Raw genomic sequence first — 110,864 nt, forward strand, 5'->3', positions numbered from 1 at the left:
GTTTCAATTCATTTCAGATTAGGTTGTGCAGATATGCATGCATTATTTCAAGATCATCTGTATCAAGTGATGTGTACTGCATCCCATACATTGCAAAAATCCAGGTGCTAGGATTCCATGTTTTCTCCAAACTTTCTCAGGATGACAAGAAATGTACAAAATAGTCTTCAATGAAATGGTACATGTGCCTGGAATCTAGTGGAAGTAGTCAGATTGAAAAGAAAAAATTGAAATTAAATGGACTCTTTGAAATTGATTTTAGAATGGGACACTTACTCCCACCGAGCAACAAACCAGACCCTTGAAAAGAGTTTAAAATGATGTAATGAATATGTGCTTCCTGTACAATGAAATTTTGCCAACAATCACACCAGTTATGCAAAACTTAGCAGGAAATCTATGTCACAAAAATTGAATCACATAAATTTCACAAAGTGTCAAATTGAAATAAAAGCAGATTATTCCCCTGTGCACATGATTTTATTTTCATGATGTTGCTCATAGTCCAATGATAGCTGCTCACAGTACGGGTACTTCTGTGTAAGGGCATGTGTTCCATACCACAATAAACAACCAGGGACATACAAACATCCATTTTGAGTCTTTCAAAAACAAGGAACTTTGTTTTTACTATACAAAGAAGTCCAACAGTAGATATTGTGCAATTTTACTGATTCTGTAATATGCACAGCCTAGTCACAGTCAGGATTCAGGGGAGGTTTCTGGGCATTGGTTGTCAAACTGAAATCTTGTCCATTCAAATGATGCATTCATGTCGGATGCAACTGCTTGTAATAAATTTGTGATATCACACATCAAGTTGCATTGGTCTTAGTGTCTGAATTTGAACAGCTATGCATGTGCTCAGTGTACTAGAGGCACAGGAAGGTCATAGTTCTTCAGAGGCAGTTTGTAAATGGACCACTTTGAATAACAATTTTAGTGCAATGTGGTCCTATTCAGAAGAATGATACAGAAACTTGTCAGGAATCAAAGTTTAAAACTTATTTCCACAATTGCCCTTTAAAAAATAATTAAGAAAGGGAGAGAGTTACAAGATGTACACGTGCCAAAGAAAATTAGTTAAAAAAGAAAAATATTATCTGTTCCGTGAAACAAAAATGTGCTTTTAACCTCTTTTTAATAAGGGAGTCTGCAGTAGTGCTTATATAGAGATGCAGGTCAAAATGGTATAAAATCTAGACCCTGCTTGTATAGAAATGGAAATTTACAGGAATGCAATGTAGTATTGCAAACACTTCAAAATAGCTCAAGAGGATTCATGACTTGTTAATCTGACATTTGAAATTCATCGATCACTGTTTGGAAAGATTGAAAAATTTACCGGTGTACTTGACCAATTCACCATTTCTGCCCAGCATGTATCAGAAAGTGTACATGTCAAAATGATCTGATATATCTTCTGATAGGTGCCAGCAAGTACCATATAGGTACAAGTATTTTAGGCAAAACCATAGAAAGGAAACCAACCAACATGGTTATGCCCAAACTAACAAAAGTGTAAGTTTCACAATAGACCCTGATGGTGTAGATTTCAGCAACCAGTTTTGGGTTATGCAGGGCACCTGTAGGAGCGCCCTCAATAGACAAAATGTCATTTCACCTGTTTTTATGCATTCTATGCATATTTGTCCATTGACAGGTTAGTGCTCAGATTCAAATGAAGTCTTAATACAGTTTCCTAAAGTGATTTCAAGATATACATCGAAATCAGAATCTGGAATCACATTTTATTACAATGGTGTGTATATCTATAATTGCTGAGAAAAATATCCAAATGAATATGGAAATATAGCTCCCCTATTGCCTTCATCATAGGCCAATGAAAACTATAAAAGTGCCAAATTACACACAACAGAAAAGATGACACTGGTGAGATTGGGCATTAAAAAAAGGACTTTTATTTGTTATCTCTCTTGTTCATCATTTGAAACAAACTTTGTGTTCATTATCCCGTGGCATTTCAATGTCCGGGACCACCTGACAGAATGGGATGGACCTTTTTTGACCAAGCAAACCTCAAAGACTTCACATCCAACCATGTGATGAACAACACTGTGTCCATTACCATGTGTATCTCCTATGCTCTGAAATCATTACAGTGTTGCTAACAATTGTCTTTTAAGTTCAGCTGGATGCTGCAGTTTCAAGTTCATATCAACTTCTGGTTTGATCTCACATTGCATGAAAATTGCAGATGGCTATATCAGCTTTCATGCTTTTATTTGGAGTTGCTATAATGCAATGTATGGAAACTACAATGAAATTTGAACAATCTTGAGACACAGAGGGCTTGAAATGCAACTACAACTGAGTCATTCACAAGAAAAAATGAAGAGGCAGACAATATTTGTTGTTGGTAAATGACTTTAATGCATGGAATCCACTTTTTGAAGAAGGATAGTTGGAGAACGTGTTACACTTTAATAGAATTTACAACAATTTACCCTGGCAATGTAGACGGCATCGATGTGTCATCTTACAGAACAAAATGTGTACAGTTGAGTCATACTGGCAGCTTGAACCTGGTTAGTCACACAAAGTGAAAATGGCAGCTCCAAAATATGACAGTACTGCGTTTGTGAGACACTGAGGAAATTACAAACAGCATTTCAACATGCATTGTAACAAAATCTGACAAATACCGTATGAGTACATAGTGTGAGAGGAGTGCAAACAGACCACGAAATGAGGAAGTCACTTAAATATTTACAGGCACAGTAAAACAATGTATGATGTTAAACAATCTGTTATAATGTTGAATAATCAACATAATGTGAAATCTGTCAACTACTGTAAAGTTGGACATACTAAGAAGATGTTTGCTTCTGCTGTTAGTTGCCATGGAAAAGCTGACGATGGAAATATTGAATGATCCAAACCTACAAACACTGCAGGGGCATATAAAATTGAAATGAACCATTAATGCAAGCATTCCATGCTTGTAGACATATGGTTTAGGGGGGAAAAAGCTATGCAAGCTGCTGATGTAAAACCAACTCTATATGCATATATAATGACATATATCTCTGATAATGTAGATTGGTTCAATTAGTAAGCGTAGTATGTTAGCAGTAGATAGAATATCAGAATTAAAAAAATAGCGTCAATGACACTGTAGCTCCCATCCTGGACTATTTAGTGTTTGTTCTCTGGTCAGATATTTGAACATGTGTGAAAGGGATAAAGTGCATGAAGTGAAAATACTTAAATGAAATGTACTGGAGACAGTGAAATATGTTTAATGTAATTATTCAGAATATAAAATGGAAAAAATACAGAATTAGATATATTGAATACTGTGATACAACCATTAACTCAACAAGTCATTTACAATGACATAGTCCCCACTTGTAATAGGAGTATTAGTCTTGATGGGGCAGGAAAATGTGGTCATTAAGAAGTATCACTGGAGTGTATATGTTGAGATCTATGGGCACATAGGTCTATGTCGTTGTTCCCAATTTGAAACACATGAGGCATGTCTAAGTTATGGTTCTAAATCGGGAAAAAAGATCAGACCTCTAGCAGAATTAGATGTGTACATAATTAATGAGGTAAAGCATGTGTTGTCATACGGTCTCCCATCCTACTAAATACAAAGGACATAGCACTTGTGGTTACTTATTTATTGACATAAACATATATTTTAGGTAAAAGGTCATCGAGGTCACATGACATTTGGTCAAAAAATTTCTCTCGTATAGTTATCCCTATATACCAAAAATCAGACATCCAGCTCTATTGGCTCGCTCAGAATGAGATATGCGCATAATTATAGAGGTACAGTATGTGGCCTCATAAGGTGTCCAATCATACCAAACATGAAGGGTGTAGCACTTGTGGTTACCGAGTTATGGAAAAATATGTATATTTGAGGTCAAAGGTCACCGAGGTCACGTGACATTTTGTCAAAAAAATTGTTTTGCTAAGTTATCCCTATATATCAAAAATCAGACCTCTAGCTTGGCTCGCTCAAAATTAGATATGCGCATAATTAATGAGGTACAATATGTGGCATCATAAGGTGTCCCATCATACCATACATGAAGGCTGTAGCACTTGTGGTTACTGAGTTATGGACAAATATGTATATTTGAGGTCAAAGGTCACCGAGGTCACGTGACATTTTGTCAAAAAAATTGTTTTGCTAAGTTATCCCTATATACCAAAAATCAGACCTCTAGCTCTATTGGCTCGCTCAAAATTAGATATGTGCATAATTAATGAGGTACAATATGTGGCGTCATAAGCTGTCCCGTCATACCATATATGAAGGGTGGTAGCACTTGTGGTTACTGAGTTATGGACAAATATGTATATTTGAGATCAAAGGTCATCAAGGTCACATGACATTTTGTCAAAATATCCGAGATATATGCGTGAACGGATGGACTCACGGATGGACGAACAGACGGACATGACCCAATCTATAAGCTCACTGGACTTCATCCGTGGGGACTAAAAATTGTGTCACTGCATCCTTTTTGCAATATGAATACGATGAGAAACTAAATTTTTATTTTTCGTGGCCTTATACATGGGAGTCTATGGAGATCTGCCTTATACATGGGAGTCTATGGACGTGTAAACTAAAAATATGCAAATTTCATCACGATTTGCCCAAATTTGGGAAAGGTCACTCCTATGCACTTCCATACCAAGTTTCAAATCAATCGGACTTGTGGTTTCAGAGCAGGAGATTTTTTGACCAAAAATGGGAGAAAATTACAAAAAAATTCATGAAAAATAGCAAGTCCAAGATACTGACCCAAGATGTGCACAATCATTTCATGTCAGCCCAAAGTACTTACATGCTAATTTTTCATGTAATCTGCTCAGTGGTTATTGAGTTTTTTCAATTTTGACTGTTTTTACATTTTTTCACTTAATTTGCATATTTTTGGCAATGACAACTTCATTTGAACAAAATATCATCTACAGCCCATCATCCATGTACACACCAAATATCAAGATGAAATGTACAGCGGTTTTGGAGTTTTTGATGTTGACGGACAGATATACAGACATACAGACATACAGACATACAGACACACAGACATACAGACATACATACATACAGACATTTCCCTAGCCTATAAGAATAGCTTCCATTGCCATATATACATATGGCTATGGGAGCTAAAAATCAGTACAAACAGAAGAGCATTTGGGGAAGTGCGATCCAGAATGTAATTTGCTTCACAACTGGGTTTCAGAACCAGAAATGCATTGTAAACAGTCACTAGGGGAAGAACAAGCCAATGTTAACGGAATGAAATCAATTAAAGTCAGATACATTGACACTTTGATGACAGAAGTGGTGTTGAAAGGTCACAGGAATACATGAAGTATACTGAGGAAGATTATAAATCAAGTGGCCTTTGTCAAAGATACAATTACATCCGATTCCAATCATTGTACTTAGTTTGTCATTAGAGGAACTTAATAATCTATTGATTCACATCAAAACAACTTGTACGAAATAGAAAATGGCAATTGACTGCAATAATTGACTTTTTGTAAGTCCTCTCCTCCAATTGAATCAACAGCCAAACTGGAATGCAAAACTGACGGGTAACGTTAACTGTGTTCATATCGGCAAATTATAGAGTCTAAAGGCAAGGAAAAGAGAAACAAGCTGACAATGTAATAGAAGCTGTACATGAATGGTAAAGTTCTACCATGGCAATAGAAACATCTGCACAGATTTGATTCGGTGAATTGCCAAGAAATCAAATAGCTTTCACATTTGGGTCGTAAATGATCAATAATATCTTGAAAACACTATCTACATGTACCAATTATATATGTTAAGAATGTATACGTATGTACATGTACTTGGATTTTGGGTTTGTCATACAAAACCATGAAAGGTGGTAAAGCCAGTAGTCATGTAATCTTGACTTATTTGTGAGACTATCTGGCAGTGTTGAATATGGTCAGAGGAGGAAATTGCTGATCTTTTTCAGTGAATTAGATAACAGCATAGACATTCACCATTACATAAATACTTTCAATATGGCTCATTTAGTGCTGCATGAAAACAGGGTTATATGAAGTTATCCTAGTCAAGAGCAATGAATGAAATCTCACTGCAAGCTTCTATAGTAACAAACTATAGTAACGTTAGGCATGGTCATGTCAATTCTTGGACTGCAGCAGGCTCAAAAAACACTATGTGCTCTCTCAATTTCCCTCTACAGATGGTCTTTCTTTCCAATGGAAAACATTACACAATGCTAAGAAAAGATTTGGTCATTGAATATCTGATTCCAGTTTCCTCTCTCAGAGTTCATCAGAATCTGAGAGTGTGTACATACATACGTATATGAATAAGGGGTGTGTTTACAGAAATTGGAGAGCTTTGAAACTGAAATTCTATCAAATGACTTAGAACTGAAAGTGTTTACACAATGCTGTTTTTATTCACATGTTTGAAGAAAGTCTTTACAACAACATAAAATTATACATGTATACAGTTGACTGGTAATTACAGAGGATGAGAGAGTAGCCGTCCTTTTGAGTGTGATTATTGGTATTTGACACTGCTTGTTTCCGTTCATGACAAACAACACAACCACTGCAAGGTATGGTTGATATGCAATGGTGACATGTCTTGCAGTAGACCAACACAAACTTTTTAAAATTTTTTTACATTCTTTTCCGAACACATTAACAAAGTGGTTGCAAGATTATCGACAAACATTATCTCCATACAGTGGGTGACTGCGACAAAAAAGATGGACACTACGAAGTATATCTCAGATGATGCAGTAACATGGAAACAATAAATATCCCAGTCAAATATCCAAACTAAATAATCACCAGGTGTTTTACTACAGAGAATCAACTGTTAAAATGATAATGGTCCACATCAACCCAAGTTAAAGCATTAAACACCTGGGCATGCTACTAGGACCTAATGTATGATTTTCTCGAGAAATTTCCACCACCTTCAATCCTATAGAAGTTTCATTTGCAATTTTTTATTATTTTCTTTACATCTGTACTTCATTTCCTTTTAAATCAAAAATGCTTACATTCAATATGTACATGGCTTGTCTTACGTACAAAGACACAGGTATTTCTTTACATGTTGCAAATTGATGGACAGTCAAAGCATAATCAAAGGAATAATAGCCATGACTGTGGAAAATAATTTTTTTCGGTAATTCAATCGGGCAGAACAACCCAATACTGTACTAGTAACATACTAAAGCATGATAAATTTACTAAGAATCGAACAATGTCTTTGGCAACAGGGGTCAACAAACCCAGAGGTTTCAGGCCCAGGAATGCAGATTTTGAGCTCTGACCAGCGGATCTACAATACCAGTCAAGGTAAGGCACCACAAAGTGTTGATACAGCACTATGGTGCCTGATGACCACCACAGGGCGGAGGAGAAATATCGCTGGGTGAGGGGAGATACATGTGATTGTTCTTGTTTTGATTCTGCCATCATCCTTGTAAAACATGTGTTCACTACCCAGAAGTTGGTGACCAGATTACAACAATGGTGTGCACAGTGATCAAGGATAGCAAGAAGTGGAAGAGGACATTTTAACTGAGGCATCACAGAAACAAAATAAAGTATAATAGAGTCTGCCTACCTAGCTACATTTCTCCTGTCCCTTGTGGTGAACAGTATCATTGGCATTACCTTGATACTTAAAGGTGGGGGGCTACAGAACACTGTATAGATTTGCTACTCCCTGTGGCTGGTTGCTATGCAATTTGCATGGACATGCTGTCAAAGTGAATTTGGTGTGTTCACTTTCACTTTGTCACCAATAACAATGGACATGCTGAAGTTGCAACAGGCTGACCGCTGAGCAATTTAAATACCTATTTCAGACAGTTAAAAACAAAAGGCAGCATAATGAACGTACACAATTACACTGTCTGCAAAGTGTGAGACATATAGAGTTTAGCTACTGCATCTCTAAGATACAGATTACTTTGTTGCTACTAATTCTTCTCAGGATAATTGTACATTAAAAAAAACAAAACGGTACCTTGGCTCTGTAAATGACCTTACCAAATTTCATACTTTCCAAAACCCGGTGACTTATGGTGATGTTTCAGCATTCCCTGTTGATGAGTGGACTATCTAAAGACCCTTTGTCAGCTGGATGGCACCTTTATTTTTGGATCCCCTGTATACGAGGTTATCGAAGCTATTTTTAAGGAGAAACTATCATAAAACTAAACCAATTAAATGACACATGACACAATGCCAAGCCATTGTCACAATTATTTCAAAAAATTATGTTTCACGATCACAGTACGCCTTGTTCTGTACCTATGACAGGTTTACGCACAATACTACACCAGCTGTTCATTCTCTGTGAGTGGTTACTTGGAGACAAGCTTATGCAAGTTTTTTGAGGAAGATATAATGTGTGTTTTCAAATTCAGCGCACATGCATAGTTTATGGCAATACTATTGGCCAATGTAATTTTGCACACAAGGTAATTCACTGTAGCACCAAACTGAAGTTTAAATCCGAAATGTTAGACATATGCCATCGAGTCTTGATGACTTGTCAATAATGGAAGGGAACTTGTGACACAGGATGTGGGATACTGAAAATTTCACCAATGGTTAACAGGGTGGCTGCTTCATGTCACACTTTTTTCCTTTTCTTTACATTTTTTATAACTTAGAAAGCTCACTGCCTCACATGGATGGATATCACAACAACTGACAGCCTCAAGATTTGATGTCAAAGCTGCGTCTGCGACGTGACTTAAGGCAATAATTGAGATAAATTAGAATTTAGACACAGACGTTCTGCACAAAGAGGCTGCTTCCCATTTTAAATTCACACATTTTGATCTAAGCTCTCTCCTGTGATGTGCAAGCATTATTTAGAAACCATCTTCCAGTTTCTGCACACCCTGTCATCTCCGTTTGCCTGTATATGGATCTGACCTCCCGACTGAAAGCAATGGGAATACACCATGGTTTGGTGGTGAAAGGGTTTGATTTGACATCAGACATGTCAGACTTTAGAATATAGTCTTACTTATGTTTAGGAGAAACTAGATTAGCAGTACAAGTTGATTTTTCATTCAAATTTATGACGATAGATTCACACTTTCTGTACACACACAGGATGTGAAGTGTATAAATTTTTCTGTACATTGAAAGCAAGATACATTATGCACTGTAAAACATATGGCAGTATTCATCTATTGTGTCTTCTCTACTCATACATAGAGAGAATGATAAAATGACCAATAGATTATGTTGTTGCTCTCGTGTGGGTCAACCAGACGACCTCAGTGCTCAACCATCATCTAACTGCGGTATAACAAATGCTGTTGTCAAACCCTGTCAACTCCATCATACAGAGTGACTGTAGTTTCATCATGTACTTGTGAAAAGCAACAAAAAAAACAACTATTCACTTGCATTTCACACGCATCAATTTGTCAATGGGAAATTACAGTACGGATACATTGCGCAAAAAAAAGTATTATGGGATAATGTTAGCAGTAGTAGTTAAGTTTTTGTTGAATAAATAAAAGAGGACTTAGAGTTGTACATGGTACAGTATCTTGGAAGTTCAAATGTGGCTGAATAAATAAAAAGTCGTCCAGTCACATATTTTTTGACTCGTTATTTAGTACAGGAATTAAAGAAGGGAAGTATATGATATTTTTTTTTTCAGAGATTTTGTAAAGACTATGAGTATCCTGCCAGGATAAAGAAACCCCTCTCTCTGTTCAAAGGAATATGTGAATGTTTAAAAACCCTGTTACTTGATCGAGTAGACGACTACAGTATAGTAATGGTACTTTGCAGAACACTGCCCAGCCTTCAAATTGCAAAATATCACGTTCAGTTTCTCTCAAAATATTATACATTTTGGTTACACCATTGCACTGAGTATATTGCAACCCAATACTTCTCCTGTTCTCGGCATTATACGGAACACCTAGGCAACAATGCCAACTTTGTACATTTACACACCTTTTTTTCAACTTTGTGTCCCCTCCCTGCATAGTGGATCAGCCTATTTTGGAGAAGTTCATAACACGGGCTGATCTAAAATCCAGGGAAATGCGGGGTGGTACCAGAGAGACACTGAGAGGAAACATCATGACTGACAGACTGACCGACTAACTACAACATCCCCAATTGCTGTCCACCCTTTTTGAATCTAATGAAATTTTCGGTGACTCGTCCCCTGTTTCCAGAGCATTCCCGCCTCCATGCCTCTTCTTGAGCTCCCTGGCCATTTTAAGAAATGCTTCGTCGACATTACTGGCATCCTTTGCTGATGTTTCAAAGCAATCAAGCATGGCGTGATGTGTTGCTAGGGCCTTGGCGTCAGAAAAATGCACTTCTCTGAGTTCTGTTAGATCACATTTATTACCTGAAAATGCAACACACAAATAGTAAACAGTTAATAATAATAATAGTAATAATAATAATAATTTATTTATAAAAGGTCTATATCCTCTATAATAAACAGTGATAACAGACGCTCCATAAAAATTACACTGCTACTAAAAAATGCAAAAGATGTATTAAAGTAAAATGAGAAATGTCCAGAGCTAAAAGAAAAATATGAAAGTGTAAAAATGTAAAAATCAACAAAACAACTCTTTGCACATCAACTCATCTGGTTAACTCATATCACCCCTAAAAAGTTAATTGATTTAAAAGAATAGAGAGTAGGGGAGCGTCAGACCTTAAGTAGAAGATTGTTCCAAGGAAAGGGGGCTGCAACACTGAAAGCGCAATCCCAATATTCTCAGTATGTGACCTATTTTGGCAGAGTTTAAACTGCTGATCAGCAGATCTCAAATTACGATTTGGAACATATAAAGAAATTATGTCACATAGGTAGTTTGAAGCAATGGAATGGATGCATTTGTGATTGACAATTAAAATCTTTAAAATTATACGTTGAGAAATATTAGCCAGTGTAACTGATTGAGCACCTGGGTGATATGTGAAGTGGGTTTAGAATGAGTGACAATCCTGGAAGCAATATTCTCAATTCATTGAATATGACAATTGAGTATCTATGAAGTCCTAATGAGTTACATGAATCAATGCAAGATGTAATAAATCCGTGGATTAATTGCTCTGCGGCAGATTTAGGAAGATACTTACGAAAATAAGTGAAATGCAACGTAAATGGAAAATGACAGAACAGCAGACCTCACCAACATGAGGCTTCATTGTGAGGCTAGAGTCAAGAGTAACCCCCGAGGCTATTGGCCTGACAGTGCATCGGAATCAAAGTATAATATCCCTGATCCCCTTCTCAGATTAATTACCGGAAACTGCAGAAAAGGTAACAAATTTAGTTTCCTCATCACGTAAGCAGAGAAAATTTGCTGTCATACAGGACCTAGCTTCTGAGTTATAGCTCATCAGACAAACATACAAACAGGAATTTTCCACTGTACATTGTATAAAATCGAGCACATATTTCATCTGGTGCAGTCCTGTTTATACTGCAGGGAATTCAAATTGAAAATCAGCATGAAAATAAAGGTGTAAACCAGAGGATCAAAATGACACATACTATCAATGCACACTATCATCACTATCATGATCATCAGGTTAAGTCTGTATGTGTTTGTGTATTTCTTACCAAGAAGGGTCTGCCAAGATCATGTTTTGAATGCATATTAAGGTATCCTCAGATGGTTAATGTAGTTCATGTGGGACATGTTTTTCATTTAATAAGATTCACAAATTTGGGCCAGATGTGATGATGGCACAGAGAAGAGTGATGGTGAAACAAGGTAAACAAGTTCATTTGTGCTAGGTACACAGTATTCTGGGACCAATTAGTTTTCAACGTGACACTACAATGCATCATTCTTATGATGAATTTATAAGTTAAGTTATATCTTCCTGAAAGACAGTGTTCACTCTTATTCCAAATAAAGTTACGGTAGAATGCGCCTCAGGGACAGATATTCGGACTTTCAAATTTTACAATTCTTTTCTTATCTACTACTTTGGGGGGAAGGGGGCTCATTTTAAAGCTTTTTGAGAAAGAAAAATTTTCAGTCTTTTTCAAAAATCACAAATAGTATTTGTCACAATGGAGCTAACCAGGGATCATTGCCAATTTGAATTTCAAATATGAGGTATATGTTCAGAAATATGCTTCTCTAATTCCACACATTGGATAATGATCCCAGATTTTATATAGAGAAAAGTTTGAGCAAAGCTTTAAGTCTTTCACTTTCAAGGTACATGCTACCTTATTCTAAACCAGGTCTATGCATACACAGGCTTCACAGCTAAAACTGCCTCCCTGATGTGCATAGGGGTTTTCTCTCTGAAGAGCTGCCTGCTATGTTGAAATTTGTACCACCAAACCTTTTTATGATTTTGAATGTGACTCAAATACTAACCTTTCATGACAGTGTTTTGTGCAGAATATTCAGTTTAGTTTGTACACTCAGTGTGACAGTTTTCGGACAGGGTAGTGAATTTCGCCCAAAGTCGTTTCGTAAATGACCAGCAATACGAAATCTTATTACCATACCTTTCGAAACTTTATTGTGGTTATCCTCAAACTCAGTTGACACGACGGGAGTGGTATTTCGGGGTCAAAGTTGCAAAAGTTTTGACCCCATGTTGAAGGCGTAGTAATCGGACTGCAATCCCAGAAATCGAACGTTGTGTTTGGAATGTGATTAGGAGCTAAGTATTGATAATTTGAAACTTCAAACAACTGATTTTTAATTTCGATGTGTTTAGAAAACTGTATATAAGAATATTTCATGATAACTAGTTAGTTTAATCCATGGACGACTAAACTATATTTCGACGTGTATAGCGCTTAGATATCGGACACAGGCTGTCTCTGTGTGTGCATGTTGCTTTCGGCACCTTGTATCGTACGGTGTGGCTAACTTCGCTAAGTTTGTTCAGTGAGTATTACTTATAATTGTTTCCATTGCATATTTTGTTTGTATTAGAATCGCAATAGCGAGTATATTTCATTGTATGGAATTATTTACCTGTCAAGTTTTTATGCAGTAAGTCACTTACCACGTTTACACAATTATGCTAAATATTGTCTGTCCGAAAACTGACACTTCTTACGTTCATTAACCCTTTTCCTGCCAAGTCGGTGAAAATCCGCTTGAAATTCGGTGTAGCTAGAATCTGAGCAGCCATGGCCGTTATCCTGCCAAGGCGGTGGAAATCGGGCTACTTTTTGGTACCCCCTTTCCTGCCTAGTCGACGGAACTACGTGTAGCAAACCCTTGCTCGCGCTAGGGGTCGTTCGAGGACAGGTTTTGGGCGAGGAACAGCGTTTGCTCTCGAAATGGGTTCACAGAGAGTCCAACGACAGGGAAAGGTGCGGAAGCTACCCAGCCAGTCCCCCACCCCGGTGGGGGACTGGTTTTTTTGGGGGGGACGAGTAGCGTACTTGGCAGGTTAGCACGTTGACGTATTCTAGCGGAGTTTGGGGTAACTTGGCTCTGAGGCACTACATAGATTGCGGCCGAAATTGACCATCTCGGCAACGCTAATCTGTAAGGCAACCGCCTAAGACCGCCTCAGCTGGCGGTGCAATTTTTTGCCAATGGTGCGAGACGAAAATCATGGACTTGGTCCTGATCAGTCCGGGTCAGCTCCAAAATTGGAGACGCTATACCATAATATTTTCCCCCTCTCATTAGCCAATCAGCGGCCAGCGCGCCATCAGTAAAAATTGTATTTCCTGGCAACCTCCACATGCGTCCTTCGTTACGTACGCCATACTGTGTCGAACTCCCGCGCCGTATTCTGTCATAATGTCGAACAGTTGTGAGGCCACTCTGTCAAAACACAATTTCAAAATCGCGTACCAGTTTTATTCTGGCTAAGACAACCAAACCCCATATATCGCTGTGATTCCTAGACTCTGGCTTGAAGTCCTGCGAAATATAAATCGTGTACCTACACAGATCGTTCAGAATACATGTACCCCATTTGTATCGGAGATGGCAGCGATACAAATTCTACCGTATGGGGAACAGTTGTGTGGCCACTCTGTCAACACATTTTCAAAATCGCGTACCATTTTTAGTCTGCGTTTGACAACTACAAAACAGGTACCGTTTTAAAGCTCTGACATTGCTCTTCTTTCTTGCAAAATGTTATACGCGTACCTACACAAATAACCTTTATAACAGTATTTCTAATAGAGATGACGAACATCCACAAAATGATTCTCGGTACTTGAGCGAAATCGATAAACTGGGGGTAGAAATGAATCGTCAATATTTCGAATATTTGTTCACTAATCGGACTCCTTGTTGGACATGACCTTCTGCAGAACACGCGGATTATGTTGACTGTCGAAATTCGTCGAAATTCACAAGACAGGGGCTTAATAAGCGGCCCAAAACTGCCGATCACACTTGGTGGGTAATTTGTGACCCAGCGTGACCTGTACTTTATTAATGATGTAATCTGGTCGATGATTGGCTGAATGCCGGAATACATTATCATAATGAGTCTCCAATTTTGGAGCTGACCCGGACTGCTGATTGACGGAAGTGCGGATTGATTTGACAGACTCGGCTTTCTCTAAGGCAACCGCCTAAGACCGCCTCAGCTGGCGGTGCAATTTTTTGCCAATGGTGCGAGACGAAAATCACGGACTTGGTCCTGATTGACGGGAAGTGCGGACGGATTTGACGGACTCGGCTTGATTAGTCCCTGACATGGAACTGATCCGAACGGACTTGAGCGACATTTGTGAAGGGTAACCACCGCTTTTAACCGACTTGTTACCTTCTCGAAAAGACTACCCACTCAGATGTCGGACGTTGTCGGCTGCACTTGGCTCTAGACGTTCAAGCCGTGCAACGAAACACACCGCCTCAGCCTTGCCATTCAGGAACATGGCCTCAAAATTTGATACCATTGTTCACCGACTTGGCGGCTGCGGTTAGGTGCGTGAACCGTTGTTCACCGACTTGTTACGCCTATGTTGTCCCTGTGAAGTTCGGCTAACGGCCGAGTCTAACGGGAGTTGGCAGACCTGTGTTTGGTTTATACCGTAGTATGACCGACTCAGGTAGAGGTACCTGTCGGTATATTCCGAGTTTTACGCACTCGGGCGTCAATGACGGGTCGTCATCACCGCTGATGACGTAGACGTGCTGGCCACGTTATTTGAAGGAGCCATGTTTGCCCAACGGACGAGGCCGAGACAGCTGTTGACAATTTTGGCATCCTTCATCTTTGACCGCCTTAGTTGGGTAAGCCGCTCGGCAGGCGACGGTTATGACCTAAACAAGCCGCTGAAGCACTGTTCGTTGCCGTACAAGAACGAGACGGCCAGTCCATTACTGCTTAATGGGCGATCTGTCGGGTTGGCTTGTCACTGACTTGGATGGCAATACGCCCTGCGCAGGCATACTTAGAAGGGACATGAGGTTAAAGATACGGGTTTCCCACCCGTACTAAACATGGGCTTGGGCCAACGTCCTTGGGTGGCAGGTGCGCATGCCACGTACCCAGCTGGACGGAATGTCAAGTTGAGATGCTAATGACATTGACTATGTTATGCTAAGTACTCGAGGGATTTGCATCGCAAATGAGTATTATTAGCATATCAGATGGTGCGGACAGGCAATTTACATGACGGGTAGGAATGTCAGCGCCGGTTGGTGGACTGATTGCCGTAGGTCCATTATAATAACAGGTGGATGCATATATTAACACCCCTGCGTCCAATCATGTCCAGGGCTTTGTTTCCCTGTGGCTTTAAAAGGGAGGGACCTGCTAGTCTGTCGACACTGTTCCAGACATGAGCTTGACGGACCGCAAAAGTTTTCTGAAGGCGAGCAGACGACTGAAGCTCAAAGATGCAGAGTCTCCGGGCGGTAGTGGTAGCGATCGTTGTGATGTCCCTAGTAAACGTTCTAAGAAGTCGGGCAAGAAACGCTCCCGTAAGGCGAAGCCATCTCCGGCTGAAAAACCCAGTGGTAAGCGTAAACGTAAGAGCGATCGTTCTGCCGATGAGGATGATGACGGGTCACCGGTTGCCAGTGGTTCTCGCCCGGCTGCTCCGGGAGAGACTACTTCACCTGCAGAGACTACATCTGCTCTTGTGGGAGATACTTCACCTGCACAGACTACGTCTGCTGCTGCTAGTGAGACAGTGAGTAATGAGACGGCTGATGCCATTGGTTCTCCCCCGGCTGCTCCGGGAGAGACACCACCTGTTGCTACTATGAGCCCTCATCCTGCGTCAGGAGAGGTTCCTGTGCCCAGTGCGAAAGAGCTTGAGTCCTCGTCATCAGCAGAGGCTGCCGAGCCCGCTCCTGCCATAGTTTCGTGTGCTGCGATGTCCCCGCCGAAAAAGATAGTGCGGAGGGTTCGTTATCAGGATAGCCCACCTGATTTTGAGCCAGATATGATCCTTGATGCCGCTACGGGCGAGTTCAGGCCCAGACGCCCAGACGACGGTGATATCACCGCTGAGTCCGACTCGGAGGTTGACGAGGATGCGGCAGAGGACGATGACTTTTATGACAGGCAGTATGTAGGTGAGGCAAGCTCTGACGACGATGATGACGTTGCTGCTGTGTTGGCGGAGGACGACACCCCTCCTGTCTGGCGTATGTCGGAGACTACCGATGCTAATATATTTGAGGAGACCGATTTTGACCATGAGAGAGGACCGACTTTCACCTTGCCCAGCCACGCCCGTGAGCTCGATTACTTTTTTAAGTTTATTCCAGCTACACTGATCAGATTGGCCAAGGACGAGACTAATAAATACGCCAAATTCCACCAGCGACATATCGCTAGGAAAATAGATAAATACTGGCGTAACGCTGACTACCGAGAGGTGCAGGCGTTCATTGGCGTCTTAGTCTGTATGGGTATCGACCGTAAATCATCAGTGGAGGATTATTGGTCTAGCGATCCCTTTCTGAGAAACCAGGGTATTTCTACTGTGATTACCCGCAGTCGCTTTCAGCAGCTTATGCGATACTTTCATCTGGCAGACCCAGAGAACGATCCACGTCGTGATCCTGATGAGGCACGCCGCCGACGTCGGTGTCAGGAGGATCCCCTGTATAAAATCAATCCATGGATGGAGCCCATAGTTGACCGGTGCGTAAATAATTATAAGATGGGTAGAGAGATCTCCATCGACGAGGGCATGGTGCGATTTACATGTAAGGGCCGTTCTAAATTTAAGCAGAGATTACCGCATAAGCCTGATCGAGACAGTTTCAAGATATGGCAGCTGTGCGACTCCACCACTGCATACATAGCTAACTTTGCACCGTACCTAGGTGTGAAATATCGGGATCGGACTGATGGGAGACGGCAGGAGCGAGGTGTGGTGAAAAGAATTACGATGGAGCTGGTCCAGCCATTCTGTGGATATAATCACAGCCTATTCTGTGATAGCCTGTTTAGCACGGTCGTTACTGCTAGAGAGCTGATGGAGACCGGGATCTACATGGTCGGGAGTTTTAACCGCCGTAATCGTCGCACCATGCCCCCTCAATTAATTCCGCCGGGTAAGAGGAAGCGCCTTCCTCTGTCTGTTGGGGATATGAAAGCCACGACCAGAACGGACTCTCGTCTTAACATCACTGCTTATCAGGATAGTAACGCTCAGGTGCTGATCTTGAATACGGTCTATCCACCCTTGGAGTGCGTGCCAGTGGGGGAGGGAGACGAGCGGCGACAAGTGCCTCTGTCGCTGTATAATTATCGCCGGTACATGGGAGGCGTCGACCGAGCCAACCAGAAGCGCAAGTACTTTCACACTGGGCGCAAGAACCACAGATGGTGGACATATCTGGCATGTTACCTGATTGATGTTGCCCTGGTAAATGCATATATATGCTTCAAGCATGTACACCCTGATAGTAAGCTGACCCATAAGATGTTTCATCTGCGTGTCGGGAAACAACTCATTGGCGGTTATTGTGGGCGATCGCAGCCCAGTGTGAGAGAGGTCGAGGCCACTGTTTCTCTTGCCTCGTACATCAATCCACAAAATCAGCCGATGCACGTTGTCAGCCGTTTGGAGGGGCGGCAGAAATGCTGTAAAGTATGTAGCAGAGAGGGTAAGACCACTGCGAGCGGACGACTGTCTGAGACGTCCAAAGGATGTAGTCTGTGCGGGGTTCATCTTCACGAGGGCGAGTGTTTTGCGGCTTTTCATCATCGCATGATGCTACGAGGTAAGAGGAGCATTGGCGTGCAGACCTCTACTCACACAGCCCCGACGACACCACTCAGCAAGAGAACCCGACGTAAATAACGGACAGGGGACAGCTTCGCCTAACAGTGGCTTGACTGTATTCTTAACACGGACCATGATCACATTTTGAGCACGGTTGTGCCGTTTGTTTGTGCTTTACGATCCCGCTGATTGTAAATTGAAACACGGATTATTTTGTACAATCCCCCGATTGTAATCTTTGTAACACGGACCATGCACTCGGACGTCGAGACAGACTCTGAGATTTATTATTCGGCATAATGTAAATTATTCCCGAATAAAATACTATCTATGGATCGCATATTTTCGTTTGTTTTGTTTAGACGGATTATTTTGTACAATTCCCCATTATTTTTTGAAACACTTCCCCCGATTGTAATTTTTGAAACACGGATCTGCACCTCGATGTAATTTTTGAAACACGGACCATGCACTCGGACGTCGAGACAGACTCCGAGATTTATTGTTCGGCATAATGTAAATTATTCCGAATAAAATACTATCTATGATCGCATATTTTGTTTGTTTTGTTTTTACCCCCACTTTCGTTTTTGGCAGATCCGTAAGGACGCTATAGTAATGGATGAACGTGCGTTGTATCACGTGGGAGGGGCACAGCCCAACGGAGGCTGTGCTCGTGCGACGTAGACGTTGTACCAACCATCTGTCGTTGGGGTTAGTGCATAGAGCAGTTGCACTGTCCAGAGCTAAGGTGGTACAAAACTGCACCTTAGTAACAACTGCACAACTAACGTGTTAGGAAACGGTAACACTAACGAGCTAAGTGTTCACTGAACTGGCCAAACTACGTACACGCCTTCCTTCAATGGCGGAACTATGTCGTTGACACTACGTCAAAGCAGACTGCAATGTGCGACTCTTCCAAGTCGTTCAAAGTACGTGGCCAAGTGACACAACCCAGGGGAAACAGGACAGGTTTGAGGGTGCTGCCGCACCCATAGCACTAACCCCTGGGTCTTCTACTAACCCACGAGAGAGGTGACGTTTCCCCGGTGTGGCCGTGCGTGCCGGCGAACGAGCTTTACTTCCGCGAAAGTAAGCTAGAAAAGGGCATAAAAGTGCACGTCCCCTGGGGCAAACAACGCCCGTGACCTCGTCATTTTCTGGACACAACCTCATCAGCGGTTGCCCCTCTATACGGGCATGCAAAAATTTTTGAAGTCTAACACGTATATGGTCGGTAATCGTACCCCGAAAATGCGGTATTTTCCCGCCAAATGCCTGGCAGGAAAGCGTGCAGGAGAGCCTATCTTCTGTAGACACGGAAAAGGGGGCCGATTTTGACCGACTTGGCAGGATAACTGACAGGGGCGCTCGGCAGGAAAAGGGTTAAATGTACTTTTTTTTTCTCGAAACAACTGCGCAGTTGTCGTTAAAACTACATGCAATCGTAGCGAACAATGGAAAGAATATTTCCAAAATCATTATTCTCCCCCACATTCAAAATTCAATGCTAAATCAGGACTTTAGTCAAAATTTCAGTTACTTTGACCTGACGGCAGTATGTATACAGTATCACTGACGCGGTGTCAGACGACAATTTGTGACCGGCGCTCGTAGCGAACTCAATAGCTTCTGCCAAAAAAACTATCGGAAATGCAACAACAGTGTCACCTTACTTAATATGAGGTCACATGACCTGTAAAACGCTATCGATACGGAGCAAAGTGAGTGTAAATAACAGCATGTCACTAAATGTCCGAAAACTGAGGTCGTCCGAAAACTGTCACACTGAGTGTAGTGAACACAGTTTTTGCATGCTCTCACAAAGAGACAGGATGTAAAAACTTAGATACACTGAGACTTGGTTTTGTTAATCTACCTTCCTTTACATTATAGTCATTAAAATTTTACGGATATGACGTGAATTAGGATATAAACTGTACTATTCATAAATCAAAGTGGCACAATAGAAAGTAAGATGTCGGCCATTTTCATGACCCCTGCATGACCTTACATCCTGGCATTGTTATGGGTTACACTCCAAGAGGTTAAATTTTGAAAATAAAAGTACTTTTTACTATGTGAAATGAATTCCTGCTTCAGAGTGAGAAAAGTCAGGTTTTGAAAGATCACGCACTAACAAAAGTACCAGGATGTAAGTCACAAGGGGTCAATAAAAGGACAGCCATGACTACAGAATGAGATATAACCTCTGAAGGTACAGCATATAACCTTGGAAGGTACAGCACATTTCCATTATCAAATATAAACAAGGAAACATCAAGTACATGGTATTCATAAATCAATGTACACAGTGGGCCTTCACTTCTGCTTGAAGAACAATTTTGAAATTTTAATGTAGCAAACATCCTTTACGTGTTTCTCAAACTCAAACAAATCCTCTTTTCCTATTCCAATTTTCAAACAATATGACAGTCAGAATTCTGTATCAGTTACTGCTACACAAGAGACAACTCCTATGGCCTCCCAATAACAACTCATTACATATTACATTCATTAGCAGTACACTCTAAGTGAGTTGACATTAAGGTGACCTATGAGATTTGAAGGCTTGAAGATGGATATGAGCTGCAGTAATGTTTGATGTTTCCAATGATCCTTACAAGTTTATCACTTTCTGCCCATGAGCAGTATCAAATAAACAGTTCTTATGTTGTTAGAAGAAGTATTTTACATTTTCATATTTTTTGTAAATGTTGATTAATTAGCGAATAGGCAAAGTAGTAGCCTTGAAAAAAATGCAATTTTCTTCTACTTGACAATGAACTCTAAGTCAGGAGTGAAATTTGGCTGCCAACCATAACACTTGACATTTAACACACAAATGCTGTACTGAAAAGTTGAACACTCAGCAGTTAGATACGATGGAGGGTGTAGAACAAGAAATCACGTTACTCAAAAAACAAAATACTTTAAAACAAGGCAATAGCACTATAGAAGGAATAGATCAGTGACTAGGCACAAGCTTTAATTTTGTTTTGACAACAATACTTTACACAGCCAAGATACAACATGCATTGCTTGCAAACAAATAAATCACACACACATACCAGACATAAATGTAGGGCTGCCAATTAAAAACAAATGTGTATATAATTCTACAACAATAACAACTTAATGTGACCATTTCATCTCCAGTTTTTCTTTGTCTACTTGCACTGAGACATGGGTATCGGCAATGTGTATGTCATCAAACTTTTATAGTGTACATGTTTGCTTTTATGCCAGTATTTCTATGAGTCTTTGTACGGTGTTACTACAGGTACTTGAGGCTCAGCTCTCATAGCAAAGTGTACAAAGAGAATACGACACAAGATAATTTCATGGTGACATTTTAAAATGTATGTTGGCTATCAAGGTCTTGTATAATACATATTTCAACTCATCTTGTGTGACCTAAATGTCACATTTAACTAAGATGTACCACTACTGTATTGTATGATCTCAACTTTTGAATGGCGAGTTTCTAAACTTGTACAAAGATCTAAGCAGAACTGGGATTGAAAGGGCTAAAGAGGACAGTTTAGAATTGAAATCTGATGACTGCTAAACACATTTAACCCTTTTCCTGCCAGACAGTAATAACTGTATCACTTCCCCATCAGTAAAGTCAGTAAAAAAGCGGTATTGAGCCAAAACATGACGTATTTTCACCCACTTGGCTTGGTATGTTATAGCATCTTTTGTCCAAAAAAAGTCAACTTTACAGCATTATGTTTTCAACAGCCTTCAAATGTATAGTATTATGTTAAAATACATCATACGGAATACGTTGTGTTTCATTAATTTTAACCATCTTGACCTGGTGGTGAAATATGGATTTGGCAGGAAAAGGGTAAATGAGAAACTGAACACACAAAGATCCAATGAGAGAAGATGACAGACATCTTGACGTTGTTTTCATCTTGACAGAGAAAGCAATCATATGCACTAACCTGACAAGGTGCATTCAAATTAAACTTGTGTGTATATGTATATGACATCTGGTAGAATATTCAACCAAGAATATACAGCCTGACTGACACTAAAATAGCCAAAACGCTTCTTTATCAATTTATTAATGCACACACTAACCAACGTGTAGAAGCTATATATGTACATGTGTTGATTTAGCAGTACAGCCATTTTATCCTGTCATTCATTGAAAATATTTGGCACAATACCAGTACATGTACCAGTATTTCAAATTGGGGAGCAACCTGTTGATAATGACAATATTTCCTATGTTTCAATCCACATAGGATTGCACTCCAAACCAAATCATAAGTACCATCTGATCAATAGACTACATTATACATGTACTGTCCCTACACCCTCTTACAGTACTCCATCCTGGCCCAGAATCCTTTGTGTCATTCATTTCTATAATTAGCCATTCAAGGAGACATGAGGGCAGACCTCTAAACCATTGACATTTTGGTGAAAACTACAAGAAAGCATGGAGTTGAAATGAAACATTTTCTGAACCGCCATATGTCATTTCAATTTCTGTGTACAACAGTCTGCACTATTACACTCACTAATATTATAGATTATTTTTCATCATCAGTGTTGGCCTACAGTTCTTAAAAACTCACAAACTTAACAATTATTTTGATCTCTTTCAGGGGACAGGTTTAGAATGGATGTCACATACCCTCATCACTTGGGGTTACCATAACGAAGTATTGATTATCAGGTCATGACCCTGCCTTTTTTTATTCATGAAATTGCATGCCTACCTATTCAGTGATAAATACAAATACAGGCTGTCTGTAAAGGAAATGTTATAGGTAGGGGCAGCTGTCTTAACAGTTGTATAAATTCTGGTAAATGCATTGCAACCCACACATCTTATTAATGCCACAAATTACCAAAAGCAGTGTCAATGCACAGTGACGTCACCATACCTATTAGCATCTGTATGACGTTGCCACCGGCATATTTTTTCACGTCTTCCATCCACCTCGGTACGTTGTTGAAAGTTTCTTTCTTGGTTATGTCGTATGCAATTATCACACCGTTTGCGCTACGGTAGTAACTCTGTGTTATCGTGCGGAATCTTTCTTGACCCGCCGTGTCCCATACTTGTAACTGCAAGAAAATCATAATATGGTGAGATGTTGTTAATAGTAACAATTTCAAGCTGGCAAAAATTCATCAACATCCTATGATGACAGGATTTCAAATTCTTGTGCTCAGTTTGAAAATCAAGAGCTGTGTGTAGAAGGCTCGTTAAAGAGACTACATGTACAATGTAATCACACATGTAGTTAAATAAAGATGTATACATTTAAAATTACTGTCACAGAAATCATTTTCCTTCATAGGTGCAGAATATTTCTCTACAGACAAGATACATGTATAACAAATGTAGATTTCACCCTTTCACCCCAGTTCCCTGTATATAGGTCCAACTTTACCATAGAAAACAATGGATTTGGGACAAACCATGGTGGTGAAAGGGTTAAGGAAGTTAAGACAAGTACTACATTACTGTACATTCCAGAGAATTTCTCCTACCACACCAAGGTGTTAAATACAATGTACACCTGTATAAAACTAGCTTTTTTGCTTTCATGGTAAATGTAAAAGAAATATTAATACTGGGGGATCCTGAATGCAGAGAAACAGACTGTCTGAACAAAACTATTTACAGATTTAATATATTCTAATAGCAAAAATGTTTGTATGCGTGTCTGAATGAAATAGTTGATGTTCCTGAAGTAAGTTCATTGTGATATTTAAATTACATAAAATATTCATGAAATAGTGGACTGATGTATTTTGAAGATAGTCTGATTTGATATTTAACCCCTTGACTACCTATGGCGCCGGATATATCCGGCGCCATATTGAATTACCATATACCTAGAGCGCCGGAAATATCCGGCACAGTTAAATAGGCGTATTTGCTTCGTTTTTGTCGCTAAAAATCCTGTAATTTCGGCGTCGGCACGCAGCGCGACTAAGATTGATGTATTCTGATCTGGCCTGAATGTGATTGCGCCCCCGTACGTCCGAGTATGGCCAAAATCCGGAAGCAAATGTCGTGACCCTTGACCTCGACCCTGAAAGGTCAGGCTGATCACAGAAGCGTCGCGCTGATTGTTTACAGTTTTCAGAAGTACGGACGATTGTGAAGATGTTCATGGTTTGTTTTTTTAATGAAATGAAATGTTTATTTATTGAAAACAAATGATTTATATGTAAATACGTTCTATTAACAGCAATATTCGTGAATGAAACTAGAGGAAATACAATTTTTTACTATAAGCCAGTGAAATTTTATAGCACCCATATTATCAATATGACTGGTCACATGACTGGTCATGTGTGATGTGTTGTTCCCTAAAATGTATTTTTCAATATTGTGAATTATTTTTTGATAAATCATAACCATTTTAGATGCATGTTTCTGCAAGGAAGACATAAAGCAGGTGTTTACAAATATAAAATGTGTTGATTTTCAAATACAGAGTGTCAGATGCTGATGTTTGTGGTTCATTTATTCTGCCTTTTGTGTATCATATAAGTTGAAAACTGACCTCTAACTGTCTGCAATATTATCATTCACAGTGACTCAGTTTACAGAGCAGCTATTGCCACCTTGGCAAGGACTGGTTTGATTCAATGTTTTGCTTTGATTGAAGGGTGTGGGTAATAATGTACTGCACATAAAACTGCTATTCTGAAATCAATAACATGTGATTGGCAGTTCAATCAATAACATGTGATTGGTGTTCATGATTCCTAGATAATCACACGTCCTGACCAATCTACCACTTCTACTTCAAATTCTATTACAACTGACCTCTTTTGCAGAATTCTGTCAACAATTACTACCGAACACTCTTTTTTCAGCAAAAATTACCATTGTCTTTTACATAAAACATGTGAAACTGAAATATCATATTCCATGCAAAAAGTACCAGGATGTGAGGTCACGCATTGCTAATGAAACTGACCTATTGACCCCTTGACAAGGAACAAGAAAGAGGAAACCTATATTCAGCAGTTTTACCGAAGACATGAGGAAATGTCTGTTGAGAGAACAAATTCATCATCTTGAAACATTAATATAATCTGCCTGTGAGTTTTGTGATTTACCATTATATTCAAATACTCATGTGACACTGAGAAGGTGCACACTGTATTTATCAACAATACTGATTATCACAACAGTAAAATATGCTTTCGCAGGACATCATACAAGGTGCTAGTTTCAAAGCATCACAGTTATTGCTCAGAGCGATGAGTTTGGAAATAAAATCATAGAAATGAAAGCCACGGAATTCAACCTGAAAGGAGAAACCTTGCAGCAAAAAACACAGGATTTAATGGTTATCATTCCAGGTACGCAAAAATGACCTACTGTTCTGTTGGGCTTCCTATAGGAAGTGTGGCTTGTAGATTTGTACAGTCCAGTGGAAGTACTGCTGATATTGATCATCAGGTATAATAGAATTATCTTATCGCGGCAATGAAGTGTCATCAAAAGCTGGACAAGCATACAAACATAGAGATAAAGCAGGAAGGGCATGGATCACACACGGTAAAACTATGACTGTGAGGAACTATTCATATTGTACTTAGTACTAGAAATACTATTATAATCACATTTCTAGTTATTTGTACCAGCTGTCAAGTCTGGTGACCTTTCAATAATGGTATTGGCAATATGTCCCTGTGAAGGTTTATTGTGGCATGTTTCTGTCAAATTGTCTTTTGAACTTCCTAACCAATCCTTATTTCAAATATTAATCATATTAACTTGACTGAATATCTGAAGCAGTCCAGAAATGAATTCATGAAACATCTCTTTTTTTTTAGCTCAATGGTAAGTATTACAAAACAAACTGTTGGCATTCCTTCATGTCTATTTTTATTTGTATCATTCATAGTCAGTCATTTGTCTTTATTGTGTATGGCTGCCGTAAGTGTTGCATATTTGCATCCCCCAGTTATGTGCCCACGCTATGGGATCTACCGGTAATTAAAAGTACCACAGGGGTGGGCTACCAGGTGGATACCATGAGCATTTGGATACCATAAGCTCTCACACAGGGCTACTCAGAGAAGCATGTTGTTGGCGAAATCAACAATGTTCCCTGATTCCATTTTGAATTTTTTTTAACTGAAGACAGATCAATTTGTCCAGTAACTACTCTCAGGGCTTAAAAAGCCTACCTCTCGTACGCTGTAAAGGTAGCAGGACTAATAGCTGGGTAGTTTCTGCCAAATTAAGCTGCAATGATTACAGATTTGGCAGATGTCAGTGAAGAATGTGATCTTAGTTTCTGCAAATCATATGCAAATGTAGAATGATGGAATTTTCACAGGTATCAATCATACAACACCGATGTCAGCCTCTTCACATTCCATCATGAAATGGGCGGACACAGGTGACGTAATAAAATAGAACTCAGGAATTTTTTCAGTATACAATTTAAGTTCTGACTTCACATGAAGTGTACCATGGATTTTGGGGAATTGGGGAAACACCTGATTGGTTGGCCGTACCATGGAGGTAGTAGTACTACCTCCATGGCCGTACAGATGTAACAGATACCAACATGTAGAACCTGTGGTTTCCTGTGAAGTTCTTTCGTGACACACACAGAGGAAACTAAAGGCGTCACTGGTCGGTAAAAATTACGAAGTGGAAATTTTAGCAAATATCTTTGAACTAATTCTCAACAATATCCCTTAAAACGGTCCTAACAGTATTACTAGGTGTTGGCCTTGGGGTCAAGGAAACTTCTACCTGTTCAGATTCTGTAAAGTCTTGCTAGGTGGACATGTGACGGCTCCGGCTACTTCCGGGTTCCTTCAGTGTCATTAGAAGACTCATTACTGAATACGTGTACAGAAAAAACCTAAACTGGAAACATAACAGCAGATTCACCTTGTATTGAGTCTTGCCTTACCTTAACTCGTTTACCATCTATGTGCAGTGTCTTCATTGTAAAATCGACACCGATCGTACTGTGTTGTTTTTCGAGAAAGGTTCCCGATTTGAAACGCTGTACAACACATGTTTTGCCCACTCCCGCGTCTCCTATGAGGACTATTTTGAAAAGAAAGTCAAATGAATCGTCCGTTTCAAGTTGACCGTAAGAAGACATCCCAAATGTAGATAATTATGTGAGATTCGCGTGAAATATGACCGGAATAGCCCTTGATCTGCCAACTTGCGTCGTGTATTTGAATGATGTCATCCACGTCACTGCGCAGGCGCACATGAATCGACGAAATGTCCGACGGGAAGCCTACGGTACGGATGAGATGAACCCATTGCGAAAGGCACGAAGGCATATTTTCACATTCGAGTCGGTGAAATTAAGAAAATTTCGTCTAACAACTTTTCGTGCAACTCCTTTTATCTTATTTCATGGTGATAGGGCCTAAGCCCAAAACTCATTTGCAACATGGCACATGGAATATATTCGAATATTCTTTATTTAGCCTACTCGACACATACTAACAGAGAGTATGGTATGGTACATCAAGATGTGTTACAAATGTAAGTGAACAATACAGAGAAAGAAAAACAACCATTCAACTCTGTAATACGAAAACATGCAATAATTACATTCATTGGAGCTGCTTGAGCTCAGTATAAGCATGTGCTCTTTAAGAAAACAGTAAAAGTCTGAACAACAAATGAACAAAAGTTACCTGCAGGACATTTTTCAGCCCGGAGCTGCTGGAGGGTTCAGCATACATTTGTATTCTTTAGAAATACAGCTAGATCAAGAACATTTTGTTCCATTACCTTGTTCACAACTTCATCTTTTTCTAAGAGAACATTTACAAAAATCTGTACCACTACTTTGTCCCAATAAAATTCTTTCTGAAGTATGATTTTTAACATGAAAATAATAAATGAAAGTCATCATCAATTTCATTATAATCACATCTCTGACAGATTCTTTCACTCAAATGTAATCTAGGTTTACTTTTTCTTCCCATTTCAATACCCAAGTTATCGTCACTAAATCTGAATTTGGACAAATGTTTACGGAGTGTAAAGTCAGACAAGCATTCTAAGTAATTTTCGAAGACAAACTGAGTTTTGAAAATTCTATATGTACGTAATTTGTTACCATTTCCATTTTTTTTACGTCATCAAACAGATTTCTCCTCCATGAACCCAAATATTCACTTGTAAGATTTTCTTTTCTTTTCTTCTTTAGTTGACAATATGATTTCACTCCCGATGAACTGATCATGCATATGATTACAATCCCCCAAATTGCACTTGATAAATTTCACCCAAAGAGATTGAATTTTTCTGTTTTCTGTGAGTGCCTTTTTAAGAATGTGATTTGAAGGCAAACTGTTCAGTCTACACCAATATCTTATAACAGAAATTTAAAGTGAGATCTTCAATGGTAGTCTACCCAACTCAGCTCTTATGCCTTCCAAAGGAGTACATTTACTGACTCCTAGAATAAATCTGCAAAAACGTAATACAAAGACTTTCAAGACAATTATCAGTACTAGTGATTTCTGTTGCCCAAATTTCAGAAGCATATGAAAGAATTGGAACAATCAATGTGTCAAAAAGTTTTAAACAAAGTCTAGGATTTAAAATCTTTCACATAAAATTGACCTTTTTATGCTGAATAAAGCTTTCATTGCTTTGTTTTTAAGATTATTCTGGTTTTGTTTGAATTTTCCATTTGGTGTGATAAGAACACCAACATATGTAAAATTTTTCATTGTTTCAATCAAATTGTTGTCAAAGTAAAATTGCACATTGTTTATGAAATGATTGCTCTTGTTAAATACCATTGTTTTTGTCTTATCTACATTAATTGTGAGACCCCATAATTTACTATGAGAAAGTAACTTATGCAGACAATTCTGTAAACCTTCTGCAGATTTTGACATAGGTATTAAATCATCAGCATACAAAATACAACTCATTTTCAGGTCTCCAATTTCTATTGGGAAATCAGACATATCAAAAAATACCTGGGAGATCATTCAGAAAGATATTGAATAAAGTTGGTGAAAGGTTACAACCTTGTTTAACACCACACGTAGAAAGAAACCCATCAGAAATACCTCTTGGTAGTTTCATTTTGTACTGAGTGTTATCATACATAGATTTTACAACATCATAGAAACGACCAGTTATTCCCAACCTCTGCATTTTAAGAAATAATTCTTTTCTCAAAACAGAATCAACAGCTTTTCTAAAGTCTACAAAAGATGCATAAAGCTTGTTTGAGCTTGAGTTTTTCAAACTTTTAGTAGAAAACATTTTATCAATTACAGTCTTTAACAAAAATACACAGTCTGAAGTACGTCTATTCTTTCTAAAACCAAATTGAGAAGGTGAGAAAAGATTATTGACCTCTAGATACTTAATGAGACGCTTGTTCAATACCAATGTGAAAAGTTTTGATAAACAACTTGAAAGTGCGATTGCTCTGTAATTGTTTGGATCACATTTGTCCCCTGATTTGTGGAGTGGAACTAACAATGTTGATTTCCAGAATGCAGGAACTTTACCACTATCCAGTATATGATTAAACCATTTTAAAATGCTACTTATACACACATTATTGCTACAGTTTTAATCATCTCATTTCTTATGCAAGTCTTCACCCGGTGCTTTCTTATTTTTCAATTGTTTAATGGCAGATAATAACTCATTATGTGTTATTGGAGTATTAAGGTAAGTATTTAGTCTCTTTATTTTTTCCAAATCTCCCAATTTTTCAGAAACAATTTTTTCTTCAGTTGTTGTGGACTTATTATTATTCAATGACTCAAAATATGAAATCCAATCATTACACTGTATAGATTCATCCAATGGGACACCCGATTTCTTCCTAAGGTTCTTCAAGATATTCCAATATTCACATGAACTTTTTCCATCTGCCAATTCTAGTTTGTTTATCAATGATTTGGTAAACTTCTGTTTATTAAATTTAAGTTGCTTTCTGTATTTTTTCCTCAGCTTCAGGGTGAAATAATTACATCTCAAAACTGGATCATTAGGGGTTTTATCAAAGGCTTTAGCAGCATATTTTAGTTCCCTGCGTAAATTATAACAGTTTTTGTCAAACCACTGATTTCTTGTCTTCTTTTTCCTAGACTTATTGTATTTAACTTTCAGACATCGCCTGGCGCCTGTTGAAAATATCCTTGTCAACTCTATAGCTGCTGTATTTGTATCTGTACTATCTAGATCATATTTCATAAACTTATCAAAGGCATGAGTGAAATGTTCATTACTTAATGTATCATTCAAAATGTCATTTTCCCAAACATAACTTGGTAAAGGCTTATTCGGTATGGAGTCACCGACTACTGTGTAGTTACAACGTAATGAAGTACTTATAGCACAATGATCAGACATGGCACCGATATCATGAACTCTGAAATACTGGAAAATTCTTATAGTTTGTTTTAGTAGTTATACAACAATCAAGAGTACTTGAACCTACTTGATGATGATAGGTAAATTTCCCTGACACATCCCCAACAGTTCACCCATTAGCAATTATCAAATTGTTATTTAAACAAAGGTCAATCAGTTGCCTTCCAAACTTATTACCATTTAGCAGTGAACAATCTCTGCTATTTCTTTCTCTAAAATCATCAGATGTATAGAAATTTGGTACAGGAGTATAAACTATATCGTCGTCTTTAATACAGTCCTTGAGAAATCCAACTCTACTATTTAAATCACCCATGAGAATGATATCACCCATCACTGAGTATCTTGAAATTTCACTTTCTAATACATCAAAATAATCATTTTTAACATGTACGCAAGAATTCTCTGATGGAATATAAACACAGCAAATGTACATATCATTTTTCAAAGGAAAGAACTTTTTGTCAAGTTTACACCATAAAAAATCGGAATATGTAAATCACACACACACACACACACACATTTTGGCCAAGATCTGCGAAAGTCCCTTGAGAAGTTCATGTTGTTATTTATTATTAACCTTTTTTAACCTTTTGACCTACAAAAGAAAATGCAGTTATGGGCATCTTTCGTATGTGTACTGTTTTCACGCCCTGACAATTCTGAATCTACAATGTGTTAAATACTGTAGTATGCTTGTTTTAATACAGGAGGCGCAGTAGTACCTAGATCCGACCATCGCACATAAAATTAAGCTTGCCCGTGAAATACTAGGTTATTAATGTGTTATGAATGGATTAAAATATGTTTTATAAATTTTCCAAGCTTCTTCAATAAATAAAATATCATGACGACATATTTTTATCGAATTTGTACGTAATACCGAACGTGCAAACTCAAGGAGCTAAAAGTAAACATCGTATTCCCACCAATTTGAAAGTCAGTCCCTCAGGGATGGACAGTGGTAAAATCAAGGCTGTACCTGTTGCACGCGCATTTTCTCCTCTGAAACCACGTGGCATAAGAATGATAAAAATAGCATTCGTCACACCGGGAGAAGTACACTACAGTACCTTACGGTCCCCAACAAATCAAGACAAATTTATCTGTTATCGTTTTTTTCATGCATATTATCCGACTTCAACGAACGCCTCCAGCGTTCAGCTGACAAACTGACGCCGCATTCGTTTTTCCTGACAAGTAGGGAGGCTAGCATTTCGCTAAAATGTCACTAAAAGGCAATATGCGCAACTAACCATGGTCTCCACAAACCGTGAACTATTAAACGAAACTGTTCGTGCTAAGGGAGTAGTCATTTATTGTGAGGAGTGGGTCGAATGATTTGGGAGGGTCATATCAAGAAAACGGTCCTGCGGATGGTCAAATTTGTAAATTTTGAACACATTTGAACACAAAGTATCAGTATTCTAAGACAGAAACGTGTACAATGTAACAAGAACTACCAATAGAAAACAAAAGAAGGAATTCAATTTGTAATACAGCTATGAACTTTACTTTCACTTATTTCAATGGAAGTTGTCAACACTTTGCCTTAAGAATTACATGCATTAAAAAGGTGCGTGAGTGTCTTCCTCCTGCCTAGGAATTTGTGATTTGTTTTCATGAACTTGATTAACTCTTGCTTAGTTTTGTCTTATCACCTGATCTAAACAATGCTTGATTGTCTCCTACACTCGAAATATCCATTATAAAATAACTTAGTGTCTGGAATAACTTAAGATTATAGTGTCCGGTAATTTCACAGGTCACAGTAAAAAACACAGTAAAATTGAAGATAGGAGGGGGGCCATGTTCAACAAATTTGGCAGATGGGAGGGCCATATTTGAGAGAAAGGAATTTGAGGGAGACAACATTTCAAGCTGCGGACTTGTTCCGATTTCCTCCGGCGCAACCGCTCATACCAATTGAAAGCTCCCTAAGAGCTTTAGATCGACTTTTATGAGAGATATCAGGAGCTATGGACAAACATTTCTATGTAGAGTTGGCACATTCCTATTATTTACTGTTCAGAGAGATATACGCATATCAAATTACTGTACAATGCTGCAGCTGTAACTATCTTGACTATATTTCTGAGGGTCTGTACTAAAACTTCGTGAATTTGGCATAAATATTGATCATCATCCAGGATTCTAGCGCAGTTTGGTAGTTTTGCCAGTGTACAATAATGACAGAAATATTAATTTGTTATCAACAATATTTATCATGATAACGTTATTAATAATAGGAGCTGTACTTCAACTGCATTAATTTTGCATAAATACTGATTCTCATTCCTGATTCGAGCTATTTTTGTAAGTATACAATAATGATAGAAACATTAGACCCTAAATGTTTATCAACAGTATTCATAATCATACATCCGCCTTATGACCCTGTGCAATTATGAAAAGGCACAACAAAAAAAGAACAAGAGAGAGGACTACGTCAGTTAATTAAGGCATCTAATGTGTCCCTGACTTCAAAGGTGTCCCCATGCTAAATGTCCAGTAAGATAGGGGTTAAACTCAAGTCTGACAATACCTAATGTAAAATGGACTTTTTTGTTGCCGCGTGGACATTTTGAAGTAATTTTAGCTGCAGGACAGAATTAACAATTGGGAGGGCTCGTGTCTATAAAAACATACCTACTTTGTAAAATGACGAATTTGAAGTCATATCCTCATATGTTTCGTCCTTGACACGCTAAAAGAGACAAACAGGCACTGCAACGTGATGACAAGAAATGGAGGTAAAAGGTTGACTTTATCGGAACTTTATGACCTTGTTTTATCGACCCCCTTACATCAGAGATCGTTAGAACTACACTCTGTTCGCTTCTGATTTACAGATATGGAATCATTCGGTTTCTGTTTGTCACTGGGACAATAAAACTCACAGTCATGAATTTTTATGAGATCTACACAACAGGTTTTATTTGACTTTGATAAGAAACATGCTAAATTAATGGACAAATGAGTCCAAAGAATGGAGTGCATATGTTGATTTTCTCTAAGGGAACACAATCGTAATCTTTGAACATCGATAAAGAAAGTTCAATTGGTGTATTTATATGTATCCGCCCGAAATCTGGTAGGCTGACGGTTACTTGTGCGAATCTAAAAACCTTGGAGGTTATTATGCTGCAACTGAAACGGAAACAATAATACATCCAACGTACTTTAGATCGACTTGGGAAGAAAATGTACTCAATTTTTTGAGCAACAATGATGAAAATATTACCAAATGCTACGCATGGTCTCTTTAGAATCACAAAACACTGCACGTCGCTGATAATCTGCACTCAGTTGCTTCACAATATCGGAAGCAGTAACATTTTGTAGCACTACCTTTTATGTAAATATGTCTTCTCTTTAGGCCTGATCGAATACTTTTCACTTCTTTGTAATATTTAATACACACATAATACGTATCTCTCACCACACTGGTGCCTTGGTTAGTGGCGTAACCGTATTTCCGTTCATTCACGGAATGAGTATTTTGTATCAAATGTAGAAAGGCCGGCTTTCTAACTATCGTGTTTTCGTCTGCATATCTGAGCAACCGAAGATAAATAATCGCGATATCGAAAGTTGACCAAAACAATACAATACAATTTCAGTAATTTTACTTTCGGATGGGATTTGTTCAAGTCACGTCCCTCAGCGATCAATAGTACTGAGAATGAAACCTCAATCAAGGGAGGGGAGGGGGTCAAGTAGTGTAAAGTTGAAAAAATTATTGTGTTGTTAACCTCATTAGCCTTTTTTTATTATCTCAGTGCTCGTTTCTATCGACGATTTATGAAGAACATATTCAGAGCGACATACTCATGGAGAAAAAGTAAAATTTTCGATTTTCGAAAAATTAAGACGGTAAAAAGTTTTCTTACACCAATGAGCCCCATCGAGTGGTATATCAGAAAAGAATTGAAAAGGTTTGATAGTCCAAATATTTGTCCTAGAGGCGCAATGTGCCCTTTAATATGCTGACAACATTTCTGACGCATACTTCAAGGGTTACGATTCAGTACAGTTAGTTAACCGTTCAAGCCCTTGACTTTGTGGCCTAGACCAAATATGCATGAATCAGGGGTAGCAAAGAAGCCTATATTTCAAGAAATCGTAACCAAAGGCGTTTTCAGTGTTTTTAGCCTGTGTGAATTTAACATGTAAAGAGATTTTTGTCAAAAGAAGATTTTGGAGGGCAAAGTAAAAGCTGTTCGCAAACTGACCTCCAATCACGAATTGAAAAGCTCCCCTTCCCATCCCCACTGCCCAAAACTCCTTAATGCCTCCCCTCATCTCAAGAACTCCCTAATTCTCTCTTCCCATAGAAAAAGTCCCCCTCTGCTCTCTCATCAACACATGATTTTGTTGTTCTCACTGAAAGTGTGCTTGAATTAAAAATAAAACAAGTCTCTGTCTACTGATATAAGAGACGCTCTCTTCCCCAACCACTGATGATAGAATAAATGGCCCGCCTGCCACAGAACCGCTTTCGAACACCGTTTTACACGAACGGCTTCTTTGGCTGCCCCTGATGAATCTACTTGGCAAAGCCTCTCTTTTACCCTCCTCTACCTTCCCGCAAAACAAGAGGGAGATCATTCGTACCATGCCGGCCTAAGCCGATTGGTTCGAAAGATGATTATCAATGTCCACTTGAACCAGATCCTTTCAAATGATCCCCACACTGTGTTCCCGCGGCTGCTATCGAAACTGAAAAAAAAAACCATTTATGTGTTTTCAATGAAACTTAAAACAAGAATCCTTTCAGCGAAAAACGGAAATCAGCGTTGAAGTACTGCGAGAAGTTCAGTGTATACTATTGGGGGCAGCCGACAAAGCTGTACTCGAAAAATGCCGTTCGTATACGTTTCTTAGTGGGCTGATAATTTTGTCCATGCCAGCAGGCGGGGAATGGGGCAATCGGACATTTTTTTCAATGGAGAAGGGATGTAGAAAAGAAATATAATTTATATGACTTTGTATTTGAGAGAAGAGAGCGGAGGGTTAGTGGGCGAGGGAAAGCGAGGACTGAAATTTCCTTGTGCGAAGTTTTGAGAGAGTGGACTTGTGGGCGGGGGATACTGACTTCATTGTTTAAAAATCATGGTGGGGGCAGTTACGAACAACTATTATTTTTCCTCCAAATTTTAATTTTGTCTGCCATATGTTTGACGTGAATACTTGGATATGAAACACATCTAGTCATGATATGTCAAAATAAGTTAGTTGGCTGCCCCTCCTGTGCGACGGTTGTAACCACCTGTGGATTATTGATATTTTCTCATAACGTCACCAACCATGCAGACAACGGATAACCCACCGCTCTCCCTCTCGACCTTTGAACCTCCAAATACTCGTCAAGCCCTCTTATTTGCACCAACGTACTTGAACTTGTGCATGGAGAATTTAAATATATATTTTATTGTGAAATGTGGAACGCGGTTGCAACGGTGAAATATTGTAATAGTAAAATACAATATCTCGATTTTTAAAGTTTTGAGAAGTTGACAGCAGTAATTAGTTTTCTTGAAGGATAATATGAAGTCGTTTCTATGGTAACATAGGTACTTGTTCACGAACTAGCAGGGATGTGTCAGAGAAGACTTGATTTGCATAGAGGAAGGGACGGACCAATATGTCTTCAGAGGGAGCGACCGGAATGAAGATATATAATTTTTTCAGTCTTGTCCGAGATTTTCGGGATCAGAATTCTTAATTCGTTTTCACTTTGCTTATATAGTTATATGTTTTCACTCAATATTTCCTTTCTTAACCACAACTTCCTAGCCAGTGTCTAAGTGTGAACGTGAGCAAGCAGGAAATAAATTTATTCATCAACATCGCAGCATGTGATTTTCAAATATGCCAGTGTTATCCTAGATAGAAACGTCGTTCTCAACATAAGGTTTGAAATTTCCCTCGTTCCTTGTTGAAATGTTTTGTAACATGTACCGAAACACTCGCTGGTAAAGTTTTAATGCATTTTTTTCGGAAATGGTCTTTCGTTTGGGTCATTGATCCACCCGTAAGTTGAATACATCTTCCTGATTCGATAACTTCGACGAGATTGGTCTTCTCCATTGCATGACATATCTGATAATCTCATTAATGGTTGTGATGGCCATAGTGGGTAATGCCTATCACGACTGATAATAATATTTTGATTAAGTGAAATATTTTTTGCCCGACGATTTGAGGATATCGAGGCCCAGTGAAAAACCTCGTGGCATGACGTCCGTAGCAAAGTACAACATTACAATGCATACTGCCACGGATCTTTCTTTCATAATGTTGTGTCATAAACTTTTCGAACAACAGTGAGTTAGAATAATGAACCTAGATCAACCGTTTATCTGTCGGGGTCAAAGAGACAGTCACGTTGGCGAATGGAAAAAAAACGGAGGAATGTTGGTTCCTAATCCACTGTCTGTTATTTGATGGACTGCGGGCTGTGCTATATGCCTACCATTTACAATTTTCTTTAATTTCTGTCCAAATTACACCTGAAATTTCCATTAACAGTACAAAGACCGGAAGCCTAGCGTGCATGTGCTGAGCAGGCACGATCGATCCGTCATCAGAACATGCTTTATGTTTTCATATATATGTTTAACTGTTTACTATTCTAAATTGACTGTAAATTCGGACGACACTTCCCGATCACAGAAACCTTTGAGAGACTGAGGATGACCCTCAAGAGTACAAACGGTATAAGGGAACAAGCACAATTAACGGCAGGGGGGGGCTGGAAGAGAAAATATGTGGTGCATATATTTTTTACAGCCCCCCCTAACACCAGCAAAAATTTTAGTGGCCCCCATCACCGGCAACAACATTTTTGTGCCCTCGCCAAAAAAGAAAGATTACATAGGTACAAAGTTGTACACATATATATAATCCTTATAACTTTTAATATATGCTTTAGTGAAAACAACATTCTTGCATTCTTGAAATAAATAATAAACAAATAAATATATAAATAATAAACAAACAAAATAACTTTACTTCAACTGAGTATCTGTATGATGTTTTCTGGGGAAAAATGTATAACATGACCATTGTGATTTCAATGCACTTTCCACAACCCAGTGTCTGCCTTTCTATGACTACCCAAGATATTCAATGTTACTCCACTGTAATGACAGTCTGCCATTGGAATAGTCCTTCATGGGCTAACTATAAAAGACCCAATAATGCCATTTTTGCTCCTTTTTTCAGTATTTTTTTCCTGTGTGTCCACTACGTATTCTAGTTCTTCCTATAGAATGATGAAATAACCAGTTTCAACCTAGCCTCTGTATCATTACCAACCATTATTATTGTTGACAAATGAAGTTAATTTTTAGTCCCCACGGACACCGTCCGGGGGGACTTATAGGTTTGGTCATGTCCGTGCGTGCGTGCGTGCGTCCGTGCGTCCGTGCGTCCGTCCGTTCACGCAGATATCTCTGAGATGCCAGGAGCGATTTCATTCAAACTTGGTACAAGGATTACTTCATATGTCATACAGATGCACGTCAATTTGTTTTGTGATACGATCCAATATGGCCGCCAGGCGGCCATTTTATTACGATTTTTTCATGTACACAGCCATAACTCAGGCATGTTCCAACAGATTTTATTCAAAGGTGGTACAAGGACATTGACCAATGTCATAGATATACACGTCAATTTGTTTTGTGATACGATCCAATATGGCCGCCAGGCGGCCTTTTATTACGATTTTTTTATGTACAGAGCCATTGCTCAGGCATGTTTCTATCGATTTTATTCAGAGTTGGTACAAGGACATTGACCAATGTCATAGATATGCACGCCAATTTGTTTTGTCTTACGATCCAAAATGGCCGCTGTGCGGCCATTTTATTACGATTTTTTCATGTACAGAGCCATTACTCAGGCTCGTTTCAACCGATTTATTCAAAGTTGGTACAAGCTTATTGACAAATGTCATAGCTGTGCACGGCAATCTGTTTTGTGATACAATCCAAAATGGCCGCTGTGCGGCCATTTTATTACGATTTTTTCATGTACAGAGCCATAACTCAGGCATATCTCAACCGTTTTTATTCAAAGTTGGTACAAGGACATTGACCTATGTCATACATATGCACGTCAATCTGTTTTGTGATACGATCCAATATGGCCACCAGGCGGCCATTTTATTACAATGTTTTCATGTACAGAGCCATTTCTCAGGCATATCCGCATGTTTCGACCAATTTTATTCAAAGTTGGTACAAGGACATCGACCAATGTCATAGCTATGCACATCAATTTGTTTTGTGATGCGATCCAATATGGCCACTGTGCGACCATTTTGTTACGATTTTTTCATGTCCTGAACCATAACTTAGACATGTATCAAGTGAATTCATTCAAAAGTATTTTTATCACAGACCTAATGAAGAGGACTCTATCCTCTCTGAGGACCTGTAATCAAAATACCCATTAACAAGTGGGGACTGTGTCATCAACGGTGACTTGTCAATAATAATATTGCTCGTTTTACACATAACAACTGCATTGTGAGGCTTAAGACTTGGTATTTCATCATGCTACAAGAAGTTTAACAAGGAACTCCAGCTTCAACAAGGAACAAAAATGCTGAAAAATATTTTCTGTCTGTCATGGTGTAAACAATTTTGGTGGCCCACCCCTTACCTTCCCTGGAATTTTCATGGCCCACCCCAAGAACACTCATTTTTTTTTCGTGCCCCCCCCCCCATTTTCTCTCCCGGCCCCCCTGCCGTTAAATGTGCTCGGTCCCAAACAGCGTGCCGATATCCCGTGTGTTTCCATCACGTGAGTGGACCGGATTCCATAATCACGAAAAGCAAACGACTTTGTTCGGTGATGCATAGGGTCGAGTCTCTAACCGTTGAATATCATTTCTTTAAAACGAGGACATTCTTTGTCCTTGACCTTCATAGTATAACTCGCAGAAATTGTTCAATTTTTTGAAGTGGTTCACCGTGCATGTTGGCTGAAGTTTAACTAAACTCGGCAAATGCTTGCATTCATTCACAGACCTTGACAGCTTGACAGTGATTGAAATACTAGCAATGAAGAACAAACAACGTAAAAATGGGAGGACAATCACCTTGACGAAGACATTATGCGACACAAGGGGAACAATTGTGTCATCCGATGTTAGTCACCATTTTTGATTTACGAGAACCCACATCAAATAATAATGATTTAAAAAAAAAAGATAAACTAGGCTCATCCACCAAGCGACCTAGTTTCTTATATCCGCTCAAATTGTTGACTCCACCGTCAGCGGTTCCGCGGGGTGTGTTCCTCGTTACACACGCGATGGTAGAGAGAGATTGCAATAGTTTGATTGTGTGCGTGGTTGTTTTGCTGACCTTCTAAAAATCTTGGGGATAACCGACGATTCCTTTTGCAACCGTGATGAAGTCTGTTTTTTTCCTATGCCCCTAAATCTAGAAGCACAAATATGTTCAATATTCATCTCATCATATCGTGTATTGATATTGTTGTATTTTCAACGATAACATGATTAATAAATCACGAGTGAGACACGTAAAACATCTCCTGAAGATGATAGTGTATCACACGCCAAAGTCAACAACACTAGATCAATTCAGTAAGTGGAGGTGGGGAGGGGGGGGTCAAGCTGCCAGGGAAGGGTATAATATAGAGGTTTAGGAGGAACATTATATGATGCAATGATGAAACTTGGGATCTAAAATTAGTTTAGCTGTATATACGTCATAATGTGTTTGTTTCGGTTTGAAACATTGAAGCTATAGGTGCCTCAAGAACCCTTCAATTCTTTTTCTCCTTCGCTGACAATTATCTGATTTGATACCCTTGAGGGTTTAGTGATATATATTTTTCAAAGAAAAATCTATGCCTCCGATAAATCATCTGCCGACTCCCCCCCCCCCCCCCGCAAATTACCAAGGAAGAGTCCCTCACCGTGATAATCACTTCGTATTTGCTCTGTTACGGGCAACGTCTGGGCGTGGACGCTGCAAGCCTGGTCCGATTGACGGTTTGTCAATATATGCATGATGTTCATCTGTAATCGTTAAACGACAGATAACAGTTCAAAGTCTAAGAGGACTGTTCGAGATCCTCAGTGAACATCACATGGCGCGGTGGAACAAGCTTTGTGACAAACCTGTGGCTTACAACAACGTTAAGATTTCTCGTGGAATGGATCCCATTGGACATCTTATGTCTGTTTTATAGTGTATTACAGGTTTCTGTCGTGACGGGTATTTGTTCTGACAGGGTAGCGGAGTGGGAATTTCTAAACCATGTCTCAAACCGAAACAATGGATCAAACCGATGGGAAAGAGCTGCGACAAAGGAATGGGACCGGCGCGAACCATGTCGGGGATCAACAAGTGTCTGAGAAATCAGACGCCGTCGCCATGAAACAGTCTATATCCCTTCCAGAGGCAATTGCCATCATCGTCGGCTCTATCATCGGATCTGGAATCTTCATCTCGCCTAAAGGAGTTCTAGAATACAGCGGCTCTGTCGGTACGGCTCTGATAGTGTGGGGACTAAGTGGTTTGGTAGCTTTTCTTGGCGGGCTTTGTTACGCCGAGTTAGGATGTGCCATACCTAAGTCCGGAGGCGAGTACACCTACTTGAACGAAGCCTTCGGGCCTTTCCTTGCCTTCCTGATGCTCTGGATCAACTTTCTCATCGTGGCACCGGGCAGTGTGGCCATCATCGCGCAGACCTTTGCTGTGTACCTGGTCGTTCCTTTCTATGGAGACTGTACTCCGCCAATATGGGCCGTTATACTCATAGGAGAGGCTTGCATCAGTAAGTATATGTATATTTACATTGTAATCTGACTGTTGCTATTCTTTTCTGAAGTGGATTCCGGGTCAGGGAATGTCATCAGGGTGAAATCTATAGATGAATCTTTCAGGTAAGCCAAGGCTGAGAGGGTTTGATTTGTATATTTCTTGTCTTGCCAGTCTGTCCCTGCAGCCTGAATCAGAAAGTGCCTAGAAACACGGTAAAAATGTACTTTCATTGCCGTCTTTGTTTTCCGTGTCCTGTATCTTCACATATCAAAGTCGATGAAGCATCTCAGATCTATCAATCTGTATATGCATATAGTATACCTATGTATCTTTACATGTAATAATTTTGTTTCTTGAGCGAAACAACTGACTGTCAACATTTGATAATACAAGTAAAATATATTACATGAGTCTTAAGGAGTAAAGCACCCTTTGTCTTCGGATACTACCCGTCGCAAGCTTGAACTTAACAATTCTGTATATACCTACCATGATAATATATAATTCCTTGAAGTCAAGGAACAAGTATCGATGCGTTTTCGGTCCCTTGAGTTGAACTCCGAACATCTATAACATGCTGTATAGTAAATAAACAGTTACGCTGTGTCGAGAAATGACAGCCGTTTTTTTGGGTTTTTTGCTCGATAAATGTCACATGAAATACAATAACAGCAGAAGACCATCTTCTTACTTGCGAGACAAAGGACACTCAGTTTAAATCTAAAATATTCTACGGTATATCAAAGTCAACATATTTGATCGATGATGGCTATAGTCCCGTGTAAGAACCAAGGAACGTTTATCTTTGACTGGGGTTAAACAACATCTTGTAAAAGTGTCAAACATGCTGAGTACAATATAGCCGCAACTTCTTATGATTTTTTCGCTTATTTTTATTTGTGTTTGTATGAAAAATGCAACAACTACTTCTTCCAAACCTGCGGAAACATCCATGTTTGGCTTGTCAACACATCGTCTATTCTTATCAAGTGCATTGTTATGTTTGACACTAATCTAAACTAAAATTAAATTCGATGTGATGCATGTAAAAGATGGGCCGACTTTGTCCCTTTAAAGTTAACTCATCAAAACTTTGCGCAGACGACAAGTGATATTTGCTGATATGCATCAAAATGCATGGGACATGTCAAAAAACCCTAACACAATAACAACATTTTATATATATATAAACAGAGTACGCGTGTCAACCCCCCTCCCCACACATAGCAACCTTCAGGAACACACACTTGCCAATAACCACCCCCGCTCAGGGGAACAATCTTTGCATTGTTAACATTTCTGATTATGACGCAATCTCGACAACAAAGGTTCCCCTCTATTGTCCATGGTTGTACAGTTTATCGCAAAGGTATCAAAAGTCACCTCATGATCGTAAAGTCGACAGCCATTATGAAGTACGAGCTTATCTCGATGAGAACAATTATCCGTGTGACCGTTGCGAGACGTAAAGCTGTTGAATGCTTAGGGTTACACACAAAGCCAAGCACCGCAATAATGATTATGAGTTTGATGATAACGTGCTTAGTCGAACAGTAAGTTTTTTATGTATGTACAAAAATTGTCGATAACGCTAGGCGATCAATGCAATCACCTGTTACGGAAAAAGTCGATCCAAACACATATCCTCGGAGCTTTTTTCCAAGTGTCCTTGATCAAAGCGTAATTCCTACTATTTTCTATACAAGTATGTTTTAAGGTATCATTTTCAGCACATGACGACTTGCTCAAATTTCCTCTTTCAAAAAGTCAACTTCTAGAGCCCTTTTCAGGGTTCGGCCCACAGACTATACAGCCTATCATGATTGTGATATGAAGTTACGACACAGTCCGAGCCAGTGGTATTTAACGTAGACCAAACAAAAGTCTGCAATATAATGTCTTGATTTTTAATCTTTCTAATCAAGAATACACACGATCTTATCAGGCTCTACACTCTCGGGGATCAAAATTATGAGATCATGATATTCCATAATGGCAGGAGAAGATCACTATCAATATATTGTTTCGAAACAGTTCACTGACCAAGAATCAGGTATCCATGCATGATCGAAGACAGTAAAAGCCGAGGTGTAGGTTTAAAATGTACAAGCTTTTCGTAGTTTTAGGAATAAAATATACCAGGAAAACGTCAGGATTTATACATATAATCGTGCTCACATAAGATAGAATGAGAGAGAGAGAGAGAGAGAGAGAGAGAGAGAGAGAGAGAGAGAGAGTGAGAGAGAGAGAGAGAGCATTACAGATTACCGGCTGCATATGAAAAGACGTTTTTGAACCATACGGGTGTGGTGAAAACATCATTTTTTAAAAGTAATAACCCCTCCTACCAAATAAAAAATGCTGACTCCCTCGGAAGTCACGATGATAAGAGTTCAATCACCCCCTCCCGCCACATTGCTGAGTAAATTATGAAAACTTTGTAGATGTGTGTGTTCCGTTTCATTTGCAGATGTGTTGAAATAAGTAGTATTTATCTTGGCATCACAGTATTGTGCACCTCGAAAGTGAAAGACTTCGACAATTGCTGAAACTTTTCTCAATAAAGCTTTCAACCATCTCTTTCAAAATCAAATCGGGGATTACCGTGCAAATTTTGGTACCAGAGAATTAAATTACATAACATTTACCGATATCTGAAATTCAAAATGACCGTCATCCTGTCGATTTTCATAAGTAAGACGTTAAAGACTGTATTTATTCCACGAATGAGCCTACTAAGGCAGTAATTGTGTGCATTAGAGTGTTCGAATATCTGTCCTCGTGGCCCATTCTACCTCATAAGTCAGACTTCAGTTTTCCACGATACAAAATGGCAAACAGTATGGCACACATACTTTTTGAGTTGACAGTAAAAATAACGGCAACGAGTTTTTTTACAAGACCTTGCAACCTGCTCTTCTTTCAGATATTGTACATACAGTATGCCGTGTATAGCAAGGTTCATAACCTTCCTTGTCATTTGTATCGCTTCCAATTTCATTGTACACGATACCATCACCATCTTCATCCTCTTCATCGGGTGTATCTTTGTCTCTGATCTGTCACTTTTTATGTTCTCCACTAAAAGTGGATCAAAATTCTTCTCTTTGTTTCTTTTATTTCCCGGTCTTTCCTTTTCTTTTCCAACTTTATTTAATAGCATTTGCACTGAATTGCCACCACGACTCACTCTTGCAAAACTAAAAATTTTATCAGAAATTCTTTTTCCCCGTCGAAATAAAATGTCCTTCGACAATTCTCCAACTTAGCCAACTATCAAAGATACCGGAATGTAAGGTCATGCAGGGGAGCTGAAACATGACCAATTATGTAGGTCTATTGGACCACCGCGACTACTCCTTGGTAAGGCAGATCCTTGCTCAAGAACGCGATATTGCAGCGACATACAAGTATCCAGCTCCCTAGTAGTTAGGTAGAGAGGGGTACTGCGGCTGTTGCATCATTATACAAGCTGAAATATATTTCACATTTATTTCATGTAGGCCCAATATTTAAAAGAGTTGCAATACAAAAAATATATACCACATATATTTCGTGCTCGTCAAGTGCAGTATCAATACTAGAAAATAGTTATATTTTTCTAGTATTAATACTGCACTTGACGAGCACGAAATATGTGGTATATATTTTTTGTATGAAAAGCAATAGAATATAGAAAGCAAAGACACATTTTATGTATGTATGTATGTATGTATGGATGGATGGATGGATGGATGGATATGTATGTATGCATTCCAAAATAAGTTTTATAGATCTATTTATTCAATAAGGGTTAGTTATCAACAGCACAGCCATGCAACAGGGAACAGTAGAGTTTCAAACAAATACAAAGATTTTGTAGCGTCTATCCTCCATCGTGGTTTGCCCTATTTGAAGCAAAGCGTGCCAAGAACCTGTCATTTCCATTCTGCTGGTACAATCTATGACAGAACACTCAAATTTGTTAAGGCGAGGCGTTAATGATACCAATGATACTGGTAATACTGGAATTCAAACTTCGGTGAAATGAGTTCAGAGAATGATAAAATCGGAGAATCAGCGCCATTTCTTTGAATATTTTCACGCTGAAACAAATGTTTTGACTTAGGGTATTTTTGAAAGTCAATTTTGCAGTGTGGAAGAAAACCTTTTCTCTTTGCAGTTTTCAAATTTAAAATGACGCTTTCAGGATTTCTCGGCTTCCCCCTCTCCACCCCACCCCCGCCTTACAAACTGAACGCTCCCTCAGATGCTGAATTCGGCGATGAAAAAAGTGCGCCTCCAGCGCCAAAGGGAGTGGCCAGACAGTCCAACACTCTGACTCATACTACACCACTGGAACTCGAGCCGTACTTAATTGAATTCTAGGTGCATGCATTTGATGGACATACAGCCACAGGATATCAATACACATACCAACATATATTTAGGTGATGAACGGTTAGAAATAAATGAAATAAATAAAGTAAACAATATACTTTATGTATTAATGTATTTAGTTACATATGTATTATTCGTTTTGCGACCTGCGAAAATTCATTACCTTTTCGGTAACGAAGCCGAACGTTAAAAGAGTGAAAAGGTTACAACCAAAATAACGTGCAGCTGGCTCGGAAGGTTATATCTGATTGGTCAATTCTCACTATTCACCGCATCTTAGGGAGTCTATTGTGTATAATTTAATGGTAACGGTAAGATTCAGCCAACCACTTGGATAACAGCTTCGGAGATGCTGCACATTAGCTATAGCAGAAACTATAAGCTTAGCATGTCATTCTGTTTTAATTTTGAATCTTACTCGGTCCCTATGATGTTTCGATCCAATGCATCCAGAAAATCTATTTACAATCCATATTTCACTAGGGTAAAGTAACATTTTTCTGGTCAAGTCACATCACATTAGATTGTGCACCGCGGAGTTTTATATTCGCCGCAGCGTTGAGGGCGTGCTCTAAAAAACCTCGTCAAGGGTCAAGTCGTCACAGGATCAAGTCGAATCCTATGGCGTGATCTTTACTTACACAAGATAATATCATATCTACAACATTGACAAAATTACTCGTTCAAAGTATAACTTAAAGCTGGCTTTTAGGGGTATCACGTGTACAGACTGCAAAAATCCAGCTTTCATTTACAAGATTGCAGGGCGGGGGGAGGGTAATTTTGTCTTTCAAAAAGACTTTGTGATCTCATCGTAATTTATATTATTATGTAACAAAGACAACCAGATATGAACTGAAAATGCTCTCGTGTTTCATTATATATTGCAGTTATGTGTAAATATGAACCTGTGCCACATGTTTGCAACTTCATTGAAAGTATTATGATCAACATAATGAACAATGTTTATCGCAGATTAATTCTAAATGGTCATGAAGTATGCAAATATGGAATTAGCTGAAATAAAAATATTAAATTTCTTAAGCTGCTGTCATTGTATCACCTATTTATATAGCAAGTGCAATTACCTTTGGCCCAGTCCTTTAAGCCATATATGCCAAACTGTGAAAGCTCATTAGATATGCAAATTATAAATTAGCTGACATGAAAATGTGAAGTGACTTTCAATATTGTTTTAACCAGGTATATTCATCAATGTCCATAGCATGTTTTGCCAACTTTGATTAAGTAAATCCCAGTATACATCCGTAATTAGAAAAGATCATTGAAAATGCAAATTGCTTAATTTGGGAATTGGCTGAAGTAAAAATGCATAATGATTGTCAATAATGTTGTATCATAGTATCTTCAATCAAGTTTTGTCAACTTTGGTCAAGTCAATTCAGATATATATCCCTAATTAGCAAAGTTCATTAAGTATGCAAATAAGAATTGGCTGAAGTTAAAATGCTTACAGACTTTCAATAATGTTGTATCATAGTATCTTCAATGTACATGACAAAATTCATCAACTTTGGTCCAGTTTATCCAGGTTTATATCACTAATTAGCGAAGTTCGTTAAATATGCAAATTAGGAATTGGCTGAAGAGGAAATGCTTAAGGAATGTCAATAATATTGTATTAGGCCTATAGTGTCTTTAATATTCATAGCAAGTTTCATCAATTTTGATTTCGTCAATTGAGATATATCCCTGCTTAGGAAAATTCATTTAATATGCAAATTAGGAATTAGCTTAGGTAAAAATGTCGTATGACTTTCAATAATGTTATATCATAGTATCTTTGATGTACATAGCAAATTTCAACAACTGCAATCAAGTTAATTCAGATATATATCCCTAATTAAGAAAGTTCATTAAATATGCAAATTATGAAGTGCCTGAAGTAAAAATGCTTATTGACTTTTAAGAATGTTGTATCATAGTAATTTTAATTTCATCAACTTTGGTCCAGTCAATTTAGATATATGTCCCTAATTAGGAATGTTCATGAAATATGTAAATTATGAATTGGCTGAAGTTAAAATGCTTAATGACTTTCAATAGTTTTTAATCATAGTATCTTCAATATACATACCAAGTCGGTCAATTTTGATCAAGTCAATTCAGATACATGTATATATCCCCGATAAAGAAAGTTCATTAAATATGCAAATTAGCAACAATCTTTCATGTCACCCCTTAATGGTTCCCACTGCTGATATATCTTGGTGTAATCAACATTTGTAGAAAATCTCATCAAATTGTGTGCAGTCGTTCTCAAGGTATAGCCCTTTTTTTTCTAAAATCATTGATTATGCACATGAGCAAAAAGTAAGCAAGCCGCACACACCAAAAACTAATAAGTACTTGCCATTTGCTACCCGAATCTATGTACCAGATTTGATTCTTATCTGACTAGCCGTTTTTGAGATGTCGAGCGCACAGACTGATGGACAGACAGGCAGACAGGCAGACACACAGACACCGCTGCGACATCAGCCCAAGTGTGTGAACACGTGAGCTAAAAACTCGTGCGTCTCAATACAAACGCTGAGAGACCGTAACAGATTACGGCCATTTGGGGTTAACAACTTGCGTCAGTAGACTGCCTGGTCTTGATAGTTGACGTCAAATGACAAATCTTATCTGAAACTAAGAGATTGACTACTAGATTTTAGCAGGGACATGATGGTTAAATGGAAAAAAAAATCTGCCAAATAGTTCCGTCTCGCAGTTTTCCCCCAATTTTGAAATTTAGGGCAATTTATATCCGTACGTATGTTCTGCTTACGGCAAAAACAGGTAAAACCGTGGTCGGAGAAAACGGCGTCGCTTGTTTTAATTCCAAACACTCTGTCTCAAATATGGTGGTTTCACTGGGTTCGAACCTAGCAGAGAAGCAACGAAGTGCAACGATGCATGACAACACTGAAACACGTAATTTACACACACAGATACTGATAAGAAGCTGTGATGTTGCTATCGTCCGCTAGACTTCGTTCAAGTCGGTGAATTTCTAAAAATAAAATCATTTGCAGTAGTTTCTCATGTGTCTCTCCTTTCTCATACAAACCTATTTGGAATTTGGCAGCCCAGGCCAGGATTTCCTAGCGATTGAATGCGTTACCTTTGAGTCTTCGCAGTCGTAAGTTAGTTTCCACCGGATTCCGGAAAAACCTCCAGATGGCCGTAATCTGTTACGGTCTCTCGCACGGGTTTTTAGCTCACGTGTTCACACACTTGGGCTGATGTCGCAGCGATGTCCGTGTGTCTGCCTGTCTGCCCATCTGTCTGTGCGCTCGATATCTCAAAAACGGCTTGTCAGATAAAAATCAAATCTGGTACATAGATTCAGTTTGCAAATGGCAAGTACTTATTAGTTTTTGGTATGTGCGTTCACCCCACTCATCGCGTTCACCTCACTCACACGTTTCACATTTAAATAGAACATATCATCACGTTTACCCCACTCAAACATTCACAAATCACAGACTTGAACCAAGTCTAATTGTCCGATCGCACGGGTCCGTTACTTCACACTAACTACCGGCTGCCCGACGGGCGACAAGAGACCTTGGCAAGCGAAGATGCGATGTTGCCTATATAATCTATGATAATCAAACAAATCTTTGATCCTGGAGTTGTTCTGTTTCGGAACTTTATATTTAGTTTGAGGGAGTGTTCGGATAAGTGGGAGTGAGGATTGGGAGTGAGAATCTTCGTGGTAGAAAGTTGTCAAACTTTTCAAATATCCCTTGGAAAATGTTCAACTTGCAGTTGTTTTTCGCTTTTTCGAAGTTTAGGTCAATGCAAGTCAATCTAAATAAAGGTGAATTGGATGGCTGTATTTCAATTATGGGGATTCTTTCTGGCTGAGCGGGGCATACATGGCCATACTTTACAATGGGTAACTTTTTTCTCTCCCAAAAAGGTTGAAGTTCATTGTTCATAAATCCCGATGGCAGACAAGTCCACCATTTAGCATGAAAAGTTATGTCAATATTTCTGACGGAGACAAGAAAGTTATTCAGATTAATAAAAGCAATCTGGTATTAGACTCCTAAGTCATGATACTATGCAGTAAAAATGCTCATAAAATGATATGATCATGGAATACATGACTTACACATTCAGACTCAAACTATCAATTTCTTTTATTTTCTTAGTTAAACAAAATAAAGTTCATCGTATTCATTGGTCCGTGAAGACAAAGTACAGCTATATATTCTTTTCACAAATATTGATAAACCTGTACAGATTATCCTCATATTTCTGCCTGATCAGTGAATTTTATGCATTTTCGCTTCGCTTCGTCTTTTTTGATAAGTAAACCCTCCTCTGATCTAATGGTCTGTCCCTTAATCTAAATGCCGCGTAATCTAGGGTTTCCATTTGTAGACAATTTGCGATAGTCTATTTGTAATCGCAAAATTTGCTTGTCATCGTTGAATATCGTAACAATATGTTCAGTTGAGAACGAATCACTGTCAACCGACCCACCCTTCAGGCTACGTTTGCTCGGAGACAGGAGATTCAAGGGATATACTTTAACGTCTTTGCGTTGCACTCGTTGAACTGATGAAGAAACCAAAGAATAGACAATTGCGACAACGCAATAACGCCGGATCACCGGTTAAAACTGAATCAGAGTGTACGAACTCTGAGATGAGTGGTCACGTCGGCCTGAAACAACCTATATCATTGTTAGAAGGGATTTCGCTGACAATCGGGTCTATCATAGGGTCGGGAATATTTATTTCGCCAAAGGGGGTACTGGAATACAGCGGCTCTGTCGGTGTGGCTCTTATAATATGGGCACTGAGCGGAGTGGTTGCGTTTATGGGCGGACTTTGCTACGTCGAGTTAGGTTGCGCCATTCACAAGTCTGGAGGCGAATACACCTACCTGAACGAAGCTTTCGGGCCTTTCCTTGCCTTTTCTGTACTTTGGGTCAAATTTACGATCGTCACCCCGCAGGAATTGCCATAATCGCGCAGACATTTGCCACTTACATCGTAGTGCCTGTAACAGGAGACTGTGAGCCACCCCAGCTAGCCATCACTCTTGTCTGCGAGGCTTGTATCGGTGAGTACTTTCACAGACCATCATTCATTCTAATGCAATAGTGAACATAATTTTACAATAATTCATACGGCGAAGTATTTACCGCCTCCTTTCCGATTTATATAAATACATGTATTAATAATATTAATGAATTCTTAAGAAGCGCACTCCATGAACGTCTCAGTGCGTTGCACACAACAGTCTTAAATGCGACGAAAACACAGTTAAAAACTGAAACTATAATTACGGGTAAAATAGGAAAAAGGATGGATCTTCTAACTGCAATAAACAAAGTAACATTTCTAGCAAGGCGAATTTCTCCTCAGCAAAGGTGCACATATTGAAACCGCTCTTTGACCATATTGACGTTTTTCGCATTGTATGTTTTAGTGGCAGTGAGCAGGTAAGAAATAAAAGAAGAAAATTCGGCGACTCCATCTGACTGTTTGAGACACATCGTAGAGAAATACGATGTCTCCTTTCTTTTCAACGTAGATCTCAGAACTGTTCATTCAAAAATGACTTCGGGTATGTGAAGAAATAGGTGGCTCGTTTGATGCAAAATGATGTCTTGATCATAACACTTTAAAAAAACTGGCAAATGAGCATATTTTGCAGGTTCCTTTGTAAAGAGAGAAATCTTTCCATTTCATTTCCTAACCTAGAAAGCTGACAAAGCGTTTTGAATACATTTTAAATATAGTGTAAAACATAGCGTAAACCATGTTTTTGCATGTAGGCGCCTAATAGTATTTACAGTCAAAAGTACTTAGTAAATTTCACCATCGTAGACGATCAGTTTTCTTAGTAACCTTCCAGCCTATTTATAAATGAGACCTTTCGTGTTCATGTTATATTCCTTTCCTTCGATCTGGTCGGACATCTTACCGATGAACCAAAAGCAGACTGTGGGCAATCAGAAAAGCAAAAGGCCTTAGTCACTGCTTCCAACCGTTCTTGATATCTTATCGTCTCCAGCCATCATCCTGTGGTGCTTACCTGCAGAGATTCAGATAAGGCCTCTGTCATTGCTTTCAACAATCCATATTGTCTTCAGACATCGTCATGTGGTCCTCACGTGATGTCCATCGCCTGTGCGCTTGCAATCGTTTGCTCATCTTATCAACTATCCGGTGAAAATCATCCTCCGGTGTCTATCCGTCCGACGTACGGGTTACATAATGCGTGACTGACACCTGTCGCTATCTCTACTTCCGTTCAGATCATCATCATCATCATCATCATCATCATCATCATCATCATCATCATCATCATCACCACCACCACCACCACCACCACAAGCACAAGCACAACCAACAACCACCACAAGCATCAACTTCGTGGGACTGTACTAAATTATTAATCTTTTTCACTATGACCTGTGCATTTGCTAGAAGACTGCTTCTTTTCAAATTCACGTCGAATCAGATAAATTGGTTTCTTGCAGTCAATTTAATAAAGGAAGCAATTTTTCTGTGCTTTGCTCTCATGGAATTTCGATTCAAATAATCATTTCTTCATTTTGTTCTTTCTCACACGGTGACGTTAAAATTGACCGAAGAACTGGTTTTCCTGGTTTTTTGTTTACTTTTTATTTTTTTTACTATTTGTTGATTGTAATGCTGAGTGGCATATTCATTTGAGATTTTTCAGTTCTTTTACTATTTTTATTATCTGCGGCATGTTCCAGTCATTTGCTACACATGTGTATCAGACATGTGGCGATTTTGAAAAGGTACAGCTGGCCGAGATACTTCACTGATCAGAGAAAGGCGGAGTAGAGACATTAAAATACAAACCTATTGATATTGCAGACATGGAGATCTTTATGTGGCTGCAGTTTCTTTACTTTTTTTGAAAAAGATAAATTTATTTATTTCACAAGATTGCAAATAAAACAAATCTACATAACAGCTGCAGTTTCTCGGTATCGTTAATAGGAGATAACGCCGCCATGCGCAGCTTTGTTAGGCTTGGAAAAACCAGCACGTCGAAATATAAAAACAAAAGTCACCCCTCTTTTCGGCCGCTTCGGGCAATCGCCCTGCTGACCAATCAGAGCGTTATGCTGATCCTCGTGGTTTATTTTACGAGTACATCGTTCACAGAATCGTATGACAGGAGGTTATCATTACACGACACTATCTGTGACGTGATAAGAGAGACATTACATGGTCTGTTGTAGCTGATTATGGAAGTTGCCACTGCAACAAAACCCATTAGTTTTAGTAAGTTAATATCAAGACAGTTGTCGAGAATACTGTGGCGACGAGAAGAAGAAAAGATGACGCGCTATGCAATTTACTGTAGTTCATTGTCTTCGAGAGGATCATTCTGTCTGACGACACATTAATTTTCAGTGTTCCATTCTCGCCAAAGGTGACCCTGCAAGTACAAAAATTGATCAATTGTATAAAGGATAGATAACCGGTGCCCTCATTAGTTCAACTTTAATACGCCATTGTTTACTGCTACCCTTACATCGATTGTTCATCTCTGAAGCAATTGCCTTTCGGCCTTTGAACCCTTGCGGTTGATCCTAGACCGGATTTGTTATTGCGCTCTCTGGCTTCAATTAATTAGGCGTATCGCACACAAGAGGACTTCTGGCCAGATCCCGGGGGCCAGATGCCTCTCGTGACCTAGGCATGTTCATCAATTCAAAGTGACATCATAGTTTACGTAATTACCTCGTGTACATTGTCTTCTGTTTAGTGTTTAATTATGGCTTGTCGAACTATAATTCATTTATTGTGTGGGCGACAATGTCCAACGCCATAGCCCTGACAGGTGTTATCGACTGTACATGCATATCACGGAAACATAACGTTCACCAAATCTTATGGTTAGGATTCCTTTCGGATTTATTCGGTTATCGAAGAAATTACCTATGTTCGACTTTCCAGAATAGGTTTGCAAGTTAAGTTCTAACAAGTTTTTTGTCAGATTGCTTTAGGTCCATACAGGCGACCTCGTTTGTAGTGATAGAATGAATTGTGTCGACTTCTTGCATCGGTGGTAAAACAAACCCATCAATCTGCCAACCAATCAATTACTTAGCCAAATACATACATTTAAATACATAAAATAAAAATAAATAAATAAAAATAAATAAATAAATAAATAATAAATACATTGTAAATAAATACATTTGAGGGCTGTGGCGTCACCGCCTTACACCTCAGAAATGTCAGCAAAAAACCTGAGTTCACGTTGTTCATTTTAAGGCGTTATTTGCATTTGCGGGATTTGTTCTCATAAGATTTCAGAATTTTAATAGCAATGTAATATCTACTAAAATGACTTTTCATGTTTAAGTTGTTTCAGTAGCCTTCGCAGTACCTCTTTGTCTGCTGTTAACCTAGTACATTCAAAATTGGTCATATTCCACAAAAAAATCGTCTTTTTCATTTTCCTGTACTGTTTGACCGCAGCTACCTGTAAGATATTAAGTGCGTCAATTACATCCATGTATCAACTTTGTATATGAAAATGTTATTCTGATTCTCTGACTTTGTTCAGCGAACATCAAAACAAAACCGAATTCTGTCATAAATCGCGACTGCCAATTTTACATACCTTATGCAATAATGAGCCATGGAGAGCGTCCGCAGTAAGTGGTTTTTGCTCGGCCCATGAATTCCCCATGTCAGTCATATTGACAAATGGAACTTCAAGGGCTTTAGGTCTTCCAAATTGAGGGCGCATGACATAGCATGAGTGACGCTAGAGGGATGAGTTGGTAGGACATACTGTCATCACTAGGCGTGTTGATTGTAGAACTCTCATGTTGATACACGCATATATGTCTCATTCATCTCCACTCAGTACTATTATTGGCACCGGAGAAGAGGTGACACCGCCATTCGAAAGGTCATGTCCATTTCACACTACATATTCACGTCAGTATAACTTGGCCATCACCGCTCGAACTCTCGATATGTCGACAAAATATGAGAGTTGTAAACGGCGATTATTGTCATATTTATCGTCGAGTAATTAATGCCTTCACAAATGTACAACGCGAGCTGTGCTAAAGTTAGTGCTAACTGAAGAACGTCGTGACCTTTGATGTTGCATCATCCAAGTCTATCCTACTTTTCCAAAAGCACATTACCTCTTACATGTAGCTTGCAGCAACTACACAGAAAAATAAAATCCCGCACGATTTCACCGGAACGGATGATTTTTCAGTCGCACAGCGACGCAGAGATGCATTGAAAACACTAATTTGTTAGAATATCGCCTGAAGTCGTTGTCGTGACTCAAAACAAACCTTGTGTAAAATAAACAGGGCTTTGCTACTCCTAGTAGCACCGCCTGGTTAGGGACAAGGGAACTTCGATCAATGACTCATGCCAAGTTTAATACCTGGTCACTGGGTCGATGACTACTGGAGTAAATATTTACAACGACTGTTTAAAATATGCCCATGTATCACCCATGCATACGGATGAACCGTTAAATCTGGAGACACGCTGGCCAAAAACTCCAAAAAGAAATTGTTTTTCCGTGTTTAGATTGTATCCATAGCCTTGACCCATCATAGTAGCTTTGTGTTCAGGGGTGGGCATGCACATGGTACGTTCAAAAAATCTTGATTATTTTTTTTTGCCTGTCAATATCAGAAACAAAGAAAGGTTTATATTTTATTCGCACAAGATTCAATTTTCGTATTACAGTATATTTATCTGTTCAAATTGGTAATGTAATTTTTTATGTGGTTTATCTTTTTCTATGTCAACTTTATACCCATCATGATAATAGATGTTATTTATCTATGGCAAATAAACAGTACATGTTTACATTGACGGTTGGGTACACGGGTCAGCGATTGCACCAGCCAGATGATGGTTACTCTCATAAATTATTCATGAACTGAATGCAACCAAGATTTTGCACGTGGTGACTCAAGCCAACAGTTCGATTCAGTTTGTTTTAGACACGTCTATTGTATGGCTGATTTATCCATTGCCTGGGCACTTAAAATGAGAGATTAATATCATCTCAATGCTCCAGCGTTTGAAGAACATTTGATTGACCCCATGTAGAATTCGGTGAAATATTGCATGATGAAATCACCAAAACGCTCTTGATAAGAATTCATGTCACTCAAAATAAATCGACACGTCCAGTGCATAGTCTAACGGAATTAGATCACATCAAGCTATCAATATTTATACATACTTCATTCACCAAGCACACAGTCGACCCCGACTTGTACGGACAAGCTATCCCTCAGCCATGCGGCCAGGGAGTGCTGAGCATGAGTGTGAATATGTGTTCGAAGTACAAATTAAAGATGCATGTAGGTCTCAATGCTGATATTGAGGTTCTAAAATTTATGTCATTTATGAAATACACTCCCTCGCTAAAGGCAAGCTCTTCCCCATTCAGTTCTTTTTTGTAAAGACCTTTCCCTCAGTCTTATTTATTAAAACAGGGCCATTATAGGTCCAATCATAACAATCATTACACAGGTTAATGTTGTATAGTATTCATTGCATTTTGTAATCAACAATTTCAACGGTCAAACCAACACACATTCATGAGGAAGTCACACGCAACAGTGTGTCGATCAATCAATAACACCAGTTAAATATTAAATTATCAAAGAGACAATTCTATTTAATATTTGTCTCTTTTTTGGCATGTGTTCATAAGTCCTCTGCAGTCACAACGGTACACACGCGATAGCCTTTGCTCGCCAGAACCACCGGTGCCGTCTACCGACGACAGCTATATCTATCGGTATTTAGTAAAAGTATTGAATGGGAGCCTGCTAATATTGGTCGATAAACTCAGGCATTCTTAGAGAAGACATTCAGTTCAGTCATCACAACTTTTAGCCGGTAAAAACACTAACTATGACCGACAATCCGGCAATGACGATGGAGTCCGACTATGAGATCCGATACAGACAAAACCAGGAAGATTGCGTCGCAAATCATATCGATGACAGTATCGCAAAACCCTCAGACCAGACCAGTGGAGAGGGAGTCGCGATGAAGAAGAGCATTAACTTAGTGACTGCTATTTCTGTCATCGTCGGATCAATTATTGGTTCGGGGATCTTCATCTCGCCTAAAGGTGTTTTAGAGTACAGTGGATCCGTCGGTACGGCTCTTATAGTATGGGCACTGTGCGGTTTGGCTGCATTTCTTGGCGGGCTTTGTTATGCAGAGTTGGGATGCGCCATAACAAAATCCGGAGGCGAGTACACCTACTTGAACGTGGCCTTCGGGCCTTTCCTTGCCTTCCTGATGCTCTGGATCAACTTTCTCATCGTGGCACCGGGCAACGTAGCTATTATATCACAGACCTTTGCGATATATGTCATAGTTCCGTTCTACGGAGATTGTTTACCGCCGGACTGGGCCGTAATTCTCATCTCAGAAGCGTGTATCAGTAAGTACATGTACAATATTGTCAGTAAAAAAGTTACAAAAGTTACTTTGCTGTCGGCGTGATTGCATCATCATCGGTCATGTCAGGTCGTAACTAAGAACAAGTACCCAAAGATCAACTACTGTGAAAAGTTTCCTGACCTCGGAAAACTCACAGGCCGTTCAAAACGGGCGGGGATATTTATCCCCCGAATTTCATACTTTTCCCCACGACATGTTCATATCAATACGGTAAACGCACAGTTATCGATATGAACGTGTATATTATGGAAGCACGTGACATTGTTTCCCGCAAAGTCACGTGTTCACAGACGTATTGCCTACTGTCCGCAGCAACAGACTCATTGTATCTGAAATCTCAGATTTATTTCATTTCTACCGACTTTTTTCGTTCCATAATTACGGGAAAGGAAGAAGCGTATGGACGAAAAATATTTGGGCTTTAAAAAGGCTCATGAAAGAATTTTACACACAGGATTTTATGAAACTTCAACAACGCGCGAAATGCTAAAACATTCAAATCGTGTAAATCGCCTCCAATTTACACATAATTGCCAATGCTTGCTTATTTCGTTTAGACGATGCCGACCCCGGCCACGCGGATTCTGTGATTGTTTTTGTTATTATCATATTATTATCAATATCTTTTATACAGGCGTATTATATATCCATACGATGATGATATTTTGTCATCAGAGATAGAGATCGCTTCAGCAACATACAGTGTAAGGAAGCTGATCGCGAAAGATGTAACCCAAACCGTGACAAAACTAAAAGTTTCATAAAATACTTGATCTGTTGGTTAAATTAAGACGAATTTGTTCGCTGTTACTTGTTCAATTGAAATAAAATAAACAGTCGCAATCGTTCATTATGGGTAGTTTTACGTCTTCTTAGAGAAAGCACCATAGACAGACGAGTGGAGAACCACTGTCTAATGAATCCACAAAGTAACCAGCTTCAAGCTTTCGTCGTTTACAATGGTCTGGGCCCCATTTATCATCACTCTCCTTGTGTTTTCGCCAAAATTGCATCCCTCCCTTTTAAATCATCGTTTCTTTCAGATTAGGAGATCTCTTCTAGCTCAGTTTGTTTCCACGCAGTTTCCAGTAACTTCAATAGAGGTTTTACAGTTGTACGTATAACTCATGAGAAGTCAGCGTGTAACAGTTGTTGATATTTGTCAGTGCATTCTGTACTCTTGGAATGGGACGAGTTTATGAAAATTGTGTCCATGGTGATTAGCGACATGTTCACTAGTATTGAAGTATTACGAGGAGAATATTTGCAAGAGTTGATTCGTTTACGTGTGTTTATTTACATCGAAACACGGAATCGCAGCCTCTGTGGGGACTGTGCGCGCAGCGTGTAAGGCGTTCCAACAAATCCTTAAACCAACCAGGTCAACATTTTAACACAATGTGAGTCCCCTTTCTTACATATAAACTAACCTTTAAAGTACAACCTATTTACATGTAATACTTATCAAGTGAACTCCCTAGCACACGTCGTCTAACGTGGCATGATGTCAAATATCTTTCACGATGTCGCATTTTACACTCAGCAAACATATTTTCCGAAACTATCCTTTGTGAATCTAGGTCAAAATGGTCGACACGAAAACAAGAAGGGGAATCGTGTACATAATGTCAAAATGATATCACGACTTCAAAATTACCGTTTCGTCAGGTATTTGAAAACGCCAAGGCCCTGAAAGTCAAAACAACGTTGCCTTTCCGTGTCAGTCACTGCATGCATGGATATTCGGTTCACGTGACTCCCGAATATATATCAATACATACACACACATGCCTCTCTGTGCATAGTTCATCTTCTCAATTTTAGAACTACATATATGATAAGATGATTGTTCTAATCAGCGGTCGATCATGCTTCACTTTTTTAGGTCAGATAGTACGGCACATTTTGGATTCTGACGCTGTTTCTGATATTTTATAACCAAACTATCTGTGCATTAAGATCTCTGTCGCGCAACAACACGCAAGTTTTATATGTTTGAAGACGAGGGTCCGAAAGTGTTCACATATCGACCAAAGCGTTGCTTGGTTAAGTGACAGTGTGAAGTGTGACCAGCTAGCTTGCAGATAAGGTTCAATTCAAAAGCGATGTCCCCGACAAACTCCGCATGGGTTTGTTTAGTCTTTGGTACTGATTGACAGACTGTAGTTACCAATTTAACCGTGACCACGAGATGACCCATAATATACAGTTCTATACATAATGTTGCCTTTAGACAACCATTCAAAATTTGTGCCACCCAAAATATACAAATCGCGCATTTCAGCGATAAGTTTTATCATCCATATGTAAAGGAGAGTCAGTGCATTCCTATGCGATGTTAAAACACGATTAGTTACACACCCCGTAATACTGTCCATTAAACTACATGCATGCATCGTTCCATATTTCCATGACAACTAAAATTGCACTTTCTTTTTTAAACAAGCAAGCAAAGATGCCTTATTGCTTGCCGAAAAGTTGGCCTTTGCCCAAGTAAAGGCACGTATATCGCAGCAAGGAGGTAGGGAGGGGCTTTCCTACCTCCATGATCGAAGTAAAGCAAATGTGCTACAATGCCGCCTGGCTTTACAAGGGGGCTTTGATTTCATTGTGGAAGAAAGGCCGGCTTTTTCAGCATTTTTCAAACGCACTTTAAGGTAAAGGGCGACGAATTCGGACGCGCACACGCTTTAGAACGTTTCTGCGCAGATTTAACTCCAGCCTGTCGCAAATGGGTTACTTCGTAGCGCATGTATTTAACATCACCTGTCATTGTTGAAATTGCGCTTTACCTAATTTTTTGATCCAGTCTCTTAGAATACATGTGACCTATAACCTTGTCATATTTTGACCCCCTAGGAAGCTGGTTTTTATTCAATATGAGCGAAAAATTAACATTTCTCTCCCATTTACATGGCGCATATTACCCATTCACCTGGAGATATTGTAAAAAATAGCGTGGTGACACCCTTTTATTAAAAGTGTAAACTAAATGGTATTATGTCAGGATTTTATTCGCCAAGTTTGGTCAAAATGACACCATTCAAAGCGACAGGAAGAAAGTTGGAAAATTATGTAGTGATATAATTCGATATCGTCATTTTGTAATCGATACTTATGTAAAAATTTCTTTACAAACATCATGAAAACTATACATTCGATAGATATGGATCTTAAGTCTTGGAATTTATTAAAATTAACTCATTTGCTAAGCTTTTTATAATTGCTTTCTTTAGTTTAGCCTAAGTGAATTATATCATTTTTATTTATTTCTAACGACGCCATTTTAACGTCCGTTTCCATGGAACGAGCGTGGTGACCCCCATTTTTTATTTTATTTTTGCACTTGCACAACTCCCAAGAATATTTGTGCAAAGTTTCAAGAAAATGACACCACAACTTAGTAGACGGACTACTACCTTATGAGCTCCTAACGAGGTATTTGGTCAGGGCGATAAGCCCCCGCGCCAGTGATCGGCAGAACAAATTAATGAAGGGGATTAGGGAGGGCAATTAATAACAGATATAGACTGTTTTCTTTGAAATGCTATACATATAGATAGCTATGGTAAAGTAATAGGCACACTAGACACAGGTAAGGCTTGCATAATGAAAAATAGTTTATTACAAGACATTTATTGATCATATTCATAACTTCTAGACGAATATTGCTCGCGAGACCCTGTGTTTAATCATAACATGTGTGACCTCCACATCATGAACATTTTATCAACGAGCCCTCGACGATAATACATGAGTATACCATCCAGACGACGATGTTCCGATCTTGACTAAAACTAAGACTTTCCAGGATTGAATAGAAAATTCTAACCTTTCACAGATATCATCTGCGTGAACTTGGGCGACTTTTGCAAAGACAATAATTAATTTCCGTTTATCAACGTCAAACGAAGCGACAAAGGTTAATTAATAAGCAATTATATAGAAAAGTACAGTTCCAATATATACATTATCTGGGTCCAATACATGGGCTACATGGGCAACCTGCCCTGACGGGTTTAGTAATTGTGTTGGAATATTGCCTGCAGGAGTTTTTCACGTGAGCTTAGGGGCTTAAAAATATTTTTCGAGTGTATTATTTTGATCGTTAAGGTCACTTGTGTGTACGTAGAAGCGTTGCTTGTGAAGATAAGTTTCAATGATGGTTTGATCTGTATACTAAACATGTGATTTAAAAAAAAAATAGAAATACTACTATCAATCATCGGTTGTGCTTTACATTAAATGACGATTTATGATACAAAGTCGATTTACCAACATGACTTAAGCTAGCACACGCCTAGAAATTGGACATGATTTAAAATGTTTTGCTCCAACACAGGACACTTGAAACTCTCCAAATCATATCACTCATCGATCAAAGTATCACCGTGCAAATATTTGGCACCACAGAATCAAAATGCCCAATATTTACCGATATTCTTAGTTCAAAGTGGCCGATATCTGTGTTGGGGAAAATGACATTTTCGAGTTTTACAAAAGTAAAAACGGCGAAAACTTCGTGTAATTCATAAATTTCAACATGATGTCATGCAAGCAACATACCAGCAAAATATATTGCAAAACTTAGAGGGTCCCATAACTGAAAGATGTTTTTTCCGCAAATTTAGTTCTCCCCTGTAAGCCACAATACTAGCTTTTACGTTTTAAATTTTACACCGTGACATTTTTACCACACTTCCAGCTGACTGTTTCGATGTAGTAACAGAATGGACATAGCATAGGAAGTAAATGTTTCATTAATGGAAAAAAGAAGGAAGTTCACTGGATTATTATCTCTTTACTGGTAGCGATTAGCATCAGGTAATTAGAGTCTATAGCTTCCAAGTGCTTCTCCACCACGCACATGGCCTTGGTTAGTCTGGACACAAGGGAAATTGCTTGTCTCCAAGAAGATAAATCGCGGCACTGTAAGTACGCCACTTGGGTTGTGCTGATAACTGTCCATGGTAAAGGTATCACCACCTGGATATAAGTTTTGACAGCTACCTGATTGCATCAGATCGCGCCAGAATATTGATTTCGATTGGATTTGATTACATCAGAAATGTTACAAAATTATCGCCAACTTTATCGATTAAGGTACAATGCGCCTTGGGGACATATATACGGACTCTCATTTTCTTCCAAATACTCAAAATTTTATTTTTTCCAAGTAGATGGCGGCCATTTTGAATTTAAATATCCAAGGTAATTTGTTTCTCTAGTACCAAACTTGGCACGGTGACCCATGAATTGTTATTCTTGAGTTGGTAAGAGTATGGCTGAAAGTTTCACGGAGGAATGTTTTTGCAAAATTTTAGGCATTTTTGAATGACTTTCGAGTCGCATACTGCCTTAAGAAACCCCATCAGTGTTCATGAACTACAGCACGGGGACGGGAGGGCAGTTAAAACAATTCTTCGCAAACTTTGTCCTGTGAAGATCTAATGGATAAATCTCTAGCGGTGTTCACTCCTTAAATCAGGACTTTGGATCGATCATTTCCATGATGATGACTTCTCAATCAGAGCGGGGGATGCAGAAGGCAAAAACTAGCCCGTTGACCGAAAATAAAGGGGACATGTTACTTTCTTCGTAATAGTTCCATTATATTATTTGTAACACTTGATATTTCCCCATTATCTTTGTACTGTTTGTAAATTGCAGTGTCTTCGTTTTGCCCTAAAAATCTCACCAAAGGGACCGGGTTTCAACTTGTCAATACAAGCTATCTGACTGTAATGGCCTGTGTAAATGACTAATTGTAGATAACTGAATTTCAGTCCTGGCTGGAATTAGTCCGTAAACGCATTTTTAATTCTTGATTGTGTTCACAAGGCTCAACGTACTTTGAACAGAAAAATTAGTAAACGTTTTTGATTCATGGAACAAAGACGATGAAAATACTTTCAAAGCTGCTATCGTCCTTTTAAGATGTGTAATCTTAGCAGTATGGATCGCGATGCAGTGGTGTAGCCGTGTGGGAACGTAAAACCATCGCCAACCGTAAATTAGGGCCATGTTTTGGTAACGGGTCCACAGAGAAGAAAACATAGCATAATGTTGATGAAATTTTAATGACCGCAAAAAGTTTGTCATTGGAGTGACCCACCATCTTAGAACATCAGATCGTAAAACAAATACATTACTTTGTTTTGCGTTCTATTCCACTTGTCACTTCGTTTGATTTAAATTGACAATTGCGAAATTGACTTCACAACGCATGCGTATATGCATACCTAACACAAGTATACATCATGGTAGACTTTGGTATTTGTTTTGCGTTCTACAGCGTAGTTATTAGTCCCCACGGACACCGTCCGGGGGGACTTATAGGTTTGGTCGTGTCCGTGCGTGTGTGCGTGCGTGCGTGCGTCCGTCCGTCCGTCCGTCCGTGCGTCCGTCCGTCCGTTCACGCAGATATCTCAGAGATGCCCGAAGCGATTTCATTCAAACTTGGTACAAGGATTACTTCATATGTCATACAGATGCACGTCGATTTGTTTTGTGATACGATCCAATATGGCTGCCAGGCGGCCATTTTATTACGATTTTTTCATGTACAGAGCCATAATGTTTCAACTGATTTTATTCAAAGTTGGTAGGTCAAGGACATTGACCAATGTCATAGATATGCACGTCAATTCTTTTTGTGATACGATCCAATATGGCCGCCATGCGGCCATTTTGTTACGATTTTTTCATGTACAGAGCCATAACTCAGGCATATCTCAACCGATTGTATTCAAACTTGGTACAAGGACATTGACCTATGTCATACATATGCACATCAATTTGTTTTGTGATACGATCCAATATGGCCGCCAGACGGACATTTTATTACGATTTTCATGTCCAGAGCCATAACTCAGGCATGTTTCTACAGATTTTATTCAAAGTTGGTACAAGGACATTGACCAATGTCATAGCTATGCACATCAATTTTTTTAATATGGCCGCCGTGCGGTCATTTTGTTACGATTTTTTCATGTACAGAGCCATAACTCAGGCATATCTCAACCAATTTTATTCAAAGTTGGTACAAGGACATCAACCTATGTCATACACATGTACATTGACTTGTTTTGTGATACGATCCAATATGGCCGCCGTGTGGCCATTTTATTACGTTTTTTCATGTCCAGAACCATAACTCAGACATGTATCAAGCAAATTTATTCAAAGTTGGTACAAGGAGATTGACCAATGTCATACATATGTATGTTAATTTGTTTTGTGATACGATCCAATATGGCTGCTGTGCGGCCATTTTGTTATGATTTTTTCATGTACAAAGCCATAACTCAGGCATATTTCAACCAATTTTTATCAAAGTTGTACAAGGACATTGACCTACCGTAGTCATACATATGCACATTGATTTGTTTTGTGATTCGATCCAATATGGCCACCATGTGGCCATTTCATTACGATTTCTTCATCTCCTGAACTACAACTCAGACATGTATCAAGCGAATTTATTCAAAAGTATTTTTATCACAGACCTAATGAAGAGGACTCTATCCTCTCTGAGGACCTGTAATCAAAGCACCCATTGACAAGTGGGGACTGTGTCATCAACGATGACTTGTTTAATTAATTGAAGACTATTTGTCTTCGTTTCTTCAAGTCAGCAGTCAAACCAGACCAGGTGGACAAGATTTAATAAATTGACGTATGAAGTTGTTTTTGTAATCCAATATACATAGTATACCAAACCTTAATTGTGTTTACGTTTTGGCAGCTCATTTAGCTAAAGACGAAAATTTATATAATTAAACTCATTATTGATATATAGTTCAGAACAGGTGTTTCTCTTTTATTGTTTTGTTGACATCTTAATTCTGACATTATTAGGCGTACAAGAAATATTTTTAATTACTTATCTAAGGGAAAAAATAAGTGTATGGTCTTAAATCTTCATTCTTTAGAACGGGTGCACGCGGTCAACCAATTTGTCTCGTTGTATTGATTATTCATGATTAACTCCAGTACTGTGAGGTCATGTTGTTTTGCTGTTGTCGCATCCGAGTCCAATATTATTTTATGGTAGAATGCGCCTCGGGGACAGATATTCGGACTCTCAAACTTTTACATGGTCTTTTTGGTCTACCACTTTAATGGAGGCGCATTTTAAAGCTCATGGGGCGATGGGAGCTTTCACCGGTTCACTTTTTTTGTGAAAATGAAAAAAAGATTTTTCCCTGTAAGATTTAAAAAAGGGGGTGGCCGCCATCTTGAATTTCAAGCGTCAATATTGTATTGGGTAATTTTTATCTCTAGTACCAAATTTGGCACAGTGATCGCCGATTTTTAGTCTTGAATTTAATGGTTTTTAAGAAAACTTTGAGCGAAAGTGCGTTCTACTCTACGGGATAGTGGAGAAACAGAACACGCGCTTGGCAAATGAAGCTTATTGTGTGGCCCCTAACCCCCTCCAAAGACAGAAGTTTGGCCACCGAACATGATAAAATAAATTGCTGAAATATCTTGAAAATAAAACTCCTGGCAGGTTTTTAAATTTAAAAAAAAAGCAACATTGTAATTATTTATACAAAATCGGAATTTTGACATGTACACACTTGCCATGGCGTAACCATGGAATTTAGCAACTGTATAGTCGGTGCGAAACTGCTTACTCGATTCGAAGTAGATCTGAACCCCCTACCAAATGGGGCCCCTTTTCAAGACTTACAGAGGCCTTCGCCGTGTACCTACATAGCTGAGCATGTGCACCAGCAACCGTAAGTGCGCCCTTACCCAGATTGCGACGAGTTTCGTCTGTCGTGCGCCACGGCCCGTAGACATGGCATCTCGTTTTGTACAAAAGTAATTTATGAAAGTTGTCAGTTTTTAAAATAAGTTTGCCAGATTTACATCTGGTTCTTCCGAAACAAACATCCGCTCTTCCGTTGTGCTGATGCAATCATTGCTTGCTTTGACGCGATCGTCACGTGACTGAACTCGGTTGCTCCAACGACGAGAAAAGCGTTTGCACACAGGTATTCTGTAGCGTTGCGGAGCTCTAGGTACCACGTGTTTTCGAATGTGTGTTGTTTTCATCCAAAAGAATGACTTACACACATGCAAAGATTTGTGTCTGAGTTCAAAAAAATTGAGTTACTAGTAAGAAAGATGAAGAGAGAATAAAGTATACCAAAGCGAGGCAATCCGCAAGCTGTGACACAACAGGAGTCTAAAAACACAAAATCAGACTAGTATCAGAAAAGAAATGCTTATGTTACAGGTTACAGTACTTGTTATTGGGCACAGAGTTTCTTTGTTACGTAGTTTTCACGGAAACAACACTTAACACTGCTGGTGGACAGAATTGTCCCCGAGGTTATCGTTCGCCCAGTTAAAGCGATGAAATTCGTTTCTTCGCTTCGATAAAGTGTGTATGTGCGATGTATGATAGTGAGCATGCGTGCGTGAGTGCTTCACGAACTCTACAACGTGTTGAAAGGTCTCAGTCGAGAAAAATGTAACAACTTAGCCGGCTATTGAACCACTCTTTTTTGGAGAGTGGAGATTTAGCCGACTGGTTCTGTCTCAGGCCTCTCAGCTAGGCGACTGATGCCGTATGTTGTGGGTTCGAATCCGATTGAAAACTATCCGTACTTTCAATCAACGCAAAATCGCTGAATTAAAATTCTCAACCTTCAGGTTTCGAAGTGCGACAAAGCTACGATGAATTCTAGTTCACCGTTGTTGATTGAATGCTAACAATGTAAATTTAGGTTGGACCCTAGTGATATCAAAAGTTTACTATAAGTTAAAAGTTAGTGGACTGCCTTTTTGGCGACTGATTTCAGGAACCATTCTGGTAAAATGCCTTTTCCTGCATGGTTTCTGTCACTTCTATTGTACAGAAGAGGTGGAAGTCCTACATACTACTGTGACAAATAAAAACACACCAGGTAACCTATGACCCATCTGTTCGATAGTTCAGATATTTCCACCAGGCTTTATTAAAATCCCATGTTTTAATAGACTATCTCTGTTTTACATGTAATTAGGCAAACTAATCAACTTTTTCTACAGCTATTTTGTTGTTGATGAGATCCCCTCAGTGTATCGCTTTGGGGATATGTAATATCATCAAAAACATGGGATTGATCAAAACGGACTCTGTCATCATCATACATCATACATGATGTTAAAGTTGCGATTGTTTTGATGACAGGATGCAGCTAAGATAATAAGTGATCATAAATAAAGTCTTATCGTGCTCGACACTGTCGAGATTAAATATTTCATGTTCCTGGCATATTAGTTGGTGTCATGCCAAGACACGTAATGAAGTTAAAGGCTCATCATACAGCCAAACAATAAACACAATCTGATACGTTATGTTGATTGACATGATATCCCCCGGCATTGATCAATCTTAATAAAAATTGGCATGGTGTCAAATTTCATCGACATAATTAACAGATGTATTTTGCAACTGTTAACCGCTGGTCATATCACCACAGATATAATTAAAAAATCCAACAAAACACCAGTTAAAAACAAAGTCATGGAAAGGCACTTACCAACGATAATTCATGACTGCATATTTTTCTCGATTGTCCAAGAAACCCGGAGCAACTTCATTTAACCGATAATTCTCACAAGACAACACCGCTTCTTCCAAATTTGCACGTTCCAACACGTTCATTTTGGTGGCATTACACAGTTTTACAACCGATAGTGTGCTCCGATAAGATGAAGTGTAGTTGGGACTTATTTTCCAGGCTTCCATCTGTGGTGATTTGCAAATGCCAGCTAAGTGAAATCACCGATAATCTGCACACAGTACCTACTGCAGCAATTCTTTATTTTGCAGGAATCGGGTGTTAATTTTGCGATATTTTTTTTATCTTGGTCATGAATCGTGACAAATTAATGCAATCTAGTTGACACAATCAACCATACAATAAATCCATTATAGCCCGACAATTACCGGTATCTATCTCTTCACAAACGTACCAGTCACGAAAAAAAAGCTGGTAAAATTCCAACCTTGGGCGACATCGCGCATCTTCCAGAGCAGTAAAATTCAAAAAGTTTTTTTTTTAAAACACACACACGATACGAAATTGTGTTTTACTGATAAAAATCGAATATTGCATCAGAAAATTTGGTGATGGTCGCTCTATGGTACCATGACCTATCATGCCTGATATCAATAGTGGTACTGTCATAATTGGTGGTCCACTAATACGTGTATTTTTACATCGTAATAATACTATTCTAACTTGAAAACAGTGACATAGCAAAGTCATATCAGAACAAAAAATGTTAACTCTGTGCACAATCTGTAGAATTGCGAGCCTATGTCAAAGATTGTCGCACAAGAACGGTGTTTATATTATTATAAGTCACAGCAATTGTCCTGAATATGACACAAAATATTAGTTTTGTATGGGCATAATAGCAGCGAACAAATGGACAAGTCAAAACCAGGCTTTCTGTCAGTAAGCTGGTGCCCCTCACTTAGAAAATTACATTTCAACGTGCAGACGGTAGCTAACCTAAAAAATCTAGGTATAATTACTGACACCTTGCATCGACCCGAAGTTCGTTACAGCGCCATTTCTGCCGTTTTCATAGATTTACTGCAACAAAGTAGGACTTTCGCATGTCTCTTGTCCTTTTACAGAAGTGAAAATGATTAGCAGTCGTCTATTTGTTTGATTCCAAATTTTGTCTTTGTTTTTGCAGTTCTCATATACTTCTACAACTGTGCTACAGTAGTTGGTGCTGCATGGGTGCAAGTGGTGTGTACTATCGCCAAAGTGCTTGGTTTACTAATCATTATTATCGCTGGTATAGTCTTACTTATCCAAGGTGAGTGTAGTCATTGTCTCCACCACTACCACCCCATCATAACCACCATCACTTTGTTCGTGTGACAAATAGCTTCAGATGATACCAATGCCATAGATTCTTTTTACCTTTCTCAAATACGTTTGGTCTCCGTCAACGTATTTGGATATTTTCAAAATCACTTTTCAAACCCTGTGAAATCAGAATTATATGGACTGATTTAATCCGAAATGAAGTGAAATAAATAAATAAATAAATGAATAAATAAATAAATAAATAACCACAATTTCAGACCTGATTCACTTTCTTGACTTTTTTATCTTCAGACTCGCCCATGCACAGTTTGATCCCGAAGTTATCTCTATTCGTGTCAGAATTGCGGTTGTTTATCGCTTGTCATTTCGTTGCCTCAGTCAACCTTTTTTGAATTGTGAATGTCCATAAGTCGAAATTTCCAACACAAGTACACACGAAAATTCCGTCCCGATAAATTTGATATTTTCACACAGGTAACACGGAATACTTAACCTTCGACGGTCCTGGCACAAGCGTTTCACGGATCTCACTTGCTTTCTACAACGGTCTCTTCGCCTATGCTGGATGGTAAGAGCAAACACTGTATAATGAGGTTGTACTGCAAAATTCATCAGACAGAATATTATTTACGGAAGTAATGAAAAAAAAAAACGTTCTCGGAAAAATCGCCTTTTTCATCTACGCTTAAATTTTTCAATCGCATCAAAATCAAACCGTCTTATCGAACGCAATGGGAATATTGTATTTGTAATCTATGTACCGCGTGTGTGTGTGATTTTTGGGGTGGGGCTGCGTTTGTCAAACTCGAATACGAGCTCTGTGCATGAATAACGGTGAAATCTTCAATTTCACATCCATGGCCAGAAGTCGGGATTTTTTCATTTTAGACATTTTTACATTTTAGTAGTGCATGTTTGACATTTTAGATCGGAACTAACGTGACCAAAAAAGCCAAACTTGCAAACCTATCGTGTATCGTGCAGACCCAACATATCCGTTTCTAAAATGTCTAACGTGTATGTTAAGTCGGAACTAACGTGCCTAAAATGCCAAACGTGCAAACCTATCGTGTATCGTGCAGACCTAAGTCTAACATGTATAGCATTTTAGGGCGTACAAATAAGTCCTATTCTATCATGCCAATCGTGCAAACCTATCGTGTATTGTGCACGCCAAACATGGATGCACCTATAATGTGTATTTATCATGACTACGACTGTGGTACCATTCGACTTATACAAGTTAGACATTTTAGACACGTTAGGTCCGTACACGTTGGTTCAGCACGTTACACGATAAGTTTGCACTATTGGCATGATAGATTTTGACTGGTGGACAACCTAAAATGACATACACGTTAGACATTTTATACACGTTAGCTCCGTAAATCTTAGGTCGGCACGTTATACGATATGTCTCAAGATTCACCTGATGGCCTACAAACACGGTAAGGTCTAACTCTATCATGCCAATCGTGCAAACCTATCTTGTATCGTGCAGACCTAACGTGTACGGACCTAACGTGTCTAAAATGTCTAACGTGTATGTCATTTTAGGCTCTCAACATGCATATGAGTCAAAATCTATCATGGCAATCGTGCAAACCTATCGTGTAACGTGCCGACCTAACGTGTACGCACCTAACGTGTCTAAAATGTCTAAAGTCCATGTCATTTTAGGTTCTCCACATGAGTCAAAATCTATCATGCCAATCGTGCAAACCTATCGTGTAACGTGCCGACCTAACGTGTACGCACCTGACGTGTCTAAAATGTCTAACGTGCATGTCATTTTAGGTTCTCAACATGAGTCAAAATCTATCATGCCAATCGTGCAAACCTATCTTGTATCGTGCCGACCTAACGTGTACGGACCTAACGTGTCTAAAATGTCTAACGTGCATGTCATTTTAGGTTCTGCACATGAGTCAAAATCTATCATGCCAATCGTGCAAACCTATCGTGTATCGTGCAAACCTAACGTGTACGGACCTAACGTGTCTAAAATGTCTAACGTGCATGTCATTTTAGGTTCTGCACATGAGTCAAAATCTATCATGCCAATCGTGCAAACCTATCGTGTATCGTGCAAACCTAACGTGTACGGACCTAACGTGTCTAAAATGTCTAACGTGTATATCATGACTGTACCATTCAACTTATCTGGAGACCCTAAAATGACATACACGTTAGACATTTTAGACACGTTAGATCCGTACTCGTTAGGTATGCACGATACACGATAGGTTTGCATGATTGCCATGATAGATTTTGACTGGTGGAAAACCTAAAATGACATACACGTTAGACATTTAGCTGTTTTTCCATTCGTGATTTTGTAATCCCCGTTTACTTCCCGATCCATTTTTTATCCGCTCAGATAGGTCAGGTCACAAGTGTACCTCAGCTCGCCTTCCTTCCCCTCCCCTGTTTGATTTCAGTCTGTCATTACTAATATCAGAAAAATGAATTATTTTGTTATTTTCAGGTCCTGTCTGAACGCTATCACGGAAGAAATGACAAATCCGAGAAGGTGAATTGTTTAGATTTGTGTTCGAATTTTAGCGATTGTATTTCCAAACCTTTCTTATCGTAGGCGATTGTGGAGATGACCACGATACGAATGGTCTTTGCATGGCTCTACTAAATTATCGAACTAAAACGAGTCAAGTGCACGCTCTTTGCCGATTCAGTAGTATCAGGACAGGAACTGTGCTTGAAGGCTGTAATGGTTTTCAATGAGGAAGTGTTTTGAATATTATTTGGAATATATTCGTCCAGTCAGTCAGCGACTACTCATCTACTCTGAATGGATGATGCAATTCTTGTTTTCGTATTTGCAATAGTACGTAAGGTCAAGTGATGTTGTGAAGTTTTCACGTATAAAGTGGATGTGCTTGGCCCGGATTTGTAAAACAAATAAAACGCCCTGTTCCGTTATGAAGAGACCGGCAAGTTGATGTATAACTACTATCTTTGAAAAAAATATTTCCCGAAGTGTTTGTATAGGGGTAAACAGTCCGGGGCTACGGACCTTACACATTGCTCGTACACAGCTGTAATTTGGTATGCGTAAAGTGATAGTTGAGTTGACCAGAAGACACATCGCCGAACAAAGTATTTATTCACAGTTTTATAACAAAATGTTTACCTCACAATTTTTAAAGCTGATAAAGATTCAGGAATTGAAACCCATTCGGCCAGGTTGTACAAAGGGTGTTCAGGACGATGCTTCTTGATGACCACGGTTCCTTCTAAACATTTCAGAGATTTTCCGATTTCCTTGTCCGGTTCCATGATAACCATCACAGTCATCTACGTTCTCACTAACATCGCCTACTTCGCCGCCATGTCCCCTCAAGAAATGTTGGCGTCGCCTGCCGTGGCTGTGGTAAGTTTTGCAACCATGACAATTACAAGTAAAGACTAACAAAGTTTCGGTGTAGAGTCGACAGCACCTCAGCACGAAATAGGTCTACAGTAAAAAAACCTGACCGTAATGTTGGTATTCCAAAGTATTGCGAAAGGCTGATGATGTGTTTGGACAACTTCGGAAAATTTCATCATCATTACCAATCTCTTCCAATTAATTCTGTTTTTGAATTGGCCATCGTGAGCCTACTTTGAGGTTAAGGTAGTACGTGCCTCGAAAGTGAAAGACTTAAAAGTTTGCTCAACTTTCCTCAAGGAAATTTCCAATCATACTCTAACTCAAGAATAAGTATCTAATCGGAGTCAATTTGCAAATTTGGTACTTGAGAAACAAATTAGTTAATATTTACTGATGCATGAAATTCAAAATGGCTGTCATTCCTGTGTTAACTCTATAGGGAAAATGAGATTATCAGAAAACAAAGACTGTGAAAACATCGCCTATTCCAAGCTCTTCAAAATGACCCCCATCGGCAAGGAATTTAAATTTGTTAGGGTCCTGATATCTTTTCCCGAGGCTCATTCATAGCCATGCCCGTACATGCACGTAAAAACACACACGTCTGTGGAGCGCGTAGGATTTGGAGAAAACGAGCGTCTGTGGGCCAATTCTAAAGTTTCCTTTTCACTGGACGTATATCGATCAAACATGTTCAATTTTTGTGTATAGAAAGAAATGACAAACTTAACATCGAAAGTCAACTAAATTCCGAACGTTTCTTTACAGACTTTCGGTGACAAAGTGCTCGGGAATTGGGCTTGGCTAATGCCCGTGGCAGTGGCACTGTCCACGTTTGGAGCCGCAAATGGTCAGGCTCTTGCCCTCTCGAGGTGAGAATATGTTTCTTTCTATCTCTTATCGCCAATAAGCTGACCACCTCCGACAATACTGCTCCAACAATACTGATAACACTGTCAAAGGCTGTAGTCTTACCTTACAACATTACCCTGTTAGACCATACGATTTGTCATGAACGTGGAATGCATAATTATTGTGTTCTATGAACACGGAACTGGACAGAAATTGGCTTCATAGGGTACAGTGGGGACAATAACCTCCTTGCAAGGACTCCAGTACACCGCACAGTACCATAACTTTACCTTGATATGTAACCATACTCACATAACTCATAGGTATGCATTCTCCCCCAACACCTTTAGCCCTTAGTGCTGTAATTTTTCCCAATCTAAATTTTAGTGCACCATTTTACCAATTTTTATGAATTTTTCTTCTATTTTTGTGATAATTTTGGACCAAATGGACATCACATCTTATCGATATACAGTTTCTCATTAAAGTTTGGCAAAAATCTGGAAAAAATTGACTGAAGTACATTTTATAAAGGTGGCAAAAATTTTGGCGCTCAAAGGGTTAACAACATATATAGATAAGTTTATCACTTTAAATCTACAGGCTTACTTTTGTCGGAGCACGAGATGGGTTTTTCCCCGACTTTTTAGGTATGGTCCATGTCAAGTTCTTAACACCGCTGCCAGCATTACTCACAATGGTTAGTTTAATTCATTTCTGATTTACAGCTCAATAAGCTCGTATGTGCTCGGCGTCTTCATTTATGCCACAATATTTAGGGTTAGTTCGATTTAGGTCCAGATTATATTATAATTATAGACAATTTTCGATGGAACTTTACATAGGGATGAACATGTTCTTGGAACCACCTTCTCGTTGCCTATGGATAAGATTTTACCTTTCTCTGAGTGAAGGAATTATGACTACGGTGGCTTAATGAGGCCACAGGTGTAACTTTTTATTTCATACCTGTATTTTTTTTATTTCATACCTGTAATTTTTTTTTATTTCATACCTGTAATTTTTTTTCATGCCTGTAATTTTTTTCATACCTGTAATTTTTTTTCATGCCTGTAATTTTTTTCATACTTGTATTTTTTTCACACCTGTAATTTTTATTACATGCGTGTAATTTTTTTTCATGCCTGTAATTTTTTTTTCATGCCTGTAATATTTTTGTTTTAGTTTTGTGACCGGTAGGTTTAAAGGTCACAAAACTAAAAAAACATTACAGGCATGAAAAAAAATTACATGCATGAAATAAAAATTACAGGTATGAAAAAAAAATACAGGCATGAAATAAAAATTACAGGTATGAAAAAAAATACAGGTATGAAATCAAAAATTACACCTGTGGCCTCATTAAACCACCGTATGTTTCAGTGGGAGCATAGCTCTCTCAATTTCTTAACGTATGTCACATATTTAAAAATTCAGGGCATCCTTACTGCACTTTATGGATTGTACCCGGATGTTGGTACCCTGATCAACTACACTAGTTTTACGTATTGGCTATTTGTGGCCTTGGTAACCACCGGACTGATCGTGATGCGCTGGACACAAAAAGACTTAGAGCGCCCGTTTAAGGTACGTGACATGCGCAGAAAACGTTTCTGCTGTAAATGCCATTGGCCCAAGTCACCGGAGAGGGAACTCCAAAGAACAAAATGGCCAAGTCACCAGTACAGCTCATGTAATGACATGCTATTTCCGAAATTACTGAAGTCAGATCTTGTATGTTCGCTGAGTGTACTGGATTAAAGAACGCTGCCTGCAATAGACTGTTAAATTTATGGTTTTCCAGAATATCTTCTTTGAAATTCTATATTGTCATCGTTTTACGTCACCAGTGGCTTGCATTTCCATACATTCAGAAGAAGTTTGCTTTGCAGAATAAACATATACCGTAGACTTAACTTGCTTTACATGTAACTGTGTACACAATTGACAGCCGAACCTCTGAGCAGGTTTTGAATCCGATGGACAAGTCCAATTATAATTTTACGCACTTCGTGTATGAGAAAAAAATCACCTTGTTACCTATTTGTCTTCCCTTTACTTCATAAATTTGCATTTTTTTTTCTCAGTGTCCACTGTGGATAGCAATAATCTTTGCCATCTTCTGTTATTTCATCGTAATCGTTTCGATCTTCGCCGCCACCATCGAAGCCGTCATAGGTACCATTATAATCCTGACCGGCATACCTGTCTACTTCTATGCCGTAAAGTGGACTCCCAAACCCCCTAGGCTGGCGAAAGCGCTAGGTATGTATCACTTTTCAGGGATTTGTGTTATATTTCTGACATTTGTTCTGTCATTGGCTTTTGATAAATATCTGGCTTTTGATAAACTGTTTTTGCTTTGGAAATGTCAAACCTTCAAAGTTTTGAATGCTTTCTCACTGTCTATCTCTATGCAGATGCGTGTCTCCATTTCTGCCAGAAGTTGACGCTAGTGGTAATGCAAGAAAAGGACACGTTCTAGCCCAACAATCGTGGAACACTCTTTGAAATTGAATGGGTTTGTCTTCCGTCTGCCCATACCTGTCTTCAAATTATTACCCGGGAAAGATATCAATACGATTGGAACAACAAATTAGTACTCGTCTGATTTATCGGCCATTAACAACAACATCAACATCAACAACAACAACAACCAGACCACTGCGAGCGCTGTGCATGTAACACCATGAGGTTCTTTCAGTAGCCAAGACGCATTCATCAGTGTATATGTCCTATCGATAACAAGACCTGCGTCATCGAAACGTGCCTAATTCGGAAAATTATAACTTGTGTAGTTCGTGTTCTACAATGCTTAGAAATTATTATTGTACATTGATTCCACTGTTTTACATATATCGGCAGACGGGCAAAGCACACTCAGGGCATCTATGCTTCACACGCAAATGAAGATGAGGCAGATAATAGCGTGCCACGGTGACTTTATAAACAGCGAACCGTAAGCGAAATAACTCTGTATTTTGACATGGTGAGACGAAAACATGTTCCTCTGGCATCTAAATAGTAGTTGCAAAGCTACGTTTACGCCAGTCTTTCTGTTTGTTTCCTTAGTAAACTATTGTCGATTATCAGCGAATATAGCTTCTTTAGCAGGCACGGTGAGATAGATGCCACTAATACTTATTTTCAGAAGACATAAACCCTGAGGCGAAGACAAACGGCTGTAGAAATGTCTTTACAAATAACGTTCAATTGTGGAGAGGTTATACCACTTAAGGTTTGGGACATTGGACCCAAACTTTTGTTTTGGTTTCCCCTTTTCAAACCTGATAATTTTATTTCACTCCTAGAAGTTGCCAAAAACAAGCAAACGTTCCACGGCAAAACACCTTCTGCTTAAATATTGATGTGTAATGTGTTCATAGGTACCATCAGAGTCATGATGAAAAAATTGGTTATTATATAAAAATGATATCATCCCTTCCCTTCTCACTGAATTCATCCTCAATTCCACTACAAAGGCATTGTTTTTGCTATTTATCTATTTCAACATACAACTTATCTAGATCTTTAATGACAAGAACCGAGTCGTAATTTAATTTATTTCGTACTCATTCTTCCGTAGTTTTTTGGCAAAAAGATTTTGCCAATAAAGAATATGCTCGCCAAGAAAGCCAAAGAAATAAGCAATTTCCCGCTTTAGTTGATGTTTGGTCAGTATTTTGTGCAGTTTTCAAAAAACTTTATTTTGAAATTTTTGACACCTTCCAGTGGAAGATCATTCTCTAAGGCCATGTAAAGAAAATTCTTTGTTTGCCGTCCTTGGATTTTGAAAAACCTACCAGCCAGCCGCAAAAAAAACCAAACAAACAAACACAGAAAAAAAACCAATCTAGATCAATCGCATAAACTTTGACTTTCCATTGGTCAAAAGTATAAAAGCTCAACTATTACATTTACAATGCAGTGTTCCTTGTGCTCTACAATAAGCACGTTGAAAGCCATGCTTGGAAACACAAGTTGTACTTTTATTACTAGTACAACAAACATACTTTAAACTAGGTGACCGTGAGTCTGAACAAAAATTCCATAAACAATGGCAGTAAACACCATACTGTGTGATAGTAATTGACTGGTTGTGTTACGAAGATAGTTTGTCTCTGGCGTAGGTTTATGCACAAGGTGGTCATAGGCACAGCAAAATTATGAATTAAAATAACAAGATCTCAATTATGAATACAAAGCATATTAGCGACAATGCCAAAAAGATGCTAATTACGTATTACAAGGATGTTTACGAAGTTGAGACGAAAAAAATGTTAGTCATATTTAGAATCATGAAGGTAGTCAACACTTGATGAAGGAACATGAGAATTTCCCGTGATGGGTTTGCAACGTGTCACAGTGACATTTGAATATTAATTGTGACATGTAAATTTAAGATCAAGACTTGTATTGATGTTAACGATTGGACGTATAATTTTATCTTTAATTCATATTTATCGTATGATCAAAGCCAAGCCTTAAAGAGCACGTTTAAAATCAACAGACAGCCCAGGAGGACAGAACGACCAAAGAGAAGTACAAGGCATTTAGACAGAGATACGTATCTTTGGCGATGACACCTGTCAAGCTTGTCTACCAAGAAATAAAGTATCTTTAGAACCAACGAACTCTGAACATCTAGTGTTGTCATTTGAAGATTCCCATGTACCTCTCAACAAGCCAAGGTGAGCCCACTAAAAGCAGGCCAAGACGATATGGCGAGATAAACAACACGAGAAAAACGAATAGTAATAGTTGTTTTGACAACCTGTACACAAAGAATTTCAAAATGTTGGGTAGAACGAAAAGGTGTTCTTTCAAAACCTGAAAAGTTTCAAATATTAAACTGCAAAAGATACTGAGTATAACAAAGTATGTAGTTGTCACTCAGAAACCAAATACTAAACATCTTGGTAAAAGTTGAAACTAATGTCTCTTTCACACAAATACAATTATTGTAGTTAGAAGAGTGGGTAGCTGAACAAATCATAAAAGCCTTGAGTGCAATCCTCCTTTTTAAGTGTCCCAAGTGTCAAATAATACATGTCCCGAGCACAGTTCCTGCTCCATTAGCTGTAACTTTTGGCTATTTATTCTGAATTCTGTGTATCGACTAGTTTTTTAGCCTACTTCCAATAGCGCTGATCGCGATGTCAGATTTGTTATTAAATAGCTTCACACCGCTGCCTGAAATTCGGACAAATTTTAATTTGTTGTTGCATGCAACTTGTAGTCTGAGCCATAAACTCATATGAATTAATGTGACTTTTAGTATGCATTTCAACGTTAGCAGGTTTTATTTTCATCGTTCTCGCGAAAAATGCGGACAAATGTTTATTTTTGCATATAAATGTAAGAAAAATGACGTTCAGTGATCAGCGCTATATAGCATACTAAAATGCCAAATATTCTGCTTGTTAAGACAGCCAATGCCGAATGGCGGTTGCTATTTTTGAAAACTGAATTCTAATCCGAACTTATTAAACGTCCCAATCATTTGATCAAAGTAAGAGCAACTTCAACTGCATACGAACTATTTGGGACATTCAACAACGAACATTTCACGGTACCTGCTTGCCCCGGTGCAGATCCAATGTCGTGATCAATCCCGGATCGCGGAAAGTTTATGGAAATTCAGTTCCATTCCTTATTTGAAGCCAAACAAGTCAAGAATTGTTTTCGATCCGTCTTTTATAGAGAACAAAACAATTAGACGTCCTTCAGCCGACATGAAAACTTTGCGGGAGAAATCAACTTTTGAAATGGTCGATCGATCGATCGTACGGTACACTAGTCCGCTACAAACAGGAGGTGCATATGTACTCTTTACGTACAGCGGCTGGCCACCCTTTTACGATATGTAGCAGATTTGTATTGAAATTATTGTAAGACATCTGTTTTTGCGACATTTAATTAAAACTGCTGTGTGATGGCACTCTGAATGTGTCATTGCGGACAAAGGAAGGGAAGAATGTGCCGTATTTTCGAGCAGACGATTTGTGTTTGTTTTTCAGATTTCGCCCAATAACCTACCCGCACGCGGACGGCAAACAATTTATTTTACAGCGCCCTATAGTGTCAAATGAACAGGACAAAGCACAATTCACAAATTATATACGTATCCGAATGCAATTAAACAGTCGATCTTGCATGGTCGTGCAGTACCTGACCATTCGTCCGAGTTGTCCTAAATTTTGCAATGCAGCCCCGGACTCGGAGGAAGGGGCTATGTCACAGAAAGGCAGTACACAAACCACGGTTCCGATCATCCACTTTATGTTTTGTGTAGATTTCTGACCGAAAAATTGTTGACAAACTTTAGACTTTTGACCCTTTTTTGATTCTGACCCAACTTTTGACACCAAATAAGTACTTTCGACCGATCATTTTGTAGAAAATGCAAGTTGTGATATAAATATTTGGCCAAAAATGTCATTCGCAGATTGAACTACCTTGGGTAAACCTGTGCCCAGTTTGGGATCGAGTGCCCCCCCCCTAAAAAAGTGTACCAACAGAACAACTATTACTGCCTGTCCATTTAGGATTGTGGTTATAGCAGGATTGGTAAATATGATGAAACCAATGGTTACATTAAATTCATTATTGTACATAGGTTTATAGTGTAATTTGCCCGTTCAAAGATTTCAAAGATGATGAAACGACGGGCTTTCAATTTTTAACATAAGAACTTTGCAAATTTGATCAATGTTTGTCACGCATGTAGTACAGTATGATACGAGCTCGGCGTACCAGCTGTATTTGGTATCGGGGTTAAAACTATTGATTACCTTGTCAAATTGTATTTAGTGACGAATATAACCTGGGCGGTGGTATGAAACAAGCTTATGTATTTTATGTGGAACAAATAAGTAATAAAATATAGGTTTTAGTAATACTTCTTCGGCTTAGTTGTACCTATGTTCATTGTCTCCTATGGGATCATGATCTTTTATCGAGATAGATGTGAACTGTACACTCCACATCAGTTGTTTGACCTGTTTGTTCACACCCTTCGTTATCTACGGAAGATGTCTCACAGGAGAACAATAATACAATTAAAAACCTTTGAACAACCCAAAAGGTAAGCATTGTTATATCAACGTTCAGAATAACTTCTTTGGTTTATAAAGTTTAATAGCAAACGCTGTTTACAGAATTGTTACATGCAGTATATCACACACTCTCATAGGGTCATATTACCAACGTAGTACATGAATTGAATCGTATACAAATACAAAAAAGTACTAACGTATTTTTGTTAGTTGACTTGTCCTGACATGACTGACATGTCAGTTTCATGACGTGTTACAGGAAACTAAACCAGAGTTGCTCACCGTTATACTCTCAGACCATGAAAGAGGTCGGTTAAGGGAGCCGTCATTATTAACGGCCTGGGGGTCGGAGGAATGTGAGGGGGTCACTCAAAAAATTGAAAACTTTAAGGGGGGTTGCTCAAAATGTGGAGAGGAATAAGAGGGGGTAACCCAATTTTTGGTGCAAAATAAATTGAAACATCTCATTTTGCACCGCACACATCAATTTCTCAAAATTTTCAATGCGAGAAGGGGGGACACCCCTCTCCTGCTCCTCCTTGGGAAGTTCTAACAATTTTACTAGTAAAAAACAAATTGAAAACACCTCTAAGATTGCACCGGGCTGCACTATTGCACACAACAGTTACTCAAATATTTCACAGGATCTAGGACAAAACTGAACCGTATGAATTCCCACCATTTATTATCACAGAAACATATATTTTAATTGATTTCAGGCTTTTCATTTTAAGCTGGCAGCTGAAGAAATGACACAAGAGGGTCACAGATTTTCCATTCTTGCGTATTCTTTGGTCTTGAATCTCGGGCAAACTGAGAAACTGTTTTTTGCAAAATGTATTGTCATTGTTTGGTTGTTGAATATTGTGACTCAAACACTGATCATGCAAAAAATTCATAAAAATACTGTAAAACAAGTCTTTTTAGCTAGCATCCTTTTTTAGCTAATTTAGCAAAGTGTTTAAATTCGCTAATTTATTATGCCGCTAATTTAAACTTTTCCCCATGTTAAATATGGTCAAGAGGTCTTTTCAGCTAAATTAAAAACCCGCTGATTGCAAAGAAAGTCCCATTGCAAAATCACTAAAAAAGCAAAGTGTTTTACAGTACAGTGTTCAATATCATTTTCAAACAATTTTACCGAATGCAAAATAAATTGCAACACCTCCCAAATTGCACCATTATACACACCAATTTCTCGAAATTTTCGATTCGAGAGGGGGACTTAAAAACACCTCTTAGATTGCACCAGACTGCACCATTGCACACATCAATTTCTCAAAATTTTCCACGCAACATAGGGGACACCCTCTCTGACACTTTCACCCTCAGTCTCTCGGGTGCTCTCCCATCTGTACTTCCAAATTCTGCCCAGCGAGATATCCTATTGAAAACCCTGTCATTATACCCATCCCAAAGTAAACAATATTATATGGTTGGATACTGGTCATAGCGAGAGCTTTTACATCTGTATTTTGTTGTCACTTTGAATATCCTTTTGTTGGTTTCAGCTTTTTCAACCATCATGAGATAACCAATATAATCTAGCAGGGTACTTCAGTATTTTAAAGGTCTTTACTATTGCTGTATTTTTGTAAATTTTACAAACACATGTATTTGTATTTAACTCTTCTAAGTGGGGGGGACAGACAAAATTTTTGAGTTAGAGAGAGGGTTACTAAAAGTCATCGCGGTTAGCAAGGGGGTTTACTCGAGTTTTTGATGAAATTCCTCCGATCCCCCACCCCAAGGCCGTAAATAATGACGGCTCCCTAAAGACTGGCCTGACCTGAATGACGCAATTACCATGACGTACATGTATTGGGTCACAGTCGCTTGTGTATCCAACAACAAGCGACTTTGTACTTGGCATGTAGCAAAAGGCTTACTATTATCCTCACGCTTGGCGACTTGACTTTCACACATCGAAAATAGACAAATGGCAACATCGTTATGCAATAAGACGGCTTGTTAACCACAATTGTACTTTAGGAGTCAAAATTCGCCCCTTAAATACTTGAAGGAATAGCCACCAGCTACAACTAGTTTCGTCTGTCATCAGGCCCAAACAACACTACCATATAGCCATAAACAAAACCATTTCCTGCATTTCAGCAAAGGCATAACATTAACCAGGAACATTTACTCACTTGGAAATCTCCAACTTTCCTAAATCGTCGATGTTTACCTGTCCACTTATATCTCATTCAACCAATGATAGGTGTCAGAGCGGACTGATAGGTGTCAGAGCGGACTTGGGGAGCTTATAAATATCAATGTGTATACAAAGCTGCCTGTTTACAGTGTTTACACAGTTTAGCTGGAGCATTGTAGTTTACACACAGTTCTCAAATTGTGACTACTAAATGCCAATTTTGAGTGTTTTTCAGGATGTACACATAACCATGTTTATGTCTTGCATCTCGTTTGATGCCGTTGTTGTTATGACTGCAAGCCCGAGGACAGGGTATAGATCGTCGTTTAGTTCGGCGTTCTGGTCACACGTGTAAATAGGCCATTGTTTCAGGATACCGCGACATTGGCACTATAGGCATTATCGGATAATATTATCTAAGTTATCTAAGTTAGAGTCTAATATTAGACGAGTGGATGGGGAAGAGGCAGATGCCCGACATGCTGTTTTATCGGATAATATCCGATAAAAATCGATAATATCGTCTAAAATCTAAGTTAGATTCTAATATTAGACGAGTGGGGAAGGGGCAGATGCCCGACATGCTGTTTTATCGGACAATATCCGATAAAATCGATAATATCGTCTAAAATCTAAGTTAGATTCTAATATTAGACGAGTGGGGAAGGGGCAGATGCCCGACATGCTGTTTTATCGGACAATATCCGATAAAATCGATAATATCGGATAAAATCTAAGTTAGAGTCTAATATAGATGAGTGGGGAAGGGGCAGATGCTCGACATGCTGTTTTATCGGATAATATCCGATAAAATCGATAATATCGCCTAAAATCTAAGTTAGAGTATAATATTAGACGAGTGGGAAAGAGGCAGATGCCCGACATGCTCTTTTATTAGATAATATATTGGCCACTTAACTACCTGCCGATAATATCGCCTAAAATCTAAGTTAGAGTCTAATATTGGACGAGTGGGGAAGGGGCAGATGCCCGACATGCTGTTTTATCGGATAATATCCGATATCGATAAAATCGATAATATCGTCTAAAATCTAAGTCAGAGTCTAATATTAGACTAGTGGGAAAGAGGCAGATGCCCGACATGCTCTTTTATTAGATAATATATCGGCCACTTAACTACCTGCCGATAATATCGCCTAAAATCTAAGTTAAAGTCTAATATTAGACGAGTTGGGAAGGGGCAGATGCCCGACATGCTGTTTTATCGGATAATATCCGATATCGATAAAATCGATAATATCGTCTAAAATCTAAGTCAGAGTCTAATATTAGACTAGTGGGAAAGAGGCAGATGCCCGACATGCTCTTTTATTAGATAATATATTGGCCACTTAACTACCTGCCTAGTATTAGACTCTAACTTAGATTTTAGACGATATTATCGATTTTATCTGATAATATCCGATAAAACAGCATGTCGGGCATCAGCCATACCTCACGAGTGGGGAAGAGGCAGATGCAGATGCGGTACTTGGATATGAGGTGAGATTAGTGCCAAAACAATTGTGTTAACATTATTTCATTATGTTTACATTATTTCGTATTGTCAATTTGTTTGCATTTTTTTGTTATTATGTTTACATTTTTATTTCGTTTTCTCATTGTGTTTGCATTCTTATTTCATTATGTTTGCATTTCATTATATTATGTTTACATTTTATTTCATTCTTCATTTTGTTTGCATTTTATCTTATTATGTTTACATTTTTATTTCATTCTTTGATTTTGTTTGCATTTTTATTGTATTATGTTTACATTTTTATGTCGTTTTTCTTATTTTGTTTCCATTCTTATTAAGATATATTTACATTTCATTTCTTTAACATGATGAAACAAAAATGTAAACAAAATGAAAGAATGATATAAAAATGCTAACATAATGAAATACAAATGTAAACAAAAATGAGAAAATGAAATAAAAATGCTAACATAACAAGATAAAAATGCAAACAATATTAAAAATGACAAAAAATGCAAATATAATGCAACAAAAATGCAAACAAAATGAAAAAACGAAATAAAAATGTTAAAATAATGAAAAAAGAATGTCATTTTTTAAACATTATTTTTCTTTTACTCATTTTGCTTGAATTTCTACGTAATAATGTTTGCATTTCTATTTCGTGCATTCATTTTGCTTTAAATTTTTTTATATTGTGTCAGCATTTATATTTCGTTCAGTCATTTTTCAAGGTTTTTATAGCATTTTCTCATTGTGTTAACATTTTTATTTGATTGTGTTCACATGTTTATCTGTCTCATTATCATAATTTATGTATCTCCCTAGCCTAGCGCCGAAAGTTCGCTTTCCTGTTTGTGTGAAATACTGTTATATGCGTTCGCTATCATTTCAGTTTGTAAGGCAGATTGTGAAATTTGCAGTACATGTACTTAAAAGCAAGTCCCTTGATCTTATTTTACGTTTTTGTTAACCTTTATTTAACCATGGACGTACTACAGAGAGTGCGTCCTTAGCATAAAAAATGTACTAAGTTTAAAGGGCAAAACACTAGTCGCCGTAAGCTTAAGTTCAGAAATGGCGATAAAAGTTTGAGTACAATAAGTTCATTTTGACAAGCACCTAAGCTATCGTATACATATATTCCAACTAACGAACTTTGGATGCCGATCGAAGGGAATCAGCAATTTCTAGTACTAGTTCATTTATAGCCAGTGTCAAACTATTGGTACGGTTCCAGCCATTTTGTTAAAAGGATTGTGGGACAAGTCTACGAATTAAAAATGTTAACATAATGAAATAAAAATGCAAACAAAATGAGAAAATGAAATAAAAATGTAAACATAATATAATAAAAATGCAAACAAAATGAGAAAATGAAATACAAATGTAAACATAAAGTGCAAACAAAATGAGAAAACGAAATAAAAAAGCGAACATAATATAATAAAAATGCAAACAAAATGAAAGAATGAAATAAAAATGTAAACATAATATAATAAAAATGCAAACAAAATGAAAGAATGAAATAAAAATGTAAACATAACAAACTAGTCAACTCCCACACTTTCAACGCCTGGTTGATTTTGCCGATAACACACACGAAGGCATTACAAAATCATATATTGATGTCACCTTATGATATATTAAGGGCACCTTATGATATATTGATACCACCTTATAATATAAAGGCGTCACCTAATCATATATTGACACGACTTAATCATATAAAGGCATTACTAAATGATATATTGATATCACCTAATTATATATTAAGGGCACCTTATGATATATTGATACCACCTTATAATATAAAGGCGTCACCTAATCATATATTGATACGACCTAATCATATAAAGGCATTACTAAATCATATATTGATGTCATCTCATCAGATACAGCAAATAAACATCAGAAGGCAGCAACGGCGTTCCATATTTTACGTTTCATAAAAATTATGGAATGGGTTTGCGAATACATGTACCTGATGGTTGCAGCGACAATGATATATTGCATTTTGAGCTGATATTGAGGTTCTACTATAAGAAGACACTTATGAATTACGCTCCCTCGCTAAAGGCAAGTGTTTACCCATTCTGTTCTCTTTTGTAAAGCCCTTTCACACTCACACTTTGATTAGTTAAAACAGGCCTACGGGTCCACACAGGTTAATTCTATGGTAATCATTGGATCAATAATTTCAACAGTCAAATCAAGGAAGTCACATGCAATATTGTCAACCAAATAATTACACTTGTTAAACATTAAAATGACCTGTTAGTTTTATTTAATGTTAGTCTTAACTGTACCATGCAACCAGTCTCATCGACACACACGCGATAGCCCATACTCGCCAGAACTACCGGAGCCAGGCCGTGTCTGCCGACGACAAATATATGTCATAGAGAAGACATTCAGTTAAATCATCGCAACTTTTAGCCGGTAAAAACACTAGCGATGACCGACAATCCGGCAATGACGATGGAGTCCGACTATGAGATCCGACAAAGATACAACCAGGGGGGTGGCGTCGAAAATTATACCGATGGTAGTGACGCAAAACCCTCAGACCAGACCAGTGACGAGGGGGTGGCGATGAAAAAGAGCATTAACTTAGTGACTGCTATTTCTGTCATAGTCGGATCAATTATTGGTTCGGGGATCTTCATCTCGCCTAAAGGTGTTTTAGAGTACAGTGGATCCGTCGGTACAGCTCTGATAGTATGGGCACTGTGCGGTTTGGCTGCATTTCTTGGTGGACTTTGTTATGCAGAGTTGGGATGCGCCATAACAAAGTCTGGAGGCGAGTACACCTACTTGAACGTGGCGTTCGGGCCTTTCCTTGCCTTCCTGATGCTCTGGATCAACTTTCTCATCGTGGCACCGGGCAACGTAGCGATTATATCACAGACCTTTGCGATATATGTGATCGTTCCGTTCTACGGAGATTGTTTACCGCCGGACTGGGCCGTAATTCTCATCTCAGAAGCGTGTATCAGTAAGTACATGTACAATATTGTCAGTAAAAAGGTTACAAAAATTATCTCCAACGCATTGCTGTCGGCGTAATTGGCATCATCATCCTGTCGGTCCTCAGAACAGGTACCAAAGATCAACTAATATGAAAAGTGTGCTGACCTCGAAAAACCCTCGGACCGTTTAAAACAGGAGGTGATTTTTATCCCCCGAACACTATTTCATATTTTCCAATACGACATGTTCATATCAATACAGTAAAAGCATACAGTATATTGAAATGAATGTGTATGTTATGGAAGCACGTGACACAACATTGTTTGCTGCAAAGTCACACGGGACGTATTGTCTACTGTCCGTAGAGACAGACTCAGCCCATATTCCCCGGAGAATTCAAATTTTATCAAATCTGAAATCTCAGATTTATTTCATTTCTGCTGGCTTTCTTAGTTCCATAATGATGGGAAAGGAAGAAGCGTATGGACGGAAAATCTTCGGCTTAAAAAAGGCTTATGAAAGAGTTTTGCGCACAGGATTTTATGAAAGACAACTTACGACATGCTTATAAAAATCAAATCATTTACATAATGTAAGTTCACACAATTACCAATGCTTACTTACTTTCGTTAGGACTATGCCATCCTCCACGGATTCTGTGATTATTTTTGTTATCATCATATTATTATCAATATCTTTTATACAGGTGCGTAACGTTATCTATCAATACGCAGATGATATTTTATCATCCGAAATAGGGGTCGCTCCGACAATTTACAGAGTTATGGGTTTATAAAAGGCAGCTGATCGCGAAAGATGGAACCATACCGTGATAAACTAAAGGATTTATACACTGCTTGATCTGTAGGTTAAATTATGACGATTCTGTCCGTTGTTATTTGTTCAATTGAGATCAATACAGTCGTAATTATTGGTAGTTCACGTCTTCTTAGAGAACGCACAATATATACTGGATTGGAAGACCACTGCCCATGTGTACGCACAAAGTAAAAGACTAACTTCAGGCTGCAATAATTAACAATGGTATAGGTAACATTTACTGTCACTTTCCTTGTGTTCCGACCAAGGCTTTTGAATACACTGCACCTCTCCCTTTAAATCATCGTTTCTTTCAGAGATTAGGAGATCTCTTCTGGCTCAGGTTGCTTCCACAGGCGCCCGTGGGCTGGGTAGTGAACTAGATCGATCGATTTTCCGCTCGATCTATCGATCCCGTAGTCAATCTGCCCACCACTGCAACCTAGCAGTGACGGGCAAATCGACAACGGGATCGATAGATAGAGCGGAAAATCGATCGATCTAACAGACTACCCAGCCCACAGGCGCCTGTGTTGCTTCACGCAGCTTTCCATCAACTTAAATAAAGCTTTTAAAGTTTTACACAGACTCATCATAAGTCAGCGTGTAACGGTTGCTTATGTTTTCGTCAGTGCATTTTGCACTCTTGGAAAACGTCGGACGTGTTGATGAATATTGTGTCCATGGTGATTTTTGTAATTACCATAGCACCATATTCACTAGTATTGAAATATTATGAGGAAAGCGTTTGAAAAATCAGATTCGTCTATGTGTGTTTGCTAACATCGGAGTCGCGATCTCTTGAGTGACTGTGCGCGCTGCATGTCGGAGGCGTTCCAACAAATCCCTAAACCTACCTGGTCAATATTTTAAGTTAATGTGAGTCGCCTTTCTTACATGTAAATAAACCTTTAAAGTATAACCTTTTTTATCATTTATCAAGTGAACTCCTTAACGCACTGTATTACGCCGTCTAACCGTAAAATTGTAGGAGGCTAACTTTTCTATCAGGTGATCATATACTTCACATGAGTTCATCATTGAATTTATTGAAAAAAAATCAAGGCAAAATACAAAGTAGGTCGTTATAGAACATTATTTTTGTAAAATTTTCCAGCAGCAAGACAAACACGTACACCCAGGACAGTTCATTGAGAACTGTACTGTGCCACGTGGTTCCGTGAAACAGTGCCTCCACCACAGAGGGGCATGAAGGCAGCGTGGTCTACAAACATGTGTTATTTGTAACATCGTCAAATTTTTACACATGAGCAAATAGATTTTCCGAAATGTTGTGATACAGTCCTTTGTGATTTAGGTCAAAATCGTCAACATGTAAACCAGAACGAAAGATCATGAACAAAATGTCAAAATGATATCACGACTTCAAAGTTACCGCTTCGTCAGATATTTGAAAACATCAAGCCCTGCGAAAGTCAAGACTAGGTTACCTTCTTGTGTCAGTCATAACATAGATATTCGATTCACGTGACTCCCGATACACACATGCCTCTCTGCGCATAGTTTATCATGCGTTACTTTTTAGGTCATAAGAGTGAGGTACATTTCGGATTCTGACGCGGTTTCGGATATTCTCACAATGAAACAGTCTATCTTTGTCGCACAATAACATGCAAATTTTATATGTTTGTTGACGAGGAAAGTGTTCAAATAACGACCGAAGCGTTACTTGGCCAAGTAACAGAAGTGTGGCCAGCTAGCTGGCAGATAAAGTCCAATTCAAATGTGATGTCCCCGACAAACTCCGCTTGGGTTTGTTAAGTCTTTGGTGCTGATTGACAGACTGTAGTTACAAATTGAACCGTGACCACGAGATGACGTATAATATACATTTCTATATATGATGTTCCCTTTAGACAACCATTCAAAATATGTGCCAACCCAAAATAAACAAATGATTGCACATTAAAGCGATAAGTTTTATCGTCTATATCCAAAGGAAAGTCACTTTTATTCCAATGCGATGTTTTAAGACACGTTTAGTACCACACCCTGTAATCCTGTCCACCGAAATTCATGCACACATCGTTCGACAACTGAAATCGCACTTTCTCTCGATTTTAAGCAAGCAAGCAAAGATGCCTTATTACTGGCCGAAAAGTTGGCCTTTGCCCAAGTAAAGCCACGTATATCGCAGTAAGGAAGTGGGTAGGGGCTTTCCTACCTCCCTGATGTAAAGCAAATTTGCTACAATGCCGCCTGGCTTTGCAAGGGGGCTTGATTTCATTGGAAGAAAGGCCAGCCTTTTCAGGATTTTTCAATAGCACTTTAACAATTTAGAAAGATCGTAGTGTCAATTCTTGTTATAGGTTTAAGCCAACACGCTCTTTGGCGGTGAACCACAAAGTTTTAACATGTAAAGAAATATAACAATACAGAAACATTCAGAGACCATAGAGTCGTGGTATTTATCCCATGATTGGTGTAACTTTGAATCGTAGTTGTCTGAGGTGTAACAATCCCTGCAATAACTTGGACAACGCTAACTCCTGGTAGCATGGCAACTTCACTTCAAAAGGGCTATCATTTCAGTAAGTTAATCAGAACATGTACGTGTGACCTCCAAATCATTAATATACGTCAACGAGCCATCGATGATAATACATAAGTATACCATCCTGACGACTTTCCGATCTTACCGAAAACTAAAACTTTCCAGGATTGTATAGAAGATTCTAACCTTTCACAGATGTCATCTGCGTGAACTTGGGCGACTCTTGCAAAGAGTTTATCAACGTCAAACGAAGCGAAAAACCTTAATTAATAAGCAATTATATAGAATAGTATACTTCCAATGTATACATTATCTGGGTCCAGTACATGGGCTATGTGGGCTATCTGCCCGGACGGGTTCAGTACATGTGTTGGAATATTGCCTTCATCTTCTTTTCAAAGGATGGAGTTTCTAATGTGAGCTTAGGGGCGCCAATGTGTTTTTCAACTGTATCATTTCATTTGTGTTTACGGAGAAGCACTGTTTACGGTACAGAGAAGATAAATAATTTCAATCATGGTTTTGTTCTGCTTACTTAACGAGTGTTTTTTGAATAAGAAATACCATTATCAATCATTGGCTGTGCTTTACACGAAATGACGATTTATGATGTAAAGTCAATTTACCTTCATACGCCTGGAAACTGGTAAATTTATAATATTTTTGTCCCAACATAGGCCACTTGAAACTCCCCGAATCAAATCACTCATCGATTAAAGCATCGTTGTTCAACTTGGCATATGAGAATCAAAATCCCAAATGTTTACCTATATTTGTCGTTCAAAGTGGCATTATTAGGCCAACCATATTTCGATGTTGAAATCAGAGAAAGACATGATAAATTATGTCTAAATTGCATTTGTCACAGATTTCAGACCCAAGGAAATGACGTTTACAAGCTAATTTTACATAAACTGCTGCGATTTTGTGAACGAATTCGCAAATTTAAATTGCGCGAGGTGCGCGATATATTTTGCGGCCAGGCATTTTTCAAGTTTGGAAAGAGAAAAACATTTGTGTGGACACGGCTTTAAATTGATATTTACGAGTGTTGACTACCAATATTGCGCATGAAGTAGTTGCTCATGTGCGACGTGTTCTGTCTTATGCGCGCAACAAGATCGAATATTGCAATATGATACATTCGGATATGCGATTTTCGATATTGGTTCGGACCCAACAATGTTATATTTTTAGCGATAATCCCGTCTCACTGAGACTGATACATTTTAGACAAAACATCCATCCGCGCCTATACTGTCGACGGTTTCCTCAATAGCTGGTGTCTACATGCAAAAAGCGCGCTCCTTCCTGCCCTTGTGATGCTTTCTGATAAAACTGCAAAGCTAGTATCTATGCTGAGCCGCTGTTAACTCAGCCTGAGGCTGATCTGAAAGTCTGGCACAAGGATAGCTATGGATCTAGAACGGCTGTCAGTCGATGATAGTTACATAAAGGCACTTCTTGATCACGGAAAAAGTGAAAAAAGAAAGTAAAAAAAGACATCGAGCTGTAGAGAACTGCAAATTAATTACGTCTTTATCAACCCCCATCAATTTTTTATTCTGAACAAGGAACGCATCTAGCCGAAAAGTAGTTACCCTGAAACTTTGTCCACTCTGGCAAACGCAACTCAATAAACAGCTCTATTGGGATGATGGGGGGGGGGGGCGGGGGAGTATGGTGACCATGTGCCGTCTGTTTCGGAAACAAAGCAGAGTAACTCGTTTGTAATTAAATATGCCTGACTGAAACTTTCATTTACTGAAAAACTTATTGTACTTGGGCCTCAGCCCAAGTACATTTGTTTTCATTCCGTGGAAAAAAACTCTGTAAGGTATAACCATTCTGGCTGAGACCAGGGAGGGCAAAATGTCTTGGCTTCATCTTTCTTGGCATAATAAATGGCGTAATGATGCTAACTTAAGGAAGTGCTGCTCTCAGCCAGTCATGAATAAGTGAGATGTGAATATAAATGCTTCTCTATCTGAGTTTTTGCCACAAAATCTTCTGAATATAATCAAAATATGCATCGAAATGCAACAATTAATGCACCCTCCGTTTCCTAAGCGATGGCACGACCCTTGCTACACCCACTGGACGAGCCAAAGTGGGAGGGGTAATTTCAGTTTGGTCGAACAGGAGGGCTCGAGACCAGAATTTAACATTTAAACTTGAAACATGTTTAATCACTGACAAGATGTGGACTAGTGTTAATCAAACTGAAAGTTTGAAAAGGAAAGGTTTTATATCCCGGACACAATGAAAAACATTACGACTGGAAACTGTACCCCCAGTTGAGAATAGTAATGCCCACAGCGATGGAGAACACTTATCCTTGAGCTGAGGAAAACCAGACCATCATTTCGAAATAGAGCTGCAGATTCGAGAAGCTCGTTCAAAATAGCTAGGTACACCCCATAAGGGGTGGTTTCGAGTTTTGAGGGCAAATTTCGCCTCCTTCATAGAGAAATCGTACGTTTGTTTTTCCAGGAGAACACACCATTTGACACAAAATTTGCATGTAAAGGGGTCGCCAGTAAGTACGCGGTCAAATCTGCATAAGAAACAATATGAAATGTTGGGTAAAGCCAGTCCAAAATAAACTGATTTGAACTTTTGTGTTTTGTAATTTATACCACTGCAGTAACATTACCTTTTTTTGACAACATCACACAATGTAATACGTTTTGAAACTGAATACTCCGACGTATTCTGTGTCTCCTTTGCTAAAAAATACGGTATGCCGATTACCATGTAAGGAGATGATGACGTCAAGACAGATTTGTAGTGCGTTTGGTCCTGGATGGTGCACGAAGTTTTGTCGAGGTAGCTTGTGTATTTGTTTTCCTAAATGGGAGAGATTAGGATCGATCTAAACGAAGGCCGAAGAATGTTATGATACTCTAAGCGAGCTGAACTCTAACGCGAATGGTTGGATAATTTGGAGGATGTCTTGAACCGGGGTCTAGAATGATCTCGTTCATTAAGATTATTTGGCGGTCAGTATTGAATTTCAACTGCGTCACAAGTTTGCGAAATGAGTATTCCGTCGAACGGTCAACGAACGATGTTTTAGAAATCTGGAGACATGGCACATCGCATTTTTATCTTAGTATTTATATTTTACAAAAGATTTAAGAAGCAATGATTTTGTCGAAAATTCTGAAAAAAATATAGGAAGATTTGATCGCGAACACATTTTCACTTGGGGTCAACTAGCCCTGCGTACGATGCTGTGTGTTCCGCTACAGCTAATCGCCCCGCTCACCACAGCCCTGCAAAGACCCGTACGTAGGGTCGGTGACTTCAAATCCATTTTGGGACTTCACGTAAAAAGCCAAATTACTGCCGAAATTCAGCGTTCTTGGGCCCAAGTCGTATCCCAGCCTACCTCAGCTACTCGATCGCTTCCAAAAATGACAGTCTTTTATTCACTTCTCGTAAATAACCGTCGATGTCGGCAACTCTCTCGCTAGCCCTGCGTACGATGCTGTGTGTTAGCTGTAGCACATAGCATCGTACGCAGGGCTAGGGGTCAACCGGATGCGCTATTTTGCGGGTTGCGGGCATGAAAAAATGTGTGTTTTTTGATATCATTTTCGCCCTTCTCACACTTCAGATTAGTTCAACCGCCGATAAAAGCACAATTTTCGAAATCGTTTTCAACGCCGTTTCAAATAATTTATTGTGGTGAACGCGATTATAGTCCTAGGAAACTTTTCAAAGTCACGCTGGATCAAATGCTTGAAGGGGGCATACCGGCATGGAGCACTATCATACTGCAGGTGCAAGTCATACGTTCATGATATTAGGAGATAATTATTTGAGAGCTGCAGAACACAAACTCATCCAAAAATATTCCTATTAGATCGATTCCTGAAAATAAGGCAACGCACCGGCGTGTTTTTCCGACTGAAATTCTCGCGAAAATGTTAGCAGAATGTCGTTCTTTGAGGTCGCGACCTCGCTTGAACCGAAACGGCAAAGTAAACTAAGTCCTTTGCTGTACGTCTTTTTCTTTTTAAAGATTTCATGAAAAATACACGGCATTTACAATACACATCACGTCTACGCTTTTTAAGTCAAATCTTTCCTTATGCATTGCATTTAACTAGGCATTGTTTAATTTTCTGTATGAGTTGCCCTGGAACCGAATTGTGAATAGATGCATTACAAAGAATTTACTTCCTATGGCCTGATACTAGAAATGTAACAATTTTCATTCCGCGATAAGTGGCGACATTTCCGAGGCGCGATTTTTTTTTTGTCAGTCTGGTATTACGTATATTTCTCACTCACATCCATGGCAAGAAAGAAAATTGATTCAGATCCCTAATTATTTGTAATGGCCAGGCAGCTCGGAATAAATAAATGGTCCTCGAAATCGCCGCTTTTAGTTTAGCAGATTTTGATTTTTTTCAGAAACATAACGTATTTTCACCCATTTGGTTTGGTCTGTTATGGCATCTTTAGTCCAAAAAATCAAGTTTACAGCATTGATGTTTTCAACAGCCTTCAAATATACAGTATTACGTTAAAATACACCATATAGTAGTGTTTCATTAATTTTAACCATCTTGACCTGATGGTGAAATATGGACTTCGCAGGAAAAGGGATACTGTACGATAGACCTGATCATCATTATTTATAATAGACACATTCTAAAGGTGTTATTTCTTATATACTAAATGCCATATTACATATATTAGAAATCTAGCCATAATTCTAAAACCCGCAGCCCGTAGCCCGCAACCCGCACTTTAGCAGATACCGGGGTCAACATGGGGTCGCAGCCATGTTGCCTCAAAACTTATTTCTGTCTGCACTCAAAACTCAAAAATGTCGGATATGAACCTGAAAAATCGATGCAATTTCGTCAAAATTCGGCGAAATTTCAGCCTATAGACAAAATTTCATCTAGGTAAGGTAAATTTACTGAAATTTGATCGACAAATAATCCTGAGCTTGAACGTGACAGCTCGCCTTCTCCGGGAAGTCAAGCATCCAGCTGCCCATACACAGTTGCCCATATGGCCAGGTTTATGAGATTGTTTTCAAGCGAGCGAGCCAATAGAGCTAGAGGTCTGATTTTTGGTATATAGGAATAACTTAGCAATACAATTATTTTGACAAAATGTCACGTGACCCCAATGACCTTTGACCTCAATAGATATTGTCCACAACTCAGTAACCACAAGTGCTACACCCTTCATATTTGGTATGATTGGACACCTTATGACACCACATATTGTACCTCATTAATTATGCACATATCTAATTCTGAGCAAGCCAATAGAGCTGGATGTCCGATTTTTGTATATAGGGATAACTATAGGGTAGAAATCTAAATATGCCCATCTAAATATTAGACATCTACCATCGAGAACAAAAGAAATTTGCTGTATTTGAATATTTAAGGAGTTTAAGCAATTTTCACTATAAATAAAGAACCCCTGCCTCAAACTCCACAAAAGTTGCTAGACATATTTTGCCGTTGTCATGCCATTGCTTCGTTTAATAACCAGTTAATCAAATGCCTAATTGACAGGAGGAAATTCAAGACCATATTTGAATAGTAGTATATATTGTCCTCAAAATTACTCTATCAAGGCCCAAGTACTCATTGCCTTCAGCAATACTGCCTTATTTTGTTTGGCATCATAGTCGTTCGACTTGTGACGCCAGGTCAAAGTCAACATTAAAACCGCAATTTTCTATTCCAGGTTCTCGCATTAGTGGAGTTCTCCTCCCAGTCAAACACTTGGCCAGTATGATGTTTGATTTCTATAACATTAATTACACAAACTGATCTCAACCTTTTGGCTCCTTTTGCTAATCCTGCAAGCAGAGTTTATACAAGGTTAGCGTTTGATTGACGGTCGGTTCAAATCGTCAGCGGTCATTGATTCCCCAACACCAACGCTCGAATTTCCTAAAAAAATCGTCTTCCAGTTAGAATTTGAATATAACCACATAGTTTGATCGGAAGCAGCTTCGCGCTGACTGCTTGGTAGTTTTCTACCCTGTTGCGGCCGGAAAAAACTAAAACTGGCATTTTCTGGAGCGTGTGCCCGCGTGTTGCGTATTTGGTATCCACTTACACAGTGAACGCAACCACGGCTTCGCGCCCTTTTAAAAGGAGGCTCCGCCTTTACAAATGAAACATTGACAAATGAATTGACTTCCTGTTCTACACCAAATTTTGATATTCGATTTATTCCTAGCATATTGCCAAGCGATGGTCTTTACACCATCTCACTTGTTTCGTGCGAACATTGCATATGTGCTGGATTTTGAGCTAATATGCGTTTCGTTCTCTAATATCATCATCAAATATAAGCTGGCCGCGTAATGCACGGCGTTACATGTAAAATCCGATGTTGGAAATGCCAACTCTAAAAACGACAATCACGGAAAGAAATATGACGATATTTCAGAATTCCTTCTTCGATTTTGACATTCAAATTCGGTTGGCCTGAAAATGCCACGGATTGTTCAAAGTGGCCTATATCTATTTTGTAGGAAAAATAAAAAAATCGATTTTCACAAAAGAAAGAAGGTGAAAACATCGTGTACTCCACAAACTTCAACATCAATCTACACAGTCAAGCAACATACCAACGGAGTATTGCGAAACTTAGAGGGTCCTATAAACTATTAGATGTTTTTCCGAAAATTTAATTCTTTCTTGTTTATGAAGCGAGTATTGTGTTCATAAGCCACCATCATTTTGCACCGTGGCATTTTACCACACTTCCAGCTAACTGTTTCGATGTAGTACTAGAATGGCCATAGTAAAGGAAGTAAGTGTTTCATTAATGAAAATAAGCGAGAAGTTCACTGGATTATAATCTCTTTACTGGTAGCGATTAGTGTCAAGTGATAATAGTCTATTGCTTCAAAGGGCTTCTCCAACTCACATGGCCATGCTTGGTCCAGACATAAGGGCAATTGTCTGCCATTTAAAAGATACATCGCGGCACTGTATAAGTACGCCACTTAGTTTGAGGTGACTTGTGTCCATGGCAAAGGTGTCGCCACCTTGATAAGTTATTAGCCAATCGATTGCATCAGACTCCATCAAAATATTGAGTTCCATCTGATTATATCGGATTGCGTCAGAAACGCTCAGAAACGAGGGAGCTGTCATTATTTACGGCCGGAGGGGTCGGAGGGGGATTCTAAATTTTTGGGAAATGTACTAAAGCGTTTAGTGCAGTAATGAAATGATAGAGAAATAGTAGACAAGAATGAAAAATACAATAGATTATAAATAGTACAATTTTATAAAAAACTACAATTTGATATGAATGTATACCAAGTATATTGACTATTAATTCTAAATGAGCAATTTTTCAGTGTGTCCTGATAAATTAAGCATGAGAAACATCTACTCTCTATTCTATAGGGAACTTGTGTAAAGAAAGCTAATTCTACAAAGTATACACAATTGGATTGCATCGATAACAACCCCATCCTTTATTGCGAGAAAAATATTCCGAAAATACCTGAGCAATAGAGATTTCTTGTATCTTTAAATCAAGTTTGTTTCTTTGTCTTGTTTATTTTCTCTGTCTTCTGTGACATAAGTTTTTACAATCTCTTGATAAACACAATTATTGCAAGAACAAAGTTCCATATGAATAAAATGCATAAAACGCATTCTATGCATAAAAGGATTATCTGATAAAGTATACTTTCTCCTATAAATAATGAATATATGACGTCATACTCTCAGCAGATACCATAAGTGCACGGAATCTAAGACAAAACTGAACTGTTGTGAATTAATACTTTATTATCACAGAAACATATATTTTATTTGATTTAAGTTCAATATTCATTTTGACATTTAACCATACTGTTCAGGCTTTCAGCAGAAGCCTGCAGCCGGAGAAATTGCACGGCTGGCGAGGTCATTTCTCCGGCTGTAAAATTTCAAAGTTGCAAAACAAATAATGGTTTAAGAAAAATACTGACTCTGACTGTTGGTCCGTTAATATCATTTACAGCAATGTAACATTTTGCAAATGACACAATAAAATTGTAAATTTGCCTTTCGTGCATATTCTTTGATCTGCAATCTCATGCGAACTTAGAACTGTTTTTACCATGTACAAAATGTATTGTCATTGTTTGCTGAATAATGTGACTTAAACACTGATCATGAAAAAAATGTAATAAAAATATCAATGTTCAGTGTCCTTTTCAAACAGTTTTATCTTGTGCAAAACAAATTTAAACACCTCAGACTGTACCATTGCACACATAAATTTTTCGATGCGAGAGGGACACCCATTAGGGATATCCTGCGTCATTCTCTTAAAGTTTTACTTATTAAAAACAAATTTAAACACCTCTCAGACTGTACCATTGCACACATAGATTTCTAAAATTTTCGATGCGAGAGGGACACCCATCTCTCGTGCTCACCCCTTAGGGATGTCCTACGTCATTCTCTAAAAGTTTTACTTATTAAAAAACAAATTGAAACACCTCTCAGATTGCACCAGATTGCACCATTGCACACATCAATTTCTCAATTTAAATTCTGATGCAATGTTATGGCAGTGAGAACGTATAACCACTGCCTAACGTAAATTAGGGCCCTGTTTTGGTAACGGGCCCACAGAGAAGAAAACATTGCAGAATATTAATGACATTTTAATGAATTTGACTTTGGACTAACCCATCCTGTCAGAAGATCAGTAACTGTTCCACCTTTTGATATAAAATATCTTCACAACGCGGGTGTACGTGCATACATAGCACAAGTACATAATTGCTGACTTTTGTATTTGTTTTGCGTTCTCCAGTTTAGTTATTTCATCAATTACAAAGACAATTTGTTTTTGTTTCTTCAAGTCAACAGTCAAAGCAGACCATGTGGACAATATTAATAAATTGACACATGAAATTGTCTTTTTTAAGTGGTTTTATTCTGTAATCCAACACACATACATGTCAAACCTTAATAGTATTTAAGTTTTGCAGCTCGATTAGTCAGCTAAAGACGAAAATTTATGTAATTTAACTCATTATGTCACAACACATTATTGATATAGTTCAAAACAGGTGTTCCTTATTAATTGTCTTGTTTACATCCTTATTAGTAGGCGTATACAAGAAACATTTTGTAATTAATTACCTAAGGGCAAAAATCAATTATGTGATCTAATCTTCATACATTAGAACGGGCGCACTAAGTCCACCAATTTGTCTTGTTATATGGATTGTTCATTATCAACTCTTGATGTTACATGTACAGTGGATCATGGTTTTGTTTTCTGTTGTTGCATCCGAAATTACTTTATGGTATGGTGGAATGCGCCCAAGGGGCAAATATTCGGACTCTCAAACTTTTACATAGCCTTTTTGGTCTACTGCTTGAGGGGGGCTCATTTTAAAGCTCACCGGGTGCGATGATAAAAGTTTTCACCGGCTCATTTTGTGAAGAAAAAAAAAACATTTCCCGCAGGGTTAAAAAAGGTATAACCATTCAATTGTTAATGTCAATCGTTGATATTACCATGTATATCGGGTAATTTGTTTCTCTAGCATCAAAGCTTGCACAGGAATCCCCAATTTCTATTCTTGAATTCGAATGGAAATGGTTTAAAGTTTCTTTACGAAAACTTTGACCGCAAGTTAAAGTCTTTAAAAGTCCGAGATGTGTGCTCTTTTAAGGGATTATGGCTAATAAAACACGCTCATGACATGTGAAAATCATAAGTTCCGTCCTCACGCCCTCCGAAGACAGAAGTTTGGAAGTGCGAAAATCCGTCGACGGAATTGTAAATTTTTCTTCCGCCAAACATGATAAATTGCTGAGATATTTTGAAGTTAAACTGCCGACAGGTTAGGTTTTATTATAAAAACAAGATCGCAAAACAAAATCGGAATTTTGATTGAGTTTACACACCTGCCATGGCGTAACCATAGTATTTCACTAGTGCTTAGTCGGTGCGAAACTGCGCACGCTATTCGAAGTAGAGCTGACGACTTCTGTCTGTCGTGCGCCACGGCCCGTAGATTTGACATCTCGTTTCGCACATAAGTAATGTACGAAAGTTGTCAGTTTTTAAAATTGCCAGACCTACATCCGATTCTTCTGAGACAAACATCCGCTTTTCTGTTGTGCTGATGCAATCATTGCTTGCTTTGAAAAGTATCTTCACGTGACTCAACTCGGTTGCTCCAACGATGATATCCCTGGCATTTATCTATCTTAATAAAAAGTGCATGGTGTCAAATTCCATCGACACCATTAACCTTTTTATCTAACTGTTATCCACTTTTCATATCACCATGGAAATAATTTTAAAAAATAACAGAACATTAACATGGAAAGGCACATACGATAATTCAGGACTGTGTAGTTTTCTCGATTGTCCAAGAAACCGAGAGCAGTTTCATTCCATTGATTATTCACGCAAGACAACAGCGCATCTTCGAAATTTGCACGTTCCAGCACGTTCATGTTTGGTGGCATTACGCAGTTTTACAACCGATAGTGTGCTAAGATGAGATAAGTGCGGGCGGGACTCTCGGAAGATCAGTTTGCAGGTTTCTTACATCTGTGGCGATTTCAAAAAATGCCAGCCAAGTGAAACTACCGATAAACTCCAATGAGCATCTGTTGCTATGTTTCACAGCGTTTTCTTTGTTTTACAAGAATCGAGTGTTAATTTCGAGAATATTGTTTTTATCTTCGTCGTTAATCATTACGAATAAATGCAATCGAGATGTCACAATCAATCATACGATAAATTCAATACAGTCGACGATTACCGGTATCTATTTCTTCACAAACGTACCAGTCACGACAAGAAGCTGGTTAAAATTCCAACTTTGGCGACATCGCACGTCTTCCCAAAGTTGCAGTACAGTTCACGACTTCAAGGGACCCAGCTTCTAACAGATAAGCATTGTTTACAAGTAATATGTCTGGTGTGGAAGATTATAGCTCGCAGTTAGCAAGATATGTCAGTTTGGGGCCAAAGAGAGTGTGAAACCACACTTTTTATTCATGACAAGAAATCAGGTTGCATTCGCCCTGGCAGATGTATGCACAGTTCGTTCAAGAAACATGCAAAATTTTGCTGTACTGATGTATTGAGCGAATATTGCATCAGAAAATTTGGTGATGGTCGCTCTATGGTAGCATAACCTATCACAGCTTATATGAAAAGCGGTAATGTCATAACTTGTGGTCCACTAACGTGTATTTCACATCTTAATACTCTAACTTGAAAACACTGACATTACACCAAATATTAGCTTCCTTAGGGCAAAATAGCAGAGAACGCCCTGACAAGTCAAATCCAGCTAAGGCTTATTATAAGTCTGTAGGCCCCTCACTTGGAAAATTGCATTTCAAACGGTAGCTAGCGTAAAAAATCAAGAAGATATAATGACTGACTCTTTGCATCGAACCGAAGTTAGCGCTACATTGCCATTTCTGCCGTTTTCACAGATATGCTGCAAAAAGTAGGGATTTTGTCATCTATCTATTGTCCTTTTACAGAAGTTTGAGTCCAAATTTTGTCTTTGTTTTTGCAGTTGTCATATTCTTCTACAACTGTGCTACAGTAGTTGGTGCTGCATGGGTGCAAATTGTGTGTACTATCGCCAAAGTGCTTGGTTTACTGATCATTATTATCGCTGGTATAGTCTTACTTATCCAAGGTGAGTGTCGTCCTCGTCTCCACCACTACCAGCCAATCATAACCACCACCACCACCACCACCTAGATCGTGTGACAAATAGCCTTAGATGACACCGATGCCATAGATTCTATTAACCTATCTCTAATAAATTTGGTCTCTGGCAACTTATTCGGCTATTTCATCCAAACGACCATAATTTCAGAAGTGATCTACAGACTTATTTCCTTGACTTGGATATCTTCAGAGTTGCTCAAAGTTTGATCCCGAAGTTACCTCTATACGCACGGTCCACCAGAAACAGCATTGGCTTATCACTTTTCTTGTCGTTGCCCAAGTCAACATTTTTTGAATGGCTAGACTATCAGCCTCTGTCGATTTGAAAATAAATCACGACAATTATCCCACACTTTGATCATGAATATCTATACGAAGTCGAAATTTTCACCACTAGTACACATAAAAAAACGTGTCCCTTTAAATTCGATATTTCCACACAGGTAACACGGAATACTTAACCTTCGACGGTCCTGGCACAAGCGTTTCACGGGTCTCAATTGCTTTCTACAACGGTCTCTTCGCCTATGCTGGATGGTAAGAGCAAACACTGTATAATGAGGTTGAACCAAAAAACTCAACAGACAGAATACTTTGACGGAAGTAGAAAGTAATGAATAAACGTTATCGGAAATACGGAAAAGTCTTTATTCCCTTGTCGTTTCATCTACGATTATTTTTTTTAATCGCGTTAAATGCAAACTGTCCTATCGAACACAATGGGAATATTGTCCGCACAAATCGGTGCTTGTAATCTGTGAAAACGGTACCAAATGTATTTTTTTGGGGGGGGGGGGGGGGAGAGCTATGTCTGTATAAACTCGAATACAAGCTAAGTGCATGAATAATGATGAGATTCTCACTTTCAAAGATATTTTCACAGTATCTCGAAACTAAGTAACAAAGTTGATAGCCCTAACCTGAATATAGGAGAAAATTTTAGCCGATTTTTAATTCATAATTTTGTGAGTCCCCGTTTTCTTCCCGATTCCTCCCATTTTCTATCCATCCAGATCGATCAGATGTGCACCACAGTTCGCCCGGGCCTTTTTCTCCCTTTTCTCCCCCAGGTGTTTAATTTCAGTCTGTCACTACTACTCATATCAGTAAAATGAATTATTTTGTTATTTTCAGGTCCTGTCTGAACGCTATTACGGAAGAAATGACAGATCCGAAAAGGTTAATTGTTTAGATTTGTATTCGAATTTAAGCGATTGTATTGCCAATCCTCCTGTTTCATTGTATGCGTTTGTGAAGATAACCACGATACGAATGGCCTTTTCATTGGTTCGACTAAATTACCGAACCAAAATGATTGTCGCCGATTCAGCAGTATCAGTACAGGAACTGTGGAGAAAGACTCAATTTAATGGTTTTCAATAAGGAAGTGTTTGGAGTCAATTTATGCGTCCAGTCAGTCCACGACTTATCAACCCTCTCAATGGCTGATGCAATCATTTTTTCGTATTTGCAATACGTATACGTAAGGTCAAGTGATGTTGAGAAGTTTTGAACCATAAGTAGGTGTGCTGAATTAGCCCTATTTTGTAAAACAAATAAAACCTCCGGTTCCTTTATGAAGAGACGGGCTAGTTGATGTTTAATTACTATCGATGAAATTTGGGTAAACAGTCTGGGGCGATGGACCTCGCACATTCCACGTACACAACCATAATTTGGTACGCGTAATGTGATGGTTAAGGGACTGGTCAGTTTCTTCAGCCTGGGGGGCCGGTGGATTCATGGGGGGGGGGGAGTGTCACCCTGTTTTTGACTTTGGTGATAGGGGGGTCACCATGTTTTTGAAATGCCCAATAGGGGGGTCAGTGTGTTTTTGAATTTTGACACAGGCTCATCATTGCCTAAAATGCTAGTGTCAGCCACAAATTTCATCATTCAGTTGTATTTTTCGGCGCGCCCTTCGGGCGCGTAACTTTAATAATCAGTCATATTTTTCAGCACGCCCAACTTTAACATATCAAGCATACATATATCAGAGATACCTGTATGTCTAATATTTTTCAGCGTGCTCTTCAAGCTCATTACTTTAATATATCAGACATTTTTCAGCACGCCCTTCAGGTGCATGACTTTAATATACAAGGCATATACATCAGAGATATCAGGATGTTTCATATTTTTCGGCGCGCCCTTTGGGCGCCATACTTTAATAAATCAGAGATATATGCCAGAGATATCTTGATGTTTGCTAAGTGAAAGTGTACCATTATGAAATCTGCAGTTCATATGAAAAGCATGACAAATTCCTGATACTTTTCTGTTCTCTCTATGAGAATTCAGTATGAGAAAGCAACATGCACTATTATTTCACAATATATATACACCCGTGGCCACTTTAGTGTTGATTAAGCCTGTCTGGTACAAGCAGAAATTCTGTTTGTATAAACGAAACAAAGTGGTGATCGGTGTAATGAATGTAAGGTTCACTATCGGCACCCCACTGTTAGGATTGAGATAACGTTCTACTAAAATGTCTCGCCTGCCCAATTCAAATCGGTCACAACACTGCACTGTAGTAGACACGCTGTAAGTCTGCACTCCGACAATGAACATCAATAACAACGGTCGCGAATATCATAGGGGCAAATCCTTCAGTGAGGACGTAGCAAGCTTGATTGTTCAAAATATAAGAGATTGTGGTGGCAATCCGGCACCTAGCGAGGTACCATGAGGAGCTTACAAAGAAACAACCAAGCGTTTTAAGATAAGCGTGGAGGGAGCCAGAAAAGTTTGGAAGAGATGTATATGTATCAGGACAAGTTCCCTTCAACCGGGATGAGAAAAGTGTTGTTCATGGTTACAGACATGAGAATACATGTACATGTAAAACGCTACCCCGACTGTACTTTACTCTTACCTTTTCTCTCGTACCAAGTGAAAGTGGAGTTTTATTCACGGTTTTTAGGAAAGAAACATGGCTTAGTGCAAGTGAATGTTTATTTCGAAAGTGTTGCATTCAAGACAGGCGATGTCTGTAATTTATTTTAATCGCTAACATTTTCAAAGTGGCATTTTCTCAATTCCCGCGTCTGAACAAAGTCTGAACACGACATTTGCGATACACGCTATAGTATCGTTGGTATTCATTCAATGCAATATTGAAATCGACACAAAATGTGTGATGTTCTCTTACACTGACTACATTTGAAACACATTACAACCATTTTCAGTAATAGAGCGCGAAGCCACTGCATTGAACTGCAATAAAACTGCTCACACTAATTAGTTTCAGCTGTAGCCAGCTGGCAAAGTCGACAACATTGTATGTCCCATGCAGACAGTTTGTCTGGGGAAGTTGAAATAAAAAAGATTTGTACATGGACCAGTGCATGGTAATGTTACATTGTATCTTAATCTTGAACACAGGGTGCCAATCGTAAACTCTCATTTACAACTCGAGCCTCAGACAGAGCTAGTTTTGCCTTTGTACAAGCAGACTTTTTGGTCTTTATCAAGTAGCCTTGTTCAACACCAAAGTGGCCACGGCTACAGCTGAAACTAATTAGTGTAAGCAGTTTTATTGCAGTTCACTGCAGTGGCTTCGCGCTCTATTACTGCAAATGGTTGTAATTTTAGCAGATACTGAGTACTGATAGGGCAAATGTTGTGGTCAACATCATTTGTATACAGTGTATTTTATGATCACTCCCTAATTTCAGGCTAATCGGCGTGTCCATGGGGTACTGATAGTAGGATCATTATCACCACTGATACAGGGTAAAGTAACCGTTTTATCACCCTTCTGCAGACAGAATTTCTGCTTGTACCAGACAGGCTTGATCAACACTAAAGTGGCCACGGGTGTATTTGATACAGTGACTTATTTTAGAGATAGAAACATGACAGGATATCTTTCCTTCTCATTGATGAAATTATTTTCCTTTGTGTCTCAGGCTTTCTGTAGAAAGATGCTTTTTTATGAACAAAATAACAGTTAAAAAGGCAGTTTTTGTCATTATTAGCTGTGCTTTTATGGTTTCAAAGGTCCTCTCAGACACTGTGCACATCAGATTTGGCTACAAAAGCTCTCTATGGCTCCTCGGGAGATTTAATTGGATGGTTGGCAAGTCTTAACACCCATCAAAGTTTTTGATTCACTGCTTTTTCCTCTTGATATTAATGATTGACATCCATTTCTGTACAACAGTTCAGGACATCTGGTTAAAGAGCATAGAAAGTGTGAAATACATTCACAGCTCATTCAAAATACAGCTCATTCAAAATGTACTGTATTCAAACTTTAAGATTGACACTTTGAAATTCCTATCTTACAACTGACATGTCAACAATTTCATTAAAACATAGAATGACTATTTAAAATATATGTAAAACGTAAAATATAATATATATATATATATATATATATATATATATATATATATATATATATATATATATATATATATATATATATATATGTCCACCTTTTGTTTTACCTATGTCGCGTGCGGGGGGGTCACCCTGTTTTCGAAATTTGGAATAGGGGGGTCACCCTGTTTTCAACATTTGGAATAGGGGGGTCAGCCACTTTTTGACGTCGGCAAAAAAAAATCCACCGCCCCCCCCCCCCAGGCCGAAGAAACTGACCAGTCCCTAAGTTGATCAAAAGGCGCATAGCCGGACAAAGTATTTATTCGCAGTTCCACAATAAAACTTTTTACCTAACAATTTTTAAGGCTGATAAAGGTTCAGGAGTTGAAACCCATTCGGCTAGGTTGTACAAAGGGTGTTCAGGACGATGCTTCTTGATGACCACGGTTCCTTCTTAACATTTCAGGGATTTTCCGATTTCCTTGTCCGGTTCCATGATAACCATCACAATCATCTACGTTCTCACTAACATCGCCTACTTCGCCGCCATGTCCCCTCAAGAAATGTTGGCGTCGCCTGCGGTGGCTGTGGTAAGTTTAGCAACCATGACAACAACGGGGAAAGACTAACAACGATTTCTGGTTTCGAGTCGACAGCACTCAGAACGAATAGGTCCACAGTAAAAACACCTGACCGTAATGTTGGTATTCTGAAGCACTGTGAAAGATTGATGATGTCTATGAACGTTCGACTTCGAAAAACTTATCCATCATTACCAACTTTCAATTAAGTGGTTAAAGTCAGACTTGACAGTCATGAGCCTATCTTGAGCTTAGGGTAGTACGTGCCTTGAAAGTGAAAGACGTGTTTGCTCAAACTTTCCTCAATGAAACTTCCAACCACCCTCTTCTAAAATTAAAATCAGGGGTCACCGTGCAAAGTTGGCAGTAGAGAAACAAATTACCTAATATTCATGATATTTGAAATTAAATGTGGCCGCCATTCCTACGTTAACTCTATGGAGAATATGAGACTATCAAAAAACTAAGACGGTGAAACTTTACTTATTCCAAGCGCTTCAAAATGAGCCATCATTATTGGCAACATATTTTGAAAATTTGAGGATCCTAATATCTGTTCCTGTGGCAAATTCTAGTATAGCAAGAAATGACAAAGTCAACATCTAAATTCTTCTAAATTCCGAACGCGCGTTTCTCACAGACTTATGGTGACAAAGTGCTTGGGAATTGGTCTTGGCTAATGCCCGTGGCAGTGGCACTGTCCACGTTTGGAGCTGCAAATGGTCAGTCGCTTGCTCTATCGAGGTGAGAATATGTTTTTCTCTCTATCTCTTATCACCATTAAGCTGATCACCTCCGATGACAGATAACAGTGCCAAGGGCTGTAGTCTTACACTAGGGGTCGCCTACATGTCCGTCCCCAGGGGGGGGTAAGTGTTTTGTTGTATTACTAATAAAGGTTTATTCTACCAACCTTTGGTGCCCCTGACAATCTTGCGTAAAGGTTTTTATCCCCATGCTGCATATATTATCTGAAGACTTTGATTGCCTAATGCGCTAAAGCAAGCAGGTGTAAGTTACTAATCTGTGGATGCTGTCACTGATTACAACTGGATCAACTTTGACAAAGTCAACAATGAACGCCGCCAGCAAGTTATTCGCATTAGGCAATCAAATTCTTCAGATAATAGACGCAACACAGTGACAAAACTTCGCGTAAGATTTTCAAAGGACAAATAGGGTGACACGACCAAGAAGAAAAAGAAATTGTTACAAAACCAGTGTTAATACAAGACCAAGACACCAAAGGTTTGAAGTATAAACCTATATTAGCTAAACAAACGTATTAAAATAAAATAAACCATAGCAAGAAGAACCTTGAGCTGAGATCAAGACACCCCTACCCCCACTTCTACCCCTTGGGACGGACTTTTGTGCAATCCCCTTAGAGCATTAGACCATGGGTTTTGTCATGAACGTGGAATAAATATTTTTTGCGTCATGAACAAGGAACTAGACAGGTATAGGATTCATAGGGTATAGTGGGGCCAAGATATTCCTGACAGGGACCCCTTGTATATCGCAAAGTACCATAACTTTGTCTTGATATGTAGCCACGCTCACATAACATAACTCATAGGTTTGCTTTTTCTTCAAATACACTAATTGTTATGTATAGATAAAGTTATCACTTTATTTCTACAGGCTGACATTTGTCGGAGCACGAGATGGTTTTTTCCCCCACTTATTAGGTATGGTCTACGTCAAGTTCTTAACACCGCTGCCAGCATTACTCACAATAGTTAGTTCAATATTTATATCTGATTTACAGCTCAATAATTATGACAACGAACAGAAGCTAGCAAAACAATCGACAAGCATGTAACTTGCCAAAAGAGAGCTATATTTTTCGTTTCAGAATACGAGGGCGTCATCAGTAAAGCTGGAATATTCTTGATACTGTGTTTATCAAAAGTAAATGGAAAGCTTGCATGGTACATTTCAGTTGGAGCATGACTCTCTCAATTTCTTAACATATGTCACGTATTTAAAATTTCAGGGCATCCTTACTGCACTTTATGGATTGTACCCGGATGTTGGTACCCTGATCAACTACACTAGTTTTACGTATTGGCTATTTGTCGCCTTGGTAACCACCGGATTGATCGTGATGCGCTGGACAAAAAAAGACTTGGAGCGCCCGTTTAAGGTACGTGACATGCACAGGAAGCGTTTCCGCTGTAAATACCATTGGTCCAAGTCACCGGAGAGGGAAACTCCAAAGAACTAAATGGCCAAGTCACCAGTACAGCGACAATGGCATGGTATTTCCAAAATTACTGAAGTCAGATCTTGTATGTTCGCTCAGTGTACTGGGTTAAAGAAAGCTGGCTGATAATTATTAGAATGCATGGTTTTCCAGGAATATCTTCTTTGAAATTCAGTGTTTCCATCATTTTATGTCACAAGTGGCTTGCAGTTCCATACATTCAGAAACAGTTTTCTTTGCAGAATAAACATTCCACCGAAGACTTACTGTAACTGTGTACACCATTAACAACCGAACCTCCGAGCAGATTTTGAATTGATAGACAAGTCCAATTATGATGTTGCGCACTTCGCCAGCACGTTACCTTTTTGTATTCTTTTTGCTTCATCATACATTTGCTTTTCTTTTTCTCAGTGTCCACTGTGGATAGCGATAATCTTCGCCATCTTCTGTTACTTCATCGTAATCGTTTCGATCTTCGCCGCCACCATCGAAGCCGTCATCGGTACCATTATAATCCTGACCGGCATACCCGTCTACTTCTACGCCGTAAAGTGGACTCCCAAACCCCCTAGGCTGGCGAAAGCGCTAGGTATCTATCACTTTTTTGCCAGTTTCATATTTCTCATATTAATTGTCTCAATGGCTTTTGATAAAAAATCTAGCTTTTAATAACCTGTTTTTGCTTTAACCTGCTTTGGAAATGTTAAGCCTTCAAAGTTTTGAATACCATTTTCGTCTTTGAAGTCAGAACTCAATATGCAGAACACATGCGCAGCTCCAAAAGTAACGCTGTATCTCTCTCTCTCTCTCTCTCTCTCTCTCTCTCTCTCTCTCTCTCTCTCTGCAGATGCGAGTCTCCATTTCTGTCAGAAGTTGATGCTGGTTATAATGCAAGAAAAGGAAACGTACGACGAGTCCAACTATTAGGGACACCCTTTCAAATTTAACCACTTTGTCTTCCGTCTGCCAATACCTGTCCTCAAATTATTACTCGGTAAAGACAACAATATGATTGAAATAACAAATTAGTACTCTTCAGCTTTATTAGCCATTAGCAACAACAGTAGCAGCAGCCGCAGCAACCAAACCACTGAGAGCGCTGTGCATGTAAAACCATGTGGTTTTTTTTTGGTAGCCAATACGCGTTCATCAGTTCATATATCGAAAACAAGAGCTGCGTCATCGGAGAGTACCTTAATCGCAATACTACAACTTGTGTAGTTCGTGTTTTAAGATGCTTAGAAATTATCATTGTACATTGATCCCGCTGCTTTATGTCGGCAGACGGGCGAGGTTAACTTAGGACATTTATAGTTCACAATTGCGATTATACAGAAATTAACGTGGCGACTTTGTAAACATAGATCTGTAAGCACAATAACGCCGTACTTTGACATGGTGAGACGAAAACATGTTTCTCTGACATCAGAATTGTTGTTCCAAAGCTACGTTTACGCCAGGCTTTCTTTTTGTTTCCTTAGTAAACTATTGTCGATTATCAGTAATAATATAGCTTTGTTTAGCAGGCACACTGAGATGAACGCCATTGCACCCAAACGTTTGTTTTCGTTTTCCCCTTTCAAACTGATATTTTCATTTACA

At 38.7% G+C, this 110,864-nt stretch overlaps 3 protein-coding genes across 5 annotated transcripts; 2 read left to right on the forward strand and 1 right to left on the reverse strand.

The window, feature by feature from the left end:
• Positions 1 to 6,427: 6,427 nt before the first annotated feature.
• LOC139135271 (ras-related protein Rab-43-like) lies at positions 6,428 to 27,460 on the reverse strand. Its single transcript, XM_070702575.1, has 3 exons — positions 27,160 to 27,460; positions 23,140 to 23,323; positions 6,428 to 10,411 (listed from the first exon to the last, which is right to left on the reverse strand). The coding sequence occupies exons 1-3, from the start codon at positions 27,355 to 27,357 to the stop codon at positions 10,155 to 10,157; spliced, it is 639 nt and encodes a 212-aa protein (XP_070558676.1). The 5' UTR covers positions 27,358 to 27,460; the 3' UTR covers positions 6,428 to 10,154.
• Positions 27,461 to 40,717: 13,257 nt separating this feature from the next.
• On the forward strand, positions 40,718 to 110,347 carry LOC139135269 (Y+L amino acid transporter 2-like). 3 transcript variants are annotated; one of them, XM_070702574.1, is made up of 10 exons: positions 40,718 to 41,453; positions 69,028 to 69,153; positions 69,642 to 69,735; positions 71,656 to 71,700; positions 72,435 to 72,558; positions 73,327 to 73,430; positions 74,014 to 74,110; positions 74,848 to 74,997; positions 75,498 to 75,675; positions 75,831 to 78,044. In XM_070702574.1, the coding sequence occupies exons 1-10, from the start codon at positions 40,934 to 40,936 to the stop codon at positions 75,893 to 75,895; spliced, it is 1,503 nt and encodes a 500-aa protein (XP_070558675.1). In that variant the 5' UTR covers positions 40,718 to 40,933; the 3' UTR covers positions 75,896 to 78,044. The 3 variants fall into 3 exon arrangements, with proteins under 3 accessions (XP_070558675.1, XP_070558673.1, XP_070558674.1); XM_070702572.1 differs by lacking the exons at positions 40,718 to 41,453; positions 74,848 to 74,997; positions 75,498 to 75,675; positions 75,831 to 78,044 and adding exons at positions 56,533 to 57,295; positions 109,050 to 109,199; positions 109,674 to 109,851; positions 110,110 to 110,347; XM_070702573.1 differs by lacking the exon at positions 40,718 to 41,453 and adding an exon at positions 56,535 to 57,295.
• On the forward strand, positions 86,420 to 108,875 carry LOC139136000 (Y+L amino acid transporter 2-like). Its single transcript, XM_070703820.1, has 7 exons — positions 86,420 to 87,101; positions 101,977 to 102,102; positions 102,581 to 102,674; positions 103,272 to 103,316; positions 106,936 to 107,059; positions 107,691 to 107,794; positions 108,695 to 108,875. Exons 1-7 carry the CDS (start codon positions 86,561 to 86,563, stop codon positions 108,873 to 108,875), a joined length of 1,215 nt encoding a protein of 404 aa, XP_070559921.1. The 5' UTR covers positions 86,420 to 86,560.
• Positions 110,348 to 110,864: the final 517 nt, after the last annotated feature.

This window comes from Ptychodera flava, chromosome 6, assembly GCF_041260155.1.
Source record: "Ptychodera flava strain L36383 chromosome 6, AS_Pfla_20210202, whole genome shotgun sequence".
Classification (NCBI taxonomy): domain Eukaryota; kingdom Metazoa; phylum Hemichordata; class Enteropneusta; family Ptychoderidae; genus Ptychodera; species Ptychodera flava.

What these genes read in the sequence shown, in the direction of transcription:
- LOC139135271 (XM_070702575.1), bottom strand. Translation starts at nt 27,357, where the DNA reads ATGTCTTCTTACGGTCAACTTGAAACGGACGATTCATTTGACTTTCTT. An exon ending in TAGATGGTAAACGAGTTAAG is followed by an intron (nt 23,324 to 27,159) that starts GTAAGGCAAGAC and finishes ATTTTCTTGCAG; the next exon opens with TTACAAGTATGGGACACGGC. An exon ending in CGTCATACAGATGCTAATAG is followed by an intron (nt 10,412 to 23,139) that starts GTATGGTGACGT and finishes TTGCATTTTCAG; the next exon opens with GTAATAAATGTGATCTAACA.
- LOC139135269 (XM_070702572.1), top strand. Translation starts at nt 56,755, where the DNA reads ATGACCGACAATCCGGCAATGACGATGGAGTCCGACTATGAGATCCGA. An exon ending in GAAATGACAAATCCGAGAAG is followed by an intron (nt 71,701 to 72,434) that starts GTGAATTGTTTA and finishes TAAACATTTCAG; the next exon opens with AGATTTTCCGATTTCCTTGT. An exon ending in ACTTGGAGCGCCCGTTTAAG is followed by an intron (nt 109,200 to 109,673) that starts GTACGTGACATG and finishes TCTTTTTCTCAG; the next exon opens with TGTCCACTGTGGATAGCGAT.
- LOC139136000 (XM_070703820.1), top strand. Translation starts at nt 86,561, where the DNA reads ATGACCGACAATCCGGCAATGACGATGGAGTCCGACTATGAGATCCGA. An exon ending in CGTCGCCTGCGGTGGCTGTG is followed by an intron (nt 107,060 to 107,690) that starts GTAAGTTTAGCA and finishes CGTTTCTCACAG; the next exon opens with ACTTATGGTGACAAAGTGCT. An exon ending in CAGTCGCTTGCTCTATCGAG is followed by an intron (nt 107,795 to 108,694) that starts GTGAGAATATGT and finishes TTATTTCTACAG; the next exon opens with GCTGACATTTGTCGGAGCAC.